The sequence below is a fragment of the Ambystoma mexicanum genome, chromosome 7q, assembly GCF_040938575.1.
Source record: "Ambystoma mexicanum isolate Mex_15411 chromosome 7q, UKY_AmexF1_1, whole genome shotgun sequence".
Taxonomy (NCBI): domain Eukaryota; kingdom Metazoa; phylum Chordata; class Amphibia; order Caudata; family Ambystomatidae; genus Ambystoma; species Ambystoma mexicanum.
The window spans coordinates 685,588,027-685,732,205 of record NC_090941.1 but is presented as its reverse complement, the minus strand read 5'-3'; the positions used below and the strand labels follow the sequence as shown (position 1 = coordinate 685,732,205).

The 144,179-nt window shown below is 44.4% G+C and overlaps 1 long non-coding RNA gene across 1 annotated transcript; it reads left to right on the top strand.

Moving 5' to 3' along the window:
* Window positions 1-54,008: 54,008 nt before the first annotated feature.
* LOC138527746 (uncharacterized) lies at window positions 54,009-124,835 on the top strand. The gene is made up of 3 exons (XR_011284029.1): window positions 54,009-54,134; window positions 60,796-60,892; window positions 124,418-124,835. It is a non-coding gene; the product is annotated as an uncharacterized lncRNA (long non-coding RNA).
* The last annotated feature ends 19,344 nt before the right edge of the window (window positions 124,836-144,179 follow it).

The window sequence follows — 144,179 nt, the reverse complement described above, 5'->3', positions numbered from 1 at the left end:
GGTAGGGCTTCACTTGACATATTCAGCTTCTTCTGTTTCCAAGTTTGTGTTTGGTCCTTATCCCCAACAGGCCAAGATGAACACCCTACTTTATCACCATGCTCGCCTTGTTGCGGACTTGATGTTGCTGACTGTTATTTCTAGTACCCTTATTTCTATGCCCTTTTAGTGCTTTTGTTTTTATCATACCAATTCTGTACATAACATTTTTCGTTTTTGACATGGGTTCTGGGCTAAGGCCAAAATGCTAATTTATTGCGCGATTCTCATGTTTTCACTTGTGCACTTTATGCTGAGCACAATTTACGAAGGATGAAGATGCAAAAGATACACGTTATGACTATTTGTAAATTTTTCAGACTAGGTCTACAGTGAGTGCATTTTGGACGGTTCCCATCAAAGCGCTTTGCTTTTAGCGAGTATGCATTATTTGTTTTAAATTGAGGGACTGCACAGTTGGACATTGCACTAATAAATGTAGGTTCTATGGGAAATAACAACTGTACCAATGCTGAAAGGTTAGCCTTTGAGAGCAGGTCGTAAGCCTGGTGCTACATGCCTGCAACACCCTTCAAAATATATTTGACAAATCCTAGGCCAATGCTTATATCAGCAACGTATTGGATTCTTTCCAGCCACCCTGTCTTTGGAAGCAGACAGGGAAGCAATAGAGTGCATTTCTCTTTGTCAAAAAAACAGTAAAGCAATTCCCCAGTAATTCTTATTTGAATTCTTTTTTTCGGTGGATTTTCGACATTATAAAAAACATCTGCATTATTTTATTTATTTATTGTGATACAGTTCATCTTGGGAACGTTTCGCAAATTTCAGAGCAATATTTAAGAACAACATAAATTATCAAAGTGATACATAAAAGAGTCACTAGTGCATCAGTTACTTAGACATCAAGTGTAACTCCCCCTTCAACTGGGATTTGAAATGCTACTGGCAAAACCATCACCTAATCCACAAACCACTATTAACATCCTACTCCTCTACTGCCAACCAAACCCACAAAACTCACCTGCACAAGATATTCCGTTACTCTTCTCACCCAGGGTGAAGCCCAGCACCAGGTTCATTCTACTAGAGGATTTCAACGGAGGAGTTCAAGACACATTTGACTCGAGGGCATCTACTCTCGCCAGTTCCCTCCAGGAAATGAGCTTCACACAACTAATATCAGCACAAACCCACATCAAAGGTCGCATCCTGGACTGGTTCCTCACTCTCAACACTGCTACTAACATCACAGCGATCAATCCCCTTCCATGGACTGATCACTCGCTCATTGTATTTCACTTGCCAACCCCCAACCCATCACCCCATACATCTCAACCTGCTACACTGATAGATTCACAGAAGAAACACTTGCACCCTCCTTAGGCAAACATCTCATACCACACAATCCTCTCAAAACTAATCCAGAGGCGTTATTCTCACTCTTCAACTATGCCATCACCCGCACCATGGACCACCACTGAAGCTAAATCTAAAACTAGTAAATGAATAAGGGGATACCAATAGCTTGTACAGTCAGCTCTGTCCCATACTTACTTTTGTCCATTTCAGGGAAACCCATAATTGCTCCTTCTGGTAGCTTGAAATCTGTACCCAACGGTATCTTTTTCCTTGTAACCTGCCAGCTGGGTTTGAATTATGTTACGGTAACGTGTTTGAATTATGTTACGGTAACGTGGCCCCTTACAACAGTAAAATGCTTACAGGACTCCAACCAAAAGAAGCAGGCAGGGGGTCGCAGCTTCCCAGTGGTAGCTGCCAAACACTGGAATGCTCTTCCAGCACCACTAAGATCTGAATACTCCTATTGGTCCGTCCGCAAAAGCTTGAAAAACTGGCTATTCACTCAAGAGCTGCTAAAGTAGCTTCCATTCACAACCTTCCTGTAATTTCTATTATACCTAAGACTGTTAACCATATGCACTAACTGAAACTTCAACAGACTTCTTTACGATACATATCACTGAGAATCATCTACGCATGTATATATCACTGAGATTTGCTACACATGTATGTATGTACTGTATGTACTTTAAGCTGCACTGTCAAAACCAGCGCCCAGATGCCTGGGGCTAGATGAGCTAGCTAAGAAGAATCCTGGTAGTGTTTCAACTCACCTCTAGTGTTGTTGCTTGACAACAGATAGTCTTCTTGCATTTAGGCTGAAGTTGCAGTTATCTGCTTGGGCGTACAGCCCCTTCTAATTTGGTGCAAATATTTCCCAAGCTCAATTCATGAGTCTTTTTGGAGGTTTATGGCTGGTGTGCTGCTTAACTGCTTAAGGCCGAATGTCATTGTATATAGACTCTGGCTCGACTTCACTCCAGGAGCCAGGGCCCCTGAACCTAAAGCAGTGGTCCCATCTCTGTGGATTACAGATCTACATAAAACAAATGTGCTGTTAAAAATTACTTCACTGTGCAAACTGTTGGACATTCTCAACTTAATATTTCCACAGAAACCCGAAGGCAACGAACATTCTAGGAGAACTGTGATTGCCCTTTCACACCAGGTGAGAAAATTGTGTTTTAGTCACACGCCTTCCACTCCAGATATGGCTGGTACCCACTGTCAGGCTCAAGAAGCCGGGCCGCACCTCAATCCCTCTTGGCGTGTAAGTTTGGTGCCCCTTTATCTGATGTCTTGGTGCCTCTCTGGACTGAACATAGAGGTATGCAGAGTGGCTCATTCCAATCCCACCACGCAGCAGACTGCAGACATTTATTTTCTTGAGGAAGCATTTATATGTCCTGCTGTCCACTTCCAGTTATATATCTCACTTGGAAACTGGGCAGCCCTATATAGCGGACGTGACTTATGCAAAACCGATCCTTTTCTGGCACACAATTTCGACCAAAAAGGGGAACGGTTTAACAAGTTTTCTTTTTTTTTGGTACTCTTTAAGAACAAAGGGACAATAACAGCAACAGAAGCAAGATGTCAGTCAGTAACATGGTGTTGGCTGATACACACATTGCATTTCTGCAGTTCCCCACTCGTCCAACTGTGGCCTTCAACAGTGCATTACCAGTCCCCCTTCCCCGTGCTAGGTGCCTAGTTACTGATAGCCGGTAAAGGGATCATCTGACTTGGAGAGGAAGTTGCTCTAGTATGGCCCCCAAAATGTCTCTAGTTTAATCAGGGTTTGGATCCAAAATGTGTTGACACACAGCAGTTGGGGTAGAATTGACTGGCTGGGTTACATTAAATCTCCACTTTCCTGGCTGGGCCTGGAAGCAACTTTTAAGGACCCTGCAAAGTTGGTTGGTGTTTCAAAAAAGAATCTGAGCTTAAAATTGGAAAGCTCCTAATAGATAGAAGGGAAACCAGTATGCTTACTAGCACACAGGTTAGGACTTGCCTACGGCTTAGCCCTTCGGGTGGTTTTCCTAGGTACCTGACCTTTGTGAGCTATCAACAACACTGGACTGTACTGACTAGAGCTAGGATGGACGTTTTGCCCTTAGCAGCACAGACCTATAGATGGAAAGGGGGAGGTAGCGACCGGTGGCTATGTGGGGCAACAGAGGATTTGGTTTGTTTTCTTATGTTTTGCCCCATTTATGCAGACCTTAGGAAGCTCTGGTTGAAAAGTATGCTTAGGGACAGCGGTTTCAGACATTATAGACCTGCCTTTATCTTTGTATTAAAGTGTTCTGAGGTGAACATTGCATTTGTGCTGGGATCCTATTTAAACCGGGCATGTTCTAGCAGAACAAGGACTATTCCAGCCATAGAGGCTTGACCTTGGAGGGTTTCTATTAGGGTGGGTGAGCTCTTAAGCCTTCGGTAGTTATTATTTCAATGGGACTTTTATGTCGTTCATAATTGTTTAATGTGTAGAGGATTTGTAATCTTTTGTGGTGGTAGTCACTGAACTAAAGAATGAAGATTGATGTCTAGTGCCCAGTGTCAGGATCAAGACGCCGGGCCACACCTCTATCCCTCTTGACATGTAGAATGGGTGCCCCTGTATCTGATGCCTCTGCACCGTCTCTGGACTGAACATAGAGGTATGCAGAGTGGCTCCGAACGGTGACTCCTGACAGGAGGGAACAGCAGGGCATAATTCTATGGGCATCATGCTCATTATTGGTTGACCTTCTTTGCATTTCATGCATTTCCTATTAAGTGTTGGTTATGTTTTGTCCTTGACGAAGCTGCCCATCAAGAGGGAGATGGAGAGGGGGGTAAGCAAGAAGAGGGGGCATGATGCATACACATGAGCCTGTGACTCTTCTATTTTTCTGAATAGCCAAGGTTGGTTGATATGGTGCTTGGGACTATGAATTAGACGTTCTGGCCTTGACACCTCCCCTCATACCTATCATCGCGCTCTGAAACACTTGTGTGTGAGCGCGATACAAATAAAAATATCATATCGCACCTGCCCTCACCCTTTCCTTTATTTCACCTCTGACAACTCCCTTTCTATCTTCCCTAACACCAGTCGTAACACTGCCAAACCAAATCTGGCTTACTTTCACTCAAACCACTACACTTTCATCCTCTTCTGCCAACAATCTCACATTGTCTAGTCGTGCATGAACAATTTGTTCATTCACCACACCAGTTACCCATTGTCAGAGCTCTTGCTTGTCCTCTGCCCTGCCCTCCATCCTTGTGTTGCTTAAGGCGGCACTAATTGTCCTCTCTCTTCTCTAACAAAGGTCACGGATGTCTATTTACCAAAATGCCAGGGGTAGCGGAAGTGACATCACATACCTGATGACATCACAGGAAGTGATGTCACATGACCTTTGACCGGGATGGCAACCATTGCTCTTTAATCCTGGTGATATTACCGGAAGAGGCTTTCAGGCATAAAGAAAAGTACATAAATGTACAATTTTTAAAATATCAAATAGGTACTAAAGCAGACAAGACTTTAGATACCAATCACATTTTAGCTAGGGTTCTGCCTTTATATGCCATTGATGGGGTCATTATATCATAGCAGTAGACCCAATAGAAGCCGAGGCATTGCCATAGATATGCCACTTCAGTATTGCATTGCCAGTTGCTTCCATATTATGCCATTTATATCTGCATGCCAGGCATTGTCATTATATGATAAGTAGAGCCCCTATTTTGCCAGTTGCTGCGATATTACAGTATACAAAAATCCAATAGATGCAAGTCCCCAACAATGTACAGGAGCATTAATGCTTTGATTCATGATATTTGTTATTTATATAGCGCGTTCGCCAAAGCACTATACATACCACATATTTAAATACAATTATCATTCCAGCTGAAGTTAGTACTCATTTACCAACCTCAAAAGAATGAAAGTTTGAGTTGACCTTCCCAGCATTCAAACCTGCAACCTTCGGATCACACATAAATCAAAGCAGAAAGCGCTCAACATGCTGAGCTATCTTACCGCTTTGCTACTGAAAATGCAATGCCACTATAAGAAAACAAGTCTAAACTGGCTGCATAATATAGGCTAGAAACATAATAACACGTATCATGTTTGCTGTAGCACCAAAATGCCAATCTAACCACGTAATAACACTTATCAAGCTTACTTTGGGCCTCATTACGACCCAGGCGGTAAGGGGTTTACGGCAGCGTAAACAGCGCCGACCCTTACCGCCTGAGTACGAGGTCCCTTAGCGCCATGGCAGATTTAACACCTGCTTTTAGCAGGTGTTAAAATCCATGGCGCTAAGGGACCATGGAGTTAATTACGCCAGCGTAATTTACGGTGGCGTAATTAACGCCTTCCCCACTCCCATTATGCCCTATGGGGCAAAAATGGGAATGAGGAAGAGTAAATGGGGATTGGGGACTTACCGCCCTGCCAAGGTCGGAATGGGGCGGTAAGTCCGCCAACCACCATGGCGTAAACGTAGTTTACGCCATGGTGGTAAAGTCACGGCCCAGGCGGTAACTTACCGCCTGGGTCGTAATGAGGCCCTTTGTCATAGATGCCTAGAAAAATATACCATGCCACAGTAAAGAAAAGCTAGACTGGCTGCACCCAAATACCAGTCTACCCAGGTAATTACACTTATGATGTGTTTTATCACAGATGCCCAGTACAAAATGTCAATCCACAGTAAGAAATTGCTAGACTAGCTTGTTTGTTTGTTTGTTTGTTTGTTTATTCATTTATATTGCGCGCCAGACCCAAAGGTAAAAGGGCGCAGGAGCAGCAGGGTTATTCTCAGCTTGGTTACAGTGTTGTACAATTATTAGAGTGTGTACATAGATTACAGCAGTTGCGACAAATGCAGTTGTGAACAGTTTAAAAATATACATATTTACAAGTATGCATAGGATAGGCAAGGGGAATTATCGGTCATTGTCTTTTATCCACTGAATGTAATTGCGTCTAAAGTGGGGATAAGTTTGAGGCGTCCTTAAGGAAGGTGGCAACGAGTTCCAGTGTTTGGCTCCTTTACCCTGGAAGCTGTTGCCACCCGTTTTGGTTCGTTTGAACCTGGGAACTGAGAGCAAGTTGGCGATTCTGGTGAGTCGGTTGGGGTGTATCTTTTTATTCTGTCGACTAAGTAGCGGGGGCTGCATTGTTGAGGCATTTATGGGTTAAGGAGGCTACTTTGAGCAGGATTTTGTCCGTGGTGGTGAGCCAATTATGGGCTCTCCTGATGTTGGAAATGTGTACTCTCTTGGGAATGCTAAGCGCTGCTCTGAGAGCATTGTTTTGCAGAGTCTGGATTTTATTTGTAACATATTTGTTGGCTCCTACATAGAGGGCGTTACAATAGTCCAGTTTTGATAGTATAAGGGCTCTGGCTAAGGTGGTACTGCTCTGGGTGGAGAGGAAGGGTTTGGCCGCTCTTATTAGTTTGCATGTGTGGGCTGTGGAGGAGGCCATGGAGCTAACCTGTTTGCGGAAGGAAAGGGAAGAGTCAAGATAGATCCCTAGAGTTTTAACTTCCTTGGCTACCTTGATAGAGTTGCCATCTATGATGAAGCTAGTGTAGATGTGATCCAGTTTGTTGAGGTTAGGGGTGGAACCGAGGATAATGAGTTTGGTCTTGTCATCATTCAGGCATAGACTGTGGGAGGCCATCCATGCCTGGATGATGAGGTACACCCTGTTCACCAAGGCCAAATCCTTGTTGTAATTTCCCGTCAACGGGATGAGGATCTGGGTATCATCGGCGTAATTAGTGTAGGTGATACCCAGACCATCTAGATCATCAAACAGGGGCTTTGTGAACATGTTGTACAAAGTGGGGGAGGCGCATGACCCCTGAGGGACCCCGCAAGTGATGGGGATTGGGTCAGCGGATGCCAAGGTAGAGAAGACGCGCATAGACCTGTTGTTCAGGAAGGACTCAATCCAGCTGATGGCTTCTTGAGAGAAATTGGCTGCTGAGTCTAGGTGGTTACAGAGAATTTTGTGATCTACTAAATCAAATGCTGCCGAGAGGTCAAGTAGAAGTAGTAGAGCAGTTTTCCCGTTATCTCTAAGGGTGTCGATTTGAGCCTTGAGATCTACGAGAGCAGTCTCTGTCCCGTGTTGGGGTCTAAAGCCCGATTGCCAGATACCCAGGAGATGGTTTAGTTCAAGGTATTGTTGTATTTGTAGATAAGCTGTCTTGTCTAATATTTTTAGCAGGAAGGGGATGGTGGTGATGGGTCTGTAGTTAGTGGGTATAGATGGGTCTAGGGAGGGTTATTTGAGTAGAGGGAGAACCCAGGACTCTTTGAGATTGTTGGGGATGATGCCTGAAGAGAAGGAGGCGTTGATGAGTTTGGTAATGAATGCTGGGAGGTCTTTTGCAGCATCTTTAATGATTTGTGAGGGGCAGGGGTTGCCCTGGCAGTTTGAAGGTTTGAGGCCGAGGATCATTTTTCCACTTCTAATGTGGAAACTTGGGAGAAGCTGAAGCCAGAGGGTGGGTTGGGTGTAGGGTTATGGGGTGTGGGGTGTGGGGCGGGGAGGGGTGTTGGTGGAGTTGGTAGGGTTGGTTATGGATTCTTTCTTGTTATTGATTTTGGTTTGTAGGCCTGCGACTTTGTTGGCGAGGGCGCTTTGGACACTGGTGCACCATTGTTTATCTTTCACACATGTGTCTGGGACAGGGACGGGTGATTCCAGCTCTTTGATGATAGTAAACAATTCTTTAGTACTAGATTTGGCATATGATATTCTCTGGTTATAGGATTCTTGTTTAGCGATTATGATTCCTTTTTTGAATGTGGCAGCTATTTTATTGAGGATCAACTTATTGTTGTCTGTGGGTGATTGTCTCCAAGCTTGTTCCTTTTTACGTTTCTCTAATCTGAGAGCTTTTAAGTGGGTAGTGAACCAAGTGTTCAGGTGTTTTTTCAGCTTGCTTTTTCTCAGTTATAACGGTGCAATAGAGTCTAAGGCTGAACGCATTATTTTGTTGTAACCCTCTACGAGGTGGTGAGGATTGGAGGTTGCTGAGAGTTGGTTCAAGGTTGGGAGAATGAGAGGGATGAGTTTTTCCGCTGTGATGTTTTTCTTGTTTCTCATAAGGGTGGTTGTGGCTAGTGGGTTATTGGAGATGGGGCTTGAGGCTTCGAGGGCGAAGGTAAGGAGATGGTGGTCGGACCATGGTTGAGGTGAGATGGCGGTGATGGAGGCCACGCAGTTGTGGTCTGCAACCCATTCAAGGGTTCTCCCTTTGTTGTGGGTCGGGGTGGACATTCTTTGGATAAAGCTAATTCTGACAGGGCATTGTCAATGAGGGTAGCCTTGGGGTCGTTGGGGTCTTTAAGGCCTAAGTTAAAATCTCCTAACGTGAGACTCTGGGAAGTATTTTTTAGGTTGTTAGTAAGGATGGTAGTGAGGTCTTCCTCGAAAGAGCCTAAGGGCCCAGGAGGTCTGTAGAATAAGTGAATGGTGATAGTTTGGGAATTGGCAGTAGGCAGCTTAGCTGTAAGCGATTTGCAAGATGTGAGGTTGTTTATGGTGTCAAGTCTAATATTGAGGTGTGCTTTGACAATTATGGCGAGACCTCCGCCTCTGGATTCTATTCTGTCTGCTCGGATGATAGTATAGTCATCAGGGATAGCTAATGAGAGAGCTGGGCCAGCGGCTGCATGGAGCCAGGACTCAGTGATGGCTAGAAAGTCTAGTTTTTCTTATAGGATGAGGTCTGCTATATCTGAGCCATGGGCTACCACAGATCGCACATTAATTAGGGAGCCTCTAACAGGCGGGGCAATAGTTTTAGTGTGGGTAGGTATGGTGGCTGTATTGTGAGGCTCATACCTGGTTATAGTATTAGTTAGGTTATGCTTAGGTTTGTTCATGGGACAGTTGGTGGGAGTGACATAGGTACATAGGTGGGGTCCGGTTAGTCAGTTTAGACTGGGTGGAATCCCTGGCACGAGGTTCATATAGTTTGGGTAGTCTAGCTGCACCAAAATGCAAATCTAGCCACATAATAACAGTTATGATGCTTCATTATATATGCCATGACACAGTAAGAATAGGCTGTACTGGCTGCACCCAAATGCCAGACTAGACAGGTAATAAAACTTATCATGCTTACTTTATTATAGATGCTGAGTAAAAATGTCATGCCACAGTAGGAACTGACTAGACTGGTTATACTATCATTCCAGTTTAGCCACTAATATATATCATGCCTGCTTTCTCATTGATGACCATTACGTATTAGCACACCCCTCTGCTCCCCGACCCTTCTCACATGTCCCCTCATTCCCTCCCACTCTCCTCCTCCAACCCCCAAAATCAACTCCTTGGCCCAGTCTTACCTCAACATCCCTCTTCCTCGTCGCAGTACTTATGTATGAGGCAAAGTGCTTTGTAGGAAAGTACTGTGACGAGGAAGACTGTGACTAGGAGTAATAAAGATTACTGGTAAGTAATCCAGGTATTTAACACAAGCACACACATTCACACACCACTTGCTCATTTACACATGTACTCATTCAACATTCACTCACGCAAGCACCTCCAGCCACTCAAACATAATGCACTCATTCACGCACTTTGCATGATATATACACACATGTACATTATGTAATACACGCACACACACACACTTTTACATTTAAATAATAAATGTCCTTACCTTCCAGAATCTGTTGCTCCTCCTCTGCAGGAATGAACCTGGCTCACATGCTCCAGCATGCATGTGTCATGCGCAGCAGAGAACAGGAACTGGAGTCAAAAAATAATTTCTATTTGAATTCACTCTGACTGACTTAAAAATAAAATATTTCTGTTACGGACAACCAAAAACGAAATAATTTCTTTTTGAGTCAGCCCTGAGTCCGAGCCCTGAGTGGTTGCAGATACAATGCAAGGGGTCACATGGGTGTTGCCAGGGGTCGCTGTTGCAACCTCTAGCGACCCCCAAATGACATCCCTTGCAAAGGTAGTGTGGTAGTGGCTGGGTTCCGGTTCACAGGTTGAAAGATCATGCACCCCCGTTACTCAAGCACTGCATGGACAAAATAGCATTGCCATAAAAGAGAACAAAGCAACACAATTGTTTCCCTAATTTACAGTATTGTTAAGGATTTCAATCAGGCACACACGCAGGTCTTGCCTAGCATGTAGTGCACAATGAAACCCTTATTTATTTGTGTCTATAAGTTCAATATTCTGAATGATATACCACTCATATCACACCCATCTCAAAATACCACCCAGATGACATTGTACCAGGAATCAGCAGGCTAGTTTGTAAAGGTACATATTTATTTATTTATTTATTTTAATATTCAAATCACACATAACATTTAATATATATATATGGGACAGCAATCACCAAGGGGTGACAATGCAATTCACAAATAAGTAAAGCAATTGAATTCACTTATAATAATGCAGAATAGAAAACACAGGAAAAAGAATAGTTTTGGTTTGTGAATAGATAGCGTTTAGGTTAATAGTTCCCCCTGCAAAGTACTTTAAGGCACAAATGAGCAATCCCACACAGATGTCAGTAATCAGCAGGTATTCAGGAATGAAAGATAATGGGCCTCATTACGAGGTGGGCGGTAAGGGATTACCGGCACCGGTAAGGGCACTGGTAATCCCTTACCGCCCTACTACGAGTTCCCTTTGCGGGTCCTTCCTTATTGCCTGTTTTTTTCAGGAGTTAAGGACGGGACCCGCAAAGGGACTCTAGAGCTAATAACGGTACCGCAATTTGCGGTACCTTTATTAGCGCGTTCCCCATTCCCATTGAGCCCTATGCAGGCTCAAATGAGAATGGGGAATGGCCCTGGTGAATGGGGAATTACCGGTCCCTCCGACCTCGGAATGGACAGGTAATTGCTCCATTCAACAGGGTGGAGTTGGAAGGGTTTTGGAGGCAGCCATGGAGCTAATAGCTCCATGGCTGCCTCCAACCTCGTAATGAGGCCCAATTTAAATGCAATCTTCCCTCCCCAGACAAGAGAGAAAACCGTTTTTGGAAATAGACACTTTTCAAATGACAGGTGAAAATGGCTTGTGAAATAATGCAAAAGGGTGCAAAAATACTTAAATGGATAGAAATTCTTTAGGAAAGCAACACTAAATAGGTCCTAACACACATGAGCTACAAGCTAAACAACAGTACACACTTTAGATCAGGATGGGATGGAAGAAGTACTTTGAAATGGGAAAAAGACATGTGTAAACTTTTGAAAATTGCAAATTCGCAGCAAAATTTCACTATGCGATTTCGTTAAAAACGGGTTAAATACACTGTTCCGCAAAGTTATAGAGGTTTTAGTGAGAGGCGTTTTTGAAAAATAGGCGCAGAGAAAAGCAGAAATTTGGTTTTAAAAATGACAGATAGGTTTTATTATACTATATTAATGACTATGAAAAAGAGGGTGCCACACATGAATCTTCACAGTTACGTGGCCAGTGTAACCATTCACATGGTGGATACTCAATTTCTTTCTGGGATTTACTTTAGTCACTCAAAATCACTAATGACTTGTGGTTTTATAAAATAAATGAGAGAAAATCAGCACAAGAAAGGTTCTGACACTACTAGGGTTCTGAATTTAAAGAGGGGATGGGTTGAGATTGGGATAAGACTATACAAATATACTATGGGCCACTGTTCTTCCTATTAATACTTACAGTCCCTTGTAATTAAATTGGACTGTCAGGTTCTGGTCATTGGATTGGGTCAGGTCTACCGACAGCAGGGCACTTCTGGTGGGATTGGATCAGTAAGGGGGTTCTGGTCAATTGTGGACTGCACCTTAGCTGGATTGGATAGATGGGCCCTTCTAGTCACTGGACACGGTAGATAGCAGGATGCAAGTTTCAGTGGGCAAGCCTTAAGGGTAGCAAGCCAGGCTGAATCAGAATTAAATCCCCTCAAGGTTGGGATGTTTGAAATTTGGTCTAGCTAGAAAGAGTTCAGCAATGCTAGAGTCTGGATTCTGCAAGGAAATCTGGAGTCAGCTGCAAGGTGAAGAGTTCTGGAACAAGGTGCTGCGCGGAAATCTGGATGTGTTCTGGAAGCAGTGTGTGTTATGTGTTGTGAAGTTCCTATATTTATGCTACCCAGTGACATCACAAATTTTATGGCATGGGCAGAAGTTGAAAACACACCACCACGGCTGTGAGTGGCCACAGGCACTTGCCTTGTTTTGGTTGGCAGTCAGAACAGAGGTGTCATCTTTTTGATGGGATTTAGGAACTCCCACATTGATTTTAACCAAAACTTAACTTTTGCATAAATGTACATTTCTAAAATTAGGTCTCCTAATAAAATCAGACATATACATTGCATATTTGATGGGTGATATTTACATTCAATCCCCATCTCTGTGAGAGCTATCTTTCTCATTCTATAGAATTTTATCAATTTTGATCACAACAGTTTGGATCAATAATTTCTAATTCGGTACATCTCTGGGCACCTATCACTGGATCATGTATGTACAATCCTAGGCTTGCAACATTAATAGTTCTGCTACCATGATGGTTTTCCCATAACTTTGGTACCTTAGGTGGTGCAATGTTCATTAGGTGGTGCAATGTTCATTAATGTCTTCAAAGCACGGGCCTAAAATTAGGTCAATATCTACCAATTTTCAGATTTATCCTTCTTTAGGTTGCACAGTTAAAGAGTTTTAAACTTAACCACAAATAAAGATTTAAACATCAAAGTTTCTTTGAACAGAGTTTTTTTTCTCTCCTTTCAACAAACAACAGCTGTCAGATCCCTTTGATCAGGGTGGGTGTAGAAGGGAGCATCCTGTCCTTCCCCAGCAGAGCCTGTCCTTTGTTCTTGGCTCAGCCAAAAGACGAATGTCTAATGAAGCCTATTGTGCTCCATATGCGAGAACCATTAAGCAGCCATTAGTCTTCCTGTAGCAAGGGGCTGTCAAACTGAAGTGCCAAACTTTGCCAGGCTGGCCACTGTCCAATCAGGATTAAGCAGTTACTTCCACTGGGTTATTGTTAGATTCACCTACAATCTTTTATTTAAAAGATATAACATGAACAGAGTTTATAATGGATTTTGACATTTTAAAGGAATTAAGCCCTTCACCGAAAAATGCTTTAAACAGGTGAATTTTGCACTTCTTCAGGAAAAAGAAACTCTAGTTTTCTTATGCTGCTCGCAAGCAGTGGTGCCTGGATTCCTCTGACTGCACTGGAGAATTTGTGATTTCAGCCCACTTTTCATTTCAATAGTTCACTGGGAAAATGACTGAAATCAGCGCCAAAACAGCACTTTGAAGGTTGCAATGGATTAAGAAAACTGGATTTAAAGGCATTTTTGGATTTTAGCCCTTCTGCGGCCTTGCTTCATTTAACAGGTGACAGGTGACAGCACCCACTGACATTTAGTGATTCCTGTTTTTACAGCAACTTTCACTGTGTGTGTGGCAGGGTGATGTAGCCTTTTTGTGATTTATGAACCATGCGCAGTCTTGCAGATTTGGCATGCACAGGGGTCAGCGCCTCCATTTTTGGCAGTTTCTCTCCCCCATTGGCAAAGGGATGTAGTAGGGCGCATTGGCATGGATTGAAATATCCCACAGTATCAATGGGACTCATTACGAGGCTGGCGGCCGCGGAATGAACGGTGCTGTTAAGGGACCGGCATCGTTCATTCCGAGCCACCACATTACGAGGTCTGCAGCGGGTCCCGCTCTTTACGCCTGGCCAGACCAGACGTGAAGAGCGGGACCCGCTAGCAGACCAGGATGCTAACAACGGGCCCATCATTAACGGGCCCGTTGTTAGCATCCTCCCCATTCCCATTGAGCCCTACGGGGGATCAAATGGGAATTGGGATGTACCGGGTCCCAAGAATGGGGATTACCGGGCCCGCTAAAGTTGGCATGGCCCAGTAATTCCCTATTTTTGGGACCCAGACCTGCTACCCGGTTTGGGGGTAGCCATACCGCTAAAAACAGCATGGCTACCTCCAAACTCCTAATGAGGCCCAATGTCTCTGTTCTCATCTTGGCGTTTACTGCTGAGCTACTTCTTTGTGTCAGAGAACCCCTTAAGCCATCCCTATTTACTTAAGCTATGGTGTCCCTACAGTTTTTGAAGAGGTTTTCCATCCTGCCACATTGATTCTTCTACCTTGATTTCCTGGTGTCTGCCCACATCTTCAGCTACAACAAAGTCATGATAATTCTGGTCTGTGTGATCCTGCCAGATACATTGTATTGGTAAACATTGCCCAATGGCTGATCACACCTCAATTAACTCCATCTTGCCTACACTGTTGTGTCTGACACACAGAACATACAGTGCCAATCACCACATAACACTTGCTTGCCACTCATTACACTCATACTCATCTCTAAGAATATCCTACTTATTCTGCTTGTTCATCCAGAGTCAACAGGCACTCAAATCCCCTCCAAGGAATAAATAACAATCACTCATTACATCAACATTGATAATGATCAATACTGCTAATTCCTGAATGATTCCTGAATGATTACAGAACAAAAAGGTCTCAAAATGGCACACACTTGCTCATGTCCCGCTCACCACTTGGCAGTGCCTCCTATCATCAGAGTGTGCCAGCATGAAGTAGCTTTCTCTTTTTTAGACAAGTTTGGAATTGAATACATAATAATATTCACTGCGTAAAACACCACTTCCATATCAGGAATGAACCACAAAACTGTATTGCCTTTTACATAGTCAGGGTTTATAAAGCAAATATTCCATCTGCACACATGCCTGCAGATACTCAGAAATATTTCACAAAACATATACAACGTTTTCTCATTGCCTACCCCTTGAATCACTGAAAAGCACCCCCTGAAAAAAAGAGCTTAACACAAATTATATTATGAAATCTCATTACATTTCGATGCGCTGCCTTCTGTTGACAGGTTCCTGTTCCCCATTCTTCATGTGCACCCTCCTGCTCTTCCCCTAGTTTTAGGGCTTGCTTTTTGAATGTGATTGCTTTGGTTTTTTATTTTTATTGCTCATAGCACAAACCTAGTTCAAGAGCAGAAGAGCGCTTTAAAAGAGAATTGGGCCAGAATTGTGCTTGGCATTTTATACAGTCGCAGTACTGTTGGTGGAGCGAGAGAGGGAATGTTCAGGCCTCCCACTTTACTTTTCCCCCATTGTATGCAGATCCCTTGTCCAGATGACCTACCCCATCCAGAGCACAGGCCTCATTCCAACACACTGCTCGTCACACTATCAGAACCCTCTTCTACCATATGTTCTCTACTGTTTTCATGACCCCCTTTCTCCATTTGCTCTTCAACGCCTGGGTTTAGGCTCATAATCACCTACCTCCCTGTGGTGCTCTGGATAGGGCTCTCCATCTTTCATTCATGATATATCTCCTAATAACCAACTGCTGATCCATACCTGTCTCCCATTCATACCGGCCATACTCTGAAATCATTCCAATGCCATGGGTCCCTATGCTTAATCTGGTGGACACAGCACAGTATACTCTGGGTACCTGTGCTTAAAGGATGCTATGTAGAGTCAGTGCTAGCCCACCCACTGCCACTCTCTACTGCCGCTCTAACACTCCTACCAGATGCAACTATCTTTGAATGGTTCTGCTGATAAATGAATACTGTACAGAGGAACCTTCAGAACAAAATAATACCCAAAGGATTAAATAACATGTATGTCATTTGTTTACCTTTCCACATAACTCAGCAAAACTGAAGTTTCTACATATGTTTTCTTTTAATTTTGGAACAGGCATGAATGTTGGTGCTTTGAAAAGACAAACGTCTCATGTTAAGTTACTCAACAAAGTTATGGCACTTATCTGTCATGATCCTGAAGCTGTATTGAATTCAGTAGAGAAAAGCAAACCATTAAGCAAGGGCACACTATTTATTCTAACCTGTAATCAGATGTCATATTGTTCTGTGCTCTCTGGTTCCTCTTCTCTTTCAGAAAAAGATCTTTATTGAGAGGACTGCTCGTGCTATCGGTGCAAGTCCATGCAGAAGCACATTTCTCCCTTTTCTGCAGCCAAATATTCCTCTTGAGTGTTCCCAAGTGCATTTATGTTATCTTGTGTTATGGGTGACATTTATTGAAGATTTGGTTTTGGTAAACGGCAGGTGTCATGGGACATACCGCGACATACCGGGCAAACACACTTGAAAAACATTACTCGACAAATGACTACTTGATTTAAAGTTCCAGGGTTGTTGCAGCTAGGGAATAGCCTGAAGGTGATACAAAATAATGGAGTGACCATTGCTTTCTACCGTTAATTTCTATTTGTGAGACTAATAATTCCGTGGTTGAAGTTGTGAGAGAAATAAATGTAAACATGGGGGAAAATTGCATTGTTTGCTCTAAAAGACATTTTAGGAAGTTGAATGACCACTTGTAGGAGCATTTTAGACAAGGTATCAGAGTGGACCACCATTTGGGTTTCTGTTGGCCAAAGACATTTTTCACATACATCAGCAAATGGACTAATAGCTGCGCCCCATCTAAGGTATTATGTAAGCCAATTCTTAATAACATTCAAGTAAAGGATTGTGATGAATTGGCTGACAAGAAACAGGAAATGCAGTCATTTGAGAAGGCCAAATACCCAAAAGGTGACAGTGCAATTTGATATGTTGTGTCTGAATGTGGATTTATGTAAGGTCCCCATGTTCTAAAAAGGTGAGGAACGCCAGAGCACGATGGTTCATTGTGAGACTACGCTACAAACAGCTCCCAACTTACGAGTGTAGAGGAGCATGGCTAAATATTGCACGTGCACTTCTAAGAATCATATTGAGACCACTCAACATTTATTTACATTATGCTGGAAATTAGAATCTCATTACGTGAAAGTATATCAAGACTTAGGGCCTCATTACGAGGTTGGAGGTAAGGGATTGCCGGCAACGGTAAGGGTGCCGGTAATCCCTTACATCCATATTCCGAGGTGCCTTAGCGGGTCCCGCAATGGGCGCCTGGATTTACCAGGTGCCCTTAGCGGGAGCCGCTAAGGGACCAGGGAGCTAATAACCAGGGAGCCATCCCCATTCCCATTGAGCCCTATGGGGGTTCGAATGGGAATGGGGAATGGTTCTCGGAATGGGGATTTACCGGGTCCTCCAAGGATGGAATGACCCGGAAAGTCCCTATTTCGTGAACCCGGACCCGGAATGTGGTAAGGGGGTAGCCATGGTGCTATTAGCACCATGGCTACCTCCAAACTCGTAATGAGACCCTTTGTATTGGATCCAGATTTAACAAGAGTGAAGAAAAAAATAAACAGAACTATGCTATGTACTACATGTGGCAGCTAATTTTAAAAACGTATTTAAAAATTGAAAATGATTTTAGTATACTTGCTTGTTTTAGGGGTATTATTGAATTTGAAGTTGGATAATGAATTGCTTAACCTACACTTGATTTTATTTAAATTGGATACGCCTATAAAAAAATGTAATGGATGCTTTGTAGAGGATTATATGTAAAATGAAATGTAATTAACTTTTATTAACCTCTGGTGGATATAATGTTTGTTATGTGTTCTATGTATGTATTTTGATTAAATATTATAGTTTAATGGTACTTTTACCAATAAACCTGAATAAAAAAAAATACAAAAACAAACCATGCAAACCTTTTGTTTATTACACCTGCACTACACACCCATAATAGCTACACTCACCCTTTTTTCAATTGACTTTTGTGTCTGAATACTATGTAGGTAATGTGGATTTATCTAATGTTCCCATTTTCTAAATAATTTTGTAAATGCATTTAAAAACTCACCATTTTATCAAACAAATCCACTCAAGGACATGCATAGAACACAGACCCAAGCGAAAGTCCAAAGCAATCGCCCTACCACTGCAAAAGTAATGAACCTTTTGAAAAGATAACTAATTGCATGACTTTCTATAAAAGAAACACACTCTTGGAGTCCTCCACCACTCGAGCACAAGATACCCACTGCACTTTGGTGTACTTGGGTTGCACTTCCTTTGCCCTCATTGAATTAATCTATATGAACAGAAAAGTTAAAATCACAGAATAGCTCAGTATTTGAATATGTGCAATGACACACATTGCAGCTGATGAAGGTCTTCTGGCTCATATCAATTTATTATGCATTGTGGACCTCCAGGAGACCTGGATGACAGAGCCAGGTGACATTGATGGTCGTAGCACATTGCAGGTTTAAGGTAATAAAGGGCCCTATTGGTAGGCCAAAGGATGGCCTGTTGGTTTCCGCACGCCATCCATAGACACTCTCTGATACTGAGTGGTCGACCTCTATGATCCAAGTTGTGATGAAAGATTGTATTTCTCCCCTAATCAACAAACTCCTATTTGTAAATGTCTATGACCCTCCAAACTTAGTTGCCAAAAAGGCTAATATCAGTACAGTGAAAAAGATTCTGGAGTGCAATTGTAAATATATGCCGATTTTGATAGTTGGTGATTTCAATGCGAGAATTGGGCTCTCTAGTGAGTAGCAAACTGAGGGTAATGAATCTAGGCCTCACATCCACTCTGAGTTAAATGCGCGAGGAAAAGGGTGGGCTGCTTTGTTTAGTACGTACAATATGATTATGCTTAATGGATATTGCTCAGGTGATGCAAACAAAGCTTTCTCATGCAGAAGTGACAGGTTTTGTTCCACCATAGACTATGTATTTTCTAACACTAAGGCACTTGAAATGATAATCAACTTGGCTGTGGTGCCCCGAGATGAGAGTGATCACTTACCATTGTGTGTGTTAATCAAGGCCAAAGCACCATTTAACCAGTTTTATTTAAATTGTGACTTCTACATTAACTCTGGTGCTAATCACATTATATGGAACCCTACTAAGCTATAAAAGGCCGAAGAGATTTCCAAACTCGTTCTTCCTCCGTTTTGAGAGAAATGGGGTGCTCAGGATGTCCATCCTGATCATGATAGTCTACTTGATTTTTCAAGGGCTGTTTTGACTTTCCAGGAGGCCACTGCCAATAAAAGATGTTACAAGAGCACTGGCGAACATTGGAATCAGGACACCCGTCATGGCTCAAAATATGACTGCCAATTACAGGCCAGCAAAAAGAAACTAAGGCAAGATATAGCAGCTGCATTAAAAAACAACAGCGAATATGGAGGAGCTGAAGCCCTATGCATATATGTGAAAACCCTAAAAAGATCTTATTGCTGCTGGCTAAGAAATCACAAGGCTAAAAATAAAAACGAATTGTGTTTGCGTCTAGCCAATCAATCTAGATCTAATAATAATAGAGGCATTTGGTCTGTTGTGAAAGGTTCTGACAAATGGAATTTACCCATCAATAGTGTAAGTGACACTAGCTGGGAGACCCATTTTCAAAATACTCTGGACAGCGCTGTACCTGCTGACGAAATACATGAAAAAGACATGGTAATTTGGTCATGCAAGTCTACAGTCTTAGACATCTAAAAACAAATTATGCTTCTTCTTACACCTCGGGCAGTTCGCCCAGATGGCACATGTAATGGGTTATTGGGCTTATCCCCTGGGCGTTGGGATAGTGCATTATACACTATTTTACCCACATTGGGCAGTGTGGTAGGGTCCCTACAAGTTGGAAATAAAGCATAGTACTGCCGATTCACAACATAGGGTGTTGGAATGATCCTTTGAACTATCGCATGCTAGCTATGCTGGATATTCCAGCAAAAATGTTTGCAAAAGGTTTACTGAAAGAACTGAATCTGTGGATCTATGATAATAAGATCCTTCCCCTCAACAAATCAGGTTTCAGAGCTAAATCTAGCATGATGCATAACTTGTTGACTCTAGTCAGTGTTAATGAATATGCATGGGAGCGCCGCCAACTCCCTGTATACGGGGCATTCATAGACTTCAGTGCCGCATTCGATATGAAACAGAGTAATCAACTATGGAACAAACTTGTGAAATGGAAGATTCCTCCACGCCTGCTGTCTATGATTAAGCTGCTCTATTCTGACACCTCAGTGCGTGTGAGACTAGATGGTGAAGGGCGAGTCAGTGGTCACTTTCCAACGCTATATGGGGTTAAACAGGGATGTATTTTTGCAGCCACTTTGTTTAATTTATTTGGCTGATCTGGCAGCAGCACTTAAATCCATAAAAGCCTGTCCACTAAAAATCATATCCCTTCAGATTGACTGGCTTGGATACGCTGATGATATGTTGTTGCTTGACTACACACCAACAGGTCTTCAAGCCAAACTTGACATATTGGGCGAATATGCAAAAGAAAATGGCCTGCGGATAAATATAGCCAAAGTGGTGTTGGACTAAGGAGAAGTGCTTCCTAATTAAAAACGAGCGTTTTTTGCAGCGGATTTGCAGCAGATTCCATCTCGGCATTGCGAGCTGTCAAGGGGCTCTTGCCGACTATAGCTCACTTCCTGGAGGAGGCGGAGCTAGCAGAAGCACGTGACAAATCACGTGATACATCTCTCCTTCATAACGCAGAGTGAGCTGCCCGAGGGGCAAGTGGTGTTGGACTAAGGAGAAGTGCTTCCTAATTAAAAACGAGCGTTTTTTGCAGCGGATTTGCAGCGGATTACATCTCGGCATTGCGAGCTGTCAAGGGGCTCTTGCTGACTATAGCTCGCTTCCTGGAGGAGGCGGAGCTAGCAGAAGCACGTGACAAATCACGTGATACATCTCTCCTTCATAACGCAGAGTGAGCCGCCCGAGGGGCGAGTGGTGTTGGACTAAGGAGAAGTGCTTCCTAATTAAAAACGAGCGTTTTTTGCAGCGGATTTGCAGCGGATTCCATCTCGGCATTGCGAGCTGTCAAGGGGCTCTTGCCGACTATAGCTCGCTTCCTGGAGGAGGCGGAGCTAGCAGAAGCACGTGACAAATCACGTGATACATCTCTCCTTCATAACGCAGAGTGAGCCGCCCGAGGGGCGAGTGGTGTTGGACTAAGGAGAAGTGCTTCCTAATTAAAAACGAGCGTTTTTTGCAGCGGATTTGCAGCGGATTCCATCTCGGCATTGCGAGCTGTCAAGGGGCTCTTGCCGACTATAGCTCGCTTCCTGGAGGAGGCGGAGCTAGCAGAAGCACGTGACAAATCACGTGATACATCTCTCCTTCATAACGCAGAGTGAGCCGCCCGAGGGGCGAGTGGTGTTGGACTAAGGAGAAGTGCTTCCTAATTAAAAACAAGCGTTTTTTGCAGCGGATTTGCAGCGGATTCCATCTCGGCATTGCGAGCTGTCAAGGGGCTCTTGCCGACTATAGCTCGCTTCCTGGAGGAGGCAGAGCTAGCAGAAGCACGTGACAAATCACGTGATACATCTCTCCTTCATAACGCAGAGTGAGCCGCCCGAGGGGCGAGTGGTGTTGGACTAAGGAGAAGTGCTTCCTAATTAAAAACGAGCGTTTTTTTGCAGCGGATTTGCAGCGGATTCCATCTCGGCATTGCGAGCTGTAAAGGGGCTCTTGCCGACTATAGCTCGCTTCCTGGAGGAGGCGGAGCTAGCAGAAGCACGTGACAAATCACGTGATACATCTCTCCTTCATAACGCAGAGTGAGCCGCCCGAGGGGCGAGTGGTGTTGGACTAAGGAGAAGTGCTTCCTAATTAAAAACGAGCGTTTTTTGCAGCGGATTTGCAGCGGATTCCATCTCGGCATTGCGAGCTGTCAAGGGGCTCTTGCTGACTATAGCTCGCTTTCTGGAGGAGGCGGAGCTAGCAGAAGCACGTGACAAATCACGTGATACATCTCTTCTTCATAACGCAGAGTGAACCACCCTTGCGGCGTTAAGCCCGAGGGAGTAAAGCCCATCGGCTGTTGAGCGGCTGTTTGGCGTGTGGGCGCATACTGCCCTACAAAGGTCCACACATTACATCCACAGTGGAAATCGAACAGAGCCTGTACTATCCAACAACAGGTGGAGTGACACTGAGGTAAGGAGACGCACTACACCTGTACACTATCGTTCTCTTGCTTGATTACTGCGCGAGACTGCAGGATATTTTCTTCCATGGATCACGCTGGTTCTACCCATTAAGACTTGGGACACATTTACTTCTCTCAACTTCATAAGGGGTCCATTAATAAATCAGCGTGATATACATATCCTAGACTACAAGGATCTCTGATATACTAAGTGTCCATTTCACTCAGGTTTCTAACTACTCTACACACATCATTTTGCAATTTTTTTTTTTCTCCTCTCCACAGTGCACACATTATAGAGTGCTCTGTGACCAAAAAAAAAAAGAGCTGAATGAAACTTCGCAGCACAAAAGAAATGGAAGGAACAGGGGACAGATCGTATTTAAGTAAAAATCAGGAAGTAAGTATAACAACTACGCAACATGCCCAGGAGAACATAAAATTAAATACCCCGCAACAAATCCAAGTATTGGTACATGCCAAAGAAACCCATAGCACCCCACTAAAAAGCACCATGGAGAAAGATCCAAACACTGCAATAGTGAACAACTGGAAGCGGGGCTTAGAATATACCATCACAACAAAAAGGATACAAAGTAATATAGAAAATCACTTCGGGAAAAAACGATACAAAAGTCACAGTGACATCGAAGGAGAATCACTCATCCTATGGGAAGACCTTAGGCTTCTTCAAACCCCGGCCTCTAGCACAGAAATACATTTCACATCGACAAATTTGGAAAAAGAAGCCCCCATTCAAATTGAGGAGGATACTGTGACTCCTCCATCGCCACAAAACCTACAACCACCAAAAAATGTTACAAAACTTTTTCAGGAACAAAGTGAAACAGATCTCAAAGACGATGAGAAGACACAAACAAAGTTAAATACAGACACATTAAAAGCTTTGAACTTCGTTCTTAACTCTTTAGTTTCAGTCTTCGAGATGTTAAAAGGAGAAGTTCAATCGCAAAACGGGACATTACTAGAAATGACAAAAGAAATCGCAACATGCGACTCCACTTTAGTGGGTTTGGCAAATGCTATTAACACAAAACTGAGCACTCCAATTCAGGCTTTAAACCTTGAGATTGTAAAGCAAGGACTTGACATCTCCTCCATCCAGCAATCTTTGAAGGAAAAAAATGAAATCGGTAACCTTAACAATAGATTGTTGCAAGAGGTTCTCTCAACTTTGAAAAGACATCCTTCCCTAGTCCAAGCAGAGAAAACCCCAGAGAAAAATCGGGAGTATTCACTTGATGACACACCGCTTTCAGACTCGATAATGGAAGAATTTTTAAGACTTGCTACCGTAATGGAGGAAGAGGTAGAAACTGGAAGAAACATACAAAAAACAGAATGTGATAAACGAAAAAACATACCAACGGGTGAACCCCAAGAATGGCAAGAACAAGGGGAGCAAACATCAAGAGGTAGAAGAAAAAGAAGGAATCGTCTTGCAAAGAGAGGGAGATCCACATCTATACACCCTAAAGGAAAACAAAAACAAGACAGAGGGCGGAAATGCGACAAAACCGATTAAGAGAGGGGAAAAACATATCATATAATACAGCCAAATAAGTATAGTGAGGAACAAGAGAGTATTAAGGGCGACTTTAAAGTACTGCAAAACTACACAAAGGAAAATAAATCTATTGCAGAAAAGGGAAGCCAGAAACATAAGACTGCTATCCCTAAGAAAATCAAAGTAATGGAAAGGAACAAACTGGATGACATAGCTTTAATAACAAAAGCAAGCATCGGCTTGCAAACAGAGGAGGAGACAGAGCAAAAGGATAATCCAAAAGAGGAAAACAAAGAAGCAGACAAGGATCTGATAGGACAGCCAAATTCAGAGAAACTATCAGCGAAAAACAACTTAAATGCTAAATTCCAAAAGGAGCCCACAACAAAAATAGAAAAATGGGCCCCTATCTTTCTAAAAAAAAGCCCCCAGCCCGAAATAAATAAATCTAATGGGAAAGCCATTGCTCTATTTCATCAGGAGAACAGGAAAATTGCCCCTATTTTCCTACTAAAGAAACAGGCAGCCGCCAAAGACCCAAGCCTAATCTCCCCTAATCCAAATGTCCTAGCAAATATAGTGAGAAAAAATATATCCAAAACAAATGATAATAAAATTCAAAATGGAGAAGGGAAATTTATGAGACTTGTCATCCCTACAAACCGTGAGGAGAACATATCAGACACTCAAACCCCTTCTAAAATATGTGTTCAGTCAACTGAAAGCATACAAATAGAAAATACCATCCAAAGAGTCTGGTTGAGGCTGCGCTCAAATTATAGGCAACATAAAGCTTTGAATAGAGGAGTAATTTTAGGCATAATGCATAAAATCAAAAATCTGCAGTCCTTCGCTTCCGGTAACATTGAGAACGTGAAATTTCCAATGTCAAATGACTCATTTTTGGTAGAACTCATATTGACGTCTGAAAATGCAAAAAATGTAATCTTACAAAATTCAATTGAATTGGAATCCTATGGTCTAGAAGTCTCATGCAATGATAGGAAAATAAACATCATGAGCGAACATCATAACCCTGTATGCCCAAACAAAAGAAGAACATCCCAAAATGAGGCAATCCTCACAGGGAAGAGAAACTCAGGAAGAGGACCCACGACAAAAGATAATACCCTCGAGCTCCTTCCAGAAATACTGACAGAAGTACTACAGAAACTGGGGTTGGGCACGCAGCGACTTTAGAAGGAAAAATATAAGTATCTTTAGTTGGAATACAAGAGGCTCTAGTGTCATCAGAGATAAAGAAACACGGACATATATATTCAATCAGGGAGATGCAATTCTGTTGCAAGAAACCTGGCTGGTAAACCCACTAAACATTGAAGGTTATACAGTCATATGTTTATCAGCTGCGCAAAAACCATTAGGTCGTCCTTCGGGAGGCTTATTGATAGCATTGAAAAACCAAGTTTTCAAAAACATTACAGAAATATGGAAAAATCCCCATGGTATCCAGGCATGTAGAGCTGAAATAAACTTACAAGAAACCACTCATACCTGGATCTTTGTAAATATTTATTGGAACCCAGTGACATCAAAATTAAGCTGTTTTTTGGAAGATCTAGCATTACTATTTGAACTATTAAAAACAACCTTAGCATCTAGTAAAATTGTGGTAGCAGGAGACTTCAACTCGAACTGTTTACATCCACAGAAAGGAGACTCAGATCGAAGAACCCACGGAAAAATAAGCAGGGGAAAAAAGTGGCGGGAATTTATGGAAGAATGGGATCTTTACATGGTAGTTGGCACACAGGAGGGTGATAGACCAAATCAAAAGGAGGACTATTTTAGGGTAATATAACTGTGTATTGCCCAATTTCGTTTTCACACTAATAATAACACAGTTATATCGATTTGTAGAGAGTTTTTCAAAGAAAGGCCAGTATGCCTAATTGCGCTTTCCGAATAGTCTCTTTTTGCACTTGTGGTGTGCTAAAAGACACATGCTCTATCACCTTGACTTAGGCATGTGTTAGCTGCCCCCCAAATGAAGATAAACATTAATTTTATTAGGTTTTCTCTGGGTAGGTAGGTGCAGATGCAAATTAGTTAAAATTGTGGAGAATTTTCTTCAGCGAAGGTCTCTCTTGAGGTAGGTTGCTTCAGATAAAGAGAGGGTCCCTGGATACTTATAACAGGGTAACCCCGAATGGAACGAACAAAAACTGTGCGGTACGTTTTTTGCACTAGGTTAGAGTCGTTCTCCTAGCCGACCGGTTTCTGTGGTGCAAATAAGTGGGCCACATTCATCAGGGCTTATACATGGCATCAGGTGTGTGCCAGTTGTTAGTCTCGTAAAGCAGCTCTGTCTGCATTTCTTGATGTCCTCTCCCCGCTCCGTGTGATTTGGCGACTTAATCATGAAGGGTAAGACGGCCCGATACCTCTGAGCAGAGTTCAGTCCGTATTACGAGCCGCGCCAAATCACACGGAGCGGGGAGAGGACATCAAGAAATGCAGACAGAGCTGCTTTACGAGACTAACAACTGGCACCCAGAGAAAACCTAATAAAATTAATGTTTATCTTCATTTGGGGGGCAGCTAACACATGCCTAAGTCAAGGTGATAGAGCATGTGTCTTTTAGCACACCACAAGTGCAAAAAGAGACTATTCGGAAAGCGCAATTAGGCATACTGGCCTTTCTTTGAAAAACTCTCTACAAATCGATATAACTGTGTTATTATTAGTGTGAAAACACAGGAGGGTGAACCATACATAACCTGGCAAAGAGGGAATACATCCTCTGCGTTAGATTTCATTTTTGTTTCAAAAACCCTGCAGGCTTTACCTTCTACCCTAACAATAAAACAGGAAATTGGCAGTGACCATAGCAGATTGGAGCTGCTATTTGAAAACATCTTAACAACAGAGACTGAGAGAGAACTACAATTGTTAGAAGAAAAAAAAGGAAAACTCAGAGTTGTCAAATACAAAGATGGGGGAGATAAATTGAATGGGAAGCTCAAAAGGATTCCTGAACACATCTGGAAAATACAATGTAACCCAGACCGATTCACTAATTTTCTTTGGGCACCCTTAGCGCCCAAATATTTAGCGGGAGAAGTAAAACAGAAACATCTACATGCCTTTGATGAACATAAACAAAGGAGGAAAAGAGAGCATAGAAAAGCTCTGAGAGACATTCATAAAGCAGGATATTCGTTTGAAAAAATGCAAATCGAGATAAAAAATCAAAAAACAAACTATAAATCATGGTCAATCTCACATAAGGCTATTCGGATGCAAACAGACGGCGAGCACATACTAAGAACCCTCAGAGAAAACAACAGTAAGAACTTCTGGGAAATAATGAACCAATTTGAAGGGGATTATACCCAATCACTATGTAACTTAGTGTCAGAAGAAGACTGGGTGGGATACTTGACAGAGACATATAAGAGCGATAATAACCATGAATTTAGAGGCATGCCAGAACTCCGTTGGCAACTTAACTTCAATGAAGAGGACATACATGAAATCATTATCAACTCCTCAACATCTAAAGCCTCGGGATTAAATGGCTTGACCTATCAGGCATTGAAAAGTGAACCTGTGTTGTGGTCAAAACTCTTGTCTGCTCTCTTTGAGGAAATATTAAAAAAACGGACTTTCCCAGCATCTTGGAAAACGGCCCTCATAATACCCTTCTTTAAACATGGGGATCGCCGTATAGCAATGAACTATAGACCAATAGCATTGCTGGATATTGAAAGCAAAATTTTTATGAAACTTCTACTAAATCACATCATAAAATGGGTGGAAGACTTCAATATTCTATCACGCTTTCAAACAGGATTCCGTAAAGGCCATTCAACATCTCTTAATGGCCTGATCTTAAACATCTTAAGTGAACAAAAAAGAAGGGGGAAAAATCAAGCATTGTACGGAGCCTGGATAGACTTGTCCAAAGCCTTCGACCAAATAGAACGAGGTCTACTTTGGGAGAAACTCCGGAAATGGGGAACGCCAGAATCACTATTGTCCATCCTAGTGGAACTACATAGAGAAACCAATTTGAGAGTACGGCTCGATGCAATGGGACACCTTTCAAGACAGGTTGAAGTTAACAGGGGAGTAAGACAAGGATGCTTGGGAGCACCTCTGCTCTTCAACCTGTTCTTAGCAGACATGGGTCTTTTTTTGCAACCATCTGCTTTGGTAAGTCCAATATTAAATGGGAGAAAAATATGTTGGCTCGCCTACGCGGATGATATAGTTCTCCTTGACAGAACATCAATTGGCTTACAACACTTACTCGACAAACTGAACGAATATGTGGGATTAAACAAATTGACAGTAAATCCGGCTAAATCAAATATCCTGATCTTTAAACATCCGCTTTCAAAAATAAAATGTTTAAACTGGAATATGGGAGGAGAACGGATAAGAACAGTAGAAACCATAAAATACTTGGGATATAACATCTATGCCCATCCAGCAAGCCACAAAGCAGAAAGTAAAATCATGGCTAAAGCGACACAATTCACATCACAAATGATTAAATTAAATTATAAATTTTGTAAGTTTTCCATTCTTCCATTGGTAAAGTTCTACCTTGCCAAAGTTGTCCCAGTCATTCTGTACGGTCTAGAATCCAAACCCGATCTTTGGTCCATAAACTGGGACAATTTTGAGGGCCGCATATGGAAAAAAGCTCTGGGCCTCCCAAACTGTGCCTCCTTAAAAAGTTTGAGATTTGAGCTAGGTCTAAAGTCATTGAACTGTATGGCAGACTGGAAACTCATCTCACTGTCTCGAGAAATAACAACAAGCAAAGATTCGACACTATATGGAGATCTCAGACATGAAACACTGCTAAAGAAATCAACCATCCTCACCCTATTAGAGGCGAAAACATTGAAAAAACTGAAGACTTTAGATACAAATGAAGAGACCTTAGTCCTAAATCCACTCAAATTGAAAAGAAGATTAGAACAACAGGATTGGATTGATACAGTAGAGAGAGTAAGAGAAGCACCAATTCAAAATCCATTTCTGAAGGGAGAAAAGAAACTTGGGTGTCTCTCTTACTATTTACTAAAATCCCCAAACAGGAAATTGCGCTCAGACTTTCTTAGAATGAGACTGAATCTTGTCCAGTGTGGGGCTGTTTTGGCAAAGCGCAACCAAGGGGATATAGCAAAAAAACTTTGCTCAATCTGTGTCAATCCTGCCAAACAAACATTAAGACATGTTCTAATGGAATGTGAAGGCACATGGTTCCAACGACTAAGACTCTTCAGAGATTTTGTATGGAGAGAGGAAGATATAATCTCAGACTTCCTTTGGGACAGAATCACCTCTGGAAGCAATGCAGCTTTGACATTTGCAGCCATTCAGGTGATAATAGAAAGCGGACTGACTATTTAGCATGTAAAAATAAAGGATAAATGTACTTAAAACATAGATCTAACAAAAAAAAAGAATAACGATAGGGCCAGTGGAAATCCAGGACATGTATTGTAACTTTTATGTGTTTATGTTTTTTTTTTTTTTGTTTTACTAAACATCTTGTACTATTTTTGTAAAAACTTAAGCCAAAACAAATAAAAAAAAAAAAAAAAATATATAGCCAAAACTAAAATTGTTACTTTCCTGGGCAAAGTTGTTACACCCCGACTTTCGCCTCATCACACTCCCCGGTGTCTGCCCCGTGCCTCTTCAGTCTCCCGCGTTAACAAGGACAGTTGGGGAGCTCTATGTAAGGCCAGAAAGAGAGACAAGAAAGTGGTTGCTCTTCATAAGGGGCTACGGCGCTGTCATGCACCTTTTATCTCACGGTGGCAGCTGCCATGGAGAATAGCAACAACAAACTACATTTCCCAGAAAACCTGCCATGGGTTGTAGTTCCCGGCATTAATACGGGAGCCTCGTTTTCGATTATGTTCCGCCTCCTTGTTGTATTTAACCCACAGCGGTTTTCAGAACACCGCTTCTGTTTATAGTTACAACCGGCATTTTCTGATGTGCTACTTTCTGTACCTTAATTCCGGAAGTCTCCTGTTTTCTCTGTGTACCGACCTTGCCTGCACACGGACTCCTAAATCTTGAGTCTACCTTGGTATTGTTTGCTGTCTGCCCGTGTACCGACCTTGCCTGCACACGGACTTCTAATTCCTGATCCTGTCTTGGTTTTGTTTGCTGACCGTCCATGTACCAGACCCCTTGCCTGCTCCTGGACTCCTGGATTGTGATTTTGTTTTGTTTGCTGACCGCCCGTGTACCAGACCTTTTGCCTGCTCCTGGATCCCTGGTTTAAGACTTTGCTACTGCTACTTCCTGTATGAATACCATCTCTTACTTGGCCACGGACTCTTGAACCCATTCCTCACAGTGTTTGCGTTCTCCTGGGGAATAACACTGGTAAGGACAATTCTTCATTTTGGAATCCTGTCTTCATCGAACTGTTACCTCATCTTTGGATAACATTGCTTCATTTCTAAAGTGCATTTTGGAATGCTTTGCTGTGGTGCACCATCCCGAAACCAGTGCGACCCTCGTTCCGTCCGGGGATAGCTACCCTACTAACCTTCCTTTTTTTTGTTTTATACTTTCGTTGTTGCCCAGGATTCTTTGCACTATTCTTACCTCCACCAGTGGTAAAGTATATTTCCTTGATTACCATCATTGGGCAGTTTTCACATTTAGCTAGTATCTAAAGTCTCTTCTGCTTCATAGGTTGCTCCAGGTCCTTTTTGTGGCTTAAGGGGAACTCACCCAGGTACTCTCTTAAGGGTAATAGTCTTGGGGAAAGCCAGGGTTCAATCCGATAGAATATTCATCTCTTGTTTTTTCTTTACAACTGGGTCCGTGGCGGTGTGTTCTCCCCGCTCTTTTGATTGATCGGTCCCCTTGTCTGTACAGTTCAGCTGGTGGTCATATCAGTTTAAAGAGTTCATTCCCTCACAGAGAGGAGGCTCGGGTGGAGGCTCCAACCCGAGCTCTTCAAGCAAATCCCCAGCACAAGAGGACCGGTATTGTTTTTCATGCACTCCCCATACCGGTGAGTAACAAAAGTAAAGATTCAAAAATCCAATCCGATGACTTGGTGTCTTGACCAGAAAACTGTGGAAGTAGTCAATTGCTATAAGTACCTTGGAGTATAACTTGACAATAAACTCAAGTGGGAGACACAATGGGATGAAATTAAAACAAAATGCATGGAGATGTGTCATGCTATTAGTCACTTCATTGGTAATCAAGGATGATTCTCAATCAAGACCATCCTATTGCTATATACAACCAAGATCGTGCTATGTATGCTCTACGGGATTGAAGTATGGGGAGTGAAATTTAATGCAGATCTATCTAAACTAGAAGCGAACATTTTGCACATACTGTTTAGAATGCCTAAAACCCTACCATTTGAATATTTATCTTTGGAGTTCAAGTTTATGCGCATAGCAGCCAGAGTAGAATATAGGCTTACCTCCAGTTATGAAACCTTGATACGTCTGGACAATGACACTATCATGGTAGAAGTAATGCAAGCCTATAAAACTATTAGTGTATCTGAAACATTTGGCCGATTAGGCCACCTAAGGGCTAAACATCTCAGGTGGGTTTAAGGATATGAGCTTGAGAGTCATAGTATATCTGCTGTAATTTGGAAAAATACATTTAAAATGACAATCCGCTCCCACGATACAGAATGTGCTATTGTTCAGCTGTCCACTAATAACAAAAGTGGAGTTTTCATCCAATCCCTGCAATCATGCCTTAAAGCTCCAAGATATATTGGTGCCTTTCCTAATAGTGCTACTGTTAGAGCATACCTCTTGTTTAAGTTTATTGTCTCAGGAGCATTAACAAATATAGGTGCGAGATTTGGCATTCCCCCGGATGGAACGTCTATGTAGATTATGCCATAAAGATATGCTTTAATCTGCAGAACACATCATGAGCTACTGCAATAGTTTGACCTTTCTACGTAATCAGCATATGAAATCTTATGACAATATACAATGGGATGAAGATGTTAAACTAAGATGGAATCGGTTACCTGAGGGCAATAATACCATTTTAATGTTTTATATGATGACATTTTTTGCTGTATGTATGGAAATCTTAATCAAATTGTCCGATGGGATATTTTAATGTTGGACTGTTCATTGTCTTGTAATGCTATATATTATTTCTATGAACATTTTTATTGTGTTTAATATGTTTATATGTTGGAATGTTTTATATGCAAAGCTAAAACAAGCTATGAGCATATTATGAAATAAATACATATGTGCAATCATGAGCTGAGGAAGACATGGCTTGGTGACAGCAAAGTAGCAGTTTGTGCAACTTGTTCCAGAGTTCTGAAATTGTGTAGGCCTGTAATGTAATCATATTTTGATTTGCTTTGCCTTCCTTATGAAGACACGGTCAGGCATGGTCAGAGATAATGGCTTGAGGCTCTAGCTACTGGTGTGTCTGTGCATTTTGCTTTATGCATGGCTGAGGCAGTGTGCTGTGAGCCTTTATCGCTCACTCTGTGTCTCCTGGGTACAATTTGAGGTAAAATGGCAGACTTTTCATTTTCAAGGTACTTTCCTTCTTATTTCTCATTTAACTCTGCATGGCATTCCTCATACAAGATGGCTTCCCGACAATTAAGGATCTCCCCAGGCAGACAAGTGTGTAAGGAGTTGAAAGAATCACCACAATTTCTTTCCCGTTTTTAAGTAACAAACAAGTGCCTTCTGGTGCATATATCAAATTCTAAGACCACAGGGAAAACCCAAGGTAATCACTCTGAGGTGATATTCTACATATTCTACCTTGGTTTTTGGGAAAGAGAACTATTCGTAAACAGAAGGTAGAAACAAAATGTATCAACAGTTATTCCCCCATAAAAATCACTACAAATCAATTCAACAATTTATTAAGATTCATTTTTTGAAAATATCAAAAATGAGATCACAGTACAAAAAAATTCATTAAACAACTCTTAAAACATACAAATAAAGTGCAGGTGACAATCAATTCTTTCGGATGGGAGGCTGGATGTTTCTATGCATCCACTGTTTCTATAAGGCTACTGATAAAAACTCATTACTCCACTACCAAAGCCATCATGTCAAACATCTTAGGGATAACTTACCCTATGGTCAATTTTTAAGGCTCAAGAGGAAGAGTAGCCAACAGGCATCCTTTGAGGAAGAAGGTAACAACTTCACCAAGAAATTAAGAAAAAAGGGATACCCTAAAAAATTGATTAGGAGGTCCGCAAAAAGAGCATATAACAATAACCGAGACAGTCTCTTAGAAGAAAAGATTAAACAAGCAGACAAAAGATTGGTCTGTGTGAATACCTTCATGAACATGAGTCTGAAGATAAGTAATATTGTCCGTAAACACTGGAAGGTGTTCGAGAATAACATGTCCGCTCTTTGCATGTAAAAAAATCCACCACTATTGGCAATCGGGTTAGCAGCTGCAGATTGATAGTAATAATTCTGAATACAATGAGCCTTACCCGCTCTTGGGGACTGGAGCCCCCGATTGGGCATTATCCACGTGGTAATTGTACCGTATGTAAACTAACCTCGAAAACTAAAGAGGTAGATATTGGCCTATCCAAACAATGGCAACAAAAGCAACTGACAAATTGTAATTCTGAGTACCCTGTGTATATGATCACGTGTCCTTGCTAGCTAAAATACACAGGTAAGACTAACACAAATGTAAAAACACACATTACCGAACATAAGAGCTGCATAAAAAATAAGATACTACTCGCCCCGATGCTGAAACACTTTGTGGAGAAAGAACATGGCCATGAATATTTTAAATGGACAGTCTTGATGACCATACAGGGCAACAATCACAACATCAAAAACAGAATTCTGCTCGAAAAAGGACAAAGGCTAATTTTTTTAACTCAAAGTGATGTCAGAGGTCTGAATGAAGCCGTTGAATGGCATACGATCTGATTAAATGTGGATTATCTATCAACTCCCCCTCATTGTAAACAAACAACCATCAACTGTCAATAAAACCACAGGTTAATAGTTATAACATATCAACATCTACGGCCAGTCTAGGAAATTATTAAATCTGCACCCAACAATAAGGCAACCTCACTTCCCTTTTGTTTAGGGATATACAGAGTGATAGCTCCTATTTTAGAAAATGACCAATGAGATAAGTATTGAATATCTTAGAAAAATTACAGGCATTCCCATTCCCTCTCCCTCCCCTCCCCCTGTTTTTGAATAATCAGGAATAGTACAAATTTGATGAACCCTGGCATGATTCGGGGAATCCATGAGACAATGCAAAGAAGTTTGGTTGATTTACAGCCTTTCTGTATACACAGTGTCTCGTCTTAAATGAATCACCACTGGAAAGTCCCTTGTTAATCGCGACATCTGTAAGTATCCCGAAACAAAATTTAAAAAGGACTTTTTTTCTGATGGCTAGATACACTCAAAATGGAGTCCCGTTGTTTTCTGGTGTTTTCAAAAACACATCCGGAAGTACCGCAGACTAAGCCAGTGAAAACACAGAAAAACAAGATGCCGGAACTTTACCAACTTCCCGCTGCTAATTATACGCTGTGCAAGACCATTCAATCAGCTTGATCCATTAACTGAGGTAAGACTCGATGAGCAAGTAGGGCAAATGTAACCGTGGGATTTGTAACGGACCGGGTACGACTCGGGATAAATATCCTGAGTGTTTAGTAATTATCTTAACGACTAGTCCACTAATGGACTATTTTGATTATTGTTGTAGACCAGTTCCACAGTGCTTCAAGCAGCTGTTTTAACTGCGAAACTGGCTTCCCTACGAGATACGATTACCCAGAGAAATCCAGAATTATTCTGAAGGCATGATATAAACCCCCAAGTAGGCCCTAATTTCCATGATAAGGGAAGGCAGATATGAGGACCGGAGGGATTATTCCTCCACTCAGTAGTACTGATACTTATGGAGATATTTATAATTATTCTAGATTTCCAACTGACTGAATAGCCAGAGGAACCATGCCGCAACCCTATATCTAGCATAGATGGAACCCCAGCGCAACTGGTCTCACTGCAAAATTTGGCAAACGTCGCATTTATCGACAGTGAACCAACAGCCATTTAAGAACTAAATCCCTAAGAGGTAAGAAACACAAAGTTGATTGGAACATCGTCACAATCGATCAGGGTACCTAAAAGCATCCGAGATATAGGCTCTATACTTAATACGCGGAAACCTACAGGTTAATGAGTATTAATACAGACAATGAACACAGAACAGCATAAGGAACACACAATAGGCTATAACTGTTAAGAAAGGAAGAAGGCAATGTGCACGGAATCGCACAGTGTACAACTTTGAATCTAAATATGTACATACAATACCCAAGACTTGTGTATACTAAAACCCAGGAGTACAAATAGAGTGAAACAATAATACCAATATATGAAAAGGAATGTGGGGTAAGCACTTAGAACCTCCTTATGACTGAAAGGAAAGTCGGCAAACTCCTTACCCACTATGCTATTACAGATACTGACAGCGCTAAGCCCACGTAGAGGGCAAGCAAGGACAGAATCTGTGAGCTGACACTCTGGATGATACTGAATAAGGAACTTAGAAACAGTACTCACGAGGACCGGAAAGACCACTTGAATGTCAGTAAACTCACGAACCCAGTTGATCAAACAGGGACCCTGAAGGCTATAACAGCAATGGGTGGAGGAAACTAAATACATAAGACCCTAGTCAAGGGGCGAGTAGGAATAGTGATTATAAAATAGTGAGGAAAACAAAAGGGCATTCACACTGGGACTAGTTACAATAACACCCACACCTAATAATCAATGGGAAATAAATGCAGAAGTGCGATGGAAAACATGGAATGGATCCCAATAGAAAGTAAGGATCAGGAGCAGGGAAAATGATATCACAAAAGGAAACCTTAAGGCAGGAAGCTAAATCTATAAAGGGAAAGACTAAAGCATCAAGTTTTTCAGTAGCAAAGGACAGCAACAAAGAAACAGAGAACACAGGCAAATTGGGCAGCATCAAAGGGTAAAGCACAGAGAAAGGCTGCCTGCAGACAGAGGAAGACAGAAAGGGAAATCCAGAAAGCAGAAATCAATTAAGCACAAAAATCCGAAATCCAGGGCAGAGGAACAAGAAACAGGAACTAGGAACTAGGCACAAAGCTAGGAACAAGGGACCAGTCACAACAGGAACACTGCAACAATGACCAACGCTGGACTGAAGCTTACTGAGGCTTTTAAAGCTGCTTAACGAGCACACCCCTCAGGTGTGCCGCCTGCTGCACCTGCAGCCACAGGTGTTGCCTATCCTCCACCCAGCCTTGTCCTGCAAGGGAGGAGGTGAAGCAGTGAGCCAGGCATTCTGGGAAGCATAGTCATTTGATTAAAGTAACATGCTGGCTACCAAAAACCTGGAATGGATCCGGAAGGGAAGTAACTTGGAAAATAAGGTTTTAGCGCTCCCAATTCATCAGATCACTGTAGCATAAGGTTCGGAGGAAATGTCCAGTAGGGAATAAACCCCAAAACATGCCCCCAAGTGGCGGGAACGGGATCGAAGGGAGCGAGCCGTGACAATAACAAACTAAATGAGATGTGTTTAAGCAAATAAAGAGAGAACCCAAAAAGTGGCAGCTTTAGAAGGCATGATCTGATAGTCCCCATATGTCATTAATTTACAGGTTAAATACAGAAGGAATCTACTTCTTCAAAAGATTTTCAAAAGCAGTCCAAACCAGGACAGTGAATCACCAAGGACCAACTCCACCAGCCCGAGTAAGTAATGTTTATACCTTATCGAGCGTTAACTTAATTTTGTTGCATGAAATTTGAGCAATTACAGCTTACCCTTGTTTTATTATAATTTATCTACAGTTACACCCACTAATGTGTGATCAAAAACTTCAGTGAAAGAAGACTGTGACATTTTGGATCGTATTCTGTGCCCACTCCTGACGAAAGTCCCATAACAATCCAGAGGACTGAAACATGTTGAGTCTTCCCTTTAGCGTTAACTAAACCTAGAAGCTGATATTTAGACCGATTAAGGGTCAGAACAACAGGAAGAAGCACATATTTTCTCTAGTGTTGTTCTACAAAACAGTGGATGCATGGAAACATCCAGCCTTCCATCCGGAATAATTGATTGTTACCTGCACTTTATGTGTATGCTTTAAGAGTTGTTTAATTAATTGTTTTGTACTATGATCTCATTTTTGAGATTTTTTTAAAAGAATGAATCTTAATAAATTGTTGAATTGATTTGTAGTGATTTTTATGTGGGAATAACTGTTGATGAATTTCGTTTCTACCTTCTGTTTACCAATAGCATATATCAAATGAGCACTCGTTCTCTCATCTTTGCCATCTATTTCTGAGAGAGTGAGAATCTCCTTGACACTTATAGCCCATTCTTCAAGCAGGTCATCCAAAAAGAAGACCTATTCACAGACATTTCAGACTGGGAACGAGAATATGGGAGCAGCCAATGTCTGTATTGACCAGGAAAAGGAATTTGAGTTTATGTTCTCTTATGAGGGTGCAGATTTTCACAATATGGAGTATGGCATAGTTTGCATTGAAGCAGTCACATTTGAGCATATTGATCCAGTGCAGACATCCTTATGAGGCTGGGTGATGTTGGAAACATTAAAGGGTGGTGTTATGGACAGAGACGGTGCCCGAATGGGTGAGGAGAATGTCTTTCTGATTGTGGGGTATGGATCAAGTCAATTTGTGCAATTATGCCTTCAGTTCTGACTGGGAGCTAACCGCTGAAATGGTAGAATGGTAGAATGTGCTGAAGTTGTGCATGTGGGGCATCTGATCAGGAGGGGGGAGCAAGTGAGTGTATAAGTGACAAGCAAGGGAAGCGAAAGATTGCAGAAGATGTGGGCTGGGTGAGGATGAGGAAGGGCTAGAGTGTTTGAAGGCTCAAAATGCTTAGCAGGGAGGATGGCCACAGGTTCATATTTACATTTGTGTGTGTTAGTAGATGCTTTAATAACATACAAGATGATATGTAATGTGGATGAACTGTCCCAACTATTAAGTCATTATGAGAAAAGACGTGATTAGTGTGATATTAAAATTCTAAACAGATGAATTCAGAAAGTTAAAAAACTTTTAAAAACTTGCTTTATGCAAAAACTGGGGGACACCACCTCTCTCATTCCAGATTTTCCATGAAGAGAGAGGGGGTAATTGATCGAATCCAGTACTCCTCTGGAAAGCAAATGAACAATTCTGCAAATTTCATCTTATTATATTAACACTGCAACAAACACATCCTTGGGGTAAAAGGACATGCATGAGTGAGAAATGACAGGAAATGCATGCATTTATCATATATGTATTTATTTTATTTGTATATAGTCCTAAAAGAACTTTTCCAAAATATCATCTCAACATTTCAAACAATTCAAATCAATTTTCATCACATGCCTATAGTATGCAACAAATATACACAGTTTAAAATTGAAAATAAAAATGTACAATTGCAGTTAGAATTTCTTCTTAGGCTTTCAGTTTAGCTTTAAACTTTTACACACAGACATACTGCCTCATCACGAGTTGGGCGGTATTCCGGCATATTTTCCGTTGAGCGCAAATAGCAAATAGCAAATAGCGCCTGGTGGAAAAAGTGGCCAGAAACCCGTAAATCCAGCACACATTGCACTACCGCTAAGCCGCAGTGCTATTAGCGGGCGGGAAACGCGCCATCATTGGAACAGGAAATAAAGTGGTGGCCATTTTGGAAATCACAATCTGCCGAAAATCACAGCCCCTGTAAGCCATCCACGCTTGTAAAGCTAGGAAAATGGCTCAGGAACGCACCAGGAACAAGTCAACCATGGATAGGGTGAGAAAACCGAAGTTTACAGATCAGGAGCTAGCCATACTTGAAGAGGAGGTCCTAGCCCATCAGGAAGAGCTGTATGGCCCTCAGCGGTGCAAGACAAGTGCCCAGCGGCGAGCACAGATCTGGAGGCAAGTGAGCCAGAAGGTATCTCCGGTGGGCCATGTGCCCAGGGGTGGGGAGGACTGCTGCAAGCGATTCAATGACTTGCAGGTACGTGATTGTGGTCTCCTGGACCAGCACAGGAGTGAGAGCATGGGGACTGGAGGAGGTCCAGTAGCACCTCCCTCCCTGAAAATGTATGAATCTGTTAGGCGCACGCCTCCAGACCCTGAGTGAATGTATGTGCATGCAATGTGTGTGAGGCACCGCAGCCACCCATTACTGCCCCCATGTACCACCGTACCCTAGCGCCACCTTGTACCATAATTACGTACAATGTATCAACCTAAGGCCCAGGGGAAAGACATCCATGGCCATGGCACAGCAACGTGATGTGTGGGTGCTTATGAAAGCCCCTACCCTGCACAGCAACATGGGATCTGTGCATCCTCAACAGACAACTGAAGATGTCACACCAACATGTCCAAGCAGTGTCCCTCCCCTGAACCACGTACCACCAATCACAACATGGGGACTCATTAAAATGCAATGGTCAAGCATGATAGAAACTGTGTCCAAACCCACTGTAAGGCATGAAATGCATGATACAAATGTAAGCTGCCCTTAACTCATACAACACCCTATGTACCCCACAGGCACGCAGCGCTCCTCAAAGGCGATCATGATGGGGAGGAAGCAACACCATCAAGCCACATTTACTGACACGCTTCTACCAGCACCACCATCCCGCAAAGGGACCGGCAAGGAAAAACAAGATGCAGGACACATCCAAGTTCACCCCACTGTAGCAAACCCAGATGGGTGCAGCGTCCACAAGGCCACAGGCTGACAGCGCCTCAAACCCCGGAAGCCACCAGGGACACTCAGGATGTGGAGGGTGCCACCAGTGGGTCTAACTCTGATGAGGCCCACACATCCACAGCAGCACAACACACCGCACTAGTGTCCTCACCCAGCCTGAGTGTCACACATGGGAAGGGAACACCCCAGGGAAGCCCGGAGCAGACACCAGTGGATGCATGTGTGCATCGTGCCCGCACACCCGAGCCGGATGTGGAGACACCATCATCAGCAGCCCCATCAGAGGTGGCACCATGTCCCCCAACAGCTCCCCTTCCACCTCTTGCAGAACTATCAGTCCAATCCCCAGCACACCTGAAAGACCCATCATCACGGGAGCTGCTGTGATGTGGCAGCTGGATGTGATGAAGGACAGCTGCAAATTGAAGCCATGTCGACAGAGCACAACTGCCACATCAAGGCCACATCAAGGCTATCAGCCGTGCTGCACAGAATGCAGCCAAGACCATGGCACGTGACAATGCGCAGACACGTAGAGTGGTGGAGGGCTGTACAGTGGCCCTGACAGGTTTTGGACAAAGGGTACGGGAGCTGCGCGAGGTCCAATCTGCACATGCTGAGCAGATGCGGGAGTCAAACAATCTGCTCCGGCAGCAGCTGCAGGTCTCAGGAGCAATACCATCTGCCTCTACAACATCCACAGAGGGATCCCTGAAGGCTTCGCCCAGGCGCTGTTCCCTGCGCAACCTCCCCCGCCGCTCACCAGAGGGAGCCGGCCGTGGGAAGCGCCCACGAACATCCTAGATTGACATGGCACAGTTGTTCCGCGCCCTGGGAACATGGAGCCATTAGCACTGTTTTGGGGTGTCCTGAGGGGATTGGGGGAGTGTGTGATGGGGAGTTCACAGGGGGTGGGGGGATTGTTAAAAAAAATCCCATTCATAATGCATACAAAGCATGGAGATTCATGATTGAGTTGAAGTGCTCTTTATTTTACAAGTGATATGTGTCAAATGTATCAATCCAGTGGATCAGAAATAATTGTCAATCAAGGCCTGTCTGGCCAACATCTGCTCCCTCACCCCATCCCTGTGTGCATGTGCCCCGGCTTCGGCCACATTTTCATCATCACTCCCAACACCAGGTGGCTGCCCATCAGCATCAGGGGGCAGTGGCACATGCCTGCGACAGCAAATGTTGTGCAGCATGGCACAGGTAAGTATGATTTTGCCAACTTTCTCTGGTGCATACATCAAAGCCCCTCCTGTATGGTCTGGGCACCGGATGCGTGCCTTCAGCAGTCCAAATGCCCTTTCCACACAGATGCGTGTACGCCAATGGACTATGTTGTATGTCAGCTCAGCTGGAGTGTGTGGATGACGCACAGGAGGCATGGGCCATGTGTACTGCGGGTATCTAGAATCACCTGCAGGGGAGAGAATGCAGACATTAGGGCAAGGCTGGTTCAATGGGTGTACGAGGCTCAGTCATCAGTGACATTGACAGGAGAATCAAGTATGTGTTGAGAAGGTTCATGCAATCTCAGTGCAATGTTGGCATACATCCTTCACCTTCTGAGACATGCATGGGCTGAGGTTTACATGCAGCAGTGTATCAATTAATATGTGTATGCTTTTGTGTGTCACACTCATGTACTACACGTACGCTATTTTCCATATAGTTACTTTCATTGTGGTGTGTGCTGTGCAAGGTGCAGCATTCAATCAATGGACTACTTACTACATGCACCACCCCTGTGTCTAAATGCCACAGTACTCTGTCCCTTATTACTGGATGTTCATGCAACATGTTGTTAGGCCATGTGTCATGGCATTAGCTATGACTGGTGTTGCGTTTGCTCCTTGGCACAATCATGTACATTTGGCCAGGTATGTGATTAGCCAATCAGGGGTCAGTATCTCAGGGATGGTCATTGTCGTGACTCTGACTACTCATGTATAGTGGCTTTGTGGATGTGCCTACATTAGGACTCCATTGGCATGACTGTCTGGTGGCCAGTGTGGGATATCTCTTCTGTGTCAGGGTGAGGAGCAGCGCTGCGACACACACAGGATGCTTTGTGGTGGTTGGGCTTCCATATGTGACTGTGCTTTCACAAGTGTATACCATTCAGACTGTGTTCTGCTGTGTTGAACTTGTGCAAGGTTTCAGATGCGAGGCCCATGCATGGAAATTTTGCAGTGCTAGTGCTGCCTGTGTCTCATGCTGGCATGCAGAGATTCCTTTGTGTATACCCCCCTCCCAAAAGATGTAATTTGGCATGCATTTGAGGCTAGATTTGTACTCACCCAACATCCATGTGTTTTGGCCTCTCCATGTAGGCTGGCAGGGCACTGTTGCGCAGGATCATGGAGTCCTGGGTGGATCCTGGGTAGCGGCGCAGCAGTGGGTGAAGGTTAGTTCAGGGCTACACGTCATCTGCACATTCATGGAATGGATATTCCTACGGTTCCTGTAGGCTGCCTCAAGTTGCAGGGGCGCTACTAGTGCTACATGTGTGCAGTCCAGGGCTGCTATGATGTTCGGGACTTGGGCAATGGCATGGAACTGGCCCTTGAGCTGGTTGGCCTGTCCCTGTGTGGTTGGCAATGCAATGTGCTCATTGACATGGAGCAGCAGGGCATCCAGCACCTGTCCCAGCATGGCACTGAAGGTGGACTGGGCCATGCCATGCATCATGGCAACGGTGTGTTGGTGGCTGTCAGTCCCGAGTTACTGTAGTACCGACACAAGCTTGACAAGTGGGGCACAGCAGTGCTGATGGCTATACGGCTGCCTATGTCAGCCCGGATTGTGTCCAGCAACTGGTGATGGTTGCCCTGTCCAGCCTGTATTCGGTCATCAGATGCTCATCAGTCAAGGCACAGGGTGTTGGCCTGACCCTGGGGATGGCTGGGCGCCTTGCTGGTGCTGGTCTCCTCCTCCTTCTCCTCATCCCCACCAGCCCCTGTGCTCCCAGGCCCCTGGGCTGGTTGGCAGGCCTCTGTAGCTCCAGGCGCAGCAAGTAGATGTCATCATCAAGGCTCCCGGCTCCAAATGGCAACATGGTGTTAGGAAGGGTGTGTTGTGCATTCGTGGGTGCTTTGTAGGCCTCTGGTGTGCATTGTTTTCACCTGGGCCCTTATTGTTGTATCCTCCCTGCTCCTGATGGTGAAATGGTGTTGGGTGGGTGTGTTGTGCATGGGTGGGTCCTTTGTAGGCCTCTGGTGTGCATTGTTTTCACCTGGGCCCTTATTGCTGTCTCCTCCCTGCTCCTGATAGTTAAATGGTGTTGGGTGGGTCCTTTGTAGGCCTCTGGTGTGCATTGTTTTCACCTGGGCCCTTAGTGCTGTCTCCTCCCTGCTCATGATGGTGAAATGGTGTTGGGTGGGTGTGTTGTGCATGGGTGGGTCCTTTGTAGGCCTCTGGTGTGCGTTGTTTTCACCTGGGCCCTCATTGCTGTCTCATGTGTTCTTTTACCTCCCACATTTGGCCAGGGGTATTTTCAGCGGTTTTAACACCGGTTTTCTGGCACTAAGAGCACCAACAACGGACATGTGATGGCTCTGTAATAGCGTGTTTGGTGCCGTCGCTATTAAAGCTGCCGGTATTACAGCCGACTGTACTACCGCCGACTGTAATAGCGCCGACAGGATTTACAGTCGCTAATACCGTTTCCACCAGATTCAAGGGTTACCGCCCAACTGGTGATGAGGCCCCTTTCTTCAGATTCTTAACATACAAGTCCCTGATTCAAGAATTACACTCCAATTAATAGTGGTAAATATTGACTGGCTTTTTCAAATAAAATGGACGCTGAATGCTCTACCCAGTGCTTTAAGTGGGGTAAGAAATTGAGGGGGGGCCCTCGTTTGGGGGCGTGGCTTTCATTGTGGGCGTGGCCTAAAAGTGCACACATCATAGTAAGGTGCGCAAACAGATATATAAATGTATGTGAGCATTTATATGTTTGTATGCGTACTACTATGGTGTGTGTACTTTTCAAGCCATATTTTATAAACATAGCAATGTTACATATTTCTATGTTTATAAAAGGTGGCTTGAAAAGTGCAAAAACCATAGTAAGTTACGCACACTTGTGTGCTTACCTTACTATGGTTTGTGTACTTTTCAAGCCACCTTTTATAAACATAGATATTTGTAACTTGTTTCTATGTTTCTAAAAGATGGCTTGACACGTAAACAATTCAAGGCATCTTTTATAAAGCGTTGATGACGGACAAAACAAACCGCAAGGTGGCTTTGTCCGTCGACAAAGCTTTATAAAAGATGCCTTGAATTGTGCACGTTTCAAGCCGTCTTTTATAAATATAGAAATATTTCTACCTTTATAAAAGATGGCTTGAAACGTACACAGTTCAAGGCATCTTTTATAAAGCTTTGCCGACGGAGAAAGGCACCTCGGGCTCTGTGATCTATCTGCTCAGAGCACATAGCTCACTGAGCCCGAGGCGTCTTTCATCCTCTGCGAACCCGCGGGCTCCGTGATTTAATCTGCATATTAGATCACGGAGCCCGCGGGGGTCAGTGACCTGGGGAGGGAAAACAAAGGGACAGTAACTTCCTCTGATGACCCTGATGAGGGGTCATCAGAGGGAGTTACACTAACTGACAGAAGTGCCGCCAGCCTCAGCGTCGCTGTGGCTGGCTGGCACTTCTGTCAGCTTGGCCGACATAATGACGGGCGCATCTCCCGTCGCTGCTGCGGCCGCGGCGGGATAATGCATCCCGCCAATGTTGTGTGGGACGGGGGCCCCGGCAGGCCCCGGCCCACTTAAAGCACTGGCTCTACCTCTTTTCGGGAAACAGTTAGGTTAGATTTTAGATTTTAGGCCCTAACACAAATGGCCTGATGCAGCATATCATATAACAACTGTCATTAAAATAATAAATACTAAACATATAAAAATTCTAAGTCTAAAATCTAAAAATTCCCTTAATAGAATAGAAGGATCGAAAAACTGCTAAGCTTCCCTTATTGTTCCAGGAACTGCTTATCAGTTAGCAATCAATTACTTAATCCACAAGTGGTAAAGTGCACCGTTCGTGCTTTCAGTATCCGTGTGAAGACAGTAGTCCCAGAAAGTGTAATCTTTTATAAAATCATAGAAATACACCATATGTCCTAGCATATTCATATATTCGGTGCTCATAGCCGAAGATTCCGTGAATAGGTGTTTTGCCATCTCAGGTTACATCATCGTCCGTTGGATGGGCAGGAGCCCATCCCTCACCTTCCTCGTCAGCTGAGGAACTTCGCTGCATCAGCTGCAGCACGATCCGGTGTGCAGCACAGCTTTCTGATGTCCGGATGGGCTAACCGCTGCATTAAGCTGACCCGAGTGACCCAGCATCTTTATCCACGCTGCCCAATTGTTTATTGGCCCCATTTCGCCTCACCACCCCATCCTGCAGAACCGCATGGAGGTTCTCAAAATGGCCACCGTTCCCATATTGTGTTCAGTTGCCTAGCAACCCGTACCCAGGCTCATTGGAGGAGCTACTGTTTTTCAATTGGCTCCAGCCTGCCGTAAGGCGTGAGCTGGCACTCCCACCAAGGCACCCGAATAAGGCACAGGCCTGTCTGTGCTTGTCCGTGCTGTGTGCGGCTGCCGGCCTGTCGTGCTGCCCGACCCTAACTAAGCCACCACCCTATAACGCTACCAATATTCAGCCCCCATATCACTGCTGACGCTTCGCATTGGACTTGCCGTCTTCCTGCACTGAACCTCTCAACACCCGGACCAGTACACTGTTGGATGACATGCTCATGTAAGTCAGACTCTCGCCAACACAAATGTACCTTGGCCCACTAAAGAACGTACACTCTATCAAGTTGTCATAAAGTCTGCAATAATCTGCATGATTTGTCTCTTTATGTATGCCCTGCAGCTATAGTAATTTAGCACATGTATCTCCACCAGACGTGCAAACCTGCAAACTACGCATAGTACGTACCATAGTCTCTCGCATCACGCTGAGCACCCACACGTGATAAAATCGTCACCTGCATTGTCCTCATACATGGTGTGTATTGATCTCTGCTAAATCTTATGCCATGTACGTGACATGTTAGCTGTCGTATTTCTTACCATATCACCCTTAACCATGTTAAGATAAAGTGGGAGAAATAGTCTGTCTAAACCCAGGTCGCACTGACCTTACTTCGGTGTGAGTTACTGCATTCGAAATTTACAAATAATTAAGAAGTAATGTTATAAGCACATAGCTTTACTGTATTTGAACTGAACAGTCTAATTGTGAAATAAATTAACATTATAATTGTGGAAACATAGTCTGCTGTACTCTAACTGTGCCAAATGTGAACAGTGTAATTGTGAAAGCATATAGCCCGCTGTATTTTAACTGTGCTAGAAGTGAACAGTGTAATTGTGAAAGTACATAATCAGGCAATTGTACTCACTCATGCCCCAACCTGGTTAACTGCAATTCACAGACCGAGTTAGCCAGACCATTGCTACCACCTACACTACTACTGTGACCAGTACCATGTCCATTTGCCACTGTGCCGATATTTAGACATACCCCCACCTCTTTTGCCACGGGAGTGCCCGTGATTATTACCCATATCTTCCATCTGCACCAGATACAAATGGCCTGTACCCTGCTAACCGGTGCATAATCTCAGGGTAGTCTAGGGAAATTTATGCTTGAAATCTGTGTTTGGTCACCCCTTGCTTACCTGTATGAGATCTGTACTTGGTCACCCTGTGCTTACTTGCTAATACTTACTTGCTCTGGTTAGCCTTCACACCCTTGTCTTTATCATAAGTGTTATCATCACCCAGCCCACACCCCATCTTGCTAGCGTCAGTACCCACACCCTTACGCCCAGATGTCCCATCACCATGGCCAAGCAGTCCAGTACTGAACGTTGCATCAAGCCCACCAGTTTCCTTCCACCTTTACGCCTTCCTGTCAAAATTAAACCTACTCCATTGCTACCCCCACTGATGCCTCCGCACGTCACCGTACTTACAAGAACCTCTCTACTGCCTTTAGAAGTGAACACCTACAGTAACCATAACTTGCTACATAGCAACCTGCAAGATATTAGGACCAGCAGGCCTGATGCTACTGCAGAACCCCTGACTACTCTCACCTCACCGATCACTAATCTCCCATGCCCCACAACTAGCAGAAATGCCAGGCTTGGTGCCAGACTGGGTAAATCATACAAAATACCTCCAGGCCTTTTGCCCATAAGTATCCCTCCACAACGCATGATAATAGCCCCACCAAAAAAAACAAAAATTCAAAAAAGACCAGATCGGTTTCTGCCACACCTGAACTCTCTCTGGACTTCCTAGCAATCACTGAGACCTGGTTACATGCAGCAACAGGTCCCTCCCTCCTCATGGCAACCCCAGATAACCCCAGACAACTATACGATCCTTAGATCAGACAGAGAATCCTCTAGGGGGGGTGGTGTTGCCTTTATAGCCAAAGCTACATTGGGACTCAGAATGGCCTCACACACCCCTACTAAGTCATGTACATTAATGACAGTGAAACTTCCCCTCACTAACTCACACTCTATAACAATGCATCTAATCTATAGACCCCTGGACCTATGGGATCCTTTGAAGAAGAAGTAATTACACTTCTCTCCACCAACACCAAGCCTTCTTCACAAATGCTCATATTAGGCGATTTAATCTAGGTTTCAATGACCCCGCAGATCAAGCGGTACTGACTGTCCAATTCCTTGGCTGAACTAGGCCTCACTCAAAGAGCCATACTCCCTAAACATGACAAAAGAATAATCCTTGACTGGGTAGCAGACCTTAACTGTACTACAGCTATCACCTCTATCGAGCCACAACCATGGACCAACCACTCCTACTGACATTTAATCTTCAAGACTGTATACTTCCTAACAGAGAAAACCTTATTGCCCCACCAAATCCTACCAGGAATAAAAACAATATTACAGTGGATAAACTTAAGCCTTTTCTCCAACCCCTACTTAAACCTTTGCTTGCCTCTTCCGACCCAGCAGAACTGGTGGATCTTTATAACAAAACCATTACCACAGCTCTAGATAGCATTGCCCCTCTAAAAATGTGCAAAAGCAAACCTAATGCACACCTGAACTCGTGGTTCACCCACAAACTCAAAGCCATAAGAAATGAAAAAAAAGGAAATGTGAGACAATTTGGAAAAATAACCCGTCCACAGCCAATAAAAACATCCTTTTAACAATCTCAGCTAACTACAAAGAAGAAATTCATCTAGCAAAAAGGGAAACCTATAATAATAGGATTGATAAAACCAGCTCAAGCTCATGAGAACTCTTTATTATTCTAAGAGAACTCAAATCTCCCACCCCTACAACAGATACCTGCATAAAGGACAAGATCTGGAGCACCAAAATTCAATAAGCTCTAACCAATAAAATCACTCTGCTCCAAAAGAAAATAGCTGCCAAAAACCTGAACCTGCTACCTCAGTCTAATACCCTTAAACATGTCTCTACCCTACCTAAACCGCCTCAGCATTTCAAATTCACCTCAGTGTCCACCCAAGAAGTACTAAATTATTGCTTCACTCAAATCCTCCAATTGCCAAGGTGATAACTGCCCAGCATCTGTCATTAAGGAAGCTGCCAATTAATTTGACCCCTTCATCACCTTGCTAGTCAATGCTTCCTTCCACACAGGCATGGTCCCTACCAACCTGAAGAACTCATGGGTACTCCCACTTCTCCAAAAATCTGCTGCAGACCCTAGCATCCCCATGAACTTTAGACCCAGTGCCTTTTTTACTCAAAATGATTGATACATCTGCCTACAACCAGATACAAACGTATCTGAAGACCAACAAGCTACTTGGACTCCGTCAATCTGGCTTCAGACCCCAACATGGCACAGAAACTGCCCTGATTGACCTGAAGATCCAGATCAACGACTTGAAGGATAAAGGGAAACCGGCTCTCTTTCTCCTGTTGGATTTGTCAGCCGCCTTTGATTTGGTAGACCATAAGGTGCTATGCAAACACCTCTCTATTGCGGCCCACTTTTCAACAGAATCAACAGCTTGGATCCAATCGTTCTTAAATAAATAGATCTATGACTGTCTTTTCAGCCTCTGCAGCAGCCGTTCCCAACCCCATATCCTGCGGAGTCCCAAAAGGTTCATGTGTATCACCTACCATACCTACCACGTATAATGTTTTCACCAAACCACTTTGATGATCTGGACCATCTGGGTGTCACCTCCACTAACTATGCAGATGACACCCAGATCCTCATACCCTGACAGGTGACTATGACAGGGACCTTGCTCTTATTAATAAAATGGATCTCATCATTCAGGCCTGGATGGCCACTCACGGTCTGTGCCTGAATGATGAGAAGACTGAGCTGCTCCTCTTAGCCTCTCCCACCAATATTAAAAAACTGAGCAACCAATACCTTTCCTTCAACATTGATGGAAATGACATAAAGGTGGCAAACTAGACTCCTCCCTGAGTCTGCACAAACAGGTCAGTGCAACAGCTGCAGCGACAGCATACACCTGCAAGCTTATTCATTCTTGCAAACCCGTTCTTTCCACAAAAAGTTGCACCACCCTGGCCAGAGTGCTAGTATTGTCTAAAATCGACTACTGTAAAGCACTATACTTATATGCTAGCAAATAGATCATTAATAAACTCCATATCCTGCAGAATAATGCCCTCAGAACTTGGTCATATCCAAGTCATATCCAGAAGGCAACACATTTCAGCAATTAGATGCAATAACAATTGGCTCTCCATTAAGGAGAGAAAACAACTCAAAACAGCGTCTTTGACTCATAAATGCCTCAACAACACAGCCCCTGCATACCTTACAGAAAAATTCACCAAAAACAACTGCATCCGACCCACCAGAATGACTAACTCTGGCTGCCTAAGAGTGCCCAGGTACAAATAAAAAAAAGCAGGGGGTAGCAGCTTCCCAGTTTTGGCTGCTCAATTACTACTCCCTACCCTCCACAATAAGAACTGACCAGTCCTTCTACAAATTCAGCAAAGACACTAAACTTTGCCTCATCTCTAAAGATACACTGCAGTAGACCCCAACTCTAACCCTGTCCTGAATTTCTCAGATCAGCCCAACATCATTAGTATAATGCACTATACTGCATGCACATGTTAGTCCTTATTGTACGGACCCACTGTGTAGTCCCTATTGTTCAACTAACTGTATATATTCATTTCCACTGTGCACTCCTTTTATCATATATTTCCTTTTATTGTGTATTCCCCATAGTGCATATAAATGTATATACTCCTTTTCTGTGTAATGTTGTGTAATGTTGTGCATCCAAATGTATATATTCCTCTTCTGTGTAATGATTTACTATGTACTACCCATGAAACTATGATAATGCATATCCTCGTAATGCACCCAGATACCTCTGGGTTTGGAGCCCACTATAAATAAATGAACAAACAAACAAACAAACAAAACACGTATCCCAGGTATTTTACATAGGCGGCAACATCTGTCTTTAAGGGGTATCCCCAATTGTGCACCCCCAAAAACATATGTTGGCAGTTGATTTGTTCGCAAACTTAATTGGAAGCTCTGAACCGATGCACTTGGGCATTGCCTCATGTACCTCTGGGGTTTCAAGTATTTGTGCACCACCCTAGGTATGTAGCCGTAGCTTCTAATCGTGGCCAGATGGGTCTAGTTGTTGACCCAATCCCACTGTTTGATTTTATGCTTAAAAATATGTTTTAGGCATTGATAGCTTGTCCCTTATATAGGCTGGTGGCCAAAAGTCAAACTGGCCTGTTCCACCCCCATGGGAGGAGTTTACACCTGTCCCCAACAGTGAGAGCAATTGACATTTTGGATGCATATACATTTTAATATGGAGTAAACCTCTTCTGATGAGCAACTCACTCTTGAGCGAAACCAACACTAACTCTAACCGAATATATTGCATAGGGGTAGATTTGCTCATCTTCAATTTACGTTTCCAAAAAGCTCCTTCAATATAACCCAACCATCGTAAGTCTCTCATTGTCAATGCCTCCAGTCCATGTAGGACCATGGGGCAGAAACATTGTTTATAAAGGGTAATAATTCCCTCCATTGTGAACCCAGCTGTATTTTTTGCGAAATTGCAGATTAACTGGGTCATACGTGAGGCCTTATCCTTCTTAGTGGCCACTATATGTGCATAGGCCCTGCTACCACTCATATCAAAGCCCAAATACGGATAGGATACCACATAATCAACCTTTCCAAGGGAGGTCTGAAAATCAAGGAGATTCACTTTTTTAAATGAGACGGCCAAGATCTTTGTCTTTCCCATATTTAAGCACATCTTGTTTACGGCCTCATAGCTAATCAAAGAATCAAACATAGCTTGTGCTCCCATTAAAGTACAGTTCAGCATTACCAAGTCATTGGCATACAACATGCACGGGATAGTGCTACCACCAACCTTGGGGCAACACCCCCTATTTGCTGTAAGTCGAGTCAGGAGATCAGCTGTAAATAAGTTGTAGAGCAGGGGTGCGATAGTGCAGCCCTGCTTCACCCCTTTCCCAACAGGGATTGGCATAGATAGACCTCACTCTTCATTCATTCACAGGCTTGGGTGTTGAGATGTAGCCCTCTAAGCACATTAACAATCCATCTTGGACAGCTATAGTCAAGCAATTTATCCCACAGCATTGTTCTGTTGACTCCATCGAATGCCGATTTGAAGTCGTCGAACGTAACACATAATGTGCGCCCTCCGGATTCCAATGGGCCTCTGTTCAGTGAGTCCAAAATTCTTAAATTAGGTATAGTGCAGCAACCAGGCCAAAACCCGGTCTGCATAGGTTGTAGTATATTAGACACATCTGCCCATGTCTGGAGCTCCCTTAAGACTAAGGTTTAAAAAAAAACCTTCCCTGTGACGTCTAATAATGAAAGGAGCCTGTAACTTTGCCCCATAAGCTGGTCCCCTTTCTTATAGACCGGCAGAAAAATTAACTGCTGCCACGGCACTGGAATATTTTGTGTCAGGCACACTTTATCAAATAGAATTCTTAATATGCGAACCCATATGTCAGGATTCTGTTTTAAAACTATATTGGCAAGTCCATTTGGACAAGGTGCCCTGGAATTATTGAGTTTCATAATAATCAGGTGGATATCATCTTCATCAAATATCAAAGGCTATCCCCCAGCCATATATACTAGATGGGAGGCCACTGTAGTATCCCCTCTTTGATTTTTAATACGGTCCAACCAATCATTTTCTCGTATCAGGTTTGATAGACATTTATTTATGTCCCCCTTGGCCTTGGCTAGCCTGTCCCATATTTCGCTATGGTCAGCACTACTAAGTGCAGCAACCATTTCCTGCCATCTGGCATTAAGGACAGAACGCTTCCACCTCCTAAACCATCCATGGTACTGTTTCTTAACAGCAAAAACACGCCTGTCCAGGATCATATATGATCTTATGAAAAGTAATGCAAGGCTCATTCCATATGTGTTACAATGGAACAGGAAAGGCTTGATTCTTGAATTGGAGTTTGAATTGGAGATTTAGCTTATGATGTAAAATCCCTAATTTCTTTTCTGGTTTATAATTTATAGTCACTGTTTAGCTATTCGTATATGCTGCACTTGTATGATTCAACTGAGTTATTTCTATTCTGTTATGGAAAGCCCTTCATTTGGGTCTCCTATAATTTGCTGCAGCAATTCCCGTTTGTGTAAAACCCGTTTTTTCTTATTGAAATAGGTCACTTTTTAAATATATTTCTTTTTAATTGTTAATCTGTTCAGCTCGCCCACTAACAAAGGCTGTGGTCGTTCATTTACCTGGACACGCGCTTGAGGAACGTCCATTGCAGTATGCTAAACCACGGATGTGATGATTAGCTCACTGTTCTAAGTACAAAAATCCTTCTGGTATTTCAACTAAGCCAAACATTTACCTTCCCTGTGTTTTCCCATTGCTTTTGATAAAGGTCATTTTAATGGATAACATTGCAGTTATGCGTCTGGCTGAAATATTTTCACTTAGTACAGACAAGGGCACAGTAGGCAAGAGGTGCCCTGGCACTCCAGTTTAACCCCTGCAGAACTGGATCAAGTCCTCCAGATGAGTCCTTTATAATTGGATCAGTATTGTACTAAATGTCGCCCTCATGTGTACACCCCCGCAGCCACTGGGACTTTGGAGGCGCACAAAATGAGGGCGACATTTACTGCGCCCAAGGAGAGCAGGGTTTGCGGGGGTGTCCCCGCTCTACTTGGGCACAGTAATGGGGGTCGGGGTTCTGGGGGTGTCCCCGGCTTACCATTTCGGAAAGCGGGGGACACGTAAGAAAAACAAAAAGAAAAAAAAGGAAAGCACCCTGCGGCGTCAGGTCCAACCCACGTTAGTGGGAGGAGCTGACGCCGCAGGGATCGCAGAGTGCGGACACGGACAGCACACGCAGAAGTGTGCCACCCTAAAGGTAAGTGGGGTGAAAGGGTTTGGGAGGGGTAATGCAGGCCGAGGGAAGCGGGCACAGTGATCGATACTATCACTGCACTGCGCCATAATTGGCGTCAGCATTTTCAGCCGTCTCAGTTACAGGCAGCGCAGTGATCACATAGATCCATTGGATCCAATGTGCCAGTTAGGAGCCCTAAAACTGGAAGCAACACATCCAGCGGCTTTCAGAACTGGAGCAGTACATCAAGTGGTCCACATATTTTTGTTAATATGTATTTATTGCTCATTATTGAGGTTAATAGCACTAGCTAAGTCGATCATTTGTGCAGGCTCATCTATACTTGGTTGGAAGAATGCAGGGTTGTGAGGATTGTTTGATGCAACAATATGTTTGTTTAGAAGGATGATATGATGTTCTATCATAGCATGGCCAGATATTCCAATCGAATTGTAGGTTCTTGTGTATAGGCGCGTTATAAATGCCATGTCATATCATATCATGTGTGGCTTCTCCCACTGTATTCTGGGCATTGACATCCCAAGTGCAGCCATTTAATATCCTGGTACTGCCATCAAATAACCATAATACTAGCATTGGCATATGCCATGTTACTCCCCCTATATGCCAGGAAATACCATCATATGTCCAGAGAATCTTCATTTGCGATAATGTAGCCTGACACTACTATCACTTGCCTGTCTCTGTCTCTGTTTCTCACTCGCTCTCTTTCTCTCTCTCTCTCCCTCTCTCTCTCTCTCTATGATTCATTTACCCACCAATGTACTCTCACGAACCCAACTATGCAAGCATGCACATCCGCTGTCAGCTCATGCCTGTCCAGGGGTGGGCATGGGAAGAGGAGGCTCAGTTGGAGTGTGGGTAAGAAGACAGAATCTTGGCGGTGGGATGAAGTGGGGTGTAGCATGTGAGCAAGAGGGGCTTAGGGGAACACCTCCTCCACTTCCTACTTGGCAGACGTTAGGTAAGAGGGAATTAGTTAAATAGCTTGGGGGGAGGCAATAGTGTCAAAGGGGTGTGGCGGGTGGTTGTTGGTGCCTTTGTTCGGAGCAGTGCCAGTAGTGGGGTTTAGTGTAAACCTTCCACCCATGCCATTTGTGGTTACTGCATGTGGATTTGGCAGTCCACATCAAAATATAGTTTTACAGACTCAAGCCAAAGGAATGAAAAAAACAATATGGTAAATTCAAAAGGAAGCAGACTTTTTTTTTAATGCTAATGGCTATATCTCACCGAAATTGATAGGAAAGTGATAAAAAAAAGTGGTGAACAATGTAAATGTTGTACATGCTCTTAGATCCCGATTTCTTTACAATATTGCACAATAATGGACAAAATATAATTAACTCAATATGCAAATGCTTCTGTTCTTAAAATATTGATTCGAAAACCCATTCAATATAACAAAATAGTAAAACCTTTAAAACTCATTTGTGAGCATGAACATTTTTCACAGAAAAGCTTTTGTCTCACTTGATTTGAACTTTGTCCAGTATAGTCACAGATATTTGAGGGCGGCCCAGAAAGAAATCTAAAATGATGGCTGGATTCGATTCACCTTAGGTCATGTGGCTGATTCTAAATAGCACATGGGTTTAGCTTTAGCTGAGGCACGGACTGTGCAACTAATGCGTCCACCGGTCAGAAGGGCAAGATGCACTGGAGTGATCTGAGCGGAGAGACACCTTGCAATGGGCCAGTCAGGAGCACCCTATGGGTCACCTAGGACATGGACAATTGGTTTACGGCTGTGAGGGAACTGGTGCTATCTCAAATCAGATCTAAAAATATATCTGAATAGGTTTTATTAGAGTTTAGTTATCCCTGAAAGAATTGATATTTTGTCTTTAATTAAGCATCAATCCCATTTTAAAGGTAAACAGTGCATTTCATTCCTAATAACTTTTTCTTATAACTATTACAAAAATAAAAAACAACATTTAAGAAAGTAAGGAATTTAAAAAAATACAAACACGAAAAACGATATATGATAAAGATGATTATTGCAAAAAAGGGAGCTAAACATGTGCGGAAACATGCGTTGTGTAGTGAGCCCACCTGCATTTCTGCTGGCCACAATGTCATTAATAAATAAAACAATCTGCTCATTACACATGGACCTACATTTGCACATTGGTGAATCCTGTGAATCAGGCCAGGCCAGCTGCAGCCACCTTATCTTAAATTAGCACGCTGGGTAACATGTTGGAATCCTGAAAACCAATCAGGATCCAAAGCACCCAGTCAATATTCGCCCATGTAGTCATGGACCCGGCTGGTCGGCCTCCAGGGCTGGCTTTAGGCCAGGGCGGCCAGGCCGACTACCCGGGGTGCCACGTTAACCCACTGCGATGCCAGCTCGAGGGTGGGAGAGTCTTTGAAGGGTTCCTACGAGCAGGCTTGGTGGGTGAAGGCGCAGCCGGTGCCCTATTGTGATTTAATCCGCTGTGATCTCCTGCTGGCAACAGGCATTCCAGCATGAGAGCGGGTATTTCTTATCACAATAGAGCGCTAATGCTAATCTAGCATGGGGAAGCCTTTGAAAGGCTGCCCCATGCTCCTTTAGCATCGGCACCTTATTGACTGATAACTCCCAGCTCCACCATGGGAGCATAGAGATAATCACTTCATTAAATACAGCACCACTACTGTTTTGGCCGCAGCGCTATTTAGAAGAGCAACGGTGCGAGAAAATAAACTTTGGCAACACAACCCCCACCACGTCGGGAGGTTGGGGCTCCGCTTTTTGTTTCCCCACCTCCGGGCGCTGCCAGATGTAAGCGCCGGCCCTGTTGACAACATTCAAATGTTCACTCTGTGGTGTTTCCCCTGGTCCTCCCTCTTTGTTCAACCTGTTCTCGCCTGTCCCTGGAACCCCATCTACCCTGCAGCCTTCTATAAGGCTGTGACCTTGTACGATCCTATTCTGTCCTCAAGGCCCACTCCCTCCTTCTAGCTTCACTACCAAGACCCTCCCTCCCATCTGGCGTCACGCCTTGAACACAGAAAGCAAAAAGGGACTTGCACGCTCAACCCGTTGAGCATCAACGCTTAGCCAGAGCTTTTTCTTCACCGTCTTGGCCACTCCTGGCCCCTCCACCTAGCACCTGGCTCCACAGCCGGGTGCTAATATTGCTAGTAGCCGTCCAAGATTGTAAGTTCTAAATTGACTTGGGCTTTAAAACTTTTATACATTTTGACAAACAGTAAAAAGCATAACTGATTTTAGGCGTCTAATGCTCCTCTTGAAACTATTCTGAAACTTTCAAACCAACAACAATCATTCAAACGAGGTCTTTACTGGGGGCAACTGGGTACTGTCGGCACTGGATAATAGGTTACGCTAACATGGTACGCCTTTCACAAGAGAAGATTCCCTTGCAGGCAGCAGATCCTTTAGTATAGACACCAGCAGCAGAGGAAGAATTCCTAGAAGTAAAAAGAGCACTCGCAGTGTGCCAGCTCCTGGCTTACCCGATAACAAAAACCTTTAGTCTTATATTGCCATGAAAAACGAGGGTGTGCACAAGCAGTGATGACACAAAAGCATGGTGCTGAGCATCAGTGATTGCATAACATAGCGCTCTGATAGACCCAGTCTCAACCAGACTGCCACCTTTTTGTGGTCAGTCACAACTGCTTTAGCCACACCATCCTCAGAGAATTTGTTCGAGGCTCACCACTCAATGCTGCATTGCCCCACGCAGTTACTGCATTACTGATGAAAATGAAAACCCAACATTTATTGGCTTCACACCTCATGACATATCATTTTGTTCTGCTTAATTAGCAAATATCACCTCAGCAGTCTTGAATTCTGCCTCGATGTTGCAGAGTCCGTCAGACCGCGAGCCCCGTGATTGCGTTAGGGTAACAGCAGAGCTCACCAAACCACAGAAAAATATATTTGAAACCCATTGCAGAACCCAAAGAATGAATATTGCAGTGGGTTGAGCACCTGCTGCTTAAACCCATGTGTGGTGTGGAGGTCACATGTGTGAATCCTGGCAAGGCCAAATCATGTTTTCATACTTCAGAGGTCGATAAATGAGTACCAAGTTTACCAAGTTTAGTTGGGAGATACAAACTGTATGTAAAATGTTCTGTGTACATTCCTTTTGCAGAAGCAGTATTTAAATGACAAATTATTATTTTGTGTAGAAAGGTCATGTCTGTAAAACAAAAGGGAGGAATTAAAATTAGCCTCAGAAGTAGGCAATGCACATGAGGTAATACAAAGCACCCAACTCCCAATGTATTTTGTGCCCAGGTTAGTATACTAATTGCATAACATGAGCATGTATTCCAACTGAATTGAAACACGTTGCAATATTCCATTGTTTGCATTCTGCTTTCCGTATTGTGCATGAGTGTTAGTTGATTTGGAAGGCGATTGACATTTTTGTGATGGGCGAGCCCGTGCCTCGGGCCGCCCTGTACTAGCACGCACACGCACCCAATCACTGAGACATGACACATGCGTCCGTGCTTTCCAGGGTGCCGGCGGCAACTGCCGCACGGACGTTCTTTATTCAAAACGCGCATGCGCGACCCAAAACGAGGCTCGCGCATGCGTCGTGTACACTGACGACGTCAAATCCCTTTTTTTCTTTAATCAAAACAAACTTAGATCAAACACAACAGTACACCATGTAAAACGATAACTGGACCCAACGTGGGTCGCTGACCTGACTCAGACGTCGGCTCAGTCTCCTGAGTACAGGACATAGTCCTTGAGACGAACAGGTGGTCTGCGATAATGTCGCACAGGGTATCGGCAGCTGCTCTGGGGGATCACGCCGGGGCACTCCACCCGCGGCGGCTCATCCAGTGGGGCATCCGCTCCGGGGTTCTCAGCCCCTGCTCCCAATGAGGCTCCATCGTCGGGGTCTGCCTCCTCACAGGGAACGTCCACTTTCTTAAAGAAAGATTGGTTGCGGGTGATTGTCCCTCGTTCATTGGCCGCGGTGACCACGGTCCCCTTCACATGGGCAATAGTCCACGGCTGGGGTTCGTATGGTAGTGACAGCTTTCCTTCAGGTCTACGATTCCGCACCAACACCGAAACACCTACGGCCACCTCCTTGTCTTGCAAACCTCTCCTCGCACTCTCCTTCACGTTGCGTGCCACTCGCTCCTCCCGGACTTTCTCGTTGTCGATAACCCCGGGTTCCCGGCCCTCCATCTCGGGTATCAAACCTCTTGGGCAGCGTCCAAACAGCGTTTCGGCTGGGGTGACCCCTGTGGACTGGTGGGGCGTGGTTCTGTAGTCCCTTAGGAACTCGACCAATTTCTGCTGTAGATCCTTCCCTCCATTGGCTGATATTCTGAACACTTTGTTAAGGGTCTGCATCATTCTTTCAGCTTCCCCATTCGCCCGAGGCCAGAGGGGCGAGACCTTCCGATGTTGGATGCCTTTTTCCTTCAAGTACTGTGCAAACTGGCTCCCCGTGAATGGGGGTCCATTATCCGAGCACAACATTTCAGGGAAGCCATGCGTCGAAAACATTCTGTCCAATGCCCTGGTGGTGTGGTCGATCACTGTTGATTCCACCACTTCCACCTCCGGGTACCTCGACCATCGGTCGACCACCACCAAAAAGAACATGCCCCATCCGGTTGATCCAAAATCAGCGTGGATGGTGCCCCACGGCTTCTCACTCCTTTCCATGGAACTGATGGGCGGAGCCCTCTTAACAGGACTTGCCGCTTGACACGGTAAACACCTTTTCACATACAATTTCACCAGACTTTCCAAATCGGGGAACCATACCTTGGGTCTGAGCCGCGCCTTTGTCTTGGCGATACCTTGATGTCCCGTATGTGCCAGTTCCAGGACGCGGTTCCTCAGGGCTTGTGGAATGACGATCTGCCTTCCCCGCAGCAGTAGTCAATCTTCAGATATCGAGAGTTCGTCCCTCACCCTCCAGAGCACCTGAAGGTCCTTCTGAGCCCTCAATTCCCGCGTGGAGTTGTTTTGGAGCACTTCCTTCCAGTCACCACTTCTCACCGCAGCCTTGACAATATGAAACACCTCGTCCATCGACGACTCCTCGGCCACGGCTACCCTAGATAGAGCCATGGGCATCGCGCTCTTTACAACGCGGTACACCAACTCTTGGCAATCCAGTACCTCACTGGGACCCTCCACCCGCTCGTGGTTTGGGTGGCGTGAGAGGTAATCCACAGGATTATTAGTCCCCGGTCTGTATACTAGCTGGACCCCGTACTCGATGAGTGCAAGCATCCAGCGCTCTATCCTTGGGGGGGGCTTTGACGACACGCCCGCTAGGATGGGCAGGAGCGGCTTGTGGTCAGTCACAACCGTAACTGGCTTGCCCAGAATGTACAGACGAAAGTGGCGGCAGCCCCAAAGAATGGCCAACGCCTCTCTCTCGATCTGCGTGGATGTCCTTGACCTTTTCAGGATCTGGCGAGACGCCGCTGGCATGGAAGATGAAACCAAAAAGCCAATCCTGTCCTTGAAAAATGTGCATTTATCGCGGTGCAAAGTAAGTCCCAACTCGCTCAACCTTTTCAGGGTATGCTCCAGTCTCTTCATGTGTTCGGCTTTGGACTCAGCAAAAACCAAAATGTCGTCACTCATACTGAGTACCCCTTTTAGGCCAGCCAGCGTGCCCCTGATGGCATTCTGAAAGACTTCCACCGCAGAGGAAATGCCAAAACTCAGGCGTTTAAACTGATAGAGACCCTCATGTGTGGTAAATGTTGTAATATATCTGGAATCTGGGTGGAGCTCTAGCTGGTGGTAGCCCGACCTCAGATCCAGCTTCGAGAATACTCTGGCCCTTTGCAGTTCCCCCACAATGTCATCAAGGGTCGGTGTTAAATGTCTTTCTCGTTTAATGGCGGCATTCGGGAGGCGCATGTCCACGCAGATGTGTACCGCACCCGGCTGTTTCGGCTTTGTCGCCACTACAATGTGTTTTCTATGAACTATTGTATGTGTATGGATATTGTGAAGGCATCTTGAAGCAAGACACAGACAACAGATTCATAATTAAAATAAAATACTTTATTAACTTAAATGTCAGGATGGAAAAAGGCCTAGCGTGCCCTATACTAAGGTGGGTTTTCCTACCTAAATGAAACTAAGGAAAGCCTGAGTCAAAGAGTTCAATTTAGGAATCTGTCTGTGTCCAAAACCTAAACTTGCCCTCACCACTAAATCTGTACAATGTGTAGGGATTTAAGCAACCAAAAGAGAACAGTGTTCAACACAAACGTCTGAGCTTCTTCCAGCTCGCAGCTTACATTCAGCACCCTTCCCCAAGTGAAAAGTTCCACAAAACGTCTTAAAGTTTCCTTCCTTGGATTCAATAGGAATTAACTAATACTTGAGGTTTCCTTCCTCAAGTTCCAAGCAACATTGTTCAAATACAAGGGAACCTTGAGACTCCATCCTCACATCAACAAACGTCTCAGATCTCAAGGGCTCCCTTCCCCAAGATATAGTTTGGTTCAAACAACAAAGTTCAAAACGAAATATCCTTCCTTTCTTTGATTTAATTTTCCCAGTTTAATTGTTACTGCTTCCAAATATTTGTTATTGTAGTTTGTAGCTTTCACACAAGTTGATAATAATATCCCTTTGTGTTTTTTAGTTTTAAATGGAGGATAGCACAGGGGTAATGCGCTGGTCTTGGAAGCAAGATCACACAGAGGTTCGAATCCTGGATCCGCGCTTAAAACCAAACTCAGGTATGGTATTAGGCACGTTATAGAAAACCAATTAAATTAAATCATCAATTAGGCTTCAGGTTGTATTCAATTCCAATACACAATATGTAGTGGTTTGCTTGCTCTTTAAAGTTATATTCACTTCAGAACTCAGCATATAATGGTTTTCTTGAATTTGAGGTCCTGTTCCCTCTTTAGCTTCAAAGGGTCCTGATTCTGTTTGTTCGCAAAGTTTTCATTCAGTTCGGTATTCAATAAATGTGGCTTTTGCTCATAACTTATTTTTAAATTATCTGAAGTTCAATGTTTATTATGTTGTTCAATGCTTGTTCGTTTCGCTTTAAATGTTCAATGGTTGTTTGTTGCACTTACATTTTCAATGTTTGTTCGTTTCACTTTAAATGCATTGCCCAGTGTTCGGAGACCTTCAAAAACATCTTTCATGCCACACACGACCACGCCGATACAATGAATTCCTGGCAATTCGGTAATTGAAAATGAGAAGGACTGGAGAATTTTGAAAACGTGCTTGTTTGAGACACGCAACCACTACGATACAAAGTATTCCTTGATAACAAAGATCACACACTCCCGCAGCGGGTTTCTCAGTCACCAGAAAATCACTGGTCACTTTGACAGTTCTTGCTGCAGCACGGAGCACACAGCCTGCTGCTTTCAAGGCCAGGCTTCCACCTCCTGTCTCTCAGAAACTCCTGTGTTGGTCTCTCAAACCAGGGGAACAAGCAACGTGAGCATAAGGGAAATGGACAGCTTTCCCACATGGCTTCCTTCACTTCGCTCCCTCCACTCCAGGGAGACCTAGCTCCCAGGCCACGCTTCCATGGACCGCCTATCTCTGCGGTTCCAAGCGTTTCGGTGTCCCGCTCCAGTAAGGGTCTCTGCTGCTTGCCCTGGCCTTTTTGCTGCTTTTCCTGTCGCTCTCTGACCTGCTGGGCAGTCTCCTTTTATACACCTGAAGACCCTTGACAGGCTGCAGGTGTGAATGTCCAATTAGCCCTGCATGACCACAATCAAAGGGACATGCCTGACTCTGACAGCTCTTAACATTCATCTTCCTCGTCCCAGTATCAGACTGGTAAAAGAGCATAGACTTCATTGCTCTTAGTTTCTTCTTCTTTGTCCGAGTACCGTCAATTGCCAATTGTGGAGAAATGAGGGGAGCTGACTTGCAATAACCTATGAAGGTTGGGGAAGGGTTGAGTTGGCTCTCAATAGGAAAAGGGGGATACCATGTCTCGCCCAAAGGCACCCCACTCCCAGTCCCCAAGAATCCTCTACCCAGGTGATCCTCCCTGGCTTCTCCACCTCCAGGGTCGGGATCCAATAGCGATGGCCTTTCTGTCACCAGCTGCAGAGGATCCGAGGGGTCTAGGAGTGAGAATTCCCTCAGGTTTCTCACAATATGTATGAAGATTTTGATAAACCAATATATATATGAAATTTAAAAAAGAAGTGGTGATGACGGAGGCCTTGTTCAAGGGTGAGTTGTTTTACCACATGCAATTGCCAGAGTTAGTAGAGACTGTAATTATCTCAAGTTACTGAGTGTCAGACAAGGATCAAGTAGAAACTAGTGAAATGTTTTATATGGTCACACACATAGTCCACACTGAAATCTCAGTGGAATGGCATTGCCTAAGTGATGGGGAGATTGCTTGCCTAGATAAACTGCTTATACAATAAACTTGCTTCATTCCCAGCCTGCCTCCTTCCTCTCTATGTGCTTCACTTCCTTCAGCATCTAAGCCCCTCCATCTCACTGTCTTTCACTCTCCCTTCTACTATCACTCCCCTGCATCCCTCCTGAACCCCATCTCATGCGGTGTGCCTCCTTCGGCCTTACCTCCTTCTCTGCTTCAGGCTCTCTGGCTCTGTCCTCTGCCTGGAGAATGAGCTCTCGATCCCTGGTGACTTTCTTCCTGCTTCTGGAGATGGTGAGGTTGGGACCCCAGAAGCAGCTAAGGCGCTCTTTTAATCTTTGGGATATGTGGAAGTTGGCAGGTCTCACCTGCAGCGGGTGCACTTTAAGAAGTGGAGACGTTCTCGTGTCAACGCTCCAAGCTGCATCCCTGTGCAGTCTAAATGTGATGCACTATGTACCCTCTAGCTTGCATATTGTGAACTCTGTGTGTATTCTGAATCAAAGTACCCCTTCTATGCATCTTTGCATGCACAGCACACGTGTGCAGTATCCTTTGCACTTAACATGTCTGCCATGAGTTCTAATGCTTAAGATTCTGTGTGTGTCTTCTGATAAACAAAGTGTGCCCTCTCAGTTTGTTTTATAATCCTTGGAACTTCCTGCGTGTTCCTTCTGGTACGCATCACATCTGTGTGTTACCTTAGGAACAAGACATGACTTGTGTTCCCTTATGTATCTTGTGTTGTATGTTCCACCCTCTTGTGTCTTCTCATGCACATTACATCCCTGTGTCCCTTTTGACGCACATCATAGCATATGTGGGCCTTCCAATAAATATACCACCTATGGGGTCTTCACATGTGCAGTAAATTCACTGCAGGTCTTCTTCTGCACATCACCCACTCTGATTGTCTTCTGGTGCACCTTACACAGCCTAGTGCACATTACATCCGCTAATGGTCTTCTGGTGCATAGACATCCACAGCAGGGCTTATGCTGCACACATCTCCCTCTGAATGTTTTCAGATGCAAATTACACCCTCTGATTGTCTTCTGATGCACAGCACATACCCTGTTGGTCTTCTGATGCAAATGACATCCTCTGTGTATCTTTTGATGCACATTACATCCTTTGAGGGTCTTCTGATGGACATTATATGCCAAGCCAGTCTTCTAACATCATGTGAGTCTCCTGATGCACATTACATCCTCTGTTTGTTTTCTGATGCACATTTTGTACGCATGTGTCTTCTCATGTACACTACATCATTGTGGGCATTCTGGTGCAGATTACACTTCTTCTATGTCTATAGATGACCATACATTCGTTTTGGGTTTTCTCATGCACAGTAAATCTCATGTGAATCATCTGATGCACATTAAACCCTCTGATGGACTTCAGAGGCACATTACATCCTTTGTGGGTCCTCTGATGCACAGTAAATCATCTGTGTATCTTCTGATGCGCCTTAAATCCTGTGTATCTTCTGATGCACATTACATCCTGTATGGGTCTTCTCATGTCCTTTACATCCACAAGTTACTTTTGATGCACATAACATCCTCAGGTGGTCTTCTGATGCACGTTAGATTCCATGTGGGTCTTGTGATGCACAATACACCCTCTGATTTTCTTGTGATGTATATACATCTTATGAGTGTCTTCTGATGCACAGTAGGGCTTCTTTAGGTCTTTCAATGCACATTACAGCCTCTGATGGACTTCAGATGCACATTACATCCCTTGTGGGTCTTCTAGTGCAGATAATATTCACTGGTTGTCTTCTAATTCACATTACATCCTCCATACATGAAATATTTTACTGGGTAACTATGATAAAGCAAGCATAGATGTTCTTGCGTTTCTAGACTGACTTACATTGGAACCAGTTTGGACATATTTTCTGATTATGGCATTGAAATTTTAATGGCAAAGCCAACATGAGTATGTTATGTGGGGCTACTCTCATACTGGCAGAGCCAGCTTGGAGATGTTTTCTTATAGTATCATTACTGGCATTAAAGCCAACATGAGTATGTTCTTATATGGGAACACAGCACATATTTGTGTAGCCACCATGGACCACACACAACTTGCTAGTGGGGAATGTGGGTTTGTGGCAGGCTTTGGCTCATTATGTTGTCTCAGTGGAGGGAACACATGAGGGTCTCTGTCTCTCTGCGTTCCTTGATTCACAATTTTCTATGTCGGTTGAGGGGAGTGGTGTGCAACATATGTGGTCTTTGTACGCTATTGCGATTCCTCCTCCTCTTTGGTTTTCTCTGTTAGAATGTATTAGTTTGTGGTTGTTGAGTATGGCTTGTGAGCGCTTTATTTTTAGTTGTCTGATAGCCATGTTTCTGTGAGGAAGAGCGCATCAGTACCATCCTCAATTAGGAGGTCGACAATGCCTTTGTCGTGCTTAGCCATTGATCTTACATTGAGTAGGTTGCAGTGTACAGTGTGTATTTTTCCATGTTCTTTGTTCTGTATCCTTCCTCACATCTCGGTCAGGGTGATGCCAAGAATGTTGACTAACACACATTTGCTACAACATCGGTCAATACTGCATATTTCTTAATTCTAAGGTTCAATACCCTTGTCTCCTTACTTTGTCCAGTCCCTTTTTTATGTATCTTATGTCACCAGCCATCTTTATTCCTTACCCCATTCTTCAAAGCCTCCTTCTGTTCCCCATCTCCTCCTCCCTAACCTTTATCCCCACCCACACAGCCCCTTCTCTCAGGCTAAGGAAATAGCCAAGGATCCATTATATATGGGCTACTGCGAAACATGTAAGTTTGCCAAAACACTTCGTACGGGCAAAAGGGACAGATCAATGTTTCCTCCCAAGAGGGTTCTTGCCCAAATCCGTGGAGTGCTTTAACAGCAGAAGAATTATGCTTAAATGTGTTATGCATGGTCTTATACCTGTTTTAGCACACCTGGAGATTTTCAAGTTTTTGGGGGAGACAGCGTTGACATGGTTCAGAATAACTGTTTCCACCTCGGCCATCCACTACAGCTGCCAAAGGCAAATGCGTTTACGACAATATGTGATTTTCATGCCGCATAAATGCATAGGATCCCAATGTTTTCTGCTGCACCTGCTAAAAGCAGATGATTCCATGGAAAACCATGCGTACATGGCAGGAGGCATTTACACTTGTTTTCAGCATGGTGCAAATAATTAACTTAAACCATTTATGTATTGCCGTTCGCAGTGCAAACTTAGTTAAAAATGACCCTTAAAAAGTGTTTTTACTGTATGGTCCCTATGCTCCGTCAACTGCATTAGTCCTAGATTGAGTCTTAACGCCTTAGCAGTTGTTTTGCTTAAAACCCATTTTCCCTCATTTTCATCTATATCTTCTTCTCTTGTAAAGCAAAAGTATAAAAGGATAGGGAGCCTGCAGGTGGCAATGATGAACATTCCAAGGGCTTGAGTCTCTACTGAGGACATGCTGTTGGTGCCTGTCACACAGTACTGTTCAGACCGGTGGGACCCAGGGCCCGAATCCCTGCTCAGACAACAGGTAAGCACGTGCTGACATGTGTTTTCTCCCTCCGCCCCCATAGGCCATCCCCAGCATCACCAGGCAACGCCAACAACATCGCCCCTCCTTTAAGGCATGGACTCCGCAATGCTACAACCTCAACTACATCAACCTCAAGCCCATCAACACTCCCTCACTGTCCACAAAAGGGAAGTTGATGCTCGCCAACGTCCGCTCAGCTATCACCCATGCAGCAGACACCTCTGACCTCATCACTACACATGACCTTGATTCCATCTTTATTACTGAGACCTGATTGACACCCACCTCTACCTCTTGTCTCTGACGGCTACATCATCCAACACAGAGACCGGCCGAACTAGACAGGTGGAGGCCTTCTAGTCATAAGAACAAAGTTATGGCAGAAAAAGTCACAAGTCCACAGCGCTTATACAGTGTTTAAGAAAATAAATATCAAGGCTGCGGGTATCTGGGCGGTGTGGGTGTACTGCCAATACACATCCACAGGAATAGTTGAAGAAAAACAAAGATGTTCCCAGTCTCACTGCGCCAAGAAATTATAATTAGTTGTTTGTGCAAAGAAAAGCCTTTATTGTTTGGGCGAAGAGAAGCCTGACACGTGTTTCAAGCTGTGTACAGCTTTTCATCAGAGGCTTAGGTTGCAGCAATAAGAACTCCACATTTAGAGTAGGACAATGCCAGATACAGTTCTCAAAATGCCTCGCAGTTGCGGAAAGCTCAATCACCGCTTGTTTCAGTCTACTCGTGTTACCATTGCACATACCATAGTCATACACAAGGTGGCCCTGCACCAGACTTGACGTCGACAACATTGGCTTTTGGGGTAATCTGGGGCTAGATGTACGTAGTGCCAAAATATTGACAGTCGGGAGGTATCAGGCAACAGGATGAACCTTTGGGACACTCTACGGGCTGGATGCAAGTAGTAGCATTACACTGATAGTGGATTCAGGGCAGTAAAATTGGCTTTTTGGACATTGTGTGGGCTAGGTGGAAGTAGTGCTAAAATCCAAGGAGTGGCATCATAACAAGGCAGCAAAATATACTTTTAGGGCACTTTAGGGCTAAATGCGAGAAGTGCCAAGATACAAGTGGTGGTGAGTTATTGAGGCAGCAAAATCTGAATTCAAAAGCAGCATTAACTATGAATCATTACCATCTTGGAGTGGCTAATTCAAGACAGCATATGCTGAATCAGTACAATTCTAGTGTGGCTAAATTTGAAGCAGCATTGTCTAAATCATTACAGTTCTAGTGTGGATAAACTCAAAAGCTGCGTTAACTAGATCACTGCAGTTCTCGTGTGGCTGAATTCAGATGTAGCGGATGCCAAATCAGTTACCTAAATCATTACAATTCAAGTGTGGATAAACTCAAAAGCAACATTAACTAGATCACTACAATTTTCTGGTGGCTAAGTTCAAAAGTAGCGGACGTCAGGTCAGTCCAATACTAGTGTGGCTAAAATCAAAAATAGCATGATCTAGATCATTACAATTCTCATGTGGTTAAATTTCAAGGCAGCGGAGGACAAATCTGTGCGGTTCTAATGTGGCTAAAGCCAGAATCAGCATCAACCAGCTCAGTACAATGCTAGTGTGGCTAGATTCAAAGCAGCGTTGCCTAAATCATTATAACTTGTGTGTGGCTAGATTCAAAAGCAGCGTCAACCAGCTCAGTACAATTCTGATGTGGCTAAATTCAAAGCAGCGAACACAATCATTATAACTCTAGTATGGCTAGATTCAAAAGCAGCGTTATCTGTGTCTGTGCAGTTCTGGCATGGCTAAATTCAAAATAGTGTTACATTACAGTTCTCGTGTGGCTGAATTCAAAGCAGCATTACCTAAATCATTATAATTCTAGTGTGGCTAAATATAAAGCGGTGTTAACTGACTCAGCACAGTTCTAGTGTGGCTAGACTTAAGAGCAGCAGTAACTAGCTCAGTGTTAATCTAGTGTGGCTTAAATCCAGGAGCGGAGTTAGTTGAATGAAGGTAGTGCAAACAAACAGTAGCTAGCTTTACATGCAAGTAGCTTTGATAGTACAGTGATACAGCACTATATCTGTGGCAAAGATGGAGGATTGTGGCCCAGGACAGCAGCTAGATTCACTTATGCAAACCTACTACCATGCAAATATTACGAAAACATTGTCGTCCCTTACCAGGGGGTCGCAGCGGATAGGGGTCAGTGCCTGGCAGGGCCACCCAGGGTGAACAGGCAAAAAGGTGATGGAGGTGCCCAAATGAGCTGCCCTTTGCCTGGGCCCTTAGCCAGATGCATGGGCAAGGCTGCCATGGGGCTCTCAACTAAAAGTGCTTCCTGGAAGCAACAGCCAATCAGGGAGGGTGTGGGAGTGGGAGGGAAGGAGAGGTAGCTGGTGGAGGAATGGAGAGGGGCGGGAGGTCTACAGAAGCAAGGGCAGCAAGATGGATTGCCATCAAAGATGTCAGGCACAAACAATGGCTCTTCAGCGGTCGTGTGCCTTACTACAGAGGAAGGAGGGTCCAGAGGCTCTGGAGTGAGAGAATGGAATGGGGAGAGAGCTTTCCCTTCATCAAAATGTAAACTCTGTGCTTCCTGGATGCAACAGCCAATCAGGGAAGGGGAGGGTATGGGAGGAGAGGAGAGGGAACTGGGGAGGAACAGAGAGGGGAGGTAGGACTAGGGAAACAAGGGCAATGAGATGGATGGCCAAAAAAGATATTGGGCACAAACAACGTCTCTTCAAGGGTTGCAGGCCTAAACTTGGTGGAAGTAGGGTCCAGAGGCTCTGGAGTGGTAGGATGGAATGGGAAGAGGGATTCCCTTCAGCAACATGTAAACACTGTGCTTCCTGGAAGCAACAGCCAATCAGGGAGGGGTGAGTTTGGGAGGGGAGGAGAGGGAGCTGTAGGTGGAACAGAGAGGGTAGGTAGGCGTATGGAAGTGAGGGCAGAGAGATGGATTGACAAAAAAGATGTTGGGCACAAACAATGGCTCTCCAATGGTCTCAGGCCTTACCTTGGTGGAAAGAGGGTCCAAATGCTCTGGAGTCGCAGGATGGAATGAGAAGAGGGCTTCCCCTTCAGCAAAATGTAAACACTGTGCTTCTTGGAAGCAACAGTCAATCAGGGAGGAGCTGGGTTTGGGAGCGGAGGAGAGGGAGCTGGGGGAGGAACGGAGAGGGGAGGAAGGCCTAGGCCAAATATAATACCTTATTATTATTTTGTTTGTTTATTAGAACTAATGCCCCAGAGATCGAAGATTAAATGCATAACATAAAACAACTTTGTGTGCTGCAAATAACGTTTGAGAGTGAAAGGAATATCTTTAAGTTAGCCATGCAGACGTTCAAATTAGCTGATTTGTATATGTGGGCAGTGCTTATTGCTGTAGATATTGCCACTGTGGTTGCTTTCTTCTTTTGTTGGTACAGTTGTCGAAGAAGCTGTAACAACACCCTTCATGTCCATAAATACAGCGATAATGGAGATTCAAGTTTTAGATTAGGTTAAATGAAATAAAATTGCAATATATGAAATACAAATGATAATGTTGATTGAGTACATATTAAGAAAAACAATCAACGTATATTAACAATACATGAGAAAATGATATCAAAGTAAAACAAAGTGATAATGCCGCAACTGAATGAAGTTGCTTAAACTAACCTTTACAGGCAGGAAGAAAAAATAGAAGCCCACATGAGACCTGGGTTATTGAGGAAAGATAACATATTGACTGTAACAGAATGGGATTTAGAAGGGACAAATGAAATGTGTTAAAAGAGGTTCTGCTAGAAAGCACAAAAGGGGAGCTGTCAAAATCAAGATTATTATGTTTGCCAATAAACAGGGACTATGTATATTCAACAGACAAAGAAGTAACACAGCCATGTTTGGGTAGATAGTGGAGGGAGGCTTAGGCCAAATATAATGCCTTATTATTTTGTCAGTTTATTAGAACTAATGCCCCAGATACAGAAGATTAAAGGTGTAACATAAATCAACTTTGTGTGCTGCAAATTTGAGTGAAAGGAATGTCTTTAAGTTGTCCATGCAGATGTTCAAATTAGCAGATTTGTATATGTGGGCAGTGCTTATTGCTGTAGATATTGACACTGTGGTTGCTTTCTTCTTATGCGGATAGAAGGGACAAGTGGATAGAACGGATGAGAGAATGAGTGGATAGGGCGGATGAATGGATAGGACGGATGAGTGAATAGAGTGGATGAAAGGATAGAACGGATGAGAGAATGAGTGGATAGGGCGGATGAGTGGATAGGGCAGATGAGTGGATAGGGCAGATGAGTGGATAAAGCGGATGAGTGTTAGAGCGTATGAGTGAATAAGTGTACAGAGTGGTTGAATGGATAAAGCGGATGAGTAGATAGAGCATATGAGCGGATAAGTGTAAAGAGTGAATGAGTGTACAGAACGGATGAAGGTATAGAACAGATGAGTGTAGAGATGAATATATAGGACAGGATACTGATGTTGAATGCGTGAAAGACACGAGTACTTAAAGCAGATGAGTATGGGGAGCAGTTGAGTGCGGGGAGCAAGTGAGTACGGGGATCAGATAAGTGTGTAGAAGGGATGAATGCGTAGAGGGATGAGTGCATAGTGGGGATGAGTGCATAAACGGGGTTGAATTGCTTAGAGGGGTTGAGCGCGTAGAAGGGATGAGTGCGTAGAAGGGATAAGTGCGTAGAAGGGATGAGTGCGTAGAAGGGATGAGTGCGTAGGAGGGGTTGAGCGCGTTGGAGGGGTTGAGCGCGTAGAGGGGGTGAGCACGTAGAGGAGGTGAGTGGGTACATGCTTGAGGCAGACAAGTGTGCACACATGGGGCAGACAAGAGTGGATAGGAGGGCATGGAACGGACTGAAGCGCATAGAACTGCGTAACATATAAAGTATGGTTTGGAACGCAGAGAACGCTTAAAGAGCATTTAACCCACAATGACTGGAGAACGCATGGCGAACTGGAGCGCACGGAGCGAACTCGAACGCACGCAGCAAGCCGGAATGCATGAATGCGTGACCGAAATATATGTAGCAGACTGGGATGCATGGAGTGGATAGGAGTGCATGGAACGGACTAGAGCACGCGACGTATATAGTATGATTTGGAATGCAGAGAATATCTGAAAGGGTATATAACCCATCTTATCCCACCACCACACTTACTCTCTCCTTACATCACCACTCAAATAGAACACAGTGATACTATGACACCATTCGGCATAACTGTTCTCATACCAACACTCCCCGTTCACTCCACATAATTCTAAGTAATCACTGCTGGTAACACACCCCTCAGCCAGGCGTTCTCCTCAGGCCTAACACAGCCATATCCTGTCTGGATAAATCCTGCCAGAACGAACACATATTCCTGACCTCTCAACCAGCACACCTACCACTAGAATGCAGCTATTGCACGGATACCGCACGGGCTGCACACATACCCGGTGCCCACACGCACCCTTTTTGACTCTCTCTACTGATATGAACTTCGGTTCCCAAGAGCGTTCAACCTACCAGCACCTTCAGACCATACCAATGGTATATAAGGCGCTATATAAATGCAAAATAACAATAACAATAACAATGTTGGTACTGTTGTCGAAGAAGCTGTAACAACACCCTTCATATCCATAAAGACTGCGAGAATGGAGATTGAAGTTTTAAATTAGTTCAAATGAAATGAAATTGCAATATACGAAATACAAAAGATAATGTAGATTGAGTATATATTAAGAAAAACAATCAATGTATGTTAACAAGACATGAGAACATCATATCAAAGCAAAACAAAGTGATAATGCAGCAACTGAATAAAGTTGCTTAAACTAACATCTACAGGCAGGTATATAAAATAGAAGCCCACATGAGTCCTGGGTTATTGATGCAAGATAACTTATTGACTCTAACAGAATGGGATTTAGAAGCGACCAATGAAATGTGCTAAAAGAGATTGTGCTATAAATCACAAAAGGGGAGCTGTCAAAACCAAGATTATTTTATGTTGGCTAATACGCAGGGACTATGTATATTCAACAGACAAAGCAGCAATGGAGTGGAGTAGCCTGTGAACGTAATTGGTTGGCAAGTATCAGGAAGCCGATTAGGCTGTATAGCTGTGATGTGCCGAACCAGTGACTCATGACACGTCATCCATGCAAGGACATCACGGCTCATGAATCTTTCGTGACTCCCACACAAATGAAGGTCGGGGGCAGCTGTCACACAGATTTGGCTTACACTTATTTGTCCATCTCGTGATGAGGCCCAGAGGTAATTGGGTTTGGAGCTTAGTTATAGAGTGATGTGTGGTTTGTGAGTTTTAGTGGGTGGATAGACTATCCTTCTGGGCGTGTGCTGTAGGTGGGAGGTGTGGGTTCTGTGGAAGAGAGAAGTGGTTAGTGGGTATTGGGTGATCTCTGGGTATTTGTAGCTATGTTATTGTTTTTCATTTTGTATTTATCCCTTGTATTTTTGTTTTCTGCTTAGTCGGTTGGCATCAGGTGATTTCTTTCATGGATGAATTTTGCTCCTTGTCCATGTAACGATTTATGGACAATGCATAGGGTTTTGAAGTTGATGAGTTTTTTACTGGTAGCCAGTGTAGACTTCTTAGGGCTGGTGTGATGTGGTCTCTTCTATTTAGTCTCAGGAGTAGTCTAACTGCAGTATTTTGGATGTGTTGTCTTTTTTTTCTCAGGTGTTCAGGCATTCCTAGGTAAAGACCATTTGCATAGTCTCTCCTAGGTAATACCAAGGAAATTATAGCAAGGGTTCTGTGTGCAAAATTGAGGTAAGGGGAGGAGCTCCTTTATTCATCGCAGGTAGTGGAAACTTTGTTTGCTATTGTGCTGTCTTGTGGTTTCAAGGTGAGAATGTTGTCCATGAGGATTCCCATTTTTTTTAATCAAGGTTGACGTCTCCAGTTCGGTTCCCATCCTCGGGGCTAGGTGAGGGATGTTTGTGTTGGACTGTCTCCTTATGGAGAGATTATTATTTCTGTTTTGGTTGGGTTTAGTTTGTGGTTGCGGTTTGCTATCCAGGTGTTTATGTCGGTGAGGCATTTATTGAGGGTGTTGTCTGGGTCATTGTAGTTAGTTGTCCTGAAGAAGAGTTTGGTGTTGTCTACCTAGTTGTAGGCTGTCAGTCCATGGGTATGAATGAGCATCATTGGGGTCATATCAATGTTGAAGAGGAGTAGGGAGAGGCTTGATCCTTGTGGTACAACACAGGTGATAGTTTATGTGTTTGACGTAAATGGGGGGATGTGGGTTCTTTACATTCGATCGTGAGGAAGGATTTCAGCCGTTGTAGTTCAGAGCTTTGAATTTCAGACTCTTGATTAGAATTGTGTGTTTGATGTTATCGAAGACAGCTGATATGCCCAGTAGTGTAGTATAAGGCCTGATTGAGTGTTGTTTTCTGCGTTCATTTTTAGGTTGTCCCATATGGAGAGAAGTGCTGATTCTGTTCCTCACATTGGTCTGAAGAAGCCAACCTTCTATTAGCCAAGTACACTGTTGCTTTCTAGGTGGTTTTCCAAGATTTTCACTGGGAACTTTAGTTTCATATCAGTCTGAAGTTCGTACGGTCATCTGTATTTCCTGTTTCATCTTTTAGAAGAGATTTGATGTATGCTGATTTGAATAACTTTGATACTATTCCCATGTTTAGGGATGGATTTATTAGTAGTCAGATGTAGAGGGCTAGTGTTTTGTGGATGAGTAGCTTTTTGTAGCTGTGCGGTGGGCATGGGTCGCTTCGGGATCTTGCTATGTTGGTATCTTTTAATAGTTTGTCGAAGATTTCCTTGCTTATAAGTCATTGATTGTTGGGTTGCTGCCTTCATTGAGCATGTGGTTTGTGGTCCTGTGGGATGCGTCTTATATGCGTCTGTTATATTGCTTCTTTGTTTGCTCTTCGGTGGGCCGTGATGGTGTCTTCTAGGGTTTGCAGTGGTACAATGCTGTTGTTACATGAAGCTGGGTTTTTGATTTCCTTGATGATTCCAAACCATTTGTGGATTTGTTGCCAGTTGGTTTCTTGCTGTATAGTATGCTTTCTTGGCTTTCAGGACTGTCTATTTGTATAGCTGAATTGGTCATTGGTAGTTGATATTGTCCATCTGGTTGTATTGCTTCCTTCATCTCTTTACTAGTTTATGATTTGTTTTTTGAGTTCCTTGAGTTCCTCTTTGAGCCATCTTGCTGTGACTTTTTTTGGTGTCGGTTTGAAGTGTTTTAAGGGTGTTAGTTGGTCTAATGCAACTGCGATTCAGGTGTGAAGGTTATCTTCAACAGTGTCTGGTGTCATTTGTTTAGGTGGGTGGTGTCATGTTTGGTAGGTTCTAATATTTATGTTAAAGCTTTACGGTCAAGTCTTGTCCAGTTTCTTTTGTTTTTCACTGGGAGTTTTGTGTTCATGGGCATCATGCGGCTGAGGATTTTGACGATGAAAGGAATCATATGATGGTCGCTCCACATGATTGGGACTGGTGGGAAAGCGGTCGAAAGTTCATCTTTGCGAAAAATTGCATATAGTGTGTATCCCGCTCTGTGAGTGGGTCCGTTCTCTATTTGTCTGAGATGAAGAGTTTCTGGTAGTGCGCTCAGGGTGTTTGTTGTGGTTTCATTTTCACTTTCAAACGAGATGTTGACGTCTTGCAGAACAGTTATGTTATCGTGATTTGTGGAAAGGTTAGCTATGGCATCAGTGAGTTTTGCAGCAAAATTAGGGTTATTGGTGGACGGTCTGTATATCAGAAGGAAGAGTAAGTTGAATTGGTCATTGAGGTTGACTAGAAGTCATATATATGTAATATACTATATATATTATATTTAATATGTATGTAATAGCTACCACAAATGCCCCCCCTCCTTGTGAATCAGTGGCTTGCTACACATATCTCATTTTGGTTTCACCTAATAGGTAATCATATTTGTATCATGCAATACTTGCACTGATCAGGTGAGCGAGCCAAATCATTTCAAGGCTATTAAGGTTTGGTGACCACGTGACTTGGACCATCCTGCCTTTTCTTTTGACAAACTAATACATTTTGGGAGTTAAAGTCTTGATTAACCTACATGCAATAGAGAGCACTCAAACACTACATTTCAATGATTTGGTACAGGTAACCTGTTCCGTTAGTGCATGAACTAATACTGCACATATTGGTAAGCTGGTTCAAGGCAATTCTTACCAGGAGGAACATTAAGGAAGACCCTGCCATGAGGTGTTGGATGTCTCCATTCTTACCTAGAATCAACATTACTCCCTTCACGTCTGTACTGCCTGCAACTGTTTGAGGGGAGTTTTCAAATGAACTGTACCACTTAGCTTTCTGACCAGTCTGTTCGGTATTTCCTCTATGGTAAAAATCAAACATTGTTCTGGTGTGGGCCTGACACTTTTCTGTACGGCTAAACTAGAGACAAACACGTGGTCTGACTGCGCAATGTGAGAAAGTGATCCACCTGCAAGAAGCCAGTGGTAGGAATGCAGAGAGGACAACAGGTTGTTTTGACTTATAAAGCATTCTTCATCTTCCGCTTTGATTTCAAATGCTTTGTGATTACTTTCATGTCTTGCTGTGCCATGTTATATGTGTTTTCAGTTTTCTCTGAGCCCCTCACCAAGCTGCCCATTAAGGTCTCAGACTGCTCCCCGCCCTATCACACTAAAATGATATGTTCCAACACACAAAACATATACCAGAATAAGCACCCACACATGGCTGTTAAACACCCCTCCCAATAGACATCAAACATCAGAATATAACACGTCCCCAACCAAGTTGCACATCACAGTCCTGGACAATGCATCCCAGCACCACAGACATGTCAGGTGCCCATCTGGACACAAATGACTCCAAGCTCTTGACATAGAACACCTAGAAACTGATCCATATACAGAATTCAGGGTCCTTTCAGCCTGCACGTATCAACACAACAGCAAAGATACCTCACACTTTAGTTTCTCGTTTTATTTTATTATAGTGTCATTTGTTTTTTTATGCACTACGTCTGATGGCACTTCCAGTGATGTCACTTCTTGTGACATCACTGGAAGTGTAAGGACATCATTGATGCCAAAGTTCATGTGACTCCACTTTGTGTGATGCCATTGAGTATGCAAATTAGTACTTTCTTGTACTAATTTCGAGTCCCGCACACAAAGGTGAGTTATTCTTGTCTGAGAACCGCAATAGGGGTCATGTGGGTGCTAGTCACCAGACTGGCGCCTGGTACTCATGATGGACAGGTTTCTGCAGGTGGATATTGTGTCATGTGTATAGGCTGAGTGTAATTGTACAAGCCAAATATGGTGCTGTGAAGCAGTGCCTTTCAAGGTCATGAAACGGTTATATTGGCCTTGTGACAATACTACTGTGCAAGTGCTTGAGAAGGTGTAAGTGCAAGGGTTGAGGGGATAGATGGAGAAGTGCCGGAGTGGGGTGCCCCCAGGGAAGGGGGCATGGAAGTGCTTGGGGCCAAGAATGCAAGTGCCAGGGCAAAAGGGGGAAAGGGAGGACAGGTTGGGCTAGTCCGGGAAAGGGAGTCAGAGGGAAAGTGCTGGTAAAGGATGCAGGGTGGACTGGTGGGGGTTGGTAGGGCCCCTGTATGATTCTTAAGGCACCAGTCCCCAGTCGTAGTGGCAGAGGGAGTGTTAGAACAGGAGGGAGAGAGGGAAGGAAGTGGAGAAAAGGAACGTCTTGAGAAGTTTCCGGAACTTTAGAAGATCTGGCTCAGGCTCAAGTTTGAGGGGGAAGGAAGGCCATTCCAGAGGGAGGAGTCCGCTGCAGAAAGGGATCTACCTCCCACTCTCTGCTTGGAGAAATGTTTGACCTGCAGAGAGTTGGAGCCAGAGGAATGAAGGACTCTGGTTGGGAGTTGTTTAGGGAGGGAAAGCAGGATGTAAAGAGGTCCCAGGCCCCAGATGGCCATGTGGATGATGCAGACGGTCTTGAATTGGATTCTTGCAGTCACCGGGAGCCAGTGGAGAGATTTTACAGCAGGAGAGATGCAGTCCCTCGGCTTGAGGCCAAGGACACGTTTCGCAGTCCTATCCTAGATTAGTTGGAGGGGGTGAAGGAAGGAAAGCGGCAGCTTGAGGAAGAGGCTTTTGCAGTAGTCAAGCCTGATCTTCTTCGTCACCTCCACTGGATCCCTGTCAGTAGTCAAGTGAATTTTAAGATTCTATGTATCATCCATCGCGCTATCCATTACGTTGGGGCTGAATTCTTCCAATCCAGACATTGGGCCTCATTACGACCCTGGTGGTAGGGGGTTAAGGGGGCAGGTAGAAATGCCAACCCCGTTAACCCCCTACCGCCTCATTACAAGAACTCCTTGCGGGACCCGGTAAGGACGCCTGGTAAAACCAGGTAAAACCAGGCATCCTTAGCGGGTCCATTGTTTGCATCCTCCCCATTCCCATTGAGCCCTATGGGGGCTCGAATGGGAATAGGGATGTACCGGGTCCGGGTTCCCTGAATGGGGAAATATCGGGCCATTCCGACCTTGGATAGGAAGACCTGGTACCCGGAATGGTGGTAGCCATGCTGCAAATAGTGGCATGGCTACCTCCAGGTTCGTAATGAGGCCCATTCACTCTATCAACCAAAGAGATCTATTCATTCAGCTAATCAGTTCCTGCTGGTGGTCTCCCGCTTCCAGCGTGTGCAGGCGGGTGACAGATCTGTTTCCGTACTCGCTCCTTCACTGTGGAATGTCCTCCAACCCGCAGTTACGGGGTATTCCTGTTTTTGTTTCCTTTTGAAAGCAGCTGAAGACTCTGCCATTCTAAATGCCTACTGTAACCTTATCCTCTCCGTTCAGCGCCTTGATGCCGCCAGGTCTTTGCTGCACTTTATAAATATTCACACAATACAATACATAGAGAGAACCAAGGCTCTGAAGACGTTGAGCTTTTGGGGGAATGTGGGGAAAGGTAGAATGCTCCTGAGAAAGTGGAGCTGAAAGTTGCACTTCTTGGCAAGGTCCATGATGTGTGGAGAGAAAGAGAGAGAGGAGTCAAAGATGATCCCGATGTTTTTTTGCCTCACACCTTGTGGCCAGAGAGAAGGGGGAAAACAAGGAGCAGGCTTCCCAATGAGTATGATCTCTGTCTTACTGGCATTAAGGCAGAGATCATTGGCAGAGCACCATGACTGAATAGCAGTCGGTTAGTCAGGTATGAGGGAGGAGGAAAAGGAGGTAGAGGATGGCAGCTTGAAAGAGAGCTGTGTGTCATCTGCATAACACTGGAAATGAGGAGAGGAGGTGGAGATCAGGTGGGCCATAGGGGCCAGATAGATGTTGAAGAGCCATGGCGATAGGATAGAGCCCTGAGGGATGCCACAGGTCGAGAGTGTGAGGAGGAGGAATGAAAAGGACCCATTTGTACTTGGGACGGTATGTTTGAAAGGAAGGAGGTAAGCCACACCAGTGCCCTGTCTGTGATGCCTAGGGTATCATGGAGACGGTTTATGAGGATGGAGTGGTTGACAGTGTCAAAGGCATAAGAGAGATCGAGGAGGATCAGAACAGAAGGGGAGTTTGAATCCAGGCTGGAGAGTAGGTCTTCACAGGTGTTCAGAAGAGAGCAGTTTCTGTGCTTCTAGCTGCCCTAAAATCGGACTGGTGATTGTGGAGGCAGCTGGCCTTTTCAGTGTGAAGGGTCAGTTGGAGGATGACCAGTTTCTCCATGAGTTTGACCAAAAAGTGGGTGGTGGAGATAGGGCGATAGTTAGAAGGGTCAAGAAGGGTCAGCAGATTGCTTTTTTTAGGAGAGGGTGCACAAGAGAGTCCTTGACGGGTTGGGGAAAGAACCAGTGGAAAATGAGTGATTGCAGAAGTCAGCCAAGGCTGGAGTGAGAGAGGCAATGTTGTCCTTGATGGTTCTCGAGGGGCGGTGGAGCACCTGCTTAGAGGAGACCTTCATAAAATGGACGACTCTAGAGATCTCATCTGGCACAATAGGAAGTCTGTTAGGAGGTATATTGCTAATGTAACTAAACCTCAAGTGTTAAACCGTATATAAACCCAGAGAAATTGGTACTTGCGGCCCTCTTTTCTGGCATGGGGGGTTGTCTGTCCATTTCTGTACAGCAGTACAGAAATAGGTTGTACTGTGCTGATGCTGCCTGTTTCCCCTTATTGGATTTATTGTCAGTTTTCTACAAATGCAACGTGTTGTGGGTTTGCAAATAACAAAGTGAGTGTTACTGAGCCCTAACAAGTAGTGTTGGATGCTAGCACAGGAGGAGGGTGAAGCAGGGATCATAGGGATTAGGGGGGACAGGAGCACATACCTTGGGGATGAAGGACAAATGAGCCACTTTCTAAATCCACTTCAGATGTTTTGTCAGCACAGAAGAGTGAATGGAACATGCAGTTTGTTTGTATTTAAAGAAAGCATCCTCTAGTAACATCTAGAGACATGCACTTTCTGTTTCTTTGCTGGTGCTCAGCTGCTGCAGCGCTTTTCAGCATGGTTGACACCACCTGCCTTCACTCAGGATAATTGTGAAATGCCTTTGGTTCGGCATTGCACCGCTGTTGTCCAATCATTATCACCCTTCCAGGGAGCTGAAGAGATACTTACTTTCACATGCCGGTGTTTTCCTTTTCCTTCAAGGAACCCTTTTGCCAACAGTTTGGGGAAGTTGTATCACATGCAGACTTTGACATACTATTCATCGCACACCTGTTTCAGCAGGGAAGCGCACTGATGTTTTGAGCCCAGACGGTCCAGCACATTTAGAAGCATCTTGCTATTGATAGTAGTTATATTTGTGCAGCTCTGAAGTGTTTTGCTTGCCTTGGGTACTTGCGCTATTGTCATAAAATAATTGAAATTAAACTGCATGTTCTACCACAGGTGGACTTGGTGGCATATGTGTATTTCCTTTCCTTTCAGGTCATGGTCGCGCCTTGAAACACTATAGGCGCATTATAAATGCCATATCATATCATTTCATATCAGATCATATCATATCATATCATAGGGTCTTGAATCTTGTAATTATGCCTCTGTTTTTTCATGTAAGTGTACTTACTGTACCTAGCTTCATAATTCGCGTTACCGTCATCTGAACAATTGTGATCTGCAAGAACATGACAAGAGCATTACATTGAACCATAATGCAGTGTAATAACTAGAACATTAGATCAGCAAAAACGAGTTTTGACATTTTCAGATAGAGCACCCTCCTCCCCATGGGGAAGGTGGTACTGAAGAGAAAAGAAGAAGGAAAGAAAGAAAGAAGAACAAAGAAGGAGGGGAGTAAGAAAATATCAGAGACAGGAAACAAAAACAAGAAAGAACCACCACTGGTGCCAGCATGTGCACACCTGCGCGCATCCACTCCAACAATAGGGGGTAATGCACTCATACATTTTGGCTAGACGTTGGGGGGTCCAGTGCCACTGTGTAAGAATTCTGAAATTGTGCATTTTGTATTGCACTGCAATGGAGGACTTCCAAACCACTCTGTATATAGCATCCTAGCCCTCCTGGTTATCATCCCAGCCCAACTCCTTGTCCCACTTTGCTTTTGTGTTTGGGGGTGGGAGGTGACCTCTATCCATGAGGGCCCTATACATGCTACTAATTAGTCCCTTGGTACCTAAATGCGTGATAAAAATGTTCTCGAAGGGAGTGAGGGGGTGTTGTAACTGGCCTTTCCATTTCATGTCTGCGAGGACCCCCTTCAGCTGTAAATATGGTAGCGATTTGATGCTCAGGCCTTGCTGCGTGTTTTCGAGTTCCTCCTTGGATAGGAAGATTCCATCTCACCACATTTGGCCAGCCCTGACCAGTCCCTGCTCGTATTGGGGTTGAAAGCGGAGAGGTTCTGAAATGGAGTCTCTAATTGGGGGGGGCAAATGCAGCTGAGGGGTGACGGCCAGGTTGTAACTCCTACCATGCTAGGGTTCCTCCCGTTCCATATGGTCCACAGTGATGCTAAAACTGGGTGTTCCCGTGCTCTGCACGGCATCGCATTAGGGGGGGCCCTCAGCCATTCACCTATGGTGACTGGAGCGAAAAGGTAGTTTTCCAGGTTAACCCATTGCTTACTTTTTGACTACTGGATGTGATTTCCAAGAATGCGCAACTGTGTGGCTGCGTAGTATATGTGAAGGTCTGGGTAAGCTAGGCCCCCCTTCTCTTTTGGGAGGATTAGTGTGTTGTAGGCAATTCGTGATTTCTTCCCTGCCCAAAGAAATGGCAACAAGGTCTTTTTTGCTGTGATTAAATATGCACCGGGAGTGTGATAGGGAGGGATTGGAACAGGTAAAAGGAGCCTTTGAATCGGCTTCTCTGCAGCCAGGGGCCTGAGGGCATTCGTATCGGCTCCGACGAGGAGGGCATTTCTTCACCGTCAGCCATGTCTCCCCCTTTCTGCAGGCTTCCAAGCATGCTGTTTGCCTCCTCCCCTGAGGTTACTCTATATTCTTCATCCGCATAAGTAAATACAAGGGCAAATGGGTGGTTCCATCTGTATCTCGTGCCCTTGTCTCGCAGCCATAGGGTGAGGGGACGACAGGCTCTCCTTTGGGCTAAAGTGGCGGCTGACACGTCCTCATAGATTTGGACTCTTGAGTCCTCTAAGTCTATTGAGTCTTTCTCCCTTGCTCACCTGAGGATGTCTTCGTTGTGCTTATAATGATGACACCCCGCCAGGACTGATCTTGGACATCCCTGGGGGCCTGCGGCCCAGTGAACCTTTCGAATTCGAGTTGTAGTGATATTGGTGAAGGCACGGCAGGGTGCTCTACCGCCCAATCACTGGGAGCCCTGTGCCGCGGCGGATGGGATCTCTTATGTGTTATTACTGTTGCGCTGCTGGGTACAGTTGGAATGTGCAGGTCGCGAGCCGCTAACTGATCAGCATCTGAACGTCTGGAGAACAACCTCATGGCCAGGCCACTTTCAGGTTCAGCTGGAGCGGCTTGCTGCTCTTTCACTTCTTGTTTATGGAGCTCTTGCTGGTTACCCCTCCTTTGGGCAAGTGGAGCGGACCTCAGGGTCTGGTGAGGTGCGTTTTTCCCCAGCCTCGCCGGCTATCTCAGTCCTGCCCCCCTGGACAAGGGCGATCTATGCTCGTGACCGCTTCAATGGTGGGAATTGGGAGGTGGTGCGATGGCCTTTCCGGTGTCGGTATCTGAAAAGCCGGAATGGTGCTGGGGGGTGGATAGTCTGTCTCCCGTTTACCACCCGGCTTGGCACCTGATTTGGCTGTTTATTTCGCTCCCAGATGGGTCCCTCAAGCTCTCCTTACTGTTTGTTTGAAGGGTAGGGGGATCTCCTCCTGGGGCTGCTGGTTCATTTGGGTCACCGGTTGACAGCACGAGGTCCTGGGGTTATAATGTTGGGGTTGAATAGTCTCCTCAGCCTGGGTGGGTCCTGTCCATCTTTGAGCGTCGTTTCTGCTTTAGGTCCCAGTGACGCCTGTAGGCGGCCACCTCGCGCGAGGCGCTTCTGTTGAGATGTGGTGGTGATGCTGTTACGCACACCACTTGCAGTGGGCTAGCGCTTTCCTTGCGCTGGGGCGGCATTGGACTCACAGCGGCCACTGCGTTGTGTGCCGCCTTCCTTATGTCGCCTGGGGAGTTCAAATGTTGCTGGTACACGAAGCCCTGCTGTACTCCAGTTCAGGCCAGAGGCCCTCTAGGAGCTCTGTGTTGGAGCTGGTGCTCCGGAGGTCGTGGTTTCAGAGGCAGTTAATTCGGCACTGTCCCCCTTATGCTTTCTTTCCTCAGAGCTTCCATGCAGTGCCTGGGCGGGGGCGAGGTGCACTGCTTTCTCAACGTTGTCACCGCTTTCTTGATGGGGGAGTCGGGGATGGCAATCACACCAATCCTACTGTGTGTACTCTCTAGATCCTGGAGCCGAGCTCCGGAAGATGCTGCTTGCATCAGCCGTGGGTGCTTCCGCTTCGGGGTGCCCGATTGCCTAGGAGGGTGCAGCAACTCTGGGAGTAGTGAGCTACTCTCTTCTACTGCCTGACTCCGCAATCCCCTCGAGCTTGACTTTCTTCTTATGGGCCACGGTCTCGAGTCTAGCCAGCGGCAGGCTGCTCAGTGGGGGTTGTCTGTGGCTTTGCCTCTGCTTGGCTCTTCCCGTGAGCTACTCAGCACCCCGGGCATTGCACTGAGGTCACCGCACTGCTAAGCTGGGTGGCCTTGGTTCAAAATTCCGGCCGCCAGGAAGGCAATCTTCGGAGGTCCATTTTGTGGGATCCATGGTCCGATTTCTTCCGGGCAAAGGACTGGTGGCTCCTGGCCCCCTTAGCTTCTCTGCTGGTGAGTATCAGCTGCTTATGGGCTGGGCAAGCTGTTAGATTCCGCCATGAGCTGAGGGTTAACGGGGAAACGAACAATCAGGCATCCATACTGCCTGCGTCCCCTGGTGGTCTCCCCCTGGAGGTGCACTTGCATTGCACTTATGTCACCGTCATTTCAGCATTAATTGCATCTGTTTCATTTTTCAAACCTTCCACTTCCAGGTTCATGCAGCACATGTGCAATTTTTAGGAACTGGCCAAAATGACCGAGCTTAAAAGCCTGAATGTGTGATTTGGCCGAATTTCGGCTGTTTGAAAATTCTTAGCGGCCGAAAATTTTGACCAAGTCACGCATTTGGGGCTGGGGGCTACATGGGTGTCCACCGCACCCTTGCTCACTATATTGTGAGCGGGGTTTGAAGGGGTGTCCCCTGCAGCCACCCCCCAAAAAACCCATAAAAAAAATAAAAAGGACCCTGCCGCGCTGGTTCCCGATCACGGCGGTGAAAGAGAACAGGCGTCGCAGGGACATAAGGTAAGTAAGGGTGTGGGGGTGTGGTGGGGGAGTTGTGGGGGTATGGGTGGGTGCCAAGTTGTGAATGTTGTGAATGTTCAGGGGAGAAAAGACCGAAGATTAAACATTTGGATCGCAGGCTTTCAACCCCGATCCCAATTTTTACAGTGACGTGGGTGTTTTATTAATCTATCCGCCTAATCTCACCGTTGGATTTCTCAGGGAAAATCTTGGCCGCCTACATTTTTGGGTGGATAACAATAACTATTAATCACCTGCATGCTGGCTTTAGGCACTATTGTTCAGAGTTTTCGATTATTTTTGCTGGTCGAAATATTCATATTGCTTAGAAAAATGAACCTATTTGTAATATATATCGACATAGAGGCTGCACTCGCTAGTGTGGCATGCATGAAGCTGAGGGAATCTTCGCGAGGACTGGGAACACCGGAAAGCTTGCTATCAGCTTTGCTTCTGTTATACACAAACAAACCTGCAGTGTGGTAAAATTGGATCTGGGCAGAGAACACACGTCTCTGTTTGCTGTACAGAAACAGGTGCATCAGGGTTGTCTGTTGGCACCAACGCTACTTTGCCTCTTTGCAAATGGAGTGATTGAGAACATAATGTCGACCCCTACTGATGCCCCAGCCCAGTGAGTGGGCAAATACCCATTACCTTTATTTGCCGACAATGCTAATCTCATATTATTAATGCCAAATAGGCTAAAAAACTGTTTAATATATTCCAACATGTTTGTAATGACAAAGGATTACAAATGAGATATGACAAAACAAAAACCATGTTTTTTACAAAATGATGGTAAGAAACCCAGTCTTTTGTTAAGTTTGATGAGACTACCATCGAGAAAGTGATATGATTATCTGAGTATAATGTTCTCAGCTGCCGGAAAATGGAGCTATCATCTGGAGAAAGCTGGCGTTAAGATGTGCACATATTGTGGTGCTATCACAATGTTCACTAATGAACATGGCAACGGTGCAATCACACCCACTATAAAGACATACCAGCTCCAAGCAAGCTATAAGTGCTTTAGGAGCAGAGCTTTGGAGTTACTCAGACTGCAGATCACTGGGGGTAGCCGAGAAAGGCTTCCTAAAGAGGATTCTCGGTCTTCCAAATAGTTGCCCAACTATCCCCCTGCCTGAGGAGCTACATTTGAATTAACTTGGCCCTACAGTTGCCCTTAGGCCCTTACTGTAGTGGATTAGACTTTGGGCTGCCACTGAATAGGGAAGTACAGAGAAGCCTTCTCAGATCTAATGGTTAAAGAAGGTGGTCTCTCTACACCCTGGTGCTTATGTAACAAGAATACTCTATGTGAAATTGGGCACGCAGAACTTTGGTCTAATATATGCGACGGGTCAGAAGAAAGACAGACTCTTAGAGGACATTTTGAAAGGAAGGTTTATTAAATAAAAGTATGAAAGGCCAAGCTTTCTCTATGGCTATGGCGTGTTCCCTACCTAAAGTATAACGAAGGTGCTCGTCAGTCGTCTTTCTCAATGTCCAAAAAGAACCTTCCACCGTCCAAAACTACTACTATCTGACCCTATCACTATCGTATCAAAATAAAGGCAGGAGAATTACTCCCTTCTCCTGCTACGTGCTTTCAGCACTTGATGTCTCGATCCATGTTCACTTATTTACCAACTTTCTTCATCAGTTCAGATCATTATTTCTTCACATTAGACAATTTGATTTCAACTTTAGGCAAGTCATTGTTTTGTTCAATTTGTTTTGTTGTATGGGCTAGGCGAGCCTGATATTCTCTCTTTCTTATCTCCTACTCTTCAGCTTTTGACCCATAATATGTTTTCTCTTCTTTCCAGGACAGAGGTATATTCCATAGTTCATCCCCTCCTCTGAGGATTTCTATGTCTCTCTTTCTTTTGTTCAAAGTTCAGTAAGGTTGATCGTGGATAAGCGCAGTTGCCTGCAGGTTTTCATTGAGAAAGCATCTCTGTTCTTGGCTTAACTGGAAGAGCTGACTGTGATCGGCGGATTGTGGAGGCGTGGTTAATTGTAAAAAAATGCCCATGCTTTTTGCACGAGCGATAAGCAGTTAAGTGCAGTTGCAGACAGTTGAGTGCAGGGACAGAGCTGCAGGGCACACTGTTTGGTAAGTGTGCTTTTAAAATCTTATTTGATATGTTACTGCAACCCCCATGTATAACTTAAGGAGTAGGGGAGATGTCGACCCTGCTGCCATGGGGGATGCTATGCCCACATCAGAAATTGAAAGCCTTAGCCTTCTGTATGACCAGCACCCTGCCGCTTCCGCATTCCCCGTTTTGAGGGATGGCGGTACTCACGGCCCGGCAGCAAATGGCACCCGTCTCCCGCTATCGCGCCCTTGTACTACACGCTGACCACTACCAACATCAAAAAGAAGATCACTGACTTTTTTCAGTTTGGACAGAGTGACAGCAAGGCGGACGTCCCCTCGGATCTTCCAACTGGTTCTCCTTTGATGAGAGAAGTGTTTACCAGGCCTTCGCCTCTGCTGGAGGCAGTGCTCACGATTTCTTTTCACTGTGATCCCCAAATTGTTACTGACCGTTCAGCGTCTGGTGAAGACCTGGGGCAAGTTATTCCTGATTCCTTGTCAGCAACCCCCGCCTTGTTTAATTCTCTGGTTAATAACGCACCCAACGAATCAGTCGATGCCTCAATTCTGTCAAGCGCAACTGAATATTCACATCATCACATAAGGTAGGAGCTTAGTACCCGCAGGCTGGCAGCTTTAAACTTTGTATTGAACTCTTTAGTACAGGTGTTTGAACTAATTAAAGAGTATGTTAAAACTTATTCTGTCCAACTAACTGACATTCAGAGTAAATTGGCTCCTTTGGCGTCACAAGCATGCATATGTGCCCAGGCCGCCGCTGCAGGGCTGAGTTCTCTGATTGTAACTAATTTTCAGCCATCTGCTTGCGACACGCCATTGATTGAATCAAACCAACATTCTTATGACTGTGACACGCCTCCCTGCCAGTTACTCCTTGAGGAATTCACAAGATTAGGTTCCATCATATGTATTGAGGACGATGTGGTCATTGTTGCAAGTCCCGACCCTGACCGTCAGCCCACCACTTGGCGGGGGAAAGTATTGGAAAAAAGGAAATAATAAAGTTCCTGATTGCCAATTGAAGAAATCGAAAAATAAATAAAGAAATAAAAACAAACTGGAGTTCTTCCTTATAATTAATTTGAGCATTAAACAGTTACATGTGATTTTAACGGAAACAAAATCAAATTATTTTCTAACGAATTTGAAACATCTATAAAAAAAATAAAGAATTTTGTTTTTGTTGTTTTTGGGGCGGGTGGTATCCCCCCAAAATCTCCTTTCCTTAACTACTTTTCCCTCACCCCCAAAACTACTATTCCCATTCCTAACCCCATTTATATACTTTTCCAAATTTCATTATTTGTTATTTTAGATGTTTTTTGTTTTGTTAAAAATGATTCTTAGTTTTCTATTCGACAAAATCACTGCATACCCATTAAATGCATACCCATTAAACATGCATGAAGCAGTGGACAGTGACGGTTCGGCCAAGCATATTTCCTTTTTGGGAAGCAAACAACCTCATGTTGCTCCAATTTTCAAGTCTTTTATGCGCTCTAAGCGCAAGAACTGTGACAATCGAGACACAGGAGATTGACAGATAGAACCGATGGTACAAGGGCTGGATGAGGAGCCTTCAACTCAGATCGGGCTTGAATTGATAAGTGTCTCTAAAGAATCCTCGACTGACTTGGGGTGGGAGGGCTATAGTTGTCCACTCAGCCAAATGAATAGTAAATTGTCACTGGAACGATCTAAAGGGGCTGGTATGGTGCCAGTACAGAAGGAATCGAGCATCGGCATATGTTTACCAGTAACTTCTTCTGAGGTTGAACGTGTGGATATGCAAGCTCATAATCTGACTAGCTCTAACCATCCTTTTAGTAAAGAGGGGGCCTTTAGAAGTCTTGATGATGACAATTCAAGTTTTGTTATGGAAGCCAAGTTCACATTAGAAGATAACATTTGTTTGAATCACAGCACTGTAATGTCCATATTACATGACATTCCTAACCTCAGAATCATCAATTCAAGTGATATCACATTGGTCGACTTCTTCGATGACGCAAGGGTTGATATTGTGGCAGTCACATTTCCATCTAGACTGATTGGAGAATGTATTTTGTCTTCAATAGACAATCTAAGGCAACGTGGCTTTGACCATTACACATTGAATGCGAGAGCAGTGCTGACTTTACCCACTGTAAGAAATGTCCCTTGCTCTATGCCCATTTCATGTACTACTGGGCAAAATGCTATTAGAGTGGTTTCTTTTACTACCTCTTTATCCACTGGTCAATCAAAATTAGAGGATTGGTCTTGGGTGGTAGAGGCTTTGGTTGGGCCAGGCACCAGGGAAGTGCCCAAGCGCCCTTGATTTTAGCATTTGTTTATAGAATACCACGTGCTTTAATCACCTATTAATGGATAATAGGATCTGCACCCATTTGAGCTAGCAGGAACTGGTACGTACTCTTGCAGGAAACAGCGGCCCTAGGACCCTAATTCTGTGGGGAATTCGAACATCCCGGGATTATTAGCTGGTCAGATACTGATTAGAGATGGTGTGACAGAAACACTAGTGATTAGCCTTTACTGTAATTATTCTGAAGTGGCGCTAGAATCATTGTTCGACAAACTGGCAGAGATCATTTTTTCCTAGTTTAAGAAGACGAATGTTGGTCAAATCATCTTGGCTGATGATTTTAATAGAGGTTGTGTGGGGAGCCTAGGAGAATTGTTCATTCTTCTGGTTTAGGCTCAACTGCTCAAGTGAATCAATCCAGCCATCAGCCCCATACACGGGAGAATGTGGGAAACATTCTTTAAAAACTGGAATGTGTTTATTTTACATGGATGTATGGATTTATTGGAAGATGATCTTTATTATTCATCTAGGATTGATGGTTTTGTTGCTTCTGAAAATCTATGGTGTGATTTAGTACATTTTGAAAATGTTAAAGGTGTCCCTACTGACCATTGCTGTTTATGTGCTAAATTTAGGAACATCCAACTAACAAAACCTTCTTCGGCCCTCGTTGGGGTTGTGATCTCCAGAGGGAAAAATAGACTTAAATGGTCCCCTAGCTTTATCGATGAGTATAATACTCATATTAGTAATAAAATGGACCCACTAAGTGACAGCGCTGTACTAGAATTCTGCATACCCATGACATTCCCGACTTTTATTTAAAAAAACACCTTAAGTTGTAGAAAACCCGTCTTAAATAATAGTCAGTCAAGGCCTTGCATTTTAATAAGGAGATACAGGAATCTAAGAACTCTCTAAGACAGACCTTGAGGTGGTTTAATAAGAGCATTGTAGATGGGAACATCAAATTAGAACTCCTAAGAAAGGTAAAACAAAAGCAATTGCCCAAACCAGTCAGCTGGACAACTTTGAGAAATGATATGCAGCCCCAGAATTTAAGGATACCAATTTCTTGGAGTCTAGGGGGGAGAGAGGGTCTCTTCATTTTAGCTTGGAAGATATCGAACTACTGATTAAAAAAAAGTAGTCGATCTAGGGCTGCTGGCCCTAATAGGCTTTGTAATTTGGTTTTCAAAGATAGCCCTTAGCTGTGGGCAATGTTTTTATACAATCTCTTCAAAGCTATTTTGCAATTGAAGCAGACGCTAGAGAACTGGAGATTGTCCCATATCGTTCCTATACATAAGAAGGGGAACCAATGCGATCCCTTGAATAACAAACTGATCACTTTGCTGGATGCAGATAGAAAGATTTTTGCTTTTCTGATATTGAGGGAGTTGCAATTATGGGCAATCATAACAACATTTTGAAATATAACCAATAGGATATAATAGAGCAGGTATTGGCACCTCCATGGCAGGGTGTGCTATTGATACAATTTAGAGGCTTACCTGGGAGAAACTGACGAATGCTATTTTTGTTGCTAGATTTTTCCCTGGCTTTTGAAAGTATCAACTGGGGCATTCTTTGGTTAAAGCTGAAACGTTGGGGACTCCCAATTAATGTTTAAAACATTTTAATTCATGTACATTCAGATTCCGCTCTAAAGGTTTGCCTTAACATGGATGCCGATTTTACTTGAGAAATTTCAACCTTGGGCCCCTTTTTTATTTAACATATAGTCGGCAGATTCAGGCCAACCCCCGGACGGAGTGTTGTTTATTTCCTCTAATATGAATGGTTTTAAGATTTTGCGGATCTCGGATGCAGTTGACATAGTGCTGACTGATTGTACACTCATTGGGCTCCAAGGTTTATTAACGGCTTTCCAGGAATATTCCATTACGAATCATTTACTTATAAATACCAATAAGACTACAATTTTGGCATTCTCTGCAGGCTGTAAAAAATAGTACAGAATTGGTGCCTTAATGACAGCAAGTGGACATTGTTGATGATTTTAAGTATTTAGGTGTTAACATTTTTCACATCCTGGTAAAATTGTTCTTTTAGAATATTTTAAAGAAAAAGCTAAAAAGTTGGCTTCTGAAAAGAATCATTTTAATTGTAGATATGGTAGATTTACTTTGCTGCCTGGTATACAGTTTTATGAGGCAAAATTCGTACCAGCTATTGCCCACTGTCTGGAGATTCGTCATACTCTTTTTGCTTATGATATTACGATCCTGGAAGGCATATTTTTGAAAGCAACCCTATCTCTGCCTATTTCTATGCCGATAGCTGTAATTCGGTTAGCATTGGGGCTAGCTTCTTTAAATGTGAGGGTCGTTTGGAAACAAATTATTTTATGTAAAACTTTGAAGACCCTCCTCGTGGCTCCCTATTTGAACAATTCAAATTAAGAGAGCAAAATGTAGTAAATTGTTACCCCAGTTATTGTACCCTACAGTTGGAAAATCATGGCTTTGATTATCAGTCAGGGATTCAGAATCCCACTGCTTTTAAAATGTATTTCTGGCAGAATGACTGCTGCTTAACTCATGATGGTTTAGAATATTATAAAAGAATGCCTGACTTGTTAAGAGTGCGCAGGAGGTTAGGAGTGTGTTCTCCCTAACGGGCTCGATTTCCATCAAGGAAATGTGGCCTCACCATTTTGTGGTTTAGGCTGAAGCTGTTACCTACGAAGGAAAATGGTTTCATATGGAAGAAAGTTGGATGTGAAAATATGTTATGTCGCCATTGTGGGGAAGATGTGGAAACCCTTAAACACGTTATTCATACGTTTGAATCCCTGGAGCTCAACAATTGATTTGCTTTGCTAGCTATATTAAGGATTCACTTCTCTCAGCTTGGGAAACTTTACGGGCTCACCTGCATGACTTTACCTCTTGGTCATTGTGAAAAGGTCTGTACCAATTGTTGCATAGAACAAAATAATTGAATGTTAACTGTAGAAGTTAACAGATTTTGTGCTATGATCATTTATGGGGTTCTTTTTATGGTACATTTTGTATTACAGAATCATTGAAGGTGTGTCTATCTAATTGAATATGTTGAGTTTATGATGTGAATTGATGAATTGTAAGATTTTAATGGATTGTTTTCTTTTTTCTATTATCGTTTGTACAAGGTTTTTTTTGTGAACTAAATGCACAAACTAAATTTTAAAAAATTAAGGTTGATCTTGGAATTCTCTCACTTTCATGTTATTCTCCCTTTGCTTATATTAACACAGTTCAATGTTAATAAATGTATTATATCTCAACTTTCATCTCCTTCGGGGAACAATCTTGTTCTTTACCCCAACCTAACACACAGCTCACATTTAACAACTATAATTCACTTGCATTCACCTTTCCCTCAAAGAGCGTTATGGTTCTCCTGCTTGTTTCATCACAGTTATTCAGTCTGTATAATACACGTTCATATTCTTCCTGTGTCTTCCTATTACTTTTGTTCTCAACTGGGGATTTTACAGCATCTGGCATCTGACGGGGTCTGGCTCCAATTTGGTTTCTTCGCTGCATTTACCAGCCAATTTACTCTGTGTCTCTTTCCTGTGATCATCACACTTCTTCTTGTTTCCTCAATATCTCACAAGGGAGCTGCGCGCTTGCAGCAGCTTCCCTCGGATAGTCTCAGCATTGTTGCGTGGGCCAGCTGCCCACCATGATTCTCTCAGGGTCGCATCACCACCATTTTGTCACCTCTCAGGCTCTTATGTATGCCCACCATTCAGGCTCACATTACCAGGAAACCTCCCCTGCCTGGAGCACTTGTGCTCATCCTCGTTCTTCTCCTTTATATGACAAGTGTTCTTCTTTCAATCCACTTGTCTCAGTGGATTGGTTACTTTTTCTTAACAAGACATTCTCTTTCTCCTGAAGAATAGCATCCCCTAGCCTCTTCTTCGGCCCAGTATTGATAGTTGACAAGACTTGAAAATTCCATGTATGCCATCATGTTTACTGGTGAAGGGAGTTCCTCACAAGAATGTGAGTCTTTGAACCCAAAGGAGGAGTCTCTCCCGGTGAGGTCCCACTTCTCTCAACCCCTAGGGAGGATGTAGCAGAGCGGGCTCACCTCCCTAGCGTCATGGGGGGGGGGGGTGGGAGGGACTCGTTGGGGAGAAGCAAAGAATTACCTCGATTCGTCACATACATCAGAAATGAACCCCTCTCCTAAATTAATTTTAACAAGAGTTTCCCATGCTAAAAAGAGAGTTGGGATATTGGATAAAATCGCTGCATGCATGCTATTGGGCACATATTGGTCGAACAAATCGCACCAAGGTTATGAGGCGTACCTGGACATAATGAAACCCAAAGTCATGCATTCTTTGTATGCTAAATTCAGGTTTGGGATTTTACTCCAGCACATTGCATGTACTGATGGGACATGTGTGTTTGTGATAAATGTTCTAATAGTTTAATCAAAAAAAGTGGAACATTTTATGCTCATTTTTCCGTTGTGTCTGCACCTCAGGAATCTTTATCTGATTTGTTATCTATGGTGCAAGAATTGTGTCAGAAGCAATGGGTTTTTGCATCAGAACAGATGACAAAAACAAATGTTTAAAAGTTGCCAAATATTTGTACAGAGCGTGGCTTAAGATGCTGAACTTACTAATAAATCATAATGTTATGTTATGTTATATGGCATTTGTACAGCACCTACTGCCATTCGTCTGGCCACAAAAAGTACTTTGGGGATGAACGCCCTTCGGAAGACCGTAAGCAGAGACGTGAGAAGTGAGGAAGTATTTCTAAAATGCACGTGCACATTTTTAGCCAGTACAAAGGTAGGGAGGGAGTGGCTAGCCCACCTAAAAGCAGCTCATAGATATGAGATGAGAGGATGGGTGCCATGACAAATTGCCAGGGGAGTTGGGGCTGATTATTTGAACAGCTGGACTGAATGTTTTTGTGGGACTCAGCTGTATTCAGTTGGAGGTTGTGATGTGTGTTTGCGTCGGTGAAGTCGCGCAGTGTTTATTGAAGATTTATGTAGGTCGGTGGGCCATACCCCGGACGGCAAACAGCTATTTTCCATTGTGATGGAGTGCTTGATGTTCCAGCGAGGAAAGGCTGACACCTAGTTAGTTGAGGTCTTGTGGAACTTATCATAAGGCCTGACTGAAATGTCTTCCATGGTGGGCTATGACCCAACTTGTCGACTTCTCAGGTGCCCCCACGCACTCCTGTCAGGGTGGGTAACAGTTCACCCGGGAGATTGACTAGGTTTGTGAGGATGCTGAAGGGAAGAGCCAGGTTTTGAGAGCCTTCCTAAAGACGAGGTGATCTTCTATGCGGCGGATGGTAAATGGGATTGAGTTCCAGATGGAGGGTGCTTTGACTGAGAAGGAGGAGCCCCTATTCTGGGTTTTTTTGCCACTAGATTTAAATGGAGAAGTGCTTTGCCTGATATGAGGTTTCTGATAGGCCTGTAGCATGTACATTTATGCTGCAGATAATCAGGTCCTAGATTGTGGAGCGCAGCAGCAACATTCAATAGTGAGACCCATACTCTGGACCCTAAGGCAAGTATAGAACACAGCAAACTTCTATAGTGAGACCCACACCGTGGCCTAGAGGAAGAAATGCTAGAATGGCAGCACAAAACACCAGCAAGATTCAATAGTGACACCCACACCCTGGCCCCTAGTGGAAGAAAATGCAAGAATGGCAGTGCAAAACAGCAGCAATATTCGATTGTGAGACCCACACCATGGACCTTAAGGCAAGAACAATGCAAGTATGGCAGTACAAAGCAGCAGCAAAACACAATGGTGAGACTCACATGTTGGATCCTAAGGGAAGAAAATGCAAGAATGGCAGTGCAAAACACCAGCTCGATTCAATTATGAGAACCACACTCTGGGCCTTATGGCAAGAAAAATGCAAGTATGGCAGTGTAAAAAACAACAGCAAAATGCAATAGTGAGACCCACACCTGAGTGGTGTGATGGGCATGGTCCTGCTTCGTTTTCTACCCATGTGAGCAACTTGGCGTTTGCTTCTCATTCCTTGATATGATATATGATGTGGCATTTATAACGCGCCTGTACACAAGTGTTTCTAGGCGTGACAAGACAAGGAGGGGGAAAAAAGGAGGATAAAATAACGATCTTACTGGGGCTTGTGTCATTCAGATCGCGCAAGTGCGGGGAAGATGGAAGGGGGAAGTGCAGTTAACTCACAAGTGGTGTAGCCAGTCGGTGGCTCATAAGTGCAGAGAGAAGGGACTGTAGGGCTGCAGATACAGACTCTTAAGTGCTGGGGAGCTTGGAGGCAGTGCTAGGGCAACTGGACATGCAGGAGACTGGGCCAGAGTTCAGCGAATGACCAGGTGACCAGTGCGCAGAGCAGTCAGGTACATCAGCAGGGGAAAGGAACAGGGAAAGCAGAAGCAAAAAGGAAGGTCTTGAGTTGCTTCCGGAACTGGAGGTGGTTCTGCTCAAGTTTGAGAGAGGCAGGAGGCTGTTCCAGAGGGAGGCCACAGCCGAGGAGATAGATCTGCCCCAACTCTCTGGTGGAGAAGCGTCTGACCCTCAGAGAGTTGGAGGTGGGTGAGCGAGGAGCTCAAGAAGGAAGATGTTTTGGAAGAGAACGTTGGAGGTAGAGCGGTCCCAGGCCCCAGAAAGCCTTGTGGATGGTGTAGGGGGTCTTGAACTTGATCTCTTTGCAGCCACAGGCAGCCAGTGAAGAGATTTCTGAGCTGGCGAGATACGATTCCTTGGCTTGAGGCCAAGGTCAAGTGTTGCAGTCCTGTTCTGGATAAGTTGTGAAGATCAAAGAGTAAAGGCAGGAAGATTTAGAAAGATGCTGTTGCAATAGTCCACCCTAGAGAGGACCAGAGCTCTGGAGACAGTGAGCTTCTGCGGGAAAGTGAGAAAGTACCTCTGAGGAAGTGCAGCTGATAGTTTGATTTCTTAGAGACATCACAGATGTGAGGAGAGAAGGAGAGGGTGGAGTCGAAGATGACACCAAGGTCCTTAGCCTAACAGGAAGGAGCAGGAAGAGGGCCCAGAGTGGGCAGCCATAGAGAGAGAGAGGAAAGGAGGGAGTGGGTGTCCCAATGAGGAGGATCTCAGTCTTAAGGCAGAGACCATTGGTGGAACACCATTCCTGAATTGCGTCCAGACAGTCTGGTATGAGAGAAAAAGCAGAGGTGGCTGAGGGGAGCCTGAAAGAGAGCTGAGTATCATCCGCATAACACTGAAAATTGGGGTTAGACCCCTGGGGAACACCACAAGTAAGAGGGAGATATTGAAGAGAGGAAAGACCCAGGTTGGACCTGAGAGGGACGGTCGGCGCAAATGGAGGTCAACCAGGGCAGGGCCTGACCAGTAATACCAAGGTTGTCGCACAGGTGATTGAGCAGGATGGCATGGTTGACCATGTCAAAAGCTGAGGATAGATCGAGGAGAATGAGGACAGAAGAGAGATTAGAGTCTAGATTAGAGAGCAAGTCTTCATAGGTTTTCAGGAGAGCAGTTTATGTGCTTCTGGCAGCTCTAAAGCCAGCCTGGTGGTCATGGAGGCAACCAACAGATTCAGTATGTTGATTAAGCTTGGAGATGGTCAGCTTTTCCAAGAGTTTGCCCAGCAAAGGAGTGATGGAGATTGGGTGATAGTTAGCCCCAGAGGAAGGATTGGCGAAGGGTTTTTTAGAAGGTGGTGCACAAGGGAGTGCTTAAGGGGGAAGGGGAAAGTTCCAGTGGCAAAAGAGTGATTGCAGAAATTGGCCAAGGCTGGAGCAAAGATGTCGAAGTGGTCTTTGATGGTTTTGGATGGGCAGGGGAGAACCTGCTTTGACAAGACTTTCATAGATCGGACTTGTCTAGGAATGTCTACATTTTGTCCTCATTTATCGACCCCCCCCCTTAATCCCATGACGGATTTCAATGATGAGATAATAAAGGTACTAAACAATTTGTCTAGCCCTAAGAAGGCCACTCTCTTTTTGGGAGATCTGAACAGATGGAAAGGAAATTAATTGGACAAAGAAGCGATTGAACTTGAATCCTCTCTGTTCTCTGTAGACTACGAAGTTCAGAATAACAAATTCACCACAGCTAAAAATAACACTCTGAACTGGATAGTGACGAGAAAACCTCTATTTAGTAAAATCCTAACCTCACCCTGCATATGGTCTGATCATTTTGTTATTAGACTTAATATTAAGTGCTTTCCACATTGTCTAAGCTCCCAAACCATATGAAAACTATCACAAGTTGAAACTTAAAAAAAATATCTTCTAAGGACCTGCAGCTATGCTTAAGTGAGATCATGTCTAAAATAAAGCCAGATGACTCCACCGACAGTATGGCTTCATGGTTTTCAAAAATAGTGACTAAAATGCTCGACCAGTCAGCCCCTATGAAAACAAAACTGGTCAGGGAAAATGTATCATACCAAACCTGGCTCACCCCGGAACTAAAATTACTGAGGAAATGGAAAAGAGCGCTGGAGGCCATCTGGCTCAAACATCAATCCACTGAAGCCAAGAAGGCCTGTAAGGACGTTGATAAAATATATGAATCCTTAATTCTAGAAACAAAAAAGAACTTTTTCAACGTCCAAATCGAATCTTCCTCCATCCACACAGGGAAGCTGTTCAAAACGTTCAAATCCCTGGTAAAACTCAAGGCATCCCAGGTAGACTTCCTACCTACCAATTCTGATTGTGCCATTATTCAGGCCGCCTTTTACGCTAAAATTGTAAAAGCCCAAAATAAAATTACCGGATGCCCAATTTAGCAATCCTCCACTTTCAAAAAAGGGCCTTTTACATCCTAGAGGCGTTGATTTCCAGAAATTCTCGTTTTCTCAAATCTCGATTCAGGATATGTCCAACCTGTTGTCCTCAATACACCCCTTCTCTTCTGCCCAGAATCTTCTTCCTCCAAAATTGATAGTGGAATACCAGGATTTCTTTGCTCCCTTCTTGCCACATTTAGTCAATGCATCATTTAGGGAAAACCATGTTGCCAACAGCATTAAAGGAGTTACAGTTACCCCGATAACCAAGAAATCTAACATTGATCCTAGAGAGCCTAGAAATCTAAGACCAATTACCAAGTGCCAGTTTCTTTTAAAAATACTGGACAAAATTGCCACCTCTCAGCTCCAATCAATTGAGGAGTCCAACAGTATTCTTCACAATCGTCAATCGGGGTTCCGGCTATCTTTTAGCACAGAGACAGCCCTCATCAACCTCCAAACCCAAATGCTGGAGATCATGGGCAGAGGGAAGCCGACATGCTGATGTTATTAGACCTCTCTGCAGCGTTCGATCGCATCGACTATGAGCATCTCCTTACCTGTCTAAAAGTCCTAGGCCAGTGTTCAAAGGAAGCCGTGGGCTGCCTCCACTCTTTCCTCTCACATCGGGAATTCAGAATTCAGTGGGGATCGGCTTTTTCTCCACTAGAGCTCATTTGCTCTGTAGTGCCACAGGGTGCGTCCATATCACCAGTACTCTTCAACCTCTACATCAGATCCCTCTGTGCACTTCTGGACAAGTGTGGGGTTCCTTTTACCAATTACGCTGACGACACCCAGATCGTCCTAGAACTCACTCGGAGTTACGCCACAGATTATGGAGTCATATCTAATATCTATGAACATATTGACAGCTGGATGTCGGAGAACTGGCTGTGCTTAAACGGTAGTAAGACTGAGCTGATAATCTTTGGATCAAATCAGGTCATAAGAAACTGTATACAGATTATAGTTGTTTCTCTCTAAAAGACAATATAATACCAATCCAACAGAAGATGAAAATCCTAGGGGTTCAGTTGGAGGCCTCATTGAACCCAGATGCACACATTACATATGTGAAGCGGCCCTGCCACTATTACCTAGGTCTCCTCAACAACATCCACCCCTTCATCTCGGAAAGAAATTGTGCCACTATTGCACAAGCTACTATCCTAAAAAGATTACATTATTGTTACACCCTTCTCAGCGGACCCATCTCTATCCAATCTCAAGAGATGCCAGGTGATTCAGAATGATGCAATTCGAATAGCGATGAACACCAACAGAAGAACACACATCTCAGACCACAGAAGGAAATTACACTGGTTGCCTATCCACTAACGTATCAATTGTGTTCATAGGTGCCTCTATGGTATAACACCTGAACATGTAAAACCTGTGGCCACTCCATACTAACCAACGAGGTGCCTTCGCTCCTCCAGTTTAGGGCTGATTCAGGGCCCGATGACTAACCGTACCAAGGGTCTTGATAGATCCTTTCCCATAAAGGTGCCCAGTTAATGGAACGCTCTGCCACCTGCTCTCGGGCTTGAACCAGATCTTAAAACTTTCAGGAAAACTTTGAAAACCCTCCTTTTCAAATAACCTATCTCTGCACTCTCTAAAATAAATAAATACATGGTTTCTCTGCCTGTAACTTTTAAAATGTCTAGTCCCCTTGTGTCCATGTTTGCGCCCCGATGCCTGCGGGCTGCTGGCGCATTATAAATAAATAAATTAATTAATTAAATACAATAAATAAACATCATCAGGGGTGAATAGGAGACAGGAGGAGAGAGACAGCCTCAGATGGGCCAGGAGTGGTAGAGGAGGAGGAAGAGTAGGTGAGATGAAGGTTAGAGAGGGCTGTGTCAGGGTGTGAGTCAGTCAAAGGTGCAGGCACTGGTCATCTTCTCGCTGTGCTACTTCCACTGGAAGTGTTAGGAGAGCATGTGCTTTACTCCTAACTACTCCATCCTTCCATCCTTCCGAGATGTATACTTGTCCATACACCAGCATCTGCGGTCTTTCCCAGCATCCTGGCAGTCCTCCTAGCTCTGGGAGTCCTGTTTTAAGACATTGTAACTCTCTTTATGTCACTGTTTGTACTTCGCCCTTGCGCGGGCCTTCTGTGATTTATTCTATGTTTTTATCTGTATCGTAATTGTCAAACATTTCTTGAGTATTTATGTAGTTGTCTTCATACGGGAACGTTTTCTTGCACATCCACTTTAGTGTTGCTCGCTTCCCTTGAAATCGGCCCCTTGTGGTGCAAAGTAACAGGTGCATGAGGCATTGCGATCTTGCTGCTGGGATTTCTGTTGTGTGAGAAACCTAAAGTTGTCCCCCTGACTAGTCCCCAGCCGTCTGTCATCCTGGTGGCCAGGACACGGCCATTGTTATTGGATTTAGTTCTTGGGGGTGGACCAGTGAGAGAAGATCACCTGGATGGGGAGCCCTCGGGGAGTGGAAGTGGGAAACTGATGGGTGAAAAGCAGTATCCCCCTTCTTATAACACCTTTTCCCCAACCTATCATGTAGGATACTTAAAATCTCTACCCGCCCTTTTCCGCCGCGAACACTTTCGCATATCACGAAGGACCGACGGACTAACACTAGAGCCATTTATTTAACATATCCCACCACAACGGTCAGGCAAAGTCAGACAATTGCCCTGAATCACACACACCTGATGGCCCTTTCCCTTCCTTACAGGGATAAAAAGTGGATCACAAGAGGACAATAAAAGCAAGGCAGACTGCATGACGAAACAGCTAACTCAGCACGGCAGTTCAAGAGGAGGAGAAAGACGGTGTGAACCGAGAGGGTGACAAGGAGAGAAGTGACAATGCCCTTTCCGACCAAGGCCCATGGAACCTCTGCAGAAGGAATCGTAAGAGCGCGAACAATAGCCAGCGTGTGTTGTAACAGATGTAAATTGTACACAGGGCCCTCCTCTGCTGATAACCAAGCCGGGGAGAGACGCTTGTCTCCGTAGTACCAACCTTGACTCCAGAGAGAAGAAAATCCAAGTGGCTCATCACAGCCCGTAAGTCAAGGGGAGAGCTGACAAGAAACCGAACTGTGTTGAATGAAAGTAGCAAATGGCTAATTGAACTGTGAAAGCACAAAGACCTTTTGCTACCAGAAGGGGGAAAACCAGCAACAGAGGAGTCAGGCACCACATGGGTGCTCCCTCAGGGACCTCTGGGTGATTTCCCGATTGTTGAAACTACTGTTACCAGAAAGCCTTGGGAAAGGCGCGAAAGAGGTCGAAGTGGCCATACAGGGATCTAGTAAAATCCTCGTACAGTCGAAAATCTTTGACCGACAGATGATTGTGAAGCTAAGGGAAGTGAATCCCGCATTGACAAGCAGAAAGGAACTTTTTTGTTTATTATTATGAAATACATCAGGTCCTCGAAGGCAAGAGACTTTTTGTAGAAAAGAGACTTAACCACCAAAGGCCCTGATTGCTGAGAGGGGAACTATTGGTTCGTGCTGGGAAAGCTCGAGAGTGTGCTGTCCTGCAGAGTCCTACCTTGTCCCGTGCTTAAAACGTGGGGAATGGAGACACCAAATACCACATCCTGACTTATTATTTGTGAACACTTCCATCTTTCTAATGAACATTATCCCACACTTCTTTTTGTATTTAGCGTAAGGATTGACAATAGTTTTTTTTAGTATAGGCCCTTTTATTTTGACAAGATGCCACTAGGACTGCCTTATTATTATTTGATGGTACAGCTTGATCCCATCTTAGATTTAGGTTTAGATAAGGCATTTTTCCAACCCGCATATACAGTTTAATAAACACCCTGGAACTGTGATCACTTGTGTCTGTCTTCACTGTTGCCATCATGAGTTCCTTAAACACGTTTTGGAAGCATGCATGGTGTAGGTGATGAGAGAGCAGACAAAGCAGCTCTCCTTGGATGTTTCTTACCCCGCCTTGGCCATGTGGCCATGCCACATGTTATTGGATATATGGGCCCAATTAGTCATACAGGAATTTACCTGATTGAAGTCTACCTCTGCACTGCGCCTAGCTCGACTTACATTGTTAGCAGTCGTCACTGCCTGCCTGGACATGGCATCCATGACAGCATGAACTGGGGTCAATTAGTAGGGGCCAAAGCTTGTGCATGTGCAAACCGGAAGGCGGGAGCCAGCCCATTCACCTAAGGCCCACAATGAAGGTCCCTGTCTGCTCCTTGTCCGCTACCAGAACGCTGCTTGAGGTATTTACCTGTCACCCCTGCTTTGGATCTTCCATGATGCTGCTACCTCACTTTCCTAAGGATTCTGGACTTCCATATCCTTCACACCTTCATAACTATGGGTTAGTTGCCTCCTTCTGGACACACTTCTGCCTCTCTTTTGACTTTTCAGTTTCCTTCTCTGCTTGTCTCCCATGTTTGCACTCCTGATTAAATTGCGTTTATGCACCCACAGCTAGCATCTGATACTGGTTGATATTTCATATTTGGCTGTGTTTTATGCATTTAGCTTAGTCTCAAACCCAGCTGTGTTTTATGCATTTAGCTTAATCTCAAATCTGGCTGTGTTTTATGCATTTAGCTTAATCTCAAAAAAGGCTGTGTTTTTGCATTTAGCATAATCTCAAACCTGGCTGTGTTTTATGCATTTAGCTTATCTCAAACATGGCTGTGTTTTATGCATTTAGCTTAATCTTAAACCTGGCTGTGTTTTATGCAGTAAGCCTAATCTCAAATCTGGCTGTATTATGCAATCTTGCTGTGCCATTTGCGCAGGCCCCCCGCTGTATGCTTGTAATGCCTGTGTGCCTGCCTGTTGTACTTCACCCGCCCGCTGTTTGCTTGTGATGTATGCTTGTTTGCCCTCCCTGTGGTATGCTTGTGATGCCTGTGTGCCTGCCTGTTTACTATGCTCCCCCCTGCTTTATGCTTGTGAGGCCCGTTTGCCTGCTTGTTTACTATACCCCCCTGCTTTATGCTTGTGATGCCTGTTTGCATGCTTGTTGTACTTTGCTCCCCCTGCTGTATGCTGTCTGTATGCACTCCTGTTGTATTTTGCTCCCCCCTGCTTGCCTCTCTTCTCTTTCACCACACTCACCGTTTCTCAGTCTTCTCTTCCTCTCCCTATCTTTTTTACTTACTCTATCTGAAATGTCATCAGACCTAGTACGATAGTAGCTTGTTTGTTTTCTTCCCCCTCCCTCCTTGTTTGATCCTCCCCCTCCAGCACTACCTGAAATGTTGTCAGGCCTAGTACGATAGTCGCTTGTTTTGTCCCTCTCCTCCTCCCACCTTCCCCCACCCCGCACCTCTTGTCAATCTCCGGCAGTGCCAGAAATGTTGTCAGGCCTAGTACGATAGTCGCTTGTCTGTTCTCATCTCCTACCCCCCTAATTCCCTCCTTATTTTTGTCATAGCTCTCACACTATCTGACATGTCACCAGGCCTAGTACGATAGTTAATTTCACATTCTTAATGTCTCAAGGCCTTGTAAGACTGTCATTGTATTTTCCTTTGCTCCCTCCCTTGCCTTGAAACACTTTGAAACACATTGTGTATAGACACTATACAAATAAACAATCAATCAATCAACGACAATCTTCTTAAAACAAGTAGTGTAAAGAAAAAGAAAAACCACAGAAAACACAAAACATTACCATGACAGTGCATACCATGTTCCCCATCTCATTGTCTTGTGGTACTCCGGGTGGTTGTAGGTCGATGCTGCAAAGCCTACAAAATGTGTTGTTATTGTGTTAATGTGTGTTAATTCAATCTCTACGCCTGTAGCATTGGGCGATTGATGCACAAAACAGTAATTCCCGGACTATACGTATTCGTAGATCCCCAAGTAAAGTGATAATGATGGGTCTCCACTTGTCAGTTGTGGGTAGGTGTGTGCTACATATAACAGAAATGGATGGACACATTGTCTTGGAGGAATCATGTGCTCTAAGTCTCTTCGTATTACAAAATTAATAAAGCATTGTTGAAATGAATTACGTTTTTTAAATATCATATGGAAAAAACAGTCCTTGTGCTTTCTCGATGACTGGTGTGTGGAAGAAAGGACAGTGTACCTAACTTTTGTGTATGTATTCTCTTTTTCTAGCTCTCTTGGATCAAGTCCCTCACAGTTGTGATTCTTCTTCTTTACCTTTATCTTCTTCTTGCATCAAATCGCCTTCTTTTATCCGGGAAGAAACCTCCCCTCTACAGAGCTTGACATCTCCAATATAGTTCCAGGCCTTTTCCCATGCAGTTCTACTGCTTTGTCAGTTGCCTTTTCGACAACAAAGGGTCCATCGAAACGTGGTTTACATCATGGGCGCACAAAATTACAGAGTAGAACAGTGTCACCCAGATATAACAAACGTTTCTTTAAAAGTATTTTGATCCTGTCTGTGCTGCTGTCATCGTCACTGTTCTTCGGTCTCTCCTCCTGCGCCTGCAGTTGACGAGAAATAAAATAAAAAGAAATAAAAGACGCAGCAAACCATCAAAGAAGCTACATATTGACACATCTCATCACCGCAAACATTGGAGGTGGAATTCGCATCTGTAAATGCTCTAGTGGAGAAGCCAGGGGAATTCACATGCATCGTCCTGTTACCACCTCGTGGGGCGTTAAATGGTGGTCAGAGCCAGGCGGATTGTCAATGTGAACAGAGCTAACGGCAGACAGTAAAGCCATCCCTTTTTCCTGGTGGCCTTTATTTTGGCAATTTTCTATTTGAGCACACCATTCAGGTGCTCACACATTCTGTTCGCTTGCGGTGATGAGCACAGAAGAATTTGTTCTCTATCCCCAGTAGGGTTGTGATATGCTCAAAAGTCTCATTCACAAAATGGCGTCCGTTGTCAGACCGCAGGGCCTCACAACCCCCCCCCATCGTGGGAACACCTCTCTAACGAGGAATTTTGCAACCCTTTGATCGGGGTGTGAGCAGGGACAAGCTTCGATCCATCGGGAAAACTGGCACACAACCACTATCATGTAGCAGTAGCCCTGGCACACCTGGATCATATCAACATAATCAATATGGACATTTTGGAAGGGATCAGTTGGGTGTGGTATGGCTCCTCTCACTACAAGTAAAGTATGTCCAATGGAAAATCTTTTACATGTCATACAGTTCTCTGCAAATGTGCTATATGCTCCGCCACATTCGGCCAGAACCACTCTTTCCCTATATGTGCAGCAAGTAACTCCTTGCTCATGTGAGTAGGGTAATGCAACTGCGTGAGTGCAGTCTGCAATAATGCTATTGGGAGTACGGGTTTGCCTGTGCTTTCCTGCCACCATAAGGCATCAGTGGGAAATATTGAACATCCCCTTCCCACCCAGAACTTTTTTCTTCTGCCCGAGCCCTCTCCTGAAGTTCCATTATTTGTGTAGCTGGTACTGTGTTGCATCCTTCCTTTAAAATCATGTTCTGCACACAAATGTGTGTTCGATGGGGTATCAAAGTTTGTTATTTCTGAAAAATATGCTGCGTGCTTTGCTTCTGTATCTGCTGCTTCACTGCCCCTGGAGACTGGGTCCTACCCCCTCGTCTGGGCCTGGTACTTCACAACCGCTATGGCTGCTGGGAATAGAAGCGCCTCTAAAAGTCTGCCCAATAGGGGCGCATGCTTCACTGGTGTGCTGTCAGCACATCGGAAGCCCCTCTTCAGCCATCGTGACAGCCCAGAGTGTACTGAAGACGTCATGTACGCTGAGTCAGAACACACTGTAATCTCCTGGCCTTTGCGTGCTTCTAACACCATTATGAGTGCAACTAACTCTGCTGCCTGTGCTGAAAAATGTGATGCCAATCACACGCTCACTCTTGTTTCTGCTGTACCGTCAGCTTTTAATGTCACCGCTGCTGTCTCCATATGTCTTTGCCCCGTTGTCTGTCTATTATTGATGACCCATCAATATAGAGCACTGCCCCCTCAAGAGGCCTCCCCCCACCTTGGGAATGTTGTCATTCATGCCTTGAAACACTTGTGTATAGGCACATTATAAATGCCATATATCATATCATATCATATCATATCATACTGTTCCATATATGTGGTACAGTCATGTACATAGTCCCCTTCCTCCACTGGTTCTGCTACAAATGTTGCTGTATTTACAGTCCTGCATCTTAATATCTTGATTGCTGAATTTGAGATAATCACCTTGTATCCAGAGACCCTTTGTGTAGCCAATGTGCTCTTGGGCTTTTCGAGAATGGTGAAGAGAGAATGCTCCACATAAAGTGTGGTATTGCACCCCATAGGTACTTGATGACTTTTCTACTGCAAATGCAACAGCAGTCAGAGCTTGCTCCCAAGGGTAATGTCCCCTCATTACTGGGTCTAAACCTCTGCTATAATAAGCTAAGGGTTTGTGTCCTAAGGTAGTATTCTGTGTGAGTACTGCAGTTATCACTACTCCATTGGAGTGTGAGAACATGAAGAATTTGTCATGATAGTCTGGAATCCCTAACACTAGATCTGTGCATATTGCTTTATTTAGCTCTTCAAAGGTATCAGTCATTTCGTGTGTCCATGACAGCTTACCATTCCGTTTCTGTGCTTCCTGGAGTCCGCTCAACAAAGGTCTTGTATATGTGCTATAGTCAAATACCCATGCTCTGCAGTAATTACAGAGGCCTAGAAACTGCTGCATCTCCCTTACTGTCTTTGGTGTCGGCATTCTGCAAATTGCCTCTGTCCTTTCTGGAGTCACTGTTCGTCCGTCCTGGGATATCAGCTGCCTTGTGTATAGCACTTCCTTTTGATAATATTGCAATTTTGCTTTGTCCACCTTGAATCCCTTCTCTGCTAATACTGTCAAAAGATTTCGACACTGGTCTTGTGTCGTGCTGCAAATCAAAATGTCATCTACGTACTGTATGATAGTACTCTCTATTTGTAGGTTGCCCAGAACCATCTGTAGGACCCTATTAAAGATAGATGGTGACTCACAGTACCCCTGAGGTAATCTTGTGTTTTTCCACTTCTGGTTTCTATATAGAAAGAAAGCCATGTCTTGTGACTCTTCATGAAGCGGTATAGAAAAGAAGCCATTCTTCAAATCTATTAGCGTGAATGGTATAGCTTCCGTTGGGATGCTGCACCGAATCGTCACAGGATTTGGAACTAATGGGAATTCTGCCTCTACTATCTGTTTCAGGGGGCATAAGTCCTGGATAAAATGCCACAACCCCCATCGCCTTTTTCACAGGGTACACAGCTGTGTTGCACTGTGATTCTAACGGTACTAATATTGCCTGCTTCACCAATGCAGCGATTGTTCCGTAAATCCCTCATCAGCTTCCCTTGATATGGGATACTGTCTTGCCCTCGGTCAGATAGCTCCTGGTTTGAGCTTTATTTTAATGGCTCCAACTCCTTTTAACAAACCCACGTCATAAGGACTAGTGGTCCTTAAGACACTGGGTACCCGCCCTACGTCTTCTTCGAAGAATGGTGGAGGCTGCTTCCGCAACATGACCATCCGCTGTGGCACTTATCTATAATGTATTCTCACCCAATGTGTCACACTCATGTTGAATACCACTTCATTGTCTGATCGATCGTCTTGAAATAGTTACTCATCTGTCATGTCAGTTAGTCTATATCCTTCCCCGGAAACAAAATACACCAATGAATAGGTTCAAGGGTACTCATACACGAAGGGCTCCCACAATTGGTTTGAAAAAAATTACTCTTCAAAATTGTTATCATAGAGAAAGATCTCTAGAGGACTTTTTATGTTGTAATTGCATGAGTCAAAAACACAACAACACAATTTACAGAGAGAGAATATACATCATCAATGGTTTGTTGGACCATAACAGAACATAAACGTAAATGCTTTAAAACACCATTTACCACCAATGCTCGGGACAAAGTTGAAAATGGTGTGTGTGCAACAAACCCAACCTCTGTGGAGGTTTGTCAAAACAGAAACAGTTCAATTGTGAAACAATTCAAAGCGGAATTCTAAAGGCAACGTAAAACAACTAAGAGGCAACAGATAAGATTTTTCATGTGTGAACAGCAATCAATGTGCTGTGAATTCGGGGAGTAGTATGTCTACACCAGGTGTTTTCGGCCGTTTAGAATTGGGCTAAATGAGCCTCATCTTTGGGACGGCCATCATCAGGACAAGGTTCTGTACACGGGACGTCTAAGCTGTGGGGAAGGGAGATAACAATCAGGTGGGTGTATGAGCCGCAGAACTAATTTAAATTGACTGAATCAAAAATGTGTAGTCACAAAATAGAAAACACACAGCTTACCTATGTAGCAATTGATAGGCACTGTATTAGAGATCCATACCCCACACTGGGCTGGTCTCTAGGTACTCCTGTTGTATTATACAGAAAAAAGGGGGGGAGTGAGTCTAAATCCCAACCGTTATGTACATAATAAATATAAATGTACACAAAGCATAAAACGTGTCTTACCTTTCACCGAATAACTACAGGTGAAAAGGTCCAATGTGTTGTAAAGCGGTCAGCCATCAGAGGTATGGCTGCAAGTAAACAGAAAGTCACATTTAAGTGTCTGAATGTAACGACTGCTCATGTGGAACTAAAAGTGCCCATGCTGGCGAATGTACCTTTGGTGGTGGGCCAGATAGGCTGTCAAAAGGCTGCGTGCAGAGAGCGGGGCATCTTCGAGTGACTGAAGAAGAACACTGCACAGCGTGGGAAAAAGCTGTTGCCAAGGCTGCATGAGTGTTTTATATGGCAGCCATGCTAGGATCAGGCTGAAATCGGGCAGCCAGAGAAAAAATGTATAGCGCTCGAACTGGTGGAGCATAGTGATAATAAATCAATTTAGAGGGCACACGGGATACACATCTGTCTTAAAAATTAATTTAGGAGCTAAAATTAGCCAACTGGTTGTCATGGTAACCGTCATGTGACTCATACAAAAAAATCATGCATCAACAGAGTGTAAGATGACCTCATGGGGATGTTAACAAATTTGTTGAAAAGTCGGCGCATGATTAGAAAATGGGCCCAATATGTACAGCTCTTGGAATGCATAGGCAAATAGTAAAGCAATAATAAATACATGGCACATAATGCAGGTACATAATTGCATAGTCATAGAAAGCCGCAAAATGCATTAATAGGTACAACTCTTGGAATGCATAGGCAATAGTAAAGCAATAATAAATACAAGGCATGTGGTGCAGGTACATAATTGCATAGTCATAGAGAGCCACAGAGTGTACTGATTAAATACCAGCCGTGGGCAAAAGAAGATATAAATTGTACCGCTATCCTAAATAGATGGCAAAAGAGAGCCGCAACAAAATGCTCACTAAATGTGCACACAGACATAAGAATTGGACTGGATGGAAATCGATGTATAGAAAACCGAAAAAACAATGGCATTTTTTGGAAAAGCATTCTAGTAGGCATACCGGGCACATAATTTGGTCTAGATGTAAAAATATCTAAACAAATGAATGTTCAAGAAACCAAAACACAACATTTTTGAGAACAGTGTTACAATGGACATTCAAGTGTGTCAAAGATGGTTTAAAGAAAAGACTTCCATTCCACTGAAATGTTTAAGCCAGAATTTATGGTGTTAAGTCTGTGCACCCACCGTTGCTCTAACTGAGTCAATGTTTTATTCAAATCCCCACTCCTCCTTGTCGGGTTCACTTTCTGAAGAACAAACCACCTTAAATCTGTGTCTTTGTGATTTTTACTAGTAAAATGTTCTACTAGGGGCCTTTCTGGTATTTTGTTCCTGATGCAGGAACGATGCTCGAAAATGCGCATTTTAATTGCAGGTACTGTTTTCCCCACGTATAGAAGATTGCATGAACACTGTATGATGTATGATGTATGATGTATATAACACCCTTGGTGTTACAATGGTATTACAATTGGTGAAATCATTCATAGTCCATTGCACCTTATCGTGTTCGAATGATTTCTTTTGTAGGGTCAGACGAAACGAAGAGGGATTCCTCACCCGAGGCCTTACAGAAGATCAATTAGAAATTCTAAAGCAAAAGAAAAAAAGAATAATTCGAACAGAACTACATGGCAAGTTCATGCTCGAATAATTGAGAGCCGTGTAATGCTCACCTGATTCCCACGGAGGCGCTGGTCCCGGCTGAACTGTTATAGTCTCTTCAATTGAGAAGCGTAGAGCTCGGATGACTCTCTGGACTGGGCTTCCTCTTATTGACCGTCTGGCTTGCAGGGTAAAGTTTCTGCAGGCGGAAGAAAAAAGGGTTAATGACCGTTTGGCTGGACTTCCTCCTCACTAATCGCCAACTCTCCGAAAGTCCAATGTCCTGGTGAGCTCTCACCTTAGGCGTATAAATGCTGGGCTCTCCATCCTGCGACTTATGCAGGGGTGCGTGGGTTCCAGTTACGTCACTGGAGGTCCTCAAAGTCTTTTGTGGCCTTAGAAGTGGCACAGGTGCTGAGATGCCAAAAGGTGATGCCGCCGTTACTGCACGAGCGGATGCCAGTAGGTATAAAGAGTTTATAGTCTTGAAGAGATGGGCACCTTTAATGAAGTCTTTGCATTGTCTTTTTCAGGTGCCTGGATGCTGAGGGCGTGGTCACTGAGAGCGCAACAAGTGCGGTTGTACGTAGGTATGGGAATTTCAATGACACCTCAATAATGTCCCTTGTTTTCTGTTCTCAGGTCTTGAGATGTTGCGGGCGTTGTTCGTCCGTTGCCGCTGCACGTGCGAAGTACGTGAGTATAATGATCTGTGACCTTATTATAGCACCTCTAACAATATTCTTTTCTTATTTGCAGGTGTCGGGACCTTGCAGGCATTTTCCCAGTCGCGGATGCACGTGGGGAAACACGTAAGTGTTAGGCTTTGTTGCAGTCTTTAATGGCACTTAAATAATGTCTTTTCTTGTTTTCAGGTGCCGGGCTGCTGCGGTTGAAGTGATCGTAATACGCGCACAAAAGCAGGTAAGAAAAGTAAATGCGGCCGCCTTCACCCGATTCCTACTTAACAATGTTGTTTGTCTTTACAGGTGCCGTTAGGCTGCTGAAGAGAAGGCCGCGAAGAATCAGTGAAAGCACAGATGGATCAGGTAAGCGAGCGCGGCTGCGAACGTGTTGCAACTTGCTAACCTTATGTTTCTTTTGCTTGCAGGTTCTGCCGGTGTCTGGATTCCTGGATGGTAAGTATAGTTCTCGTGTCTTTCTTCCACAGGTTGCTGAGCTGAAGCTGGAGATGTGACTGGAAGCTGGAGCTGACTCGGTGAGCGTCCTGCTGCAGATGCAGAATAACGCGAAGCACGTTTTCCCAATCGGGTGTGGTTTAAATAGTGTTGGCGTGATTGGGTGTCTTCTTCCTCAGCCTCGCCCAGGTAAAAGAGTTCCTGTGTTCCAGAGCTAAGGAGTGGCACCAGCCCCACCCAGGTAAGAAAGTAGTCCCAGTTCAGGGAATAGTTCCTCCCAGCAGAAGGCTGGGGACTTCATACTGCCAGCATTTGCAAAGGTGAATATGCAGCATGGTCTGCTACAGGTAGGTCCACCCAAGCACCTTTGCAAGAATTATGAGCCCGGCGCCCCTGGTGCCGGGACTGAGGTTCCATATGAGCCTGGCGCCAAAGGCGCCAGGACCTGGTCCAATGGGCCCTAATAGGGGTTGCTGGAGCCGGGGACGAGGGTCGTGAGCCTTCTTCCGGGGATGCTGGGCTTGACTTGGCTTCTCGGGAGCAGTGCTCATGACAGCACCCCCCCTCAAGGCCCCTCCCAAACTTGTCTTCCCCAGAGGTTTTGGCCTATTGGGAAAAGTTCAGAGGAATTTTCTGACTAGACGAGGAGCATGGACGTGGTCAGAGGATTCCCATGATCGTTCTTGAGGTCCGTAACCCTTCCAGCCGATCAGATAGTATAATTTTGACTTGAGGATCTTGGAGTCCAGGATGTTTTTAACCTCAAATTCAGGTTCTCCATTTACTTGAATAGGCTCTGGAGGTTTATTCAGTCTGGTTCCAGGTTGCATAGGTTTTAGTAGAGATACGTGAAACACCGGATGTATTTTCATGTGGGATGGCAAACCCAATTTGACAGCCACTGGGTTTATTATGGCTGTAATTGGATATGGTCCCAGATATTTTGGGTTGAAGGTGTGAGGTCCTTTAAGTGATAAATGTTTGGTGGATAACCAAACTTGATCTCCAACCTGGTATTGAGGGGCGTCTCTTCGGTGTTGGTCTGCTCCCCTTTTGTACCATTCTTTAGCCTGTTGTAGGTGGATTGTCGCTTCTTTGAAAGCTTGAGTGATAGCATTGTGAAGATGATCCACGGCAGGCGTTCCAAGATCTTGGGGCGGGTCGAGATTGGAGGTTCGAGGATGAATCCCATATAAAATGTAAAAGGGACTTTTTCCGGTTCCTGAATGGATCGAGTTGTTGTAAGCATATTCGGCTATCCAAAGGATATCTTTCCAATTACTTTCCGACTGCTGTAGCATACAACGTAAATATTGTTCCAGAGTTTGGTTTGTCCTCTCAGTTTGTTCGTCGGTCTGGGGATGATGGCTGGTTGAAAGTCTCACATCGATTTGAGCTAAACGACAGCAACTTCGCCAAAAGTGAGAGATAAACTGGCTCCCCCTATCTGAGATCAAAACCGAAGGGAAGCCGTGCAATCTTACAATATTTTCAAGGAATTCCCGTGCTAGAACTGAAGCTGAAGGTAAGCCCTTTAGTGGAACGAAGTGGGCCATTTTAGAAAACAAATCTACAATTACTAGAATAGTGTTGTATCCGGAACAGGAGGGTAAATCGGTGATGAAGTCCATGGAGAGGGTATGCCAGGGATGTGGCGGGATGTCTAGCGGATGCAGGAGACCCGCTGGTCTTTCCTTCTGACCTTTGTTTTGGGCACACACACCACAGGACATCACAAACTCCTTTATGTCTTTTCTCCATGATGGCCACCAGAAGTGTCTCTTGACTTTTTCCTAGGTTTTGGCAATGCCTGGGTGGCCCTCCATCAAGGAATCATGGTAGCAAGAGATTACCTGTTTTTGTAAATCGGCATGTGGTAGGCATAGTCGTCCCTGAAAATAAGGCAGGTCTTTTTTTATGATGAAGTCCTTTCCCTTCAGTTGCCAGTTTTGTAAGTCCGAAGGGGTCACAAGTTGTTTAACTTTTGCTTTGATATCTTCGATGGATTGTGAAGAAATCAGGCCCAGGATTCTCTGTTCTGGAATTATTGGCACAGGTTCAGGATTGACAATATTATCTCCCATTCCAATCCGGGAAAGGGCATCCGCTTTGCCATTTTTGTTGCCGGGGCGATAAGTAATTACAAAGTCAAATTCGGCAAAGAAAAGTGCCCAGCGAAGCTGTCTGGAGGACTGAGCTTTGGTGGTTTTCAGGTATTGTAGGTATCGATGATCGGTGATTACCGTGACAGTGTGTTTGGCTCCAAGGAGATAGTGCCGCCAGGCCTTGAAAGCGGACTTAATTGCTAAAAGCTCTTTATCTGTGATGGTGTAGTTAATTTCAGGCGCCGAGAACTTGCGAGACCAGAATGCCACGGGGTGCAATTGGTTAGTTTCCGGATCTCTCTGTGATAGAACCGCCCCCATTGCTAAGCTGGAGGCGTCGGTCTCAACGATGTAAGGGAGGTCTGGGCGTGGGTGTTTCAGTATGGGTGCTGAGGTGAACTTGGCTTTTAGCTCTTGAAAGGCCTGTTCTGCTTCTGTTGACCACTCAAAACGTTTGTTTTTTCTTAAGAAGGCGGTGATGGGCTGCACCACTCGTGAAAACTCTGGAATAAACCTGCGGTAAAAGTTGGCGAAACCTAACATGCTTTGGACACCTTTCACGGAAGTAGGTGATGGCAACTTGATGATACCGTCCACCTTTCTCGAGTCCATGTGGACTCCTTTGGGTGTCAGAATAAAGCCTAGAAATTCGACCTCCGTGACGTGAAAAAGACATTTTTCGAGCTTAGCAAAAAGCTTATGTTGGCGGAGTTTTTCAAGGACGGCTCTAACATGTTTCCGATTATCTGCTTCTGAAGATGAGTACACAAGGATGTCATCTATGTAGACGATTACGCAAACATCTATGAGTTCTCTGAGGACATCATTCATAAAATACTGAAAAGCGGCTGGTGCATTGCATAGTCCGAAGGGCATCACTTGGTATTCAAATAGTCCATACTTGGTGCGAAATGCCGTCTTCCATTCGTCGCCTTCTTTAATCCGTCCCAAGTGGTAGGCTCCCGGAGATCTAGCTTTGTATAAATGCAGGCGTTCTTAACTTGGTCAAGGAGTTCCGGAATCAGAGGTAGGGGGTATCTGTTCTTTACCGTTATCTGGTTCAGGGCACGATAATCAATACAGGTTCTAAGGTCACCTTCTTTTTTAGGTACGAAGAACAGAGCCGAGGATGCAGGAGACTTTGATGGGCGGATAAATCCATTGGCCAGGTACTGGTCCAGATACTGTCGCAAATGAAGATTTTCAGGCTCGGTAAGGGCATAAATTCTACTACAAGGGGGAGTGGCTCCGGGTATCAGGTCTATTTGACAGTCGTAAGATCTGTGGGGAGGCAGGGTATTAGCCTGTTCCTTCTGAAAGACATCTTGGAATTCTTGATATTCTGGAGGCAATTGCGGTCCTTCGGATGTTGCTACCGCTAGGCCAATACTGGGTCGAGGATAACAAGTAGGTGCACACTCTGGGAACTGTATTGTCTTTGCTCGCCAATCAATTTGAGGATTGTGTTTCTCCAACCAAGGGATCCCCAGAATTATTTGGAACTGAGGGGCCTTGATCACATCGAACACGATTACCTCCCGATGTCCATCTTGGCCTAATAACGTCACTTCTGTGGTGGTATGGGTTACCGGTCCGGAGGCTATTTCCGTACCATCCACTGTGGTAATGACGTCTTTAATTACCTTAGGACAAAGGGGTAGGTTCATCCTGGAAGCCATCTCGCGGTCTACATAATTTCCAATCGCTCCGCTATCAATGTATGCTTTAATGGCATGCAAACGATCCGGTCGTTCTGGATTTATGAGGACCATTGACATTATGAAGTGCGAGGTCAAAGAACTGGTTTTTACGCTCGGCAAGCGGACCTCTACACTTGTCGGGCGAGGTCGTTTCCCGGCTCGGGCTTTTCGGAATTCTTATCAGAAGCTCCCACTGTCTTCTTCGGAGGTTTCACCGGGCAATCTCGGAGGAAATGTCCTGAATTTCCACAATAGAGACATAGCTGCAATTGTCGTCTCCTGTCGCGTTCTTTCTGGGTTAAGGGACCCTTTACGACCCCTATTTGCATAGGTTCTACGGCTTCAACTCCTTTGGTGTGAGTTAGTGGCTTAGAGAATATTCGAGTTTCGAACCTGGAGTGGTCTGCCTTTTTGTTTTGTAGTCTGTGATCCAATTGGACCACTAAATCAATGTACTGTGAACAATCTTGAGGGGGATTCACGACCTGGGCTAGGACGTCTTTGAGTTCGCCACGCAAACCCCTGTGGAAAAGCGTGATCCTCTTGTCCTCGGGCCATCTGGTTTCAACGATTAGTCTGTTAAATGACGCAATATAAGCCAGAAGATCCTGATTGCCCTGCCGTAGGGAAAGGAGTTTGTTGTCCAGGGCCTGCCCCTGGGAATGTCTTGCGAAAAGTCTTTCCATATTGGCCTGGAAGGCCTGGAAATTGCGAAGAATCGGGTCATCCTGTGTAACCAGAGGGATCGACCAATCAGCGGCGCTGCCGCTAAGATACGAAAGCACAAAGGCTACTTTAGTCTGATCAGTCGGAAAAGCAGCTGGTCTACAAAGAAAGTGCAATCAGCACTGATTTATGAACACCGCAAACCTCTTAGGGTCACCAGAGAAGCGTTCGCGCGGAGCCAAAGGCACATTTCCGGGCAGATTGATTTGAACAGGATTGTCTGAAGCCGCCGGGGTATAGGTCCCTCCTGAATTAAGTAGAGGGGTTTGCCCTGCTTGTGGTTGTAATAACTGTCTGGCGAGGTCATCAGTTCGTTCTTTGGACATAATCAATTCCCTCCTCAGGGCATTCGTTTCCTGGCGGGCAGCATGTACTTCAGCTCTTAATTCCCCTAGTAACTGGGCCAGTTGATCAGTGTCGGAAGTTTCCATAGCGCCTGGGTAGGAGGTTATTGGAGGGCTTCGCGTTCTGTAACGCTCACCTGATTCCCACGGAGGCGCTGGTCCCGGCTGAACTGTTATAGTCTCTTCAATTGAGAAGCGTAGAGCTCGGATGACTCTCTGGACTGGGATTCCTCTTATTGACCGTCTGGCTTGCAGGGTAAAGTTTCTGCAGGCGGAAGAAAAAAGGGTTAATGACCGTTTGGCTGGACTTCCTCCTCACTAATCGCCAACTCTCCGAAAGTCCAATGTCCTGGTGAGCTCTCACCTTAGGCGTATAAATGCTGGGCTCTCCATCCTGCGACTTATGCAGGGGTGCGTGGGTTCCAGTTACGTCACTGGAGGTCCTCAAAGTCTTTTGTGGCCTTAGAAGTGGCACAGGTGCTGAGATGCCAAAAGGTGATGCCGCCGTTACTGCACGAGCGGATGCCAGTAGGTATAAAGAGTTTATAGTCTTGAAGAGATGGGCACCTTTAATGAAGTCTTTGCATTGTCTTTTTCAGGGGCCTGGATGCTGAGGGCATGGTCACTGAGAGCGCGACACGTGCGGTTGTACGTAGGTCTGGGAATTTCAATGACACCTCAATAATGTCCCTTGTTTTCTGTTGTCAGGTCTTGAGATGTTCCGGGCGTTGTTCGTCCGTTGCCGCTGCACGTGCGAAGCACGTGAGTATAATGATCTGTGACCTTATTATAGCACCTCTAACAATGTTCTTTTCTTATTTGCAGTTGTCGGGACCTTGCGGGCGTTTTCCCAGTCGCGGATGCACGTGGGGAAACACGTAAGTGTTAGGCTTTCTTGCAGTCTTTAATGGCACTTAAATAATGTCTTTTCTTGTTTTCAGGTGCCGGGCTGCTGCGGTTGAAGAGATCGTAATACGCGCACAAAAGCAGGTAAGAAAAGTAAATGCGGCCGCCTTCACCCGAATCCTACTTAACAATGTTCTTTGTCTTTACAGGTGCCGTTTGGCTGCTGAAGAGAAGGCCGCGAAGAATCCGTGAAAGCACAGATGGATCAGGTAAGCGAGCGCGGCTGCGAACGTGTTGCAACTTGCTAACCTTATGTTTCTTTTGCTTGCAGGTTCTGCCGGTGTCTGGATTCCTGGATGGTAAGTATAGTTCTCGTGTCTTTCTTCCACAGGTTGCTGAGCTGAAGCTGGAGATGTCACTGGAATGCTGGAGCTGACTCGGTGAGCGTCCTGCTGCAGATGCAGAATAACGCAAAGCACGTTTTCCCAATCGGGTGTGGTTTAAATAGTGTTGGAGTGATTGGGTGTCTTCTTCCTCAGCCTCGACCAGGTAAAAGAGTTCCTGTGTTCCAGAGCTAAGGAGTGGCACCAGCCCCACCCAGGTAAGAAAGTAGTCCCAGTTCAGGGAATAGTTCCTCCCAGCAGAAGGCTGGGGACATCATCCTGCCAGCATTTGCAAAGGTGAATATGCAGCATGGTCTGCTACAGGTAGGTACACCCAAGCACCTTTGCAAGAATTATGAGCCCGGTGCCCAGGCGCCGGGACTGAGGTTCCTTATGAGCCTGGCGCCAGAGGCGCCAGGACATGGTCCAAAGGGCCCCTATAGGGGTTTGCTGGAGCCGGGGACGAGGGTCGTGAGCCTGCTTCCGGAGATGCTGGGCTTGACTTGGCTTCTCGGGAGCAGTGCTCATGACAAGCCGGAATAATTCCCGAAGGCCTACAGGCACGCAACATCCCCAGGGTTTTCACGGACAACCCCAAGTTCATGAAAAACTTCAGTGGGGTGGGGAATAAATGTAGCCGTGACTGGTTAATACTGGTCATAGATACGGCTAAAGAGGAATGCGACAAACAGGGTGCAGAATTGAGGATAAATCTATCCAGAATGCAAAGGACAAATTAGACAAGCTCGAATTGGAGATTACTAAGTTCAAGAACTTAACTCTTGATGGAAAAGTTGAAAAGTTTAAAAAAGATCTAGCTAACTATTCAGAAGAAAAAACTTACCCATTCCTCAGATCTACGTACTACACTGATCTTCAAGCAAGTCAATATTCTAACAGGAGAAACAGATCAGTAAACTTCGCAGGCACTTCATCGAGTGGAAGTGGCAGTGCCTCTAGTTTAACTGGATTAACAGGACAGCCACCACAACCTTTTTTTCCCAGGGGCGGACAAAGAGGACGACCGAAGAGACGCCAGGCCCAGTCAGGGCAGCGCATGAGAACGCGCCAATGGTATCAGAACCAAGGGCAGAATTAGGGATACCAGTCTTCATCTTATCCTCCCGGACCATGACTGCATCAGAATTGCGGCTCCTAGGTAAGGGTCTATCTTTTGTCCCCGCCCAAAGGGCACGACCTTTTGAAATTGAACTTGAATTACGGAAATGCTTTAGGAATATTCATTTAAAACATTTCTTTGAAATTTATATGCCAGCCAATACGGAAGCTACAGTAGACCCACGCTAAAACACAGAGAACATTACGGGTCTGAAAGAACACTCTAAATTCTATCCCCCACCGGGCTCCACCCCAGGTGAGATAATTACTTTTGAAAAAATTGTCATCAAGACCGTAATGGCTGGTTTCAAAAAAGAAAATTTTTACCAGGACAATCTAGATAGAGAAGAACGGATTTCCATGAAAAGTCTGGAAACTGACAGATCAATAACTATTAAGCCTGCAGACAAGGGAGGTGGCATAGTCATCTGGGACACATCTGATTACAATACCGAATGCCTACGGTTACTAAGCGACCATGACGCTTATTTACCTTTGGCCCACAATCCCACAAAGGACCTCCAAGATGAGATCACAAGCCTCACACAACATGCTCTCACGCAAGGCTGGATATGCGAAGACGAAAAGAGGTTCCTCAACAAAACCAGTCCACGTATCCCGGCTTTTTACATTCTTCCCAAGATGCATAAGAATTCCAAACAACCACCTGGAAGACCGATTGTTTCAGCCTGTGAATCCCTCTTGGAACCCTTGTCCTTATACACAGATTTTTTTCTGAAACCATTTGTAAGGAAGATGCCGTCCTACCTTAAGGACACTACTAGCACAATCAATTTACTTGATGACATTGTCCTCACCACCGATACCCTTTTGCTCACAATGGACGTTGAGGCCCTTTACACATCCATACCCCAACAAGAAGTCCTTGAAACGATACATGATTTTTTTAACACAAGAGCGGACCAAGAATCTACACCCACTAATTTCATTCTCGAGTGCATTAGACTTGCAATGTCAGAAAACTTCTTTATGTTTCAAGACCAGATCTACAAACAGGTGAAGGGCTTGAGTATGGGCGCTACTTTTGCCCCCGATATTGCCAATCTCTATATGGCCCGGTATGAAGCCAACTATGTCTTAACACCAGAAAATCCTTTCCAGGATCACATCGTACTATGGAAAAGGTACATTGACGATGTAATTATCATCTGGCAAGGGACACCTGCTGAACTACAAGATTTTCATACATGGATCAATTTGAGAAATACCCACATCAACTTCACGATGCAGTGGGACCACCATCACATAGACTTCCTTGATCTTCACATCTATAAAACGGGAGACCGACTAAAAACTGAGCTCTTTCGCAAGCCAACAGACCGCAATACTTTATTGCACTTTACCAGCTACCATCCAATGGGCCTCAAGTATAACTTACCCTATGGACAGTTCCTACGTATTCGTAGAAATTGTTCAGAGTTGGAAAAGTTTCATCTACATGCAGAAAGATTAACCCAACGACTCATTGAAAGAGGCTATAAAAAAAAAGCCATCAACCAAGCGAAAAAAAGATTCACTCCCAGGGAGATCTGTTTGAGCACAAAACCAAAAAAAGACCTGGGTAGACTGATGTGTGTCACCACTTTTGGACCCTTGAGTCCACTGATCCAGAAAACGATTAAAAAGAATTGGCACTTGGCAACCCATTTCGGCACATTGCAGCATGTACCATGTTTCGCATTTAAGAAAAACAGGAGTTTAAAAGATGCTCTCGTCCATGCTTTTATAGAGCCACCCTCCCAACCACAGCGCACACTCTGGGATCTACCACCTGTCTCTGGACACCATAAGTGCGGCCAGTGTGTCGCCTGCCCTCTGACCCTACAAAAGAAATCATTCGAACACGATAAGGTGCAATGGACTATGAAGGATTTCACCAATTGTAACACCAAGGGTGTTATATACATCATACAGTGTCCATGCAATCTTCTATACGTGGGGGAAACAGTACGTGCAATTAAAATGCGCATTTCCGAGCATCGTTCCGGCATCAGGAACAAAATACCAGACAAGCCCCTAGTAGAACATTTTACTAGTAAAAATCACAAAGACACAGATTTAAGGTGGTTTGTTCTTCAGAAAGTGAACCCGACAAGGAGGGGTGGGGATTTGAATAAAACATTGACTCAGTTAGAGCAACGGTGGGTGCACAGACTTAACACCGTAAATTCTGGCTTAAACATTTCAGTGGAATGGAAGTCTTTTCTTTAAACCATCTTTGACACACTTGAATGTCCATTGTAACACTGTTCTCAAAAATGTTGTGTTTTGGTTTCTTGAACATTCATTTGTTTAGATATTTTTACATCTAGACCAAATTATGTGCCCGGTATGCCTGCTAGAATGCTTTTCCAAAAATTGCCATTGTTTTTTCGGTTTTCTATACATCGATTTCCATCCAGTCTAATTCTTATGTCTGTGTGCACATTTAGTGAGCATTTTGTTGCGGCTCTCTTTTGCCATCTATTTGGGATAGCGGTACAATTTGTATGTTCTTTTGCCCTCGGCTGGTATTTAATCAGTACACTCTGTGGCTCTCTATGACTATGCAATTATGTACCTGCACCACATGCCTTGTATTTATTACTGCTTTACTATTGCCTATGCATTCCAAGAGTTGTACCTATTATTGCATTTTGCGGCTTTCTATGACTATGCAATTATGTACCTGCATTATGTGCCATGTATTTATTATTGCTTTACTATTTGCCTATGCATTCCAAGAGCTGTACATATTGGGCCCATTTTCTAATCATGCGCCGACTTTTCAACGAATTTTTTAACATCCCCATGAGGTCATCTTACACTCTGTTGATGAGTCACATGACGGTTACCATGACAACCAGTTGGCTAATTTTAGCTCCTAAATTAATTTTTAAGACAGATGTGTATCCCGTGTGCCCTCTAAATTGATTTATTATCACTATGCTCCACCAGTTCGAGCGCTATACATTTTTTCTCTGGCTGCTCGATTTCAGCCTGATCCTAACATGGCTGCCATGTAAAACACTCATGCAGCCTTGGCAACAGCTTTTTCCCACGCTGTGCAGTGTGCTCCTTCAGTCACTCGAAGATGCCCCGCTCTCTGCACGCAGCCTTTTGACAGCCTATCTGGCCCACCACCAAAGGTAAATTTGCCAGCATGGGCACTTTTAGTTCCACATGAGCATTTGTTACATTCAGACACTTAAATGTGACTTTCTGTTTACTTGCAGCCATACCTCTGATGGCTGACCGCTTTACAACACATTGGACCTTTTCACCTGTAGTTATTCGGTGAAAGGTAAGACACGTTTTATGCTTTGTGTACATTTATATTTATTATGTACATAACGTTTGGGGTTTAGACTCACCCCCCCTTTTTTTCTGTTTAATACAACAGGAGTACCTAGAGACCAGCCCAGTGTGGCGTATGGATCTCTAATACAGTGCCTATCAATTGCTACATAGGTAAGCTGTGTGTTTTCTATTTTGTGACTACACATTTTTGATTCAGTCAATTTAAATTAGTTCTGCGGCTCATACACCCACCTGATTGTGATCTCCCTTCCCCACAGCTTAGACGTCCCGTGTACAGAACCTTGTCCTGATGATGGCCGTCCCAAAGATGAGGCTCATGTAGCCCAATTCTAAACGACTGAAACACATGGTGTAGACATACTACTCCCCGAATTCACAGCACATTGATTGCTGTTCACACATGAAAAATCTTATCTGTTGCCTCTTATTTGTTTTACGTTGTCTTTAGAATTCCGCTTTGAATTGTTTCACAATTGAACTGTGTCTGTTTTGACAAACCTCCACAGAGGTTGGGTTTGTTGCACACACACCATTTTCAACTTTGTCCCGAGCATTGGTGGTAAATGGTGTTTTAAAGCATTTACATTTATGTTCTGTTATGGTCCAACAAACCATTGATGATGTCTATTCTCTCTCTGTAAATTGTGTTGTTGTGTTTTTGACTCATGCAATTACAACATAAAAAGTCCTCTAGAGATCTTTCTCTATGATAACAATTTCGAAGAGTCATTTTTTCAAACCAATTGTGGGAGCCCTTCGTGTATGAGTACCCTTGAACCTATTCATTGGTTTATTTTGTTTCTGATTTAACCCTCCTGGGTAGAATAGGTTCCATACCAGGAGCCCACATTTTTTGATTCTATATCCTTCCCCTACTGCAATAACTGTCCTCCACGATCACCCTGTGTCATTTGTCCTATGTAATATTATCGCCTCATCTCTCCCTATGGCAGCCTCGATTTCTATTTGGATCACGTTCCCTTCCTTCTTGTCTAAGGGGATCTCTGGACTGAACAAGAATTTTTTGGGTATCCGTAGCAGTATCCCCTGTATCCCTGGAAGCCATACAATTAACACTTCTGCCACATATGTATACAGTTCAAGGTCCTCTGGCACCCGGCCACTATAAGCAAAGGTTCCCTCACGTTTATGTAATGAATTCCTGGGGTTGAGCACACTATCCATTTGTCGGTGAATGAAATGCCAATGTTCAGTCTGCCCATCTTGTCTCTACCGATTATATTTACCGGTGTCTGCCGTAAATATGACAATTGATACTGATATTGATATTTCATTTCTATTGAGCTCTTGTGTTTCAGAGCGCGACGAGGCAAGGGAGGGGAACAAGGGAGAACAAAAACAACGATCTTACTGGGCCCAGTGACATTGAGAAAGTGCAAGTGCAGGGGAGAGGGAAGGGGTAAGTGCAAGAGGGGAGGGCGAAGTGGAAAGTGCTGTGAATAGGAATGAAAACAACAAAAAGGTAGTGCAGCCAGCAGGTGGTAAGTGCTAAATCTAAGGCACAGACATGGGGTGTCTGATAAGTGCAGGGACAGGGGGGGACTGTACGGTTACAGATACAGACCCAGAGTGCAAAGGTTGCCAGGAGGTAGTGCAGGTGTGTGGCAGAGTGGGAAGTGCCTGGGCCCAAAATCAGAGGGTAAACAGGTGCACAATGCCTATGCAGAACAGATCAACAGGGGATAGGAGGAGAGAAGGCAGAAGCCAAGAGGAAGGTATTGAGGTTCTTCCGGAACCAGAGATGGTTCTCTTCAAGTTTCAAGAGTGGCAGGGAAGCTGTTCCAGAGGGAGGCCCCGACTGAAGACTTAGATCTACCCCCAGCACTTTTCTTTGAAAAACGACTGACCCTGAGGCAGGATGTGGCATGTTCATTTTATGCTCCCCTACAGAAAGTGTTAATTTGTCAGTAAAAGGAACCAAATTCGATGCCTGCGCATTCATGGCAATGCCTGACATTGGGTATCTTCCCTCCCTGATACAGGATCTAGCCACCCCCGTATCCACGAGAAAGGAAATTGTCTTGTCACCTATGGTCACCTCTATCCGTGGTTCCTCTGCCAGATTAGGTGTGACAGATAGGATCAAGCATATCAGGCCTGTCTGTGGGCTATTTTATTGTGGGTACAGTGACATCCCCATCCCTGTGAATGGGTTGCCGCCTATGACAGTCACCCCTCCCAGTTTCTGCTTGGGAGTTTGCATCCGCATCGTGGAGTCTGTGTGTGTCATTGCTATGGTGTTCTGCTGGGTTGGTGCTTGTTGCAGTGACTGCGATTGCTGCACATGAGGTGCATTTGCCTGTCCATGCATGTCTTGCATGCGCATGGCATGTGGTGCATATGTCTGCACTGACCGTTGTCTTGAGTGTGTGGTTCGTCCAACTCAGACTGATGGATGGATTGTTGTTGCATTGCCATGGTATGGTTTATTGGCCCCCTATCCCTACATACCCGGCCTATGTGTCATGGCCATCTACAGACCCAACATAATATGGGACCCCCATTGGCCTTTGCAGCTCCTCTTGAAATCATCCTGTGTTCTGGTGCATTTGCTCCCTGAACCCTCTTCCCCGAGACGGCCCTCCTTCTCCTCTTATCCAGTGGTTCATGCCTCTGCGTCCTGCAAAGTCTCCCTCTGCTATCTGTGGCCTGTTCTGCATCTTCTGATTAACCACTCACTTCCATTGCATATTTGGATAGTTTTTTCTGCACTAACCTTGCTTCCCCATGTTTCCTCTCTTCCTGCTTTTCTCTTGCATTCTCTTGCATTATCTGCAACAGTGCCCTAAAGTTAGTTGAATTTGTGACCATGGTTTAGCCTCCATTCCAACTAGTTTCTTGAGCTGCTTCTGCACTTGTATATGGTTATTGTCGACCCACAACTTATTATGTTTCTTTATGTACTTTTCTTACCTGGTCTTCCCTCCCTATTCACATCCCTGAATCTCTGTCTTCTGTGTGCACAATCTATAAACAATTTTTCTCATTAATCAAATTGTATGTTTTCTGCTTCGGAATAATGACCAATTATTGTTTAGATTTTTGTTATAATCTTGGAATATATGTTTTATGAACCATGTATCTTGTCCTGGTTTTAGAAAGAACGACTGGCCGAAACACGTGTCACTAAGGGGCGATTCAATAAACAAGATTACCTTCACACTACTAGTATTCTAAGTGTATCTTCATTTGACATTGGAAGTGTTCACACTGGTTTTGGGTCGACAATAACCATATACATCTTATATATAAATAAAAATGTAAATGTTTGTTTGTTCAAAATCTTAAATCTCATAGTTTTTCACTGATTGCTTTGAAATTTTGACACAACGTTGCATTCAAATAGGCGCATGTTTTTATATACCTACTATACTGTGACAGGGAAAAACATACTTTTTCTGAAAAACAGCACCATCTGTTGGACATAAAAGCAACACATGCTGTACTAAACATTTTACTGCAAAAAAGAGCCATCTGTTGGACGTAAAAGCAACACATGCTATACTAAATACTTTACGATTCCATTTCAATGTTTCAGTGGCTCAAATACATGTGAGAAAGCAGCAGAGCGATATCCGGCCAGACTTCAGGATGCACGGTTGCGAGCACGGCTCTCACGTTCTGCAGCTTCAGATCTGCTTTGTTCTCAACAGAATGAACGCGACAGGCTAAGAGTGGCTGAAAGACATCAACAAGAAACAGCAGATCAGCGCCACACACGACACACACGACACGACTCTGTGCTCAGCAATCACGCAATTACAATCGCCTTGCATTCCGGTGCAGCCCAGCTGATGATAAGGCATGTTTTCATCGGCACCATGACTGAAGTGTGTCCTTATTGCAAGGCTCTGAAATTTAATGGAGAAACGAAAGGAATGTGTAGCCCCACCGGGAAATTAAACTGCCTCAACTTGGAGAACCGCCAGAGCCATTGTGAAATTAAACATATTAGAAACGTGCGCTTTCTCTTTTCTTCTTTTCCATTTAACCAGACTGAGCCACGGCAACGCGTGGCCGGGGACAGCTAGTTATTAAATAAGGTTTGGGAATACCTTAATTTACCCTGCCTGTGACAGCCAAGAATCAGCTCGAAATAATAAGTGGTGAGCGCAGAGTGGAGTCATAACTCCCAAACATCTGCTTGTTTACTTGGTCTGGTAGTCCATGGCATAATATATGATAAAATAACTCCACTGTTTTGTCCTACTGTTCACTCATCTCAAGGCGCCATTTCTCTTGAATCTGTTGAATATATTGAAGCAGGTCTTCATCATCACGCATTTTGCGTGCCATAATCGCGCTTATGTCTGACATGTCTAGGTACTATACTCTTAGAGCTTTCCATACGGCTGATCAGCAGTTATTAAATGGCGCACCATTGTGTGCTGTCCCTCAGGGATACCCTTCTCTTTTCCGTATGTCTTCAGCAACCTCCCAAGAATTGCTGAGAGTAGTCTTTTCATGTCTCCTACTCCTAATGTCTTCTCAGCTATCAGCCTTTCACTGCTAATGTCGTCCCAGCTGTCAGCCTCTCTAACTCATAGATCCACTTGCCCACTCCAGCCGTCAAGGACAGGAGCTTGCATCTTACATTCTCTTTGTCCATTTGTTGCCATGGTATATATTGGATTGATCCACTTCCCTTCTCCAAACATGTCCTCCCAGATCTTTAGTGGCGGTGAACACCCTTGCCATCACTGTGCTTCTCTGTCCTGGCTGGGCCCTAAGCCTCTGCACATGCAGTGGCGGATCAAGGACCTCGACTGTTGTTGCACTTCTCCCCGCTTCTTCAATGGGTTTGTGTTGTCCTTTAAGGCAGGTGGCCCAAAGCTAGGCAGCTGCCTTGTACTTGGTTTTTGGTTCAGACCTTCTGTCACTCCCTGCCCAGGAAGTTTGCTGCCTGGCAGGGCACGCTATGTGCTGGCTGGGTACTGGTTCTAAAGTGGCTGGAGGGTCCTTTGAGTTCTTTTCTCCCTGTGTTCCCTGGAAGAGGTTAAGGGGAGAGATCTTGCTTCCCCCTTTGGATATTCGTGGCCTTCTTTCACTGGTTGAAGTTGTAAGGCAGACTGTATCTTCAGCCAGGGTCCAAGGATGAGTTATTCTTGCTCTTGTGAAGTCCTCAGGTGATCTACTCAAAGATGTGCTCCAGCCCTCTTTTAAAGCCAAGTGGGCAACAGTGATCTCCCCTCTGGCCTGACTCATTCTGCAGGGCACACTCTCGATGTTCTGATCTCTTCAGACCTTCCACTCTCTGTACCTCTCTCCACTCCTCTCTCCTGGAGTGATCACTTTCTCCTATCCTCCCACCTCACCCTCCCAACCCCGCAGGCCAAGCCACCTCCGTCACTGCCACCCACCTTCTCGGTCATCGGACCCATGAGGCTTTTGCCGCCACCTTCTCACTCCCTCCTCCCCCTCTGGCTGACTCTCACCCTGACACAGCCCTCTCCACGCTCCACTCTTCTATATCTGATACCCTTGATATCCTTGCCCCTGTCATGAGAATGTGCCCGAAGCCCAAAGTCAAGTGTAACTCCTGGTATGACACAGCCTCGTCACCCTAAAACGCAAGTGCAGGGCGGCCGAGAGGAAATGGCGTGCTTCATGTACATCCTCTGACAAACTGGCCTGCCGCCTGCTGAAAAGGCAATACCGGCTCTCCGTCCTCACCAAGAAGAGAGCCCATATCCAAGCCTGTGTCTCTGCGGCATCTAACAATTCGGCTGAACTCTTTAAAATCTGCAAGGAACTGGCCAATCCTGCCACAGTCTCTACCTCTCCTTTCCCTTCCCAGGCCCTCTACACAGCACTGGCTTCTCACTTCATCTCTAAAACTCAGGACATCCTGTCATCACTCTCCTCCTTTCGTCTCCCTCCCGCTATTCCTTGCTCTTTCTCTGGCCCTTCTGCAGCCACCCTCCTCCCTCCTTCTCTGCCTTTCCCCTTTTCTCTGCAGACAATGTTTCTAGACAAGTCTGATCTATGAAAGTCTCATTGAAATAGGTTCACCCCTGTTCCTCCAAAACCATCAAGGACCACATCGACTCCCTGGCTCCTACCCTGGCTAATTTCTGCAATCACTCCTTCATCTTCGCTTACCCCCTGAAGCACTCCCTTGTGCACCCTCTTCTTAAGAAACCCTCTGCCGACCCCTCCTGCCCGGCTAACTATCTCCCAATCTCCATCTCTCCCTTCCTTAGCAAGCTCCTGGAGAGACTGGCCATCTCCCAGCTCAGCTCAATCTCCACACTGAATCTGTTGGTTTTCTTCTTGACCACCAGTCTGGCTTCAGAGCTGCCAGAAGCATGGAAACTGCTCTCCTGAACATCCGTGAAGACCTGCTCACCAACCTTGACTCTAACACCCTGTGCGTTCTCATCTTGCTTGATCTCTCTTCTGCCTTTGACACTGTCAACCATGCCATCCTGCTCAACCGTCTCCGTGATAACCTGGGTATCACTGGTCTGGCTCTGGTGTGGCTGACTTCTTTCCTCTCCAACCGACCCTGCCAGGTCCAACTTGGGTCCTTCCGCTCTGACATCTGATCTGTTTCTCTACCTAGGGTGTCACCCAGGGATCTAACCTCACTCCCTGGCTGTTCAACCGATACCTGGCACTCCTTGCCCATCGCATCGCAGCTCTCTGTCCCAACTTTCAGTGCTATGCGAATGATACCCAGCTCATTTTCAGGCTACCCTCGGGCTCCTCCTCTCCTTCCTTCATCTCTGACTGTCTGTCTGCCATCCAGGAGTGGTGTGCCACCAACAACCTCTGCCTTAATGCCAGTAATACTGAGATTCTACTCATCAGCATACCCACTCCCTCCTTCCCTGCAGCTCTCTGGCCCGCCTCTCTTGGCCCTCTTCCTACTCCCACCTGCAAGGCGAATAACCTCGGGTCATCTTTGACTCTGCACTCTCCTTCTCCCCTCACATCTCTGACATCTCTAAGAAGTCACACTACCAGCTGAACCTCCTTAGAGGTATTCTTCCTTTCCTCTCCTTCCCCCAGAAGCTCACTGTCTCCAGAGCCCTGGTCCTCTCTAGGCTGGACTATTGTAACAGCCTCTACCTAAATCTGCCTGCCTCTACTCTCCACCCTCTGCAACTTATCCAGAACAGGACTGCGAGACTTGTGCTTGGCCTCAAGCCCAGGGATCGTACCTCTCCAGGACTGAAATCTCTGCACTGGCTCCCAGTGGCTGCGAGGATTAAGTGTAAACCCCTCTGCATTGTACACAAGGCCTTCTGGGGTCGCAATACCTTCAACTCTCTCTTCCTAAATATCTTCCTTCTCGAGCTCTTCGCTCATCCTCCTCCAACTCCCTCAGGGTCAGTCGCTTCTCCAAGCAACGAGTTGGTGGCAGATCACTCTCTTCGGCAGGGGCCCCTCTCTGGAACAGCCTTCCTGCCTCCCTGAAACTCGAGGAGAACCATCTCTGGTTCTGGAAGCACCTCCAAACCTTCCTCTTTGCTTCTGCTTTCTCTCCCCCTCTCCCCTGCTGAATTCCTGACTGAAACTGCACTGGTTACCTGGCCACCCTTTCTGATCTCTGGCCCAGACCCCGTCAATTGCCCACCTGCACTGCCTCCCTGGCTACCCCTGCACCAGAGGGCCGTTTCTGTATCCCTACGGTCCCCCTACCAGCACTTATGTCTGCACATCCTTGCACTTGCCACCAGCTGGCCGTTTTATTTATCTTATTTATTCCACTTTCCCATGTACTGCACTTTTCCCTCTCCCTTCCCCTGTGCACTTTTCCTTTCCCCCCTTCCCATGCACTTGCCCAATCTGAATGACACCTGGCCTAGTAGGATCGTTGTCTGTCCTCCCTTTGTTTCCCCCCATACCTCGTCGTGCCTTGAAACCCTTGTGTATAGGCGTGTTATCAATGCCATATCATATATGTCATATCATACTGTAGTGAACCAATCCTGGTGTCCCTACTAACAATCTTCTGTGTGTGTGAGGTCATAACTAGAGTGCTTTGCAACAAGAAAAGGTAAAAGGGTGAAAAGAGAACAAGGCTTCTGCAAACCAAATTCTTGTACCTATTAATTGGGGCCCACTAATGCGGGTGGCCTACTGCCACAATAGGTCCAGACTTCTCAATTCATTGTGATTGATACTCAGGGCCAAAGCTGGCTTCAGGTTGACACAGTTACATACGAAAGGTTGTTGGGTTTCCTGTTCCCTTAGTTATCTTCTGCAGCCAGGCCCCATGTGGGCCTGTTTGAAGTACCCCCTGTTGGTGTGTTAGTCGCTGCCACCAGCTGCAGGGCCTAACAAAAGAGCAGGGTGGTTCCATGGAGCCTTTGTCAGTTAATCAGGCTGACCGTGGCAGGGGAAAGCTTGTCCTCCAACTTCTTGGGATGACATTGTTCCCTCCTCAGCTGCCACATCCCAACTAAATGGCCTTTAGGCTGTGTCAATGCCAGAGTGCACGGGACTATGCGTTTCTTTTGGTGTGACCATAGAAAATGTGTGTGGATTAGCCCCAAACATTTTCCTGAGGTAGGTCTCCCATTATCCATTTATTTAAAAATGTCAGAAAAGCCCAGGCGAGCCCACGACCACCATGCAGATAGTCAAATTCCTCACAGTGATCTTTCATGTTGTGAACCACTTTCAAGTCCTTTGAATGTTTTTGTGAGGTAGGAGTTGTGATTCCTGTGATTGATGTTATTGCTTGTTCCTGATTCATGGGTGTCAGTTATGAATGTCACTGCTTATTTGCTTGCTCGTTCCCTGTGTGAGTTTATTCTTGCTTGCTTTATTGTGTGTGGGTCTTGTTTCTTGTGCAGGAGTTTCGCTGACATTGCAACGTCTCTGAGATGTTTGCATGGTGTTGACGTTGGTTGGGTTTAGGTGCATAGCTGTTGGCTGCACTAGTGACTGTGAGGAGATACACGTCCCCTTTTCTTCATTATTAAAAAAGGTGGTGTGTAGTAGTATCCTGGCTCCTTCTGCTTTCAGAGTGAATGTGGAATGCCGGGATGTTGGATGCCAGTTGGGTCTAGCACGCGTTTCCCTAATGGCAACTTTGGCGTATTCAGTTGTGCCGTATTTGCTTTTGCTGATCTTTTTAGCACAATCAAGTATTTGGTAAGATGGGATAAGGTGTATAATGCAGGTGTGGGGGATGGAAGGGGAGAGAGAAGGGGTTCTCCCCCCACTGCTTGTGCTAAAAATAATCGGCAAAAACAGAAACAAATAAATCATCGAAGTTGCCATTCGGGAAATAAATGCAGCAAAGATGCATAGAACCACCAGCTTTGTGTATGAGAGTGTTCTGAGAGTATCAGTTGGTGCAAATGGGAGCGATGCATGATCCAGTGGATTTGCCATGGAGTCTCCTACTTACACCTTTCTACTTGTAACTGCTGTTCCTAGTAAAGGTTGCTTTTCTACTACTAGGGAGTACTGACTGCTCCCTGAGCCGCCTCACTTACCTCCAGGTAGCATACTTCAGTGTGCCTATACAAATGCCCAAACTATTGGCTTTAACAATGCTTGTTTGTTGTTTGGAGTATTTGCATGCTTTTATGACACAAAATGAGCAGGTCCTTCACTTATCTGTAAAGCTGGTTTTGAGTAAGTGTTGTCACTGCTCTGTTTTCTGGACAATGTGAAGTTGATGGTGAGCAGTGGCACATGAATTCTCATCATAATTTGTGATGCAGCCAGGCTCGGACTGGCCTGTAGGGCAATAGGCCCATTGCCAAACCAAAAATGCAAAATGCTGGTGTCGGCCTATTTTATTGGTCAAAGTGGGCCACTTTTTTTGCCAATGCGGGCCAGTTTGAGGAGTTACTTCACTATGCTTCTAATCATTTTGACCATTAATCGCTAGTTACTGTGGCAGATCTTGAAGTCTTGGGTTGTTTAATGAGCTCTCGTAAAATAACCTGGAACACATTCGTCGTTTTTTTAGCAAATATATATGGACAAAACATGGTAAGATTCACATTCTGTACTGATTTGTAAAGGATAGCAGTGGTTTGGGAGGGGGAAATTCCCTTTCACATGCCATACAGAGATGATAGCTCATTACCTATGCAAGTGGCTTACCTCTTTGGTCAGATGTTCACATGAAAAATCATGTTCACACTAAAGCAAACCATTTCTGCTCTTAGAGTGACATGTGTTCCCTATGTTTGCCCATATTAGCTATGCTTAAAATGGCATGTGGTCTGAGCCACAGACCAAGCCTTCTTGCTAAATGCACAGTTCAATGAAAACACTTTCATGTTTAGTCAAATGCAAGCCGCGAGATTTGCTTTTGCAAGTTGTGATGAAGTACAGTAGAGTTTTTTCCAATAGCCCATGCTGCGTCCAATGGCCTTGAGCTGGGTACAATGTACTTTTATTGTGTAACCAATGCTGTTCACTGCTGCTGTAGGCTTTTTTTGAGATGGAGGCCAATGTTCTCACAAAATACAAAACATAGATAAAGTCAGAGAAGGAGCACCAAGAGTGTATCTGGCATTTGTAGACTTATCGAAAGCATTCGATAAAATAGGCCGGGCGAAACTGTGGTCCAAACTAAAACAACTGGAAATGTCCAACGTCGATTTTGGGCCCTATAAAAGCCCTTCATGCCTACACTAAGATCCGGGTGAAACTGAGCAAACAGGGACTACTGTCTGAGGAGATTCCAGTCAAGGGAGGCGTCAAACAAGGGTGCCCCTTAGCTCCAAAAAATAAGAGCGTTTCCACCAAAAATTGGGAAGGTGATCATTTTGCAACTTCTTTATGCAGACTACGCCATTATCATTGACCAAACACAAATTGGTCTACAACGGAAACTAACAAATTTGGCAAGATATACAAAAGAAAATAATCTGGAAATCAGCATATCAAAAAGGAAAGTACTGGTCCTAGACAAAACAACGAAGAAGTCACTAAGGCCTCCCAAATGGTTTCTCGAGGAAGCCAAACTCGAAGTAATCGATCCGTTTAAATACCTAGGGGTGACCATTGACGGGTCGGCTACAGACAAAGCGATGCAAGACCAGCTATGGGACAAGGTGAAAAGATTAACAGCTCAAACTAGATCGGTAGACAAAAAAATCGGGAAATTTTCGCTCCTGCCGGTGATCAACTTTTATAAAGCAAAAGTCGTATGTCTATCATCTATGGCATGGAAGCTTCGCTGAACATCCCAAGTGCAATATGGCAGAAGTTGGAAGGCCATGTATGGAAATAGGTACTGGGCGTACCGAAGTCGACAGCCATGCTTGCGATAAGATGAGAACTGGGCCTGGTATCCTTGGCATCTTCGGTAGAGCAGAGTAAGATGAGACTATACAGGAAAATCCTGATGTCGGATTCCCTGCCAATTTACACCATCATTGCAGAAGAGTTTAAGAGCGGCACATGCAAGGCACTCAACAATTGGGCGTTAAGACTGCGAGAAACCCTCAGAGAAATATCATGCTAGGAAGAAGATCTGAAAACCAACCTAGACCGAGTAAAAAGAAAAATGGATTGGATCACGACGATTGACACAGCTAGCACAAATAAGGTACTGACTCATCTTCGACCGACTTTCAATAAAGTCAAAACGCCCCTGAAGTACTGTATGAAATTTCCAAAACAAAAACATGTGAGGAACATTTCTAAAAGCTAGACTAAATTTGCTGACGACGCACGAAATCCTGGCAATTCGCGCCCGACGATGGACAACAGTTGCTGCCTATGTAAAGACAAAGAGCAAGTGGAAACAGTGAAACATCTAGTGTTGAGATGTCCAAAGACACATCAAAACAGAGATAAATATCTTCAATCGAGCTTGCAAGGGGCGGTAACACTAGATGAAGAGGCGGTGTGGAACAGGCTAATTTCAGGAGAGACAACGAGATGGACACTAACAACGGTGAAGCTAATAGAATCAGCCTTTAAAACGATTACCCACTTAACGACAGAGATGGCGGAACTACCTAATACCCCATAGGGGGGGACTCACATATTCAAAGGTAGATCCTAGGTTGGACTAAACTCTGACACCAAAATGCCAGTAGTAGAGAGAAGAAAAGGAAAACCAACATGAAGAAGAAAAGACTAGACAAAGGAATATACATTATGTCACAAGGTGTTGAACTGATCCTCAGAGTAGAAGACCCTTGTAAAAATCGAAAAAATCTTCTTGATTAAAACTCAAGTAATAAAAAAATAAAAAAATAAAAAACATAGATAATGCAGTCCTTTCGGTAGTTTTATTCTACAGTTCTAAACAGAGTTCTGTAGTTTGCTGGTACATTTGTTGGAACAATTCCTAGAGCTGAATGACATGTCCTTGGCCAATATTTACACAAGAAAGGTGCTGTCAGCTAAAGCATGTTTGTTTGCACAATTCCTAGTAGCTGATGACGCTTGCATCCTCGATATTTTGTTAAGAAAACTTGTCAGTGCTGCATGAGGTTTGGGGATTTTAGGCACGGAATAAGGACGCCCGAAGAGTATCTAACAAAGTAAGCCCTGCCCCTGCACACAGCTGTTCAGGGTGGCGGAGCAGGAAGACCAGGAGGGAGATGGTTGGAAGGAGAGGAGGAGCAGCAAGGCTTTGCAGATGGGAGGGGACAACCCCTCCTAATTCTTTCAATGGATTTTTGAAACCCCAAGCTGGATTCTGGCTATTTTCAAAACGTTTTCAGCAGAACTTGAATTCTTTTTGAGCTGCTTGGGGAAAGATCTTTGCTTTTTCCCCCAAGGCCCTTCAGCTCACAGCCTAAAAGCAGACACCTTATTTTGGATTGGCTATATGCTGGCACCAGTAAATCCAATTGACATTTACTTCCTTTTTAAGCATTTATCCCACGGTTTACGAATTTTGTTGAAATTCTCATGGTGCAGTAATAGGTGGCTTTTTAGAGTTTTTCCAATTTGTTCACTGTTTCCATTTTTCCTTGAATTGTGGATTTTTCCAGGAATCCAATCCTGTACAGCCCTCATCTCTCTCTATCCCCTACAGTAAGTGAGCCTGAGGTGTTTTGTTTTGTCCTTCATTTGATATCACATTGAGAAAGGTATTGATTGAAGCAGATGCTTCTATGAGATTGCCTATCATGCTTTGGTGAAGTAGGTGCTAGAGTGCCTATCATGTTTTGTGAGGTTGCCGATCACGACCTGGTGAGGCTCGTAATTTGTTTTAAGGTGACTCTGATCTATTGGAGAAGGTTGATAAGTCTTAGTCTTGATTTAAGGTAGAGGCAAATTACAATGGTTCAACTTTTCCATTAATGATTTTCTGCATTTTTAAGTGTCTTGTATACAGTGATGATAATAATGGCAATGTTTCTTCATTACAAGTTTCTCATTATTAAAAGATGTATTTTTTTACATGAGAGTGTAAGAAGCATTCATTGAGTGTTCATTACTGGAGTGATAAGTATTTGAACATCAACTTAAGGAGTGGGGCATCTATTTAAATGCTTTGTGTATTGATGTATTATATATGGTACATGTCTTTAAATACACATATGAAGGGTTACTGGATGGTGTGAGCAGTGGATTATCAATAAAAATATATGTGGCCTTGATAAACCTCTACTGTGTTGGCAATTGAGAGCGGCTGCCTACTGCAGGGGTTGTTGCCTGCTCGCTTTACTGTTGCACAGTGACAGGTACATGCTTTTCCCTAGCACTACTCCTACCACAGCCACTGCTGGTGGATGCGGGGGACGGGGGGCATGGATACTCCCCTGTTGGTGCAAGGCAGGCTCTGGAGGTCAGGCTGATAACAATCCCGTCAAAAGAAAAGTAGAGGTAATATTGGTAGGAACCAGTTGCATTAATTGACAGGATGGTTGATGGTAAAATGAGGAGCATGTCTGCAAAGCAGTTGTTTGCAGTGACGGTGCCAGACAGGGGGATCGTGCAGGGCACGGCAGGTCTTCTTCTCAGCCTTGCCACCACCAGACAGTGCTCAATACAGACATAGCCAATATCTGTTGAACATGCAGGTGAAGTTCAGGTTGAGGATTCATTATGATTCAAAGGTGCTTCATCGATGCCTGATGGCATGAGGAACCAAGGCTCGGGAGAACGTTTAAGGACTTGGTGACATATCCTTCACTGTTCTTCTTTTAAGTGTATGTTAATGGAGGAGGGTGATGTGGTGACTTGCTCGGGTGAGAAGGTGTGTGTGTTTGTTTGTGGGTGCGTGAATGTAAGGGGGTGCATGCTTGAAACTGGAAGGGTATGTGCAAGAGATTCTGAGTCAGTTGGGGGAGAGGGAGGAAGACTGGTGAGTGCCTGGTTGTGCCACACGTGCTTTTCAATAAAGCCTTCTTAACTTACTCTCAGCCTCCTATCTCATCATTAACCCAATGTACGTTTTGGTTTTCTCGCATATATGTGTAGTTTAGTAGATATTTAATAATACATTCTTTTTCTCGAGAACTTTCTACCTCTCTAACATTTTCTAGTGTTCTAAATAACAGGTATTATTACTCATGTTATTGGTGGTCAATACATCGTCCAGGGAAGGATGAAACGCTATTTCACCTGTCCTAGCATCCTATCAAGGGTGTGGAGGGTATTACTTCAGCAGCGAGTATTTAAGCACGGAGCTATTTCAAAACATGTTTATACTCCATAAATGTCATTAGTACCTGTCGAGAGATTGGCTCTTGCCGGGTTGTTACCCGGCCGGGAATCCCTCGGCCGGGATTCCATGCCATTGTTCCTGGTGGGGGATGTGGCAGCCCCTCAGACAATGAGGAGGCTCAAAGCGGGGCTATCCCTGCTCCGAGCATCCACACGGCAGAGAGGCTGCCATCGTCCCCTGCCGGGGATTCAGGTATGTGGTTTTTTTTCCCTCCCTCCTTACCCGCCCTCCCAACCCCACTTACCTTCTGATTTCTCATTTTCCAGGAGCAAACGCGCCGGGAACACTTCTGTTCACAGCGCGTCCGCTGCCGAAGGCCGCCATGGAAAGGGAAAACTGCCTCTGTGTTCTCTTTCCCGGCAGTCATTTCCTTGGACATTTTTTTTTCTTTTCTGTTCCGAAACGGCGCAACATTTCAGAACAGAAAAGAATGCTATTAGAACCCCAGTCTTGCGGGCCTGGGTACTAATAGCAATATGCCCCTCGCCGTGGGGCATTACCGAGTCCGGTAATGCCCCCGCGGCTCCAGGCATATTGGTTAATTAATTGATTACAATGATGTTGCAGCATGACTGCCTCAAACCTTTCATGTGTAAAAATCAATCTACCACACCTATAACGAGGGCATCACATTGTATCAACGGCTTGTGGGACTCCGCAGGAACGCCCAGGAGATGCACAGACGTGACAGCATCAAACGACGGCTCTCAACACGCTGAATGAGCTTTGTCTGGAGACTCCATAAACACGTGTGTAAGTGTAAAGCGCCCGACACAGGCTGTTATCAGTAGAAGAAGAAACACATTCAGGAAATGTGAGTGGGGAAGAGCAAGGGACACTCTGCAGGCAAAGGAAGAGGCTGGCTTCATTGCTTAGCAACAGGACTGAACTATGATGGTATGGGCCTATGATGACCCTGCATAATTATGATGCCCTCAACACACCATAAAGGGAAACTATCAAATGCAAATGTGCAAACAACCCTCTATTCAAATCCAGCATATTGATTTCAGAGACTAGAAAAAAGTCAAACTCACTGACCTAATGGTGTTCCTAGGAGAGAGCTTTAAAGCCCATGGGATTGCAAGTGAACCTATGAGATAATCAAAATTATTTTACACTTCAGAGAAAAAACGGAGGTAAGCAACACAAACAGTTTTTTTTCCAGTTTTGTTATGAATACTTATTGGATAGTGGTATGATGCTCAATATTGTCTAGGAATGTTGCTTATAGAGACCGCCAAAACGGTTCACTTGCCATATGAAATATTGGAAAATTCGGGGATTTGTGCCATAGAGTCAAACGAATAACAAGTGTAGCTGTGCGGTGGCATCCTATTGACATTGGCTCCCATGTGTGTGATCTGTGCCTGTTTGCCTGTGCAAGCGACTTTTCTGTCCCGAAATTGGAGCGCCAGTTTCGATCACCTCTGACATAATACCAGCGGTGACGCGCGCTTCCGGTTGTTCTTTCTGCGCATTACTGAGGAATTTAAAACGACAGAGGACCCTTCGGCTATGCTAGCAATTTTAAGCAGTCCATACTTTTAGATGACGACTCAATGTTGCGAACGAACTGGCTGTCGGCGAGCATGGGGGAAGGGGCATTTCAAAAGGATGTATGACCTCCGTCTTCCCCACCCCGAGGCCTAAAATCAACACAATGCATCCGAGCGCTAAACCAATTATACAATTGTTAAAGCCAAGTGGAGAGAAGGGCTTCCAAAAGAGGTACTAAAGGCAGGGTGTGGGGCTGAGGGTTTTATGGTCGAGGGGATTGGTGGGTACAGGGCCCCGGCAGAGCAGTCTGTGCAGATTAAGTTACCTACTTGAAGTCAAGTACATGTTTACTTTAGTGCAAGCATGGCTGGGAGTGGTTTTAACTCATTCCATAGGAGCGCTGCCCCGGAACTCAATCTTTAATCCGCTTGCGTTGCAAATTAGACGATCATGACAGACGATGTAATTCATGGTCGCTGTCCGTCCCCTCGTACTCTACAGTAGTGGTAATAATACTAACACCAAAAATAATGTGAATAATAATAATAATAATAATAATAATAATAATATCAATAGTAAACAATACAACAGTAAAAAATGTAATAACGCCACACGACAAGAGAAAAAAGACAACATAGAAGAAATAGCACTTGCAGTCGCAGCTGAAGAATACCCCGCGATCAGTGTATAATTAATACCAATGATAGTTTAAGGTTAAATTCACTGCACATATTCTTAAAAAAAAGACTAGGCACTCCCTAGACCTTTCAATTTTCATGCCACTACGTTTGCATCTGTGGGAAGTGTTTGTTTTAAATGACTTGACGGATGTGCCTTTTAACTGCTCACTATACCAGTAGATGGCAGTCGTGCTCCACCAATAGAATGCCGGTTGGGTCAATCTGAGACTAAGCTCACTTTTTCAAAAAGGAACACGACTTGGATCCGGCCATGGAGCGCCAGCGGTTTTGATTGGAGGAATACTAAATATAGATACCTGCGCTTTAGGGGGAAAACACAGACTGGTACTCAGGTGGCTCCAATGGAGAGCAGGATGAAGGGGGCACTTCTCTGAATAATGAGCTCCGAGTCCTCCTTGTTTGGCAGCTTCCAAAAGACACTTCCCCGTGAGAGGTGCGAGGATGAATGTCATGCAGCCTTGTTTGGTTACACGAAACATTTCTAAATTCTGAAGAGCAGAATTGAATGCAATTTGTAGAATAGCCCCTTAGTGCAGGGCTGCCTGGCGAGTAGCAAAGGCCATAACATTTCCCAAATCCTGAAAGTAACAAAATCACCTTTCCATCCGAATGAAGCGTCCCAGAGACAGCAGCAGTATGTTGCTGGTGAGCGGTAAGAAATGAGAAATGGTGGAATGCTGGCGTGACGCAATACCTTATTCCAGAATGTTCTTTGTTCCCTTTGTTCTAAGTTCTAGAACTTTAAGGAGGGCTTGATGCTGTTGGATGACAAAGTAGTTAATGAAAACATTTTTTTAGTTGACATCAAATTACCCCAGAATGCCATGCAATGACCAACGAATTAAAATAACGCTGTATTGACATGTAATGCCCCCACAAATCTGCAGCTACCATTCCCACACTATTTCACTAGCACATTTTGCCCTAGGCAGAGCAGAGGCCGGTCTAGGGTAGGGAAGAGGTGAGTCCACGATCATGGAAGTTTATTACCTCACACGCACCATCAGGTGGGGCAACTTATAATTTCAATGGTGGATGAGGGGTGAACCTTTAAGTGCAACCCTTCACCCAGGTGATGTCATGAGAAGTGACAAAATGAGGAGTGAAAAACACAGAACCATTGGCAGGGACATCATTTCACCAAAATGCCAGGGGTAGCGGAAGTGACATCACACGACCCTTGAGCTCTGGTGACCTCACAGGAAGTGATGTCATTTGACCACACCCCGAAGTGATATCACGGGAAGCGATGGAACACAACCTTCACCTCTTGACAAAACAGCAAGTGGGATCACATAGCATTGTTCCTAAGTACACTACGAAAAATATGGTTACGATATCATTATTATTATTTGTTTATTTGTTTTGGTTATACTTAACCTTTACAAAAAACATTTCGATATACAAAAACACAACTAAATACGTATTAACAAGTCATCTTACAATACATAGCTCAATTAAAACATACTTAAAGGGATGGTCTAGTAAAAATTTTTATTTAAAAAATAGATAGGCAAGATAAATAAAAATACTAGCGTTCTCCGTTTTAAAACTTCCTATGTAAAAGTTTGAGCTATTCAAGCTCAAAATTCGCAAAAGCAAGCACATGGGCGCATCCATTTTGTGAAATGGAGGCCCTCCTGTGCTGGCTTTTGCTTTTGCGGCACTAATGAAGGAAAAACCAGCCAGCTGTAGTAAACAAAGGCTACCGCTGGGTGGCTTTCCCTTCATTAGTGCTGTAGGCGGAGGACGGGGACCGGAGACCAGAGCAGGAAAGCTGCAGCTGAATCTCGGTAAGTGCTATTTATTTTTTTTTAAAAAATAAGCACTAGCTGCGTTTTATTTTCTAAGTTTTCCGGGCTGGAGGAGCCCGGAAAACTTAGAAATAAAACCACAGCTTTAAAAACGTTGTATTTATGTTTGTGGTCGCTTTTGAAGCGACCGCAAACATAAATACAACGTTATTGTGTTGGAAAACGCTGCGGTTTTTCTTTCCAAGTTTCTCAGGCTCCTCTGGCTCGGAGGAGCCTGAGAAACTCAGAAAGAAAAACCGCAGCGTTTTCCAACACAACCGCGTTGTTTCTGCCTGAATCTGCTTTCCCATTTGGGGCTCTCGGGCCCGAGAGCCCCAAATGGGAAAGCAGATTCAGGCAGAAACAACGCGGCATTGCGGAAAACAACCGCGTTGTTTCTGCCTGAATCTGCTTTCCCATTTGGGGCTCTCGGGCTCCCCAAGGGGCTCTCGGGCTCGCAAACATAAATACGTTTTTAAAGCTGCGGTTTTATTTCTAAGTTTTCCGGGCTCCTCCAGCACGGAAAACTTAGAAAAAAAAACGCAGCTAGTGCTTATTTAAAAAAAAAAAAAATAGCATTTACCGAGATTCAGCAGCAGCTTTCCTGCTCTGGTCTCCGGTCCCCGTCCTCCGCCTACAGCACTAATGAAGGGAAAGCCACCCAGCGGTAGCTTTTGTTTACTACAGCTGGCTGGCTTTTCCTTCATTAGTGCCGCAAAAGCAAAAGCCAGCACAGGAGGGCCTCCATTTCACAAAATGGATGCGCCCATGTGCTTGCCTTTGCGAATTTTGAGCTTGAATAGCTCAAAATTTTACATAGGAAGTTTTAAAACGGAGAATGGCAGTATTTTTGTTTTTATCTTGCCTATCTATTTTTTAAATAAAATTTTTTACTAGACCATCCCTTTAATATGTACACAGAATTAAGAAAAGAACAGAAGGAGAGTAGAAATATATTGCAAATACATTCATTGTCAGTGGCTTTAACTACAACAGCAACTCACTGGAGCGACCACTGTGGCTGCGATGTTAGTTTTCAGTTCTTCTACGTAATTCATATTGTGTGACTGACAAACAGATCTTTCTTAGAAATCTAACTACCGCAAGCTGCAGTGAGAAATTACTCCCATGTAGCATTTCGAGCCACAATCTTACAAGAACCACATGTTCCATATTCACAAATTTTGAGAAGTGATGTATACGATCACTTCACAGTGCATCACAGTATATTAGGAGATGCTGCAAGGTTTCAGGCAGGCCAGATATACCACAGAATCTACACAATGACGGCATTCCATTCCCCCTTTCCCGTAGGTCTCTGATTTTCCTGGTCAGCAACAAATTGCATTTAAAACGCATACATTAATTACACCATCCTTTATCCGGAAACTTAGTCAAGTATGACTCCATACAGTCCCCAGTTTTATAGCCTGACATCAAATGCTTATATAATTTAGTTCCTACTACCTTAGCACAGGTACAGTTCCACTATAATGTGATATTCATACAAGAATGGATCACCATATGTATGGTTAAGATCAGTGTGTATAGGCCCATATTACCAAATTACTGTGAATGCAAGCAGACGTCCATGGCCAAATGATAATGAAGTGCTATTATATAGCACTTACACTTAAGTGGTTTATATAGAACAAATATACATACAAAAACACCCAACCTGTGTTGGTACTCATTTATCAACCTCAGAAGGATGAAAGTTTGTGTTATGGTAGTTTCTAGGGCAGACAAAGCCGTGCCAAGGGTCCACGGACTCCCAGCTCACGAAAGGCCCTAACTCCTTTCCTGGTCCGAAAGAAGTTGAGGTCCACATAAGGAGCAAGAGTTACTGTGGTTTATTATACAAAACACACAGGGGTCATATGCACGGAGCAATTCCGGTACATCTCGCCGCATTCTGGCTCGCAGGCCAGTTTTGTAGACTTGTGATGTCATAACCTTCGTCACTCAGCAGGCTCCCTACACAAACCTAACGGTGCTCAGGATTTGCTCCTGAGTGGTATGTCCAGTATAGGAACCTATGGGGAACAATATTAGTGGATGCTACTGTGTCAGGTGGTATGCTTGGATCATCCCTGAAGGTTGCTACTTCTAAAATGTTACATTGGGTGCGCTCTGTGATTGCTCAGTAACCCCCGCCATCTGCCGCCAGGCCCCAGTGTTCTGATTGGTCAGGCTGCAGGCCCCCAAGCCTGGGACAAACTCTTGAACTGGGGATTTCCAGCCCTTTAAGATGAGTAGCAATACCCTGGAGATGAATGGGGGTGCAGATTTTAATCAAACATGAATAATTCAGATGACACACATAGCTTGACAAAAGTTTGTTTTAATGCAAGTAACTAAAACAGGGAGTACAACGAACATCAGCAATCGCCCAATACTCAACTCTCAACTATTTTAAGAAAAAACTAAATTTTTATAGACCAAATGTGTCACTGCTGACGTGTAGACCTGCTTCCTTACCAACGTCATCCTACGCGGCAAATCTCTGAAACCTACCGGGAAGCGGGTTTGGCTCTAAGTGAATAACTAAACATAGGTATTATATCTGTATAGAGTAACAGAGAGAAATAATTGGATACTTAACATCAGCTAGAGCAACTAAGCCCTCCCTTCAAAATGGCCACTATGAACATCACTAAATGTACGACGTCCGATTGGCTGCACAAGCTATGGGACCCCCAACTGCGTGGTCCTCTACAATTGGCTGGCTTCTAACCCCCATCAATAACTTTCCACCTATGGAGACTGAACAACCAGGTGCGGGTGAGCCTGTCTTGGTACCAGCTTCCCACCAATTAAAAGGACACTCCATCATCAACTCAATGGTTCAGTGTCAATTAGTGTTTGAAGTTGGCCTTGAGTCTGTACTGTTCTCTGAGATTTTTTTAAGGAGTATGGGTACTGTCTGGCTTCTGTGCGTAGGTGTGATCTCCTCATCCATCCAACTTTCTTCCATCATGTGAGTGGTCACCCCTATTTGAGCCTTTCTCTGTATTTGATTTTATTCTCTACTGATCCTCTGACGTCTTTTGTTTTCACTTGACCTTTCTGAACAGGAGCTTCTGTTCTTTCACGTTAATTGTATCTAATGTCAGCCAACTTTAGTTCTGATAAGACATTGGCTCTTTGGCTCATCCAACTCCTTAGCTGAAATATATTCTGTTTAATTGAATTTCTTTTGTAACTGCGATGCTGAATAAAAATACCTTCCTCGTTGTTTAAGACTGCTATATACGAAGTGGAACATTCATTCAATATTCAATTAATATGTATCTACGAGGTATATATGTATATGTTGGCGCTTGCCACGATCTATTTACTATAAGCATTTGGCGAGCTTCATGATTGCTGTGCTGCTTGCATTGCATCTGTAGACATTTAAACTAAGTGTCATCATCATGCTTATGGCATAAATCTCTTTTTTATCTTGACCTCAAGATGTCACTTAACCTTAGTACTTCTTCATTCATCATAAATCGTCTGCCTCTCTGGTCTTGTTATCTTCTATATATGGAACCGATTCAGTTTCGTATGACGTCACCATTCATCCTGGTCCTTCAGTTTCTTTGTTTCATCAGGAATCACATTCAAATGGCCATCATATTATCTTGGATGTAGGTATGGTTTCCTTAATGGATTCTTCACTTCCCATATTCTCTTAGGTATAGGTATTCTTATGGGTACTGCACAGAGTCGTTGCTCTTCTTCTTGCCTTCTGATTGGTGTAGTATATGTCACATACTTTGGTTCATACATTTCAGGTAATGTAGGCGGGGTAGGCGGAGTAGGGGTACTTGGCTCCTCCTCTACACTCCCCCCTCTGGGCGATTTATCAACCACTCTCACACCGTCTTCTATTCCTAGACATCCTGGTCTAAAGAAGATCTTCTTAGGGATCCATATTTTTATGACTCCTTTGAAGCATCCAGCTGTTTTCACATGCTCATCCTTGTTCCATGTCATGAGCGTGCATTGTCCACTTGGACTGCCGTAGATCCATCTTCCCACATACTCCCTGTGGTCCTTTGGATACAAGAACTTCATTCCCTCGGATGCATGGATGCTAGATTTCACAAAGTCTCTGATCTCTTCTTCAGTCAAGTCTTTAGGCTTCCATCCTGTTTCAACATCGATCATGATCTTCATCCCTATGTCTTTCTTTGCTGTCTTCTTGCACTGCGAAATTATGATCTTAATCACACAGAATCCAAGCATCACTAATAATAGCAAGGCTCCAGGAAATTTGAACATGTCTGTCATCCATTGTGGAATTCATGAGAAGAGATTTCCAAACCAGCTGTCATCAGCAATATCTTCTACTTCTTCTATCATCTGGCCATGGAGTTTCGTCAGCATGTCTATCGCTTCTGTCAAAGATCCATTCTTGTCATCGTGAGAAGGTATAACTGTGCAACATGATTCTCCAATTTTGGTACAAACACCTCCATTCCATGGCTGCAATCATATCCAGAATGTATATGTTCTGGAGAGACATCAGTCTTACAGCTCTCAGTTCTTCTCTAATTGCATTGAATCCTTTTATAGTTGTGTTAATTGTCTGCAGCAATTCCCATCTGGTGATTTGTAACCACTTGTTATTTGCTCCAACCTGTATTCTTGGCATAAAGATCATTGTGAACACTGATGTAGTAGGTTGGTAACAGTCAATAA